Raw genomic sequence first — 144,179 nt, forward strand, 5'->3', positions numbered from 1 at the left:
GGCTTGAGAAAGGGTCTCAGTGCTGTTGGGCAGCTGCCGGGGTCCAGCCCCGGTGGATCCAGGGAATTCGAAGCGGGGACGGCGTCAGCGAAGATCAGGAAACAATTGCTTAATTAAACGTTAATTAAGGATATAAAGAGTAATAGAATGAGGATAGCTCAGTAGGAAAATTCAGTGGAGAAAAGAGGCTGAAATAAGGATAGCTCAGTGAGGAAATTCAGTGGAGAAAAGAGGCTGAATAATTCAGCCAGAAGGTAAGGGAAAGAACGACATGGTGAGACCAAGTTTCGGTGAACAAGGCCCGCACTTTATTTTCCAAAGTAGTTTTTATACCATAAGTTATGCATAGAGGATAATGGGGGAAGGGGTAGAGTCATGCAGTAAGCCAGGCTTTCTTCCTGCAAACATATCATATGCAAAAGTTTAGGTGATTTGCATCATCTTCTGGCCCGGAGGCCTTTTTCTCTAAAGATGATTATTCTCAAGTCAGGCGCCAGCCTCCAAAAAGCATTAGATAAAGTTGCATTCCTACAGAGCAAAGGTGTGGTGGGCTATAACAAGAAAAAGAATTAACTCAAGGGTCCCAGGTTACAAACATTAAAGCTACTACTTACACCAACTATATTAATCAATACACTGCCAGGGACACAGCAGGTAAGGGATATGGAAACTTAGCAGCAAACATTGGCCCAACAAGTGAAAATCCCTTCACCAATACAATTTCTAATCAATCTTTTAACTACTCAAAAGAATCTGTGTTTAGACAGTTTAGAACATCTCCTGCCTCTCACAGTTGGGAGGCTCTGAACAATCACATGTGGCCGGAAAAACCTATTCAGGCAGGCTAGAGGATTTCCAAAGGAGTTTGTAGGTTAAACACTGTCACACCCAGGAATTATTAACTGGAGCTGTAAGCTAACTCTTTTTTCAGAGAGGTCGTGGGGGACAGCCCCCCGTAAAGTCAGAGGTGTAGGTGAAAGCACAAAGCAGAAAGTAGGCAGACTCTGGTTTTGGGGGTATATGCTCGAGAATTTCCAGGGGGACTCCTGAAGCTCGATCCCGCCTTTGCGTATGCCGAGCCTCCTTGCTCATGACCTTTGTCATGGGCGGAGTTCCTCATGCTGGCTACCGGCAGTGATAGAATTCCAGTTGAGCTATTCCAGATTCTGAAAAGTGCTGCACTCAATATGCAATATGCACTCAATATGCAATATGCCGGCTCCCGGCAGGCAGCAGGGATTGTCTGGGGTCCTTTTGGATGTGCAGTCTGCTCTCTGTCAATCAGGAATAAGAAGCTGTGGGTGGAAGTCAGGTATTAACATGCACTGCTGCTGCTGCTAAGTCGCTTCAGTCGTGTCCGACTCTGTGCGACCCCATAGATGGCAGCCCATCAGGCTCCGCCGTCCCTGGGATTCTCCAGGCAAGAACACTGGAGTTGGTTGCCATTTCCTTCTCCAATGCATGAAAGTGAAAAGGGAAAGTGAAGTCGCTCAGTCGTGTCTGACTCTTAGCGACCCCATGGACTGCAGCCTACTAGACTCCTCCACCCATTCGATTTTCCAAGCAAGAGTACTGCAGTGGGGTGCCATCACTGCACAGTACCTGGTAAAATCTGAAAGTAGACCTAAAAAGGGAAATTTGTTCTAAGCTAATTGAAGCTAAGTGAGTGAGTCACTGACTTCAAAATCTTGATTGGCAATGGGATGGAAAGTTCAGAATCAGGTATCAGTGATAGAGGGTGTGCTATTCCATCATCTGTTTGAAACTGTGACATGAATCTAAATCTCTGAGAGCTTGAAATTCACTTTCATTGCCTTCATTCTTCAGATTTTGTCTTTTCACGGTGTTCATTTTGTGGTTTGGCACAGAGATGTTTTTACTTTTGATGCAGGTGAGGTTTCCTCTTCATTGTTTAACCCATAGATTCACCATTTGTTATGGCAACTGTCTTTTTTCCACTGGGTTTTCTTTGCATCCTTGTCATTAGATTTTAAATATATGCAAATGGTTGTTTGTGAACATTCTCTTCTGTTCCCTTGGTGTATAAATCCGTGTTTATGCCAGTACTACACCATCTGGATTATATTGTGATATGGCTTGAAATTTTAAAAAGGGTGGCCTTCATCTTGCATCTTTGTACTTATTGAAGAGTATTTTTGCAGTTTGTGGTCCCCTTGAGATTCTTTATGACTTTTGGCAAGTTTTTTCTATTTCTGTAAACATTTCTATTGTAAGTTTGATAATGAATTCATTAAATCTGTGGAGCACTTTGAGTAACTTGGAAATATAGAGTACTGAGATTTCCAGTCCATGACTACTAGATTTATTTGTTTATTTTGGGTTTCTTTTAGAAATGGTTAAGTAGTTTTCAGTGTATATATTTCACCTCCTTGGTGAATTATTCCTAAACATTTCACCCATTTTTAATACAATAGTAAATAAAATTGTGATGTGATTTTCTTTTAACATTGTTCATTGTGTACAGAAATGCAGCTGATTTGCATGTTGACTTTTGTATCCTGCAAGTTTGCTATTTGGTGTGGCAGGGGGGTTTTTGTGTCTGTGTGGAATCTACAGTTTATACATAAAAGATCTTGTCCTCTAGGGAAGAAGGTAACTTTCTAATCTTTCACTTTGGGAAGCTTTGATTTCTTTTTCTTGTCTAATTGCTCTGGTTAGGAGTTTTAGTCCTTTGTTGAACAGTGATGCAGAGTGTGCATCCTTGCCTTCTTCCTGATCTCAGAGGAAAAGTTTTCAGTCTTTCACCATTGAGAACAATGTTAGGTGTGCTCTTTTCATATATCATATATTTTAGTTTGAGATACTTGCTTTGAAAATGAAACAAAAGCCCGAAATGGACGGGAATGTATCAAAAGTGCAAACAGAGATGAGATCTCAGGGCAGAGAGGAAAGCACAACATTAATAGTGGTTGGAAACCTCTTGTAACGTACAGAGAGGTGATAGCTTACGGTGAACAACATCAGATTCATGATCTCTGAAGAAGGTATAGCTTTGGGACCACAGACCAGGCTTGATCACTCAACAGCTTTTGTGTAGCAGAGTTTTATTAAAGTATGAAATGGGACAGAGAAAGCTTCTGACATAAACATCAGAAGGGGGATGGAGAATGCCCCCCCCCTCACTAGTCTTAGCAAGGGAGCTATATACTTTCTCAATTGGTTATTACAGTAAGTCAAAAGAATGTCTCAAGTTTGTAAAGGTCTTACCAGACCCATGCCCAGAATTTACATTTCAAGATGACAGGATTAATCAGAAGGTTCTCAAGAAGGAGAAACATGTCCTCAAGCAGGATACATTGTTGTTATATTATTTTCAGTTCAGTTCAGGTGCTCAGTCGTGTCCAACTCTTTGCCACCCCATGAACTGCGGCATGCCAGGCCTCCCTGTCTATCACCAATTCCCGGAGTTCACTCAAACCCATGTCCAAAGAGTCAGTGATGCCATCCAGCCATCTCATCCTCTGTCGTCCCCTTCTCCTCCTGCCCCCAATCCCTCCCAGCATCAGAGTTTTTTCCAAAGAGTCAACTTTTCGCATGAGGTGGCCAAAGTATTGGAGTTTCAGCTTTAGCATCATTCCTTCCAATGAACACCCAGGACTGATCTCCTTTAGAATGGACTGGTTGGATCTCCTTGCAGTCCAAGGGACTCTCAAGAGTCTTCTGCAACACCACAGTTCAAAAGTATCAATTCTTCAGCACTCAGCTTTCTTCACAGTCCAACTCTCACATCCATACATGACCACTGGAAAAACCATAGCCTTGACTAGACGGACCTATGTTGGCAAAGTAATGTCTCTGCTTAGTATAGAGTTTAAGGTGAGTTGTTTTGCTGTGTAATCATCAGCTCTGGGCTTAAAGAACAAAGGTTGTCCTTTTCTCCTCCTTGAGAATTCCAGACCGCTCTCTATCCTCCTCAAGAGCCCCAGACCCTTTTCTCCTCCTCGGGTACCCCGGACTTATCAACCTACCTAGGAATTGACTCTCTCAGATCTTTGGCTGAAGAGAAGTTTGTTTATTAAACTCCCAGAGGAAGCTTAACCTTTCCCCGAGTTCTCAGCCTGTCCTTCAACATGTATCATGTATTCTTTCACCCGCCAGTGGTGCTGCAGCTCTATCAGACACAAAGGCAAGGTTTGTATCCACAACACTCGCCATCTCCCTGCTGTGAGCTGGTTGGTCTTGAGTGTGAGGAGCATAAGGTGGGCTGCCTTACTGGGCTGCCTTGCACCCTCTTCTCTTTGTGGGCTTGGATCTATTGGCTACTCAATTCTTAGTCCACATAGATCAGAGCTGATGGCCCAAGCATCTAACCCCTGATCCGGTGCTGCTTTCATCACAGTCACCATATTTGGAAGATATAATCAGAAAATGGGAAAGTACTGGCTGCTCTTTGATTTATCTGGCACCTCAGAACCTGTATGGAACTGTCTCAGTCCCTGTTTGCCTCTTGAGATCCCTCAGCCATTTCTGCTGTTTTCCTTGTGCTGCCATACATGTCAGGGTGTGTGGAATAGGTTGGTGGATTGGATCTTCTGTGCCTATTGCTTAGGAAAACTGTAAGGACAGCAGTTGAACAAAGGGAAAATGTGGGAATCTTGCAGGCTCTTAGCTTGGCATCTCTGGATGGACCAAATAGTCCCATCTCAAGGTCTTAGGATATGAGACCCCCACATGTCATAGTTTTCTGCTTTTGTACTGGTCTGTCTAGTCTGGGAGTGTAGACTCTTCCTGACTTTGCTTTCTCCTTAGTTTGTATAATGTTTCCTTTTAAGTTTGATTTTGAAGTATGTGGCTCTAGGGTCTGAAGTCATGTCCAGTTTCTTTGCTGTGGTAATCCGCCTGTGTTTAAGGGGCAGCTCCTCATGGACTCTCTGTGGTGTGGGTTTACTGGGTAAGAGAAAATTTTTAAAGGAGAATACTTTCCCTTATTGGTTGTAATATTTCCGTGCTGCATACAGAATTACCACTTGAAGCTACTTAATATAGTGGTCAGCGTGTTCTGTGATATGAGAAAGTATCTGAAGACCTTGACCTGTACATCTTTTTATGGCTTTGATTGATGTCAGAAAAGCCTGCATGAAGGGCACTGTGATAGTGTTGTTCACGTGTACTATCACCATGCCCTTTGAGCCTCACCAAGAGGTGTAGGAACTTCTCCTGACAAGGGTATTGTCCAGGTTCACACCCTCATATTTATGAGACTGTTGACTAAACTGTTGCTGATGCTGCATGCTTGCCACCTGGGTGCTATTGATCATTCTTCCTCCACACTTAATTTTGTAGCAACTTAATGACAGAGCTTATGTCGTGGAGTGATAACTTCAGTGATGAACCATCATTTTTTTTTTTTTTCAAGGCATAGCTACTTTCCTTTTTTAATATTTTTATGCATTATAAAAGATTGTCTTTTATTTTTGTCATTAAGTTTCTATTTTATGTTACTCTTTGTATTTTATTTGCAACATGTGGGATGGTTGGTTAAGAAAGCTCCCCCACCCCTATGGTGGAATTGGTGATCAGTACTTTTTAGAGCTTTTTATGTATTCTTGATGTTAAACTATTATTGAATATATGATTGGCAATTTTTTTGTATTATACTGTACATGGTTTTTTCACTGCTGAGGATGGTTTACTGCACAATATTTGATGATTAGGATGTGTACAATTTACCTCTTTTTATTTTGTTGGCGTGAGCTTTTGGTGTTGTATCTGATAAATCATTGGTGAATCCACTGTCAAGAATCATTTTTAGGTTATCTATACGAAATTATGGATGCTAGGCAAACTTATTGTGATAATCGTTTCACAGTATACTATCAGTTAATTTTTCTCTGTAGCTTAAACTTACACAATGATATTTGTCATTGTAAGAGTTGCTTATACAACCCCCTGTATGTCACTGTTTAAAGAGTTGGGTTTAGAAAGGGAAATAATTAAAACACGTTGGATAAAAGAAACAATAACGCAGTTTATAATCATTTAAAGTGTCTTGCTCTTAAAAGGCTGTGGTTAGTGACCCAAATGATCACATCCCTCAAGTCCTCCATCTCAGACACCCAGGTACTGATCCTGAGTTTGTTGAACTCAGCACTATGCTGTTTGCTGTTTTGTAGGGTGTGAGTAGGGAATAGCCCATTTCTCCCCAGGCAGAGTTTTGTATTTGTAATAAAGAGACTAGTCCCATTCTTGTTTGTTAAAACTGCCCAAGTTCCCAGATTCCTGAATTGCTTCAGCCTCACTAGCAGGATCTGAGCACACCATCCTGTGAAAAACAGCTTTTTATTGAGAATAAACCCTTTTAGTCTTAAGAGGAAGTATCTTGGGTTCCGACATAACTTGAAGTTGTTACCTGGGCAGTGTTACAGACCATAACTTAATGCTGTCAAGGTAACAGGCCCCACCCCCCTCCGCGGCCCGCCCCACCCACAAACTCTGCGCACAGCCGGTGCTCGCCCCGCCCCTGGTCGGAAGCCGCGGCTCTAATACCAAAAGCCCTTTCACACAGAGCCGGAAGTTGGAGAGCGCGGAGCCGAGATCCCCGAGCGGCGCCTAAGCTTCCTTCTAGAGTAAGTTTGCAGAGCTCGCCACCCCTCCAATCCCCACCTCCGCTCCCCTCACTCGTCCTCATGGTGTGGGAATTGCCAGCGACCTGAAAACCCTGGTACCCAGTACGCGGCCCCGAATAAACGCTGCCGCTGCCGTTGCGGCCCAGTTATTTTTTCGTTTGGGTTTTAAGTGTTACTGAGGCGGTTTCTGCCCTCGGTCCGCGTAGACACCGCCTCTGACACCGCCTCTGACGACATTTTCCTGCTTAAAACCCTTTTTTAACCTTTGGCCTTGCGAAGTAAAGCCCTCTCTCGCGAGTTGGAGTCGCGCCTGCCGCGTCGTCTTCTCGACCGCTGGAGGCAGAGCCCAGATAGGCCGCGCGCCCTCTCCCCGGTCCCGGGATTCCGGAGAGCCCGCCCCGCTCCTGAGGCCCCTCCTTCCCAGCCCGTCTGTCCTCGAGTCTCCTGAGGCCGGCCCTTCTGCCCCGCAGCAGGCCCCTTTTCCTGTCAGCCCGTCCCCTCACTCTGCATAGGGTAGGTGACCTGGGCCAGCCATGTGACAGCCAGTGCTGTTCCATGCCCAATTCAGCTCGGTCGGAAAAGGTGATCCTACTGTCCGGGGGCGTCTCGTTCTGTCGCCCACTCAGTAAATTCAGGAGGCAGGAGGATCAGGAGAAGCAGAGTCAGAAGGACTGAGAGAAATAACTGCAACTGAGGAGAAAAGCATCAGGGAGAACCAATAGGAAAACTGAGAATGGCTGCTGCTCCTGCTCCTGCTAAGTCGCTTCAGTCCTGTCCAACCCTGTGCGACCCCATAGTCGGCAGCCCACCAGGCTCCCCCATCCCTGGGATTCTCCAGGCAAGAACACTGGAGTGGGTTGCCATTTCCTTCTCCAATGCATGAAAGTGAAAAGGGAAAGTGAAGTCGCTCAGTCGTGTCCGACTCTTAGCGACCCCATGGACTGTAGCCTACCAGGCTCCTCCGTCCATGGGATTTTCCAGGCAAGAGTACTAGAGTGGGTTGCCATTGCCTTCTCCGTGAGAATGGCTGAGGGATTTGCAAAGGGATAGGCAAGTCAAAGAGGTTAAGCCTTGAAAATAGCCAAGTGAGTAAAATAGAGAAGTATTAATAAATTAGAAAGCCAGATCTCCAGGGATTGGAAAACAGCATAGGGAGAACTGCCCTGTATCAGTGATGGGAGCAGGGAGGCGAAGGGCGATGAGGGACATCAGACGTTGAGAGTCCCTAACTGGGTTTTGACCGGGTTTGAGTCCAGGCCTCTTGGGTTACAGTCCCGAGTTATGTTTTCACCGGTTCGAGTCCCGCCACAAGAGTTCTCGTCTCAATCCTAGGTGGCCAGTTTCATGGTGCTGGTAGAGAAAGAGGTAAGGAGCAGAGGAAGAAAGGGGCTGGAAGGAAGCATAGCCACATGGCCTACCAGAGAGTGGGGAGGAAGGGAGAGTCACAGCGAGAGAAGGGGAGTAATCTGGAGCGCAGAGAGGGAGCCGAAATGGGGGAAGAAAGAGGCAGACATAGGTATGGATTTTTGAAAGACTCAGGAAGGTTGGGGAGAGAGAGCGTTTCGAGGGGGAACGAATTGCAGCAGCCTGGAACAGGACACGTGTGAGGGAGGAAATAGGACAGGAACAACAGGAGAGCAGAGGGGGAGAAAAAGAGACACGGAGACCCAGATGAAATAGGGAGATAGGTGAACAGAGGGGTAAGCTCGATCCAGGTGTGGCCAGTTGTTTGGATACAGATGATTTTTTAAGTTATACAGAGGAGGCTGAGAATTTAAAAACTCCTGTCTATAAGGCTTGTGTCTTTTTCTATTACTTGTGGCAGAAGATGACTTTCATTTGCAAACCCTGTTGAGCCTGGGGCAGTGGCTTGATTCACTGAGTTGTGAGTGACTCCCTTCCCTTGTCCTATCATGAGATAGAGGTCAGGGAAGAAGAGACCTGGGGCAAGAAATGACTCACTCTAGAGTGTCACTCTGTGGTAGTTTTTTTTTTTTTAATTAATTTTTTGGCTGTGCTGTCTTCGGTTCTGTGCCGTGGGCTCAGGAGTTGAGGCTCCCAGGTTCTAAAGCACAGGCTCAGTAGTTGTGCACAGGCTTAGTTGCTTGTACTTGTGGGATCTTCCTGAACCAGGGATAGAACCCATGTCCCCTGCATTGTCAGGCAGATTCTTATCTACTGTATCATTGTTGGGTAGCGTTTTTAAAGGAACCCTTTTTTTTTTTTTTTAAACGGATTCACATTTTCTCCTTTCTTTATGGTGCTTTTTGTAGCTTGGAATAGGTCTTAATTCATTCAGTTTCTGTAATCATTTTTAACTTCAGAAATAAGCTTTTTTAGTTTCCAGTATTCTACTCGTATCATCCTTTTCTAAATATGATTATTCTCCACATTTTTTTAAACTTTGACACCAGATTTTTAGATTAAAAATAATTCACAGTTTTTTGTTTCAACTATTTTTCAGATTCATTCCTTGCCTGAGTGCTTTCTTCCCTTCATCTCATAAATTTGAAATTTTCTTTGGTAAGTAGTAAATCATCTTAGACTATTTTGTGCCATACATAGCAAAAATGTCACCTCATTTATCAGTTCTAATGAGGTCGATGAACCTAGAGCCTATTATACAGAGTGAAATAAGTCAGGAAGAGAAAGAGAAATACTGTATATTAATGCATATATATGGAATTTAGAAAGATGGTACCAGTGACCCTACATGCAGGGCAACAAAGGGAGACACAGATGTAAAGAACAGACTTTTGGACTCAGTGGGAGAAGGTGAGGGTGGGATGATTTGAGAGAATAGCATTGAAACATGTAAATTACCATATGTAAAATAGAATGATCAGTGCAAGCTTGATGCACGAAGCAGGGCACCCAAAGCCAGTGCTCTGGAACAACCCAGAGAGATCTGGTAAGGAGGGAGGTGGAAGAGGGTTCAGAATGGGGGGCTGCTGCTGCTGCTAAGTCATGTCAGTCGTGTCCGATTCTGTGCAACCCCATAGACGGCAGCCCAATAGGCTCCTCTGACCTTGGGATTCTCCAGGCAAGAATACTGGAGTGGGTTGCCGTTTCGTTTTCCAATGCATGAAGGTGAAAAGGGAAAGTGAAGTCGCTCAGTCGTGTCCGACTCTTAGACTCTTAGCGACGCCATGGACTGCAGCCTACCAGGCTCCACCATCCATGTGATTTCCAGGCAAGAGTACTGGAGTGGGGTGCCATTATAGTCAGTAGCAGTCTGTTAATGAAGGAAAGGAATGTTTTAAAACTCAAAATGGCACCAGGCCCCTCGTCCATAGAATGCATTTTGGGATAATCTTGGCACCAGATGATTCATCCCAGGCCATAAAATGATTAACTTGAATCTTGTAGAAGGGCAGATTACCATAAAAATAGTTTTGTGTACATAGATTAGGGGAATAGTATCTGAGTACAACATACTGGTTTGTGAAGTAGGTTCTGAGCCATTAGGCAGAACCAACTTGAAGACAGTCTGGGGTAAATGCATAGTCCATTAACATAGCTTAAGACAAACATTTCCATAAGAAAAATGCATTGGTTAACTCAAGGTTTGAGAATAGTTAACTTCAGGTGAAACCAGGTGTCATTATGGCAACACAGTATTTTAAGAGAAACCTCCTTTTAAGTTTGTATAGAGAAGGAAAAAAATACCGCTAGTTTGTTTCCTCCTGCCAGTTAAGAGAGATAAAAATGTCTGACACTTGCAGCCTATTTCCTACATTTGGAGACCCCTGGCCTTCCTGCCTGTTATCGTCTCATTGCCCCCTTTTCTTTTAGAAGAATTATGTTGCCTAGGGAAAAGGGGCATCGTTCTCATTCCATAACTGCTTTCGAGCTGACAAGGGGCATTGTCCCTAAATTGGTGAGGCAACATATTCTCCTAACCCTCATACCAAAGATGTTTGATCCAGGGGCCCCAAATAGTAGTTGGAAGAAGCTGCAGCAGTAGCACGAGTTTGAGCAACTATTGCAGGAAGGGGGACCCCTGCCAGGGCCCGAAACTGGGCTCTTGTCTAACACTCGGAAATGAATTGTCCGAGGAGACACGTGTGCTGATAAAGCAAGAGATTTTATTGGGAAAGGGCACCCATGTGGAGACCAGTAGGGTAAGGGAACCCAGGAGAACGGCTGTACCATGTGGCTTGCAGTCTGGGGTTTTATGGTGATGAGATTAGTTTCCGGGTGGTCTTTAGCCAATCATTCTAATTCAGAGTCTTTCCTGGTGGCGCACACATCCCTCAGCCAAGATGAATGCTAGCGAGAGGGATTCTGGGAAGTGGACAGACACTCCATGTCTCCTTTTGACCTTTCCCGAACTCTTCAGGTTGGTGGTGGCTCATTAGTTCCATATTCCTTATCAGGATCTCCTGTCATAAAACAACTCATGCAAATGGTTACTATGGTGCCTGGCCAGGGTGGGCGGTTTCAATCAGTGTGCTTCCCCTAACACAACCATTTGTCACTTAAAAGCTTTCATGCAACTAGAAACAAATCCAGTTACACAGTTACAGATGCAGGGAGCAAACAGCAAAAACAAAACAATCAGAATTATTGTAAGTAAGATAGTTTTCCACCATGGGGCACTAGTTACCATCTCCCAAAATGAGGCAATTGAGGCTTCAGGAATATCCATAGCCCCAGTCATCTTGTTCATGTGTTTAGTAAAATGAGTAACATTAGTGCTCATATCAGGTATATATGTACAGCATTGGGTATGAATAATGGCACAAGTTCCTCCTTGCGCAGCTGTCAGAATATCTAAAGCCAATCTGTTTTGTAAAACCACCTTTCCAATTAGTGCTTGTTCAGCATTAAGAGCTGAAATAGCTTTTTGAGAATCTTATAATGCTTGTTGAGTAAAGTTAGTCAAAGCATCCACTCGTAGCATAACATCTGTAGTTCCCAAAGAGGGAACAAAGACTTCAGCCAAATAATCATACCAGTGAAATACAGACCTTGACCACCGAGTTTTAAGGTGGTGTAAATTAGCAGGCTTTTCTGGAAGCTCTGAAAATACAAAGCCGTGAGTAAAGGCTAGACCCAGGATGCATCACCCTATCCAACCAGGGGGAAGCCATGCCCATAGGTAAGAGCCACATATCCAATAGGTCAAGCCAGCTGACTGAGATATCCAGTCCCAATTAGTGCCTGGCCAGACAAAGGAAGGACCTGAATTGGGGTTGGAAAACACAGGAATGATTACATTGCATATTTCCTGAGGCAAAAATCCCAGTTGTTTCCAATCATTGTAATTAAGTTGTTGGCTAACTTTTGGGGATGGCTCTGTTTGTTCCCAGCATATAGGGGCAGTAGATACTAGACGTCCTTTTTCAGGAGTTAGCCATATAACCTCATCCCATATTTGATAAAAGTCAGGTAAAAAACCATTAGATCCAGACCCATTTACCTTATGTGTAGTGCAATAGTCATTAAACCGAGACAATGTATAATCAAAATTAAAAGTCACGTTATGTCCATAGTTAAAGTACAAAGTGTTGCACCAGTCCATTTTAGGGTTAGTAGATGTCATCAGATGAAGAAGAGGCATCACATATGATTGTTGTCAAAGGTATTCGCAGACTTTGAGAAAGTCTTTTTCTTGAAGTGGAGATGTCCACCACAGGAAGCCTTTCACTGATGAAGAGGGGCGTGCTCCGCAGACCCAGCAGTTAGACCAATTGTGGAATGCAGCGTAGGGGTGAGCCCAGGACAGGAAGGCATTGTCTTGAGGATCAAACGGCACACTCAGGATTTTTGGAGTCAGCAGAAGTAGGCTCATATAGATTACAGGCCTATCTGAAAAGTACAAAGTCAGAGCATAGAAAGTAAAGACATAAAATGAAGTCACTTAGTTCTGGTCAGGGTGCCATCTCTTAACTCAAGTGTGATGTACCCACGAATCAATTCCTGGCACTTTGACAGCTGTGGGAGAAGAAAGAATAACCTGGTAAGGGCCTTCCCAGAGGGGCTCGAGGGATGGGCCCCCAGATCCCAATGTTTTTATGAGGACCTGGGTTCCTGGCTCAAATAGAGGCTTGCTTGACTCAGAGCCTGGGTCAGGAGTCGTCTCCCAGAGTTCTGTTAATGTCTATTGAAAAGCTGAGAGCTGAGTTACATAACTAGTTAATTCCAAGGCTTCGGGGTCTATAACGATGTCTGTGCACAAGAAAGGCCTTCCATAAATAGATTCAAAGGGGGACAGTCCCTCCTTTTTGGCGGCAGTTCGAGCCCTCACTAAAGCTATGGGTAGGACTTCAATCCAATTGTCCTGCATCTCTTGAGTTAATTTGCACAGATGTGTTTTGATAATGTCATTAGCTTTTTCAACCTTTCCTGAAGATTGGGGTCTCCCAATCTTCATTTATCAGTGTAAGTGATATTCTATTTCTAGAGCTTTAGATACCCCCTGAGGTACAGCAGCTTTAAATGCAGAGCCATTGTCACTCTGAAGGCTCCGTGGCAGCCCAAACCTGGGGATAATTTCATGGATTAAAATCAGTATAACTTCCTTAGCCTGCTCACTACGACAGCGAAAAGCCTCAGTCCATCCAGTAAAAGTATCTACCCAAACTTGTAAGCAAGAATATCAATTAGCTTTAGGCATAAGAGTAAAATCAATTTCCCAGCCCTCTCCAGGATACTTTCCACTTCGTTGTAATCCAGATATTGCTAGGTTCTCAGTCTTTGGGTTATTTTTCTGACAAACCTCACACGTTTTGATATGTTCTTTAAAGTTTTCATTACGTTTTTACTTTCAAACAAACGCAAAGCCATTTGGTAAGTACTCTCTGCACCCAAATGAAAACTCAGGTGTAAACCCTCAAGAATTTTCCATTGAGCATTTTCAGGAATTATTAATCGTCCATCCTCGGACTGTAACCATCTGTTATCTGTAATCTTAGTTCCTCTTTTCTCATATCTTTCTAATTCTTCCTCAGTATATTGTGGTTTTTCCTGTTCCATAGACCTGTCCAGATCAAAGACCTCTGCAGTGAAGGGGTTTCCTAAAGTGCTGCTTTTCTGGCTTGGCAGTCAGCCAGCTGATTACCTTCAGCTGCTTTACTCCCATCCCTGCTGTGCCCTTTGCAATGCATAACAGCTTCTTCTTTAGGACAATGTATAGCAGTTAAAAGTCTCTGGATCTCTCTGAAGTGCATAATAGATTCTCCTGTTGCTGTTTTAAACTTTCTTTCCATACTGCAGCATGAGCATGTAAAGTCAAAGAAGCATACTTAGAATCCATGTAGATATTTACTCGCTACCCTTTGCTTAACTCTACAGCTCAGGTCAGAGCCACAAGCTCTGCTAACTGAGCACTGGTTCCCTGGGGGAGAGATTTTGTTTCTGAAACCTATTCAGCAGTCACCAAGGTATAACCTACTTTATGCTTTCCATCCCAAACAAAAGAGCTGCCATCTGTAAATATTTCCATGTCAGGATTGTCTAATGAGGTGTCCATTAGATCCTCCCAAGCTGCATAGTTTAAAGTTAGAAATTGGGAACAATCATGATCAGGTGTTTCATTTTCCTTCTCAGGAAGGAAAGTGGCAGGATTTAAATTTCCACAAACTTTAAGCTTAGTTACTGGTCCTTCTAACAACAATGACTGATATTTAAGAAGTCTACTGTCTGTCATCCAAATATTAACCTTAGACTTTAAGATTCCACTCACATCATGAGAAGTCAGTACAGTAAGATTTTGTCCATTAATTATTTTTAAAGCTTCAGGTGCTAATAAAGCTGCTGCCCCAATTACTCTTAGGCAGTGGGACCACCCACATAAAATTACATCTGATTTTCTGCTTAGATAAGCAATAGGTTGCTGGTGTGGGCCTCAGGCTTGTGTCAAAATTCCCAAGGCCATACCTTTTCTTTCAGTGACAAACAAATTAAATCCTGACCCTGTGGGAAAGCTCAAACCGGGAACTTGCAGGAGGGCAGTCTGAAGAACCTTAAAAGCCTTTTGAGTATCTGGAGACCAAACCAGTTTGTCTTTTGGGGCCTGCTGAGTTTCAGCTCTAAGTTTATATAAAGGTCGGGCAAGTTCCCCATAACCTGGAATCCAAATATGACAGTAGTCTGTGATTCCCAGAAATCTTCTCAATTGTCTTAAAGTCATAGGTAGGGGATGATTTAGTATGGGTTTAATTTTCTCAGGGTCTATGGCCCTAGTCCCTTCTGATATGATTAGGCCCAGATATATAAGCGATTGTTGACAAAGCTGAGCCTTTTCTCTTGATACCTTATAACTGCAGCCTGCCAGAAAGTTTAAGAAATCTTCTGAGGCTCCTGAACAAGCTTCCTCTGTCTCAGCACAGAGCAAAATATCATCTACATATTGTAACACCACCACTTCGAAGCTATTAAAGTTTTGTAGATCCTGTGACAGACGTTGTCCAAATAAGTGAGGACTTATCACAAAATCCCTGGGGCAAAACTGTCCAGGTTAACGGAGAAGCTGGCTGCATAGGGTCTTCAAAGGCAAATAAAAATTGACTTTTCTCTGCCAAAGGCACAGAATAGAAAGCATCTTTCAAATCAATTACTGAGAAATATTTGGCTCATTCAGGAATTTCAGACAATAGAGTATAAGGATTAGGCACCATGGGGTGTAAAGAACTACAGCCTCAAATTTATTATTAAATCTTGAACGTCTTCATTTACCATTTGATTTCTTTATACCCAAAATAGGAGTGTTGCATGGACTGTTACAGGGAACTAATAGTCCCTGCTCCTTTAAATTTTCGATGATGGGTTTTAACTCTTCCTTCATTTCAGGTTTCAGTGGATACTGCTTCTTATGTGGAAATAAGTGTGGGTCTTTGAGCTTGACAACTACAGGAATAGCATTTTGTGCTCGACCCACAGATTTTCCATCAGCCCATACTCTAGGATTTATATTTTGTTCAACTAAAGGGAGAGAAAGGGAGGGCTCCATATTTATGAAAACAGAGGCATGGACCTTGTTCAGTATCAGTTCAGTTCAGTCGCTCAGTCGTATCCGACTCTTTGTGACCCCATGAATCGCAGCACGCCAGGCCTTCCTGTCCATCACAAACTCCTGGAGTTCACTCAGACTCATATCCATCGAGTCAGTGATGACATCCAGCCATCTCATCCTCTGTCGTCCCCTTCTCCTTCTGCCCCCAATCCCTCCCAGCATCAGAGTCTTTTCCAATGAGTCAACTCTTCGCATGAGGTGGCCAAAGTACTGGACTTTCAGCTTTAGCATCATTCTTTCCAAAGAAATCCCAGGGCTGATCTCCTTCAGAATGGACTGGTTGGATCTCCTTGCAGTCCAAGGCACTCTCAAGAGTCTTCTCCAACACCATAGTTGAAAAGCATCAATTCTTTGGCCCTCAGCCTTCTTCATAGTCCAACTCTCACATCCATACATGACCACTGGAAAAACCATAGCCTTGACTAGACAGACCTTTCTTGGCAAAGTAATGTCTCTGCTTTTGAATATGCTGTCTACGTTGGACATAACTTTCCTTCCAAGGAGTAAACGTCTTAATTTCATGGCTGCAGTCACCATCTGCAGTGATTTTGGAGCCCAAAAAAATAAAGTCCAACACTGTTTCCACTCTTTCCCCATCTATTTCCCATGAAGTGATGGGACCAGATGCCATGATCTTCGTTTTCTCAATGTTGAGCTTTAAGCCAACTTTTTCACTCTCCACTTTAACTTTCATCAAGAGGCTTTTGAGTTCCTCTTCACTTTCTGCCATAAGGGTGGTGTCATCTGCATATCTGAGGTTATTGATACTTCTCCCAGCAATCTTGATTCCAGCTTGTGCTTCTTCCAGCCTAGCGTTTCTCATGATGTACTCTGCATATAAGTTAAATAAGCAGGGTAACAATATACAGCCTTGACGTACTCCTTTTCCTATTTGGAAACAGTCTGTTGTTCCATGTCCACTTCTAACTGTTGCTTCCTGACCTGCATACAGATTTCTTAAGAGGCAGGTCAGGTGGTCTGGTATTCCCATCTCTTTCAGAATTTTCCACAGTTTCTTGTGATCCACACAGTCAAAGGCTTTGGCATAGTCAATAAAGCAGAAATAGATGTTTTTCTGGAACTCTTGCTTTTTCGATGATCCAGCATATGTTGGCAATTTGATCTCTGGTTCCTCTGCCTTTTTTAAAACCAGCTTGAACATCAGGAAGTTGGCAGTTCACATATTGCTGAAGCCTGGATTGGAGAATTTTGAGCATTACTTTACTAGCATGTGAGATGAGTGCAATTGTGTGGTAGTTTGAGCATTCTTTTGCATTGTCTTTCTTTGGGATTGGAATGAAAACTGATCAGTATATTCCTCCCCAAAAGGGGTGACGGAGACTCTGGCACAATCAGAAACTCGTGTGAAAATAGCACAGAATCTCAGTTACAGCGTAAAGAATAACTGAAATAATACCCTTTGGCTCGTCGAGACAGTCCCATTATGGAAGCGAATCGGGAGGGAAGTGGGCCATGGGCTTCAGTAAGCACGGAGTAACTTGCCCCAGTATCTAAAAGGAAATCGACGGATTGGCCCCCCACAGTTATTAATACTTGGGGTTCCTCAGGTGTAATTAGAACAGGAGCTTGTGTGGGGACCCCTGGGCACCTTCAGTCCTGATTGTCTTGAGAGTCTGACCCCAGGTGTCATTATGACAACACAGTATTTTAAGAGAAACCTCCTTTTAAGTTTGTATAGAGAAGGAAAAGAATATCGCTAGTTTGTTTCCTCCTGCCACTTAAGAGAGATAAAAATGTCTGACACTTGCAGCCTATTTCCTCCCTTTGGAGACCCAGTTTGTCTTCCTCCTGCCGCTTAAAAGAGATAAAAATGTGTCACACTTGCAGCCTTTTTCCTCCATTTGGAGACCCCCTGGCCTTCCTGCCTGTTACCCTCTCAACATCGTGTAATAAAACAGACATATTTTCAACTGTGGTTTTACCAAAGACATGAAATGTGTGTAAGTTGTTATGTTTGCACACACAAATGGATATGTCTAGTCTCAGCTCTTTACCAGAGAATAATGGAGGTATGACATTAGATCTTATGAAATTAAAGGCATTTCTTTGAGAAATGGGAAAATAAAAGAACATTTAACATGATAAAACCAACAAAATAAAATGCTTCTACCGGAGTCCAGCTCCAGCAGCCAGGGATTCAACCTGAAGGGGTGAGCGGTGTCAGCGCGAAACGAGACAGCCTCTCACTTTTCTTGGACTGCCTATTTATTTCAAGCTTATGCTTCTCTTTTATACTTTTAAAAAAACATTAGGTCAGGGGGTTGACATTTTCAGTTCCCCCTGACCCAGATTTGTTGTCTCCATAAATCATTGTTGCCCCTCAAAAGGAGTTCTTGCCTCAGCAATTCTCTTATTTACTTCTCTGGTGTCCTTGTGAATACTTTGTAACTCATGCTAATGTCTGGGCTGCATACCACATTCCTCAGTTTATTTCTTATCTTTCTAAGTCCTGTTTGCCCCTAGTATCCTTGCTCACTATTTCTTAGAAAGGGCTTCTAGCTATTAATATCTCTAAAGTCCCTAATCTCTATAATTTATAGTAGAATATGCTAAGATTACAACATTCCTTAAATCTTTAGCTCTAACTATTTTAAATATTCGTAAGCCCTAAATTCAGCAAACTACTTTGCCAAAAACACTTTCCTTACAAATAGGCTTCAGATAGCAATCCCTCCCATGACCTCAAGCTGCGGCTTGTGTGCTCACCCTGGAACACTCGTAAAAGTCCTTGAACAAATGTCAGTGATTAACTTTATGAATTATTCACTGAGCACAGCTGCAGAAGGCTTTGTGCCTTCTCATGCAATACTCTTGCCTGGAAAATCCATGGACAGAGGAGCCTGGTAGGCTGCAGTCCATGGGGTCGCTAAGAGTCGGACATGACTGAGCGACGTCACTTTCACTTTCATGCATTGGAGAAGAAAATGGCAACCCACTCCAGTATTCTTGCCTGGAGAATCCCAGGGATGGCGGAGCCTGGTGGGCTGCCATCTATGGGGTTGCACAGAGTCGGACACGACTGAAGCGACTTAGCATTAGCATGCTCCTCTCAAGACCAGTAAGCACCTTAATGTTCTTTTCAGTCAACTCAGCCGAGGAAAGGAAAAAGCAAGTCAGAATCACAAAGCCTAACCTCTTCATCCTGGTTCCGTGCCTGCGGGACAAAGAAAAGGGGTTGGGGCCGTGCCTCCATTTTGTCAGTAATGCCTAACGTGGCTCCCAACATGCTTCATTCTTTCCTTTCAAAAAAAGAAAAAAAAACACCTAGTTTAACTGGTTAGTCTAGTGGTCTGTTTTCTGCATTTTCTATGATCAGTGAAAAAAAAAAAGTGAGCTGTGTGATGATATGAAGATGTTTCCCTCGGGTCCCTTTTATACTTTTCTGTGCAAATGAGGAAGGATGGGCTGGATTGACCTGGAACCTTCCAACAGAGCCTCTCTATTCATAATGAAAAAGATTGCTCAGATCCTATTTCTAAGCTGACCCCTTACACTGTTTTTTGTACCAGTGGATATATATTTGCAATTCTGTATTTTTAAAATATTTTACTGCAGTCTTATAATAAAGAATTACCTGCTTGGTATCACTTTGACCCAATCTTGAAAGAAAAGTTTCCTTTGCTCAGATACGTGACAGATGTTCCTGGTCTTAAATGGGATGGGCAGTAAGGACTAACTTGGCCCCCTTGCCCTTCAGCCTCCCATTTCATTATTCAGTTATACCCAGTTGTCTTCACTCAGCTCAGACCTTCTCATAAACGGCTTCTCTCTGGGCCTGAGGGAGCCCACTTGTAACATGGAGATGAGAGACTAGACTGGAAACTCTGAGCGTGAGCAACACTGACCCCTGAAATGATTAGCCAAATTGGCTGTGTGTCTGTGTGTGGCAGTTCTGGGTTGGAGGGAGTGTCTGGTGGTAATTAGAATTTTAAATAGATCCCAGTCTTCCCTCAATGAAAAATGAAAAGGAAAACTGTAGGATGGAGGCAGGATCACAGGCTCAGAATTAGATGACTTCTATGAATAAGGCTAAGTCTGAAGGGAGATTTTTTTTTTTTTTTTGTACGTCCTGACATTCAGACCTCCACTGGCTTTCATTTGTTCTTGGGACAAAAGCTTACTCCTTGCTGTGGCTCCACAACCCTCTGTCAAGCTCAGGGCCCTGTCAGTGTCTCCAGCCTCATCCCGGGAGCTGACCCTTTGCTCATGCTTCAGCCTGTCTTGGTCTCATTTACCTTTTCTCTGTTTCCAAATACCAAAACAATTTCTGTCTGACATCGTAGTTCCTTTTCTCACCTTCAGGTCACCCTGGCTCAGGCCCTTTGTCACCCTTCAAGTCTAGGCTCATAGAGGTCTCCCCATCCCCTGCTAACAGTCTCTCTCATGTTACTCAGGTTTATTGCCTCTGTATCAGTTGCCATCAGGAGAAATTAATGCCCTTCTTCAAAGGTTATTTTGAGTCCTTCCTCGTTCCCCTCTTTTTAGGGCTCATAGTTTTCCTCTTCTTCCCAGCGTGGCTGCAGTCCCTGATACTGGAAATGTCTTTAGATGACTGGACTATGGGTTGGGCTGAATAATCCTCAGGGAAGACCGAGAGAACAGGGCAGGTGATGAAGATGTTTCCCATGTTCTGGACATTTCAGTTGTAATTGATCTTTACCCCATGTGATTACTTAATTACTCAAAAGAAGGGTCAAGAAATATAGGAAATTCTGAAAAGCCTGACAGAACTCGTGTCCTCAAGCAGTGAGCTAAGATATCCCCATGTTTAGTCTGCTGGGTTTAGTCCTCTGCAGCCCCCAGATCTAAGCCCTGTCCATCCAGGGACCAGTCACCATCGTGGACAGCAGCTTTGCCATCTAGGAGTTCATGTGCTCAGTGTCAGCGATTGTGATTCAGTGTGCTAAGGATGAACAGAAATCCAAAACCTAATGGGGCAGGAAGGAGACACTGCCCACCCCCCCCTCCGCACCCCACAAGAGGTAGAATATCTTCCAAGTAGGTGTGGGTGGGGAAAACAGGAGATAATGAGACCTGGAGACCCTTGCTTTGAGACTTCCTCATCACAAATGCCTTTGTACGTGGACTCCATAATGTCCCCAGGTGGTGGCAGACTTTCCTAGGGGGACCAGTGTCTTGATTTTCATACTGCACGTGCAGTGTCCTTTGTGTGGTAGCTCGTGGGCACTCCTCTTGTGATCCCCTTTGCCAAGAAACCCTGGTGTGCTTTAGTCTTGCTTAGTCCAGTCATGCAGGGAGGAGAGGTAGACAAATGGGGAAAGCGGAGGGAGCCTAGTGGGGTCTGCAGGAGGCTTGTGGCAGTACTTGGGGCATCAAGGTGAGCCCAGTGAATGGAGCGTGCACCCATCCCCAGTGTAGTTGCAGGGACAAGGGGTGTGTGGATCTGTTGGAAAAGAATGTCTCAGTTCAGGCTGGAGAACCTGGGAGCGGGTTTGTTGGAGAGCCCACATGGAATGGTTTGAGGTTCCAATGCTTAGCTCGTGTTCCCAGGACAGCAGTGCTGAGGCTGACACTTGGCTGCAGAGGTTTGATTTGACAACTCGTGACCACACATGAGCACCAATGAAGGATGTGGAATTCAGCCAAGAGAAGTCTTTTCCACTGTTAGAACTGTGGCCTGGGCTGAGCCCACAGGCACCTGTGGGCGCAGGAGGATGGGAGCCTTGGGCTTGAGGGGCTGGGTCTAGCAGGTGCCCCCAGCATCCACTCCACTCCCTGGCTTTTATTGGCTCTTTTAGCAGGCAGGCACCATAGAGTAACGGGGAAAATCTCAGGTCATTTTTTGCATCAACTTTGTTATAATTGTGTACTTGGGGTTGCCGGTGAAGAAAGGTTCATGTGCATTTGGGAAGATACCAAGAGAATCTGGAGTGTTTCCTTGGAAGATGCTGAGGTCTCAGTAGGCCATGTGCATCATTGGAATGATCCGTCTTTTTCATAGTCTGGAGATTTCGGTGTTTGACCTGGATCACTCACTGTAAATGAAAATATGGTGTCTTGTGTCTGTGGATCCTTGGGTGTCCTCTTTTGTATTTTGCCTTATGCATGAGTTATCAGGGCTTGGAATGCTTTGTGTTTGTATAAGAGGGTTTGAGGCTCATTGTGGGCTCTGTGGACACTCTGTTGGATACCATGAAAGTTTGTAAGTTTGTTTGAGTCCCGCTGGGAAAATAGGATTACTAAGGTTAAGATCACAGAATGCTTGATATAAGGTGGTCCTGCTCGGTAGGGATCTCTGGGCCCAACCTGAGAAGAGTCATAAAGTCCTGTGATGTAGGGGAGGATGGCTCCAAAAAATCAGAGGTCAGCGATGCCACAGTGATCTGCAGCCTGGAGGCTTGTCCTCTAGAAGATGCAGCTGCAACTGTCTTGCTGCCAGGCTGCGTTCTCTGTTATCCACTCCTGTCCCTCCCCAAATAAGCACACATACAGGCACAGTACAGGAAACACGGAATCTTAACTGCACTGTTGGTGGTAATGTAAATGGTACTGCTATGTTGGAAACTAAAATGGAAGTTCCTTAACAAATTAATATAGAACAGGCCTACAGTCTGTCAAACCCATTTCTGACAGATATCCAAAGGAAAAGCAATCAGTTTTTCAGGGATATGTCCACAGTCCCATGAGTGTGACTGGATTTGCAGTAGCCAAGGCATAGACACAACCCAGATGTCTCTTGACAAAAGAATAGGTAATAAAAGTGTGGTATGGAAGTATTTATTATATACTGTATATTCATGAACTATTTTTTCTCTGTATATAAATATAAAAATCAAGGATCCTGAATTTATGCCAGAATGAATGAACCTAGGGAACATTATACCAAGTTAAATAAGCCCCACAAAGGAGGACAGACACTATGTAGAAACTAGAATTGTCAAACTCATAGAGCCATCAAGTAATAAGGCTGTTACCAGGAGCTGAGTGGAAGGCGAAATGGGGCACTAGTAGTCAAAGAGTAGAGATTTTCAGTTGTAAAATAAGTAAGTTCTGGGGATCTGAGGTACTGCATGCTGCCTGTAGTGTTTCTATATCCTTGAAATTCACCCAGAGAGAAATAATACAGTTTACTCATAGGTGGACGTGTAACTTACTCAAGTATAATAATTATTCAGTGTATAAGTCTATGACAGGATCACTTTGTACACAGTACATTTATACCATTTTTGTTAGTTACACCTTAGTAAGGCTGGGAAAGAAAAAGAGAGTTGGGGGGTGCTTTTCTCCTCTGAATTGTGCTCAGTCCAGGCTTCACGTTTCATTGATGACGCATTTTGCATACACATGTGCCGGAATCCAGCTCCAGCCGTCAGGGAATAAGCCTGAAGAGATGAGCAGTGTCGGCGGAGAATGATGCAGCCTCTGACTCAAGGTACGGGACTGCATGTTTATTTCAAGCTTCAGGTTCTCTTTTATACTTTGACAAAAGCATTAGGTCAGAGGTTTGGCATTTTCAGTTTCCCCTCACCCAGATTTATTGTCTCCATAAAACATTGTTGCCCTTCAAACAGAGTTTCTGCTTCAGTGATTCTCTCAGAATCCTGTTTACTTTAACTTGTGATTACATTGTAACTCATGCTTATGTCTGGGCTGCATACCACATTCCTCAGTTTATTTCTTATTTTTGTAAAATCCTGTTTGCCCCTAGCATCCTAAGCTCACTATCTCCTGAAATGGCTTCTAGCTATTAATATCTCTGAAATTCCTAATCTCTATAAACTATAGTAAAATATGCTAGCACTACAACATTCCTTAAATTTTTAGCTTCTAACTATTCTTAATTATTCCTAAACCCTACATTCAGCAAACTTCCTTTGCCATAAACATTTCCCTCACAAATAGGTCTCAGATGACAATCCTTCCCATGGCCTCAAGCTGTGGCCTACGTGCTCATCCTGGAACACTCTTTGTAAAGATCCTTGAGCAAATGTCAATGGTTAACTTTATGGCTGCTTCTCTGGGCACAACTGCAGAAGGCTTTGTGCCTTCTCATCCTCCTCTCAAGGACAATAAGCACCTTAACATTCTTTTCAGTCAACTTAACCGAGGAAATGAAAAAACAAGTCAGAATCACAAGACCTAACTCCTTCATCCCAGGTCCATGCCTGCTGGACAAGGAGAGGGCGTTGGGGCCTTACCTCCATTTTGTCAGTAATGCCTAATGTGGCTCCCGACACACATGTTTTGTACCCTCTGACCAGAGATTCCCCTTCAGGTAGTTTGTGTTGGTCCACAGCTTGAGAATGTTTAAGATGCCCCAGTTGATTCCAGTCTAGATCCCTCACTGAGCATCAGGACTCTGAGTCCTCCCAGTCCTGAGGGCTGAGATCTGGGCTGAGGAGGGGATGCTCTGTTCTGAGTGGGGATGGATCAGGGCCTGCTGTGTGACCTGAAGGAGATTGCCTGGTCAGCGGAGGTGCCTCCTGCTGCTGTGTACATGAGGCCTCACCAGGAGGGGAGTGTGATCTGAGGGAAAGTGTGGGAAAGTCCCATGGTGGTCTCTCTGCGGGAGCTGACTATCCTGAGTCCCTCCTGAGACAGTGGCCACAGGGGACTGTCTGTTCTTCATGGAGAGGGCTTCGCTGTGTGTGTGGTTGGGGCTCAGGAAGGGGATGTGTTGACTCTAAGCATTAAACAGCATGTTTTAAACTTTCATGATAGACCTCTGAGGACTCGTGTTGCCTGAGGAAGCCCTGAAGTTAAGGAAGAGGAAAGAAAAGGAGTGAGGCATGGCTCTTTCTCAGGTAAGATCATATTTAGTGTGTCCTTCCTGAAATGCCCTTTTCTGGACTCGCTAATTGTGTCTGACTCTGGAGTGTCCTGTGTGACTCCTGTACACGCACACTCACCCAGGGCCTTCCCTCAGGCCCTGTGGTCTCCACTTAGATCCCGTCTCCCCATGACCCGGTGACCTGGCCCTTGTGAGGAGGCTCCCCTGGGCAGCATCCTGGGCAGGGCTTCTCACCCACGGGTTGGAGACGGGGTCTCAGTGCTGTTGGGCAGCAGGGATTGCTTAGGGCCTATCTGGATGTGCTGTCTGCTGTCAACCAGGGTAAGGAAACTGCATGTGGAAGTCAAGTGTTAGTATGCACAATAGCTGGTCATATCTGGGAATCAGATCAATTGAGCCTGTCCTTTCCCTTTTGTGTATCTTGACATCCTTGTGAATATACTTTACATATACACAAAAAATTATGTCTAAGTACTGTGTTCTGTTCAGTTGGTTTATTTGTCTGTTTTTATACCAGTACCACATCACGTTGATTACCTTGTAATAAGTGTTGAAATACAAAGACCTCCATCTTCCTTCTTCAAGAGTTTTGCTGTTTGCTCTTTGAATAGTTCTATGACTTTCAGCATGTTTTATTCTGCTTCTATAAAGATTGTCATGGCAGTTTTGATAATGAATTAATTGGTTGATTGATCCTTTGTGTGGTTGTTAAAGAATCTTTTTTCATATAGCATGTTTGTTTTGTAATCTTTATGATTTTTACTGAATAAACTTTGTCTTGTGGGAAAGAAGATAAATTTACTTCTTTTTCAATTTGGGGACCTTTTAATTCTTTTTCTCATCTAATTGCTGTAAGGGTTTCAGTGCTTTGTTGAATTGTAGTGCAGGGTGTGCGTCCTTGCCTTCTTCTTGACCTCAGAGGAAAAGCTTTCATTCTTTCCCCATTGTTGTGTTCTTTTCGTAATGGCGTTTATTATGTTGATGTTGGTATAATGTATGGTTTGTAGTTTGTTGAGTGTTCCATCTTGAAAGGTTGTCAAAGTTTTGTCGAATGGTTTTTCCTGCATCGAGATGATCCTGTTTTTTTTCCCCTTTGATCTGTTAATGTAGTGTGTCATATTAATTGATTTTTGTATGTTGACTTCTCCTTGCCTTATATGAATAAAATCCATTTGGTTATGGTGTCAGATCTTTTTTAATTGAATTTTAATTGAAGGATAATTGCTTTACAGAAGTTGTTGTTTTCTGCCAAATACCAACATGAATCAGCCATAGGTATACCTATGTCCCCTCCCTCCCATCTTCCTCCCTATCCCACCCCTGTAGGTTGTTAAAGAGCCCCTGTTTGAGTTCCCTGAGTCAGTCAACAAATTCGCATTGGCTCTCTACTTTACATATGATAATGTAAGTTTCCATGTTACTCTCTCCATACATCTCACCCTCTCCTTCCTCCCCTCCCCCCTCCATCTGATCTCTGTGTCTGTTTCTCCAGATCTTTTTAATATGTGTTGAAGTTGGTTTGCAAGTATTTTAATTTTGCATCAGTATTCGTCAGGGGTATTGGTTTCTAGTTTTCCTTTCTTGTGTCTTTGGGAAATCAGCAAACTATTAGAATCATGCTTGCTCCATAGAATTACAGGATTAGTGGTAATTCTTTTGTAAATGTTTGGTAGAATTTGGTCCTGTATTTTTCTTAGAGGTTTCTGACTACTTTTTAAATATCTCTAGTTATAATGGGCTTCCCTGGTGACTCAAATCATAAAGAAACTGCCTGCAGTGAGGGAGACCCAGGTTCTATCCCTGGGTCGGAAGATTCCCTGGAGAAAGGAATGGCTGTCTAGTCCAGTATTCTTGTCTGGAGAAAGTCCATGGACAGAGGAGCCTTGTGGGCTACAGTCCATGAGGTCACAAAGAGTCAGACACGACTGAGTGGCTAACACTTTCACTTTCAACACTTCTCAATTTTTTTATTTCTTAATAAGTAAAAGAGTTTGTACGTTTCTGAGACTTTGCCAGTATCTCCTATATTCTGTCATTATAGGCATTATTGGTCATAGTACTTCCTTATCTTTAGAAACTTTCTTTAACCTCATTTGTATTCACTCCTGTTTCATATCTGTTCCTAGTTACTTGAATCTTTTTTTCTCTTTTCCTTAGTCTAGGTGGGGGTTTTCCTATACAGTTTTTTCAAAACATCAACTCTTGGTTTGTTGATTTTTATATTTTTCTACTTTCTGTTGTATCTCTGGTTTAATCTTTCTTATTTACATGTTTCCTTCTGCTAAACGAGTTTAGTTTGTTTTCTGTTTTCTGCTTCCTAGAGATCTAAAAATGGATTTCAGATTTCAGATCCTTTCTCTTTTTTACTGTAAGCATTTAACAGTTCAGACTTTCCTTTTAGTACAGTGTTCTCTGTGTTTTATAAATTTGTGATGTTGTCTTTTTGTTTTCATCCATGTATTTAAAAATTTGTGATTTTTTTCTTAGACCCATTTGTGGTGTAAGAATGAGCTGTTTAATGTCCACATTTGAGGAATTTTCTTTTCTTCTTGTGTTTATTTCGTTGTTGTTAGGGAAGATACTTTTCTGGTATCAGTCTCTTAAGATGGTTAATTTTGGCCTAACATGTGGTCTCTCATAGAGAATGCTTCATGTGTCCTTGAGATACATGTGTCTTATGTTTTTGTTGGGCCATGTGGTCTGTACATGCCTGTTCAATGTCTGCTTCATTTTTCTGAGATATCTAATGTTAGATGTATATATATTTTTACTTGTTACAGCTTTTTGTTAAATTGACCATTTAATCATTATACAATATTTATCTAGTTGCAGTTTTTTTTTTTTCCTTCAGTTTATTTTGTCTGATATAACAGTCTCCCCTGCTCTCTTTAGGATGTTCTGTCTTTTTCCATCCTTTCACTTTTCACCTTTCCATGTCCTCACAAACGTGAGTACTACCTGTTTCACCTCTCTGACAAACTCTGTATCTCTTGCCCTGGGATTTTCCTCCTGTTACTTCCGGTGGCCCCAGCTCATGTGCATCGTATAGTGGTGAAAGACAGGCCCCCTGGACTGCTCCTTTCATGCCGCTGTAATTTCAGAAGGAATGTATTGAATGTTTCCTTTCATCCCAATTCCTATCATGATGTTTCTTGAGATAGTCTTGCTTAATAACTATATTTTTTTCCATATTCTTTTTTGCCATGATTTTTAATTCTCCAAGAAGTTTTTTTACTTTGCTATTGTGATAATTTTTTTTGTCATAATCTAATTTGAAATCAGTTTTATTAATGGAAAAAAAAGCAAAGAAAGTCTTTGGCTTCTGTTAATGCCTTGCTATGTAAATTAAAATGGATAAAATTGTATTTGTATCTTTGTATATGGTAGTTTTATTATGAATTGAGTTCAAGTATTCTTTTTTTTTTAATGTTTTTACCAGTTTTCTTTTGGTAGCCTAGTATAGAATCCTGTTGACAAACTCAGCTGAGTACAAAGGATACATTTTTATCATCTGAAAGATGTTGAAATACGTGTAAATAAAAGGATGATATAAAATTGTCCAAAACATCTGGCAAAAGACGAATCCTCTGGTGTCAGTTAATTTTTTATAGATAAGCATGCATGCATGTGCAAGTCTGTGGTTTAGAAAGAAGACATCATGATTTAAAAACTACATATCACCTTTTTTTTTTTCAGTTGAAATTATGTTATCAGTATAATCTGTGGCCTTGGAATTTTCTAAACAATCCTGTTAGTGTTTTAAGTAGTAAATTATTAACAGTTGTGTTTCTGTATCCACGTCTATAATGACCTTTCATGCTATTCCACATTGTTCACTTTGGACTTTTTTTTTTTTTCATATTAATACAATATTTATTTGTTTTCCTTCTGTCAAACCCTGAGCCCACCACTTTCCCCAGGCTGCCTGAGGAGTTACAGGAAAGGGAACATACAGGGCAGACAAAGGAGAAAGAACTATGGGAGGTGGAAACAGCTCCTTCGTATTGTGAAGAAGATGAGCTAGACCACCATCAGGCAAAAGAGCCCCATGGCCTTTGAGGGCCAAGCCCATGGCGTAGAAGAGCTCCTGTTTGAGAGAAGGGTTCCTGGCATAACAGTGATGAAGCTCCCGAACACAGTCCCACTTCCAGCCCTGGAGCCAGCCACCCCTGCTGTGGCAGGGAACTTGGCTGCTGTGTCAAAGTCCTTTGAAATGGCACTGGTTTGGAAGCTGTGGCTAGGAATAAGTGAGATGGTCCGGCGACCTGGGGCTGCCAAGCTGCTGTGGCTCTCATCAGTCAGTGTCTCCAGTCCTTCACCACCACTGCAGACAGTGATCACTCAACAAGGGGGAGGTTCTCCCCATCAGGGAGAGGGTAGAGACTAATTTGGCACAGGTGTCCATTTTCAAGGGATGAAGGCCCAAGGCCCGAGAGCTGCTCCCCTTGCAGAGAAGACAGAGGGGCAGGGAGGAGGCTCACCTTGGACTTCTTTCAAGTTTTCTTCAGGAGCCCTCTGTCAAAGGACTTTTAATGTTCTCTGTATTACTTAACTGTTAGATGCTTAAGCTTCAGTTGCTGAGCCCAAGCTTCTGAGTTAAGCTGCTTCATGTAACATTTCTTACCTTCTTGATCTGAGTCGAGTTTCTCAGAGTGTCTGTGACACAGGTTTTCTTCTGTAAGGTGGGAACAGATCATTCTTTAATGAGCTATTAAATTGATGACAGGTTCTTGCCTGTAAAGTACTTCTTTAATGTTTAGAGTAATATTATAGTAATTTAGAGCAACAGGAAGCCTTTAGACACTTTTGGTTCTTGCTGCTGTTATCAACATCAAAACTGAAAATTTTGACCTTTCTATTAAAAGTGCCGTGGATTTCGGCATCTCTGAAGACACCACTCATGCTGTACCTCATCTAGGTAATGAATTGCACTCACTGGGTAGAACATAATATCTGACACTTCTGTATAGCCAAAACAGTGTTGAGCTATATGTTTATATATTTCATAGATTTTGAACAATGATGAAAAACCCATATTAATTGGAGGATCTCATAAGGTCTTAGGAAAAAGCATCAGATCAGATCAGTCACTCAGTCGTGTCCGACTCTTTTGAGATCCCATGAATTGCAGCATGCCAGGCCTCCCTGTCCACCACCAACTCCCGGAGTTCACTCAGACTCATGTCCATCGAGCCAGTGATGCCATCCAGCCATCTCATGCTCTGTCGTCCCCTTCTCCTCTTGCCCCCAATCCCTCCCAGCATCAGAGTCTTTTCCAATGAGTCAACTCTTTGCATCAGGTGGCCAAAGTACTGGAGTTTTAGCTTTAGCATCATTCCTTCCAAAAAAATCCCAGGGCTGATCTCCTTTAGAATGGACTGGTTGGATCTCCTTGTAGTCCAAGGGACTCTCTCAAGAGTCTTCTCCAACACCACAGTTCAAAAGCATCAATTCTTGGGCACTCAGCTTTCTTCACAGTCCAACTCTCACATCCATACATGACCACAGGAAAAACCATAGCCTTGACTAGGAAAAAGCATAAGAAATTAAAATTAGAGATCCATAAGTTCTCCAGATACCCCTACATGGATCTGTTAGAACACATACTTCAACCAAGTCAATCCTTAGCCCTTACTACCCTTTCTCTTTTGCATGAAAATGAGAACTTTTCATGGCCCTTTTGGTGACATGTGGTTTCATTTCAGGAACGACTGACCTGTGAGGATGTGGCCATCGAATTCACTCAAGAGGAGTGGGAATTCCTGGACCCTGCTCAGAGGGCCTTGTACAGGGACGTGATGCTGGAGACCTACAGGAACCTGCTATCTGTGGGTGAGGATGACTTCCTTCCAGAGCTGCCCTTGGGTATCTGCATTTTCCCTGTGTGCCCCCTTGGGAGGCCCTGATGTCTTTCATCTGAGAGTTCTGGTGACTGGGGCATGACACAGCTTCACAGGGTTAAACTGACCCTCTTCAGATGCTGTGTCTGTTTCATGTCATATCTGAGGTTGTCCCAGAGCTTAATCATGTACAAAGCTCACTGGCAAATAAAAAAAATACCAAAAAATGGGATTTCCTATTTTCCACCTTTTGACTTTTGGCTCAGTGTTTTAAAAAATCCACAGCACTTTAGATTTCTTTCTTCTGATAATGCTGAATATCTATTTGTTTGTTTTTGCTTGGTTGTTTACTTTTTTTTTCTGCTGCACCATTCTGCATATGGTATCTTAGTTCCCTGACGAAGGATCAAACCTGCACCCCCTGCATTGGAAATGCAGAGTCTTAACCACTGGATCACCAGGGGAGTCCCAGAATTTCTGTTTCTGATCTGAATAGTATCTCCACATTGGAGCATGAGAAAAAGCTCTGGACAGTGGGGAGTGATGTAAAAGTAGACAAAAATACAATGTATAAAGAAAAACGAGTATCTCAAAAGGGCTGTTTTTTTCTGTTTAGGAGTGGGACAAGTTGGTGGATTGGATCCTCTGTGGTTGTTACTTAGGAAAATGTAAGGAGAGTGGGTAGAGAGATCGTCTTTTTGATCCTAGATCCTATGAGGGGAGCATATGTGAATCTCACAGGCTCTTAGCTTGCCATCTGTAGGTCGAGTGCATGGTCCCATATCCAGATCCTCTAATGTCTGACCTTCATGTTATATTAAGTTTACTCTTGTGCTGCCCTACCCAGTCTGGGAATGTCAACTGTTCCTGATGTTACATTCTCCTTATTTTGTATCCTTTTACCTCTTAAATTTCTTTGAAATATATTCCTGAGGGTCTGAAATTTTATCTGGTTTCCTTGCTGTGATAATCCACCTATGTTTAATTGGCAGCCTCTGCTGAGTCTCTGTGGAGTGGATTTACTAGGTAACAGAAAACTGTGATGGAAACACTATTCCTAATGTTATTTTCTTGCTCTGTACAAAGTCACCACTTGAAGCTATCCAGTAGAGTGGTCAGTATGTTCTAGGATTATGAGAGAGAAAGTATCACGAGAGCCCGATACATCTTTCCAGGTTATTTTATGGCTTTGCAGACTCTGTCAAGGGCACCGTGACAGTGTTGTTCGTGTGTATCAAGGACCATATATTTTACCCTCTGTAAATAGTATGGGAATTTATCCCAGGACAACTTTGTCCAAGGTCACATTCTCATATCTATGAGGCTATTGGCTGCACTGTTGTTCTGGGCATTGTAGGTATTTTTTATTTTATCATTGAGTTCAAATTTCTGTGTTACTCTTAGTGTTTCTGTTTTGTATTTGCAATGCGTTGGATGGTTGATTGGGGAATGGTCCCTATGGTGGAACTGGTGATCAGTCCCTCTTAAAATTCTTGATATATTCTTTGTACTCATTTACTATCAGATGTATGATTTCCACATATTTTCTCTTTTACTGTTGATTGTCTTTTCAAACTCACTGAACTTTAATGCACAGTAGTTTCTAATTTTGATATAGTTCAATTTATTGTTATCTGGTTTTATTTTGTGGCCTGTGCTTTTGGTGTTATATCTGGTAAATCATTTGTGGGTCCAATTTCCAGAAACATTTCCTGCATGTTTACTTCCAGGAGTTTTATACATTTGGGACTTAGGTTTAGGTCTTTGAACCATTTTGAGTTCATTTTTGTCTGTAGTGTAAGATAATGTTCCAAGTAAATTCTTTTGCTGGTGGGTATTCAGTTTTGTCAACATGTCTTGTTTCATAGACTGCTTCCCCCATTTAGTAGTTTTTACACCCTTGTGAAACATCTTTTGAACATCTGCACAAGAGGTGTTTTTGTTTTTGTTTTTGTTTTTACCATTCTTTTTAGGTATGATGCTGTTGCTGCTGCTAAGTTGCGTCAGTCGTGTGTGACTCTGTGCAACCCTACAGACAGCAGCCCACCAGGCTCCTCTGTCCCTGGGATTCTCCAGGCAAAAACACTGGTGTGGGTTGCCATTTCCTCCTCCAATGCATGCATGCATGTACACCAAGTCACTTCAGCCATGTCCGACTCTGTGCCACCCCATAGATGGTAGCCCACCAGGCTCCTCTGTCCCTGGGATTCTCCAGGCAAGAATACTGGAGTGGGTTGCCATTTCCTTCTCCACTTTTTAAGTATAGTTAATTTACAATGTTGTGTTTTAGGTATACAGCAGTTTACAAGATACTCAGTATAGTTCCTTGAGCCATTATATCGTATGTTCTTGTTGTGTATCTATTTTGTATATATATTAGTTTGTATATATTTAGACTCCTAATTTATCTCTCCCTTTCCTGCCTCCATAACCATCCTGTACTATCCCCTTTGGTAACCATAACTTTGTTTTTTATGCTGGTGAGTTTATTTTGTGAATAAGTTCATTTGTATCATTTATTTCAGTTCAGCATATAATATCCTATGATATTTGTCTTTCTCTGTCTGATTTCACTTAGAATAATCCCTAAGTCTGTCTATATTGCTGCAAAAGGCATTACTTCGTTGTGTTTTATGCGGTGGAGGTGGCAACCCACTCCAGTGTTCTTGCCTGGAGAATTTCATGGACAGGGGAGTCTGGCAGGCTGCAGGCCATGGGGTCTTAAAGAGTTGGACATGGCTGAGCTACTTTCACTTCACAATATTCCCTTGTATATATGTACCACATATTCTTTATCCCTTTGTCTGTCAGTGAACATTTAGGTTGCTGCCATGTTTTGGCTGGTATAAATAGTGCTGCTAAAACATTGGGGTGCATGTGTCATTTTGAATTAGTTTTCATCCTTTCTGGATATATGCCCAGGATTGGAATTGCTGGTTCATGTGATAGCTCTATTTTTAGTTCTTTATGGAACCTCCATGCTAGTCTCCAAAGTGGCAGTACCAATTTATGTTCCTTCCAACAGTGTAGGAGGGTTCTGTTTTCTCCACACCCTCTCAAGCATTTATTGTTTGTAGACTTTTTGATGGTGGTCATTCTGACCAGTGTGAGGTGATAGTTTTGTGGTTTTGATTTGCATTTCTCTCATAAGTAGAGACGTCAAACAGCTTTTCACATGACTGTTGGCCATCTGTTTGTCTCCTTTGGAGAAATACCTGTTTTGATCTTCTGCCCAGTTTTTGATTGGGTTGTTTGTTTGTTTTGATATTAAGCTGTATGAACTGTTTGTATATTTTGGAAATAAATCCCTTATAGGTAGCATTATTTGCATATATAGTCTCCTGGTCCAAAAGTTGAATTTTTGTTCTTTTTTTTGGTTTCCTTTACTTTGCAAAAAGGTTTTAAATTTAATTAGGTCTCATTTGTTTGATTTTGCTTTTATTACCATGACTCTAAGAGATAGATCCAAAAAAAATTTGCTGACATTTATGTCAGTGTTTTGCATTTGTTTTCCACTATGAATTTTATAGTATCTGGTCTTGCATTTAGATGTTTAACACATTTTGAGTTTATTTTTGTATGTGGTGTTAGAGAATGTTGTAATTTCATTCTTTTTCATATAACTATCCATTTATCCCAGCATCACTTATTGAAGAGACTTCTTCATTCTATATTCTTTCCTCCTTTGTTATAGAATAATTGACTATAAGTAAATTGGTTTATTTCTGGGTTTTCTATCCTGTTCTGCCGATCTGTGTTTCTGTTTTGTGCCACCATCATACCACTTTCCTAGTGGCTCAGACGGTAAAGCCATCTGTCTACAATGCAGAAGACCCAGGTCCAAGTTCAGTCCCTGGGTCAGGAAGATCTGCTGGAGAAGGAAATGGCAACCAACTTCACTATTCTTACCTGGAGAATCCCATGGACAGAGGAACCTGGTAGGCTACAGTCGATGGGATCACAAAGAGTTGCACACAACTGAGCGACTTCACTTTCACTTAGTTGACTGTCAGTTTGTAGTGTAGTCTGAACTCAGGGAACTTGATTCCTCCAGCTCTGTTCTTTGTCAAGATCATTTTAGATATCAGAGTCTTTTGTATTTTGGTACAAATTAAGTTTTTCTTTGTTTTATGAAATATGTCATTGTTAATTTGATAAGGGTTGCATTGAATATGTCGATTGCCTTGGATAGTATGGTCATTTTGACAGTGTTACTTCTTTCAATCCAAGAACATGGTATATGTTTGTGCCATCTGTTTGTGTCATCTTTGGTATCAGTCATCAGCATCTTATAGTTTTATGAGTACAGTTCTTTTGACTTTTTAGGTAGGTTTATTCCTTAGAATTTTATTCTTTTCTATGAGATCGTGAATGGGATTGTTTCATTAATTTCACTTATTGATATATCATTATTAGTGTATAGAAATGCAGCAGTTTTCTATATATTTTGTATCCAGCAAGTTGACTCTGTTCATTGATGAGTCTAGTAGTCATCTGGTGGCATCTTTGGGATTTTCTGTCTGTAGCATCATAGTGACAGTTTTACTTCTTTTTAATTTTTTTTAACTTGAATTCCTTTTGTTTCTTTTTCTTTTCTGATTGTTGTGGCTAGGACTTCCAAAAATATGTTCAATAAAAGTGGCAGTAGTGAACATTCTTGTCTTATTCATGTTGTTAAGGGGAATGCTTTCAGTTTTTCCCTGTCGAGTATGATATTAGCTGTGTGTTGGACATATACAGTCTTAATTATGTTGAGGTAGGGTCCATCTGTGCTGACTTTCTGAAGGGTGTTTACCATAAATGGCACTTGAATTTTGTCAGAACCTTTTCTGCATTTATTGATGATCATATGGTTTGTAGTCTTCAACTGTTAATGTGATGTATCATAGTGATTAACTTGTGGATATTGAGAAATCTTGCATCCCTGCAATAAATCCCACTTGATCATAGTATGATCCTTTTATGTCCTCTTATGTATTAGTAACTGTTTGAATCTGCTCTTTCGAACTCAGGGAAGGTCTAGGAGAATAAAGCCTTTTTCTATGAAAAAGAGTTGGATGCCTCAGAAAGGCTTTTGTAACTGGGAAGGTCTTCCAGAGTCAGTTTCAATCCCTCCTTTTCTTTGATACTCCTCGATCTTGAGATGAACATGTGTGGAAGAAGAAATTAAATGAATGTCCAATAGAGAGGTTAATCATACTTGACAGAGGAACCCAGGTTTAGATAGCCTTTTCCTGGATTTTCCTTCTGATTTCTGCTGATAAGATTCTTACACAATATCCTGGAATATTGTGTATGTTTTTCTTGAATATAAGCATGCCATTGTAACATACAAAATTCACAGTTGGATACATTACATTGTAGATAGTATAACAGGTATTATCCTGCTTTCTCCATATATCACAGTCACTTTTAAAATCTCTCTTGTTTCTGTCCCATACCCATAGTATAATGCCCATAAACTTGCTGAACCAATTCTTTTCTTTTAATGTCAGTATATTAGTTTGTGCTCTCAGTTATTTTCCCAAAGACATGCAGTCACAAGCTGATATCTGACATAAACCTGTGTACCCTATGCTCCACACAGGCCCTTTCTTCGTCCTGACCATTCCTTACATAGTACCCCGATATGGATGGAAACATTGTTCGTACCTATCACATCCCTCCACGATCTACATACTCTCACTGTAAAGATAATGTCTGGTCATTTATTGAATATGTTTCTCAGGACATGACCTAAATCACTCTGTGCATCCATGATGACTCACAACCCATTTTGAGATGGGATGGTTGAATAATAGTTAAACAGACTACTTCTGACTTGTGTCTTCCTTGACATTTTCTTTCTAAGTTCCTTGTGGGTTTTTTTTTTTTCTTTTGTAATATTTTCTAGTCTATTCATTTGGTGGGTGGTCATGTTTACAAATAAGTTTTCTCAGTCTGTAGGTTCAGATTCATATCCTGGTTCTCTTACCACTTTGTGCACCAACTGGGTGTATCCCCTGCTCTGATTAGAGAAAAACATGTTAATTTACCTCAAGCCTTTTAAAGCAAATTAGTGCTGTCAGTAGTACATGTTTTATAGTAAATACTCAAAATGTATTGTTTAAAAAAGGTAATATCTATATTCTGTCATGTTCTTTATGATACGACTTTATCTACATTATATCGTTTTAAATTTTTATTTATATTTTAATTGAAGGATAATGGCTTTACAGAATTTTGTTTTCTGTCAGACCTCAACTGCATTATATCTTGTATGCTTTTCACTTGCAACATTTTTCAGCAATATTGTGTCTGACCCTGGTCAATAAATACACAAAGAGCACTCTTTATTTATTATATTTTGGTGCCATTAAACTAGGTATTTAAGAATAGTGCATGGCTAGAGATTAGCCTTCCTTGATGCCTCAGTGGTAAAGAATTCACCTGCTAATGCAGAAGATGCAGGTTTGATCCCTGAGTCAGGAAGATCCCATGGAGAAGGAAATGGCAACCCACTCCATTATTCTTTTCTGAGAAATCCCATGGACAGAGGAGTGCGGTGAGCTACAGTCCACGGGTCGCAAAGAGTCAAACACGACTGAGCGACTGAACAACAACAACATAGGTAGGGATTGCTTTGTTTATTGGCTGTTAGAAAACCAGTGAATATTTTACGTCTTAATTTATGTATCATTTACAGATGATGGTCTTTTAGCATGTATTCTGCAATACAGCTGACACATGCTACTTGTTAACGTTGTAAAATGCCTTTTCTTTTTGGGTACGTAGTTCTATAGCAGATTTAGAAAACTACGTTGTTTCAAAAAAAAAAAAAAACTACGTTGTTTCCAAAAAATTGTTTTAGTCATATTCTTCATTTTCTCATTTGTTTTCAATTGTAAACAACCAATTATGAATAGTTATTAATTGGGTAAGCTTGGTTTTGGATTATTTACTGTTACAATATATAATATTTTGTTTAGAATTTATTTATGTATAGTAAGTATGCAGAATACAGTGATAGTGTAATATTTTTCTTTTCAATTTGAGACAACTATTGATTGATACCTTCCTAAGGGTCCTGGTAGAAAAATATTCTGTTTTTGAGAGTTTGCATAAGATTGTCCAATGTGAGTGTGTTTGGCATATGGTTTTTAAAACTAGGCTACCTTAACGGTGAATTTATGTTATGCTTTCTTAAGTTAAGAATTCTATTCCTTTAGTGTTTCTAAAAACTTAAGGTCGTCATTGTGGTGTTTCATAACGTGGCATAAGTATTACTTTTGGTATAACATATATTCAACATGAAACATTTATTTTTGAATTATTGTGAGCAGGATACCTATGATTCTTTTTATCTTGTAGATATCTCTCCTACACATGTGATCAAGTATTTACAACCCGAAGCGAACAGTGATAAACTAGAAACATTCCAAACATCGATGCTGGGAAGACCTGAAAGCTGTGAAATCAAACATTTTCATCTTTGGGAAAGTCAGGAAAATATGTGTGACTTTGAGTGTCAGGGGAGAGATGACAAAAGTAATTACAAAGGGACACCTGTAAACCTTAATGGAAATGTGCCTGATGGAAGAGATTCTCATAATATAAAGGATGCAGGAATCAAGCCCTTTGGAAACAGGCTTGGATTTAACTTTCAGGATAAACTGCAGATATTTCAAACTGGCGGGATAATTTCTGAATATTATGAAGTTGAAAGGTCTGTCAACAACAGTTTCTCATTTTCACCACTTCAAAGAATTCCTCCTTGTGTCCAAACCAGTGTTTCTAATATATATGGGAATGGTTTTATGAATCCTTCAGTAATAACACAAGAACTCAAAGCACACAAGGAAAAACCTTACAAATGTGATGAGTGTGGCAAGGCCTTTTGTGGAAAGTCAATCCTTTTAAGTCATCAGACAGTTCATACTGGAGAGAAACCTTACAAATGTGATGGGTGTGGCAAGGCGTTTACTCACAGCTCACACCTCAGGAGACATAAGAAAATTCATACAGGAAAGAAATTATTTAAATGTGATATATGTGACAAAGTCTTCAGCAAAAACTCAAACTTGGCTGGTCATCAGACAGTTCATACTGGAGAGAAGCCTTACAAATGTGATGAGTGTGGTAAGGCCTTTCGTGTAAAGTCAAACCTTTTAAAGCATCAGACAGTTCATACTGGAGAGAAACGTTACAAATGTGATGAGTGTGGCAAGGCCTTTACTCACAGCTCACACCTCAGGAGACATAAGAAAATTCATACAGGAAAGAAATTATTTAAATGTGATATATGTGAGAAAGTCTTCAAGCGAAATGCAAAGCTTGCTGGTCATCAGAGGGTTCATACTAGAGAGAAACGTTATAAATGTGGTGAGTGTGGCGAGGCCTTTCGTTTAAAGTCAACCCTTTTAAGTCATAAGACAGTTCATACTGGAGAGAAACCTTACAAATGTGATGAGTGTGGCAAGGCCTTTACTCACAGCTCACACCTCAGGAGACATAAGAAAATTCATACAGGAAAGAAATTATTTAAATGTGATATATGTGACAAAGTCTTCAGCAAAAACTCAAACTTGGCTGGTCATCAGACAGTTCATACTGGAGAGAAGCCTTACAAATGTGATGAGTGTGGTAAGGCCTTTCGTGTAAAGTCAAACCTTTTAAAGCATCAGACAGTTCATACTGGAGAGAAACGTTACAAATGTGATGAGTGTGGCAAGGCCTTTACTCACAGCTCACACCTCAGGAGACATAAGAAAATTCATACAGGAAAGAAATTATTTAAATGTGATATATGTGAGAAAGTCTTCAAGCGAAATGCAAAGCTTGCTGGTCATCAGAGGGTTCATACTAGAGAGAAACGTTATAAATGTGGTGAGTGTGGCGAGGCCTTTCGTTTAAAGTCAACCCTTTTAAGTCATAAGACAGTTCATACTGGAGAGAAACCTTACAAATGTGATGAGTGTGGCAAGGTGTTTACTCACAGCTCACAACTCAGGAGACATAAGAAAATTCATACAGGAAAGAAATTATTTAAATGTGATATATGTGACAAAGTCTTCAGCAAAAACTCAAACTTGGCTGGTCATCAGACAGTTCATACTGGAGAGAAGCCTTACAAATGTGATGAGTGTGGTAAGGCCTTTCGTGTAAAGTCAAACCTTTTACAGCATCAGACAGTTCATACTGGAGAGAAACCTTACAAATGTGATGAGTGTGGCAAGGCCTTTACTCACAGCTCACACCTCAGGAGACATAAGAAAATTCATACAGGAAAGAAACTATTTAAATGTGATATATGTGACAAAGTCTTCAGCAAAAACTCAAACTTGGCTGGTCATCAGACAGTTCATACTGGAGAGAAGCCTTACAAATGTGATGAGTGTGGTAAGGCCTTTCGTGTAAAGTCAAACCTTTTAAGTCATCAGACAGTTCATACTGGAGAGAAACCTTACAAATGTGGTGAGTGTGGTGAGGCCTTTCGTTTAAAGTCAACCCTTTTAAGTCATCAGACAGTTCATACTGGAGAGAAACCTTACAGATGTGAGTGTGGCGAGGCCTTTCGTTTAAAGTCAACCCTTTTAAGTCATCAGACAGTTCATACTGGAGAGAAACCTTACAAATGTGGTGAATGTGGCAAGGCGTTTACTCACAGCTCACAACTCAGGAGACATAAGAAGATTCATACAGGAAAGAAATTATTTAAATGTGATATATGTGACAAAGTCTTCAGCAGAAACTCAAACTTGGCTGGTCATCAGACAGTTCATACTGGAGAGAAGCCTTACAAATGTGATGAGTGTGGCAAGGCCTTTCGTGTAAAGTCAACCCTTTTAATGCATCAGGCAGTTCATACTGGTGAGAAACCTTACAAATGTGATGAGTGTGGCAAGGCCTTTGGTGTAAAGTCAAGCCTTTTACAGCATCAGACAGTTCATACTGGAGAGAAACCTTACAAATGTGATGAGTGTGGCACAGCCTTTTCTGCAAAGTCAACCCTTTTACGACATCAGACAGTTCATACTGGAGAGAAACCTTACAAATGTGATGAGTGTGGCAAGGCCTTTCGTTTAAAGTCATACGTTTTAAATCATCAGACAGTTCATACTGGAGAGAAACCTTACAAATGTGATGAGTGTGGCAAGGCCTTTTGTGTAAAGTCAAAGCTTTTAAGTCATCAGACACTTCATACTGGAGAGAAACCTTACAAATGTGATGAGTGTGGCGAGGCCTTTCGTGTAAAGTCAATCCTTTTAAGTCATCAGACAGTTCATACTGGTGAGAAACCTTACAAATGTGATGAGTGTGGAAAAGTCTTCGGTCAAAAACCACATCTTCGACTTCACTGGAGAATTCATACTGGAGAGAGGCCTTTCAGATGTGATGAGTGTGGCAAGTTCTTCAGTCGAAATTCACACCTTACGAGTCATCGGAGAATACACATAGAGAAACCTTTCAAATGTTTCGAGTGTGGAAAATCCTTTATTCAGGTCTCAGCACTCACTAAACATCAGAAAATCCATACATGAGAGAAACTCATGTGAATGTGGTATATGTTAGAAGTCTACAAAATTCAAAGTTCAAAATTTACACCCTACTGTTGGTCAGAGAATTCACACTACTGAGAAACCATACAAATATCATGAGTCTGGCAACATCTTAGGCTTCATGAGAAAATTCATACTGGATAGAAGCCAGATATATATGTATTTATTAGTCAGGTCTTTAGAACATGAATTCATTCTAGAAAGATTCCTCACCAATTTCACAAATGTGGGAAAAAAAAAAAACAACCCTATCCTCACTGCTCACATCTCAACAGTAGTATCAGAGTATTTATCCTGGAGAAAACACACAGCAATGTAATTTGTGTGGCAAGGATCTTACCCAAAAGTCACAAGATAGGAACATAGTGGAGCCATACTTCCCAGATTCAGTGGTTGTGGCAAATCCTTTACCCTTTTCACTATATTTAGTCTCTGATGACTTTAGTTCATGTATTCAGCAATTGCAGTAAGTCCACATTTGAAGAGAAGCTATAGAGATCTTTTTGTGTAAAAGAAACCCGAATTCTAACTCAGCAAAGATGATTCTTTGGGACAGTAGCCCACCATCTTTTTGGTCTCCTGGCTTTCTGAATAAAGTCATTATTCCTTGCCCAACAAGTAGTCTCTCAGTTAATGGCCTGTTGTGTGGTGAGCTCTAAGATCTTCGCTTTGGTAATACACTGATCAAATGCTTTTGCTACATGCATTTCATAATGGTCTCAGGGAAGGAATCAGTGAGATGAAGGGGCTGACTTCATTAGATACAATTCATTCACATCCGTGTTTCCTGGAAAAACACATAGCCTGAATTACGAAATTCAATAGTGTGTGTGAATTAGCAACAGGGAGGTCAGAAAATAATGTAAAACTAGGACATGACTCATCATGGTCAGTAGGATCAGGAAGCCCTTCCGTACATAGTCCAGCCTGTTATAAAACATAATTTTCTACCAACTGACCTTGAACAGAGTAGGCAAGATGTTAAAAGGACTGGGCTTTTCATAGGAGAGGGACAGTTACCAGGGACTGATGGTGTTCTAGGGAAAATGCATAGGAAAATGGCCATGTTCTCCATTGGATAGAAATAACTGTTGTATGTATGGTTAAAGAAGAGTTACTCTTATTTGTGGAAATGGAAGACAGCGCTGTCACAGTGTTTGTAGACCAGGACCTGGGGACTGGAGTCAATGAGAAGAAGGAAGCAGGGGACCCAAGTCTGTAGTGAAACAAGGGTGCTTTATTTGCAAAAAATGCATGTTTCTATATCTTCATACAAGGCAGCTTTAGGCAGTACAAAAATTGAGGAAAAACAAAGCCAAGCAGATAAAAATCTTGAAAGGGCCAGGAAAGCAATCCATATCCTGAGTAAGAGGGGCATAACTGAATAGATTACCTTCAAGTGAAAGGTCACTGAAGGGAGTCACTGAAAGGCATCCAAGCAGATGCTCTTTCTCATGACCTCAGTCCTGAGAACTCCGTGCAGCTCTGCTCGTTCCTGTTTCCCAGGAACTGATAAGGAATAGAGTCCTCGAGAAACACAAAAGAAGAAAATAATATATTGGATCCTTTAAAGTTGAATATCCCCTGACAGTTCTCTCTTTTTTATTTTTTCATAATTGGTGATGACTGTGGATACTTTTGTGAAAAAGGCCCTGACCAATTGAGTTTGTTTAGTTTGAACAATTTTAGTTGAAAGGCATGGGAATATTACAAATATAATCACCAGGATAATTATCAGCGTTATAGTTCCAGATCCAATACTATGTGTAATGCTTTGAAGCCATCTTCAAGGGTCTAGCGCAGATAATTGATCAGCTAGCTGTTCAGCTAAGGTTTCCAAACTGTTGGAAGAGGGTAGACTCTGAGAGAAGGTTTCAAGGATTTCCTTTTGCAACAATTGTACACGTTTCAGTTGAGTTCAGTTCAGTCGCTCAGTCGTGTCCGACTCTTTGCAACCCCGTGAATTGCAGCACTCCAGGCCTCCCTGTCCATCACCAACTCCTGGAGTTCACTCAGACTCATGTCCATCAAGTCGGTGATGCCATCCAGCCATTTCATCCTTTGTCGTCCCCTTCTCCTCCTGCCCCCAATCCCTCCTGGCATGAGGGTCTTTTCCAATGGGTCAGCTCTTCACATGAGGTTGCCAAAGTATTGGAGTTTCAGCTTTAGCGTCAGTCCTTCAATGAACACCCAGGACTGATCTCCTTTAGGATGGACTGGTTGGATCTTGCAGTCCAAGGGGCTCTCAAGAGTCTTCTCCAACACCACAGTTCAAAAACATCAATTCTTCGGCACTCAGCTTTCTTCACAGTCCAATTCTCACATCCATACATGACCACTGGTAAAACCATAGCCTTGATTAGAGGGAACTTTGTCGGCAAAGTATTATCTCTGCCTTTTAATATGCTATCTAGGTTGGTCATAACTTTCTTTCCAAGGAGTAAGCGTCTTTGAATCTCATGGCTGCAGTCACCATCTGCAGTGATTTTGGAGCCCCCCAAAATAAAGTCTGACACTGTTTTTCCACTGTTTCCCCATCTATTTCCCATGAAGTGATGGGACAAGATGCCATGATCTTCGTTTTCTGAATGTTGAGCTTTAAGCCAACTTTTTCACTCTCCTCTTTCACTTTGATCAAGAGGCTTTTTCGTTCCTCTTCACTTTCTGCCATAAGGGTGGTGTCATCTGCATATCTGAGATTATTGATATTTCTCCTGGCAATCTTGATTCCAGCTTGTGCTTCTTCCAGCCCAGCGTTTCTCATGATGTACTCTGCATATAAGTTAAATAAGCATGGTGACAATATACAGCCTTGACAGACTCCTTTTCCTATTTGTAACCAGTCTGTTGTTCATGTCAGTTCTAACTGTTGCTTCCTGACCTGCATACAGGTTTCTCAAGAGGCAGATCAGGTGCTCTGGTAGTCCCATCTCTTTCAGAGTTTTGCACAGTTTATTGTGATCCACACAGTCAAAGGCTTTGGCATAGTCAATAAAGCAGAAATAGATGCTTTTCTGGAACTCTCTTGCTTTTTCCATGATCCAGCGGATGTTGGCAATTTGATCTCTGGTTCCTTCTCTAAAACCAGCTTGAACATCTGAAAGTTCTCGGTTCACGTACTGCTGAAGCCTGGCTTGGAGAATTTTGAGCATTACTTTACTTGCGTGTGAGATGAGTGCAATTGTGTGGTAGTGTGAGCATTCTTTGGCATTGCCTTTCTTTGGGATTGGAATGAAAACCGACCTTTTCCAGTCCAGTGGCCACTGCTGAGTTTTCCAAATTTTCAGGCATATTGAATGCAGCACTTTCACAGCATCATCTTTCAGGATTTGAAATAGCTCAACTGGAATTCCATCACCTCCACTAGCTTTGTTCGTAGTGATGCTTTCAAAGGCCCACTTGATCACATTCCAGGATTTCTGGCTCTAGGTGAATGATTACCATCGTGATTATCTGGGTCATGAAGCTCTTTTTTTTATGGTTCTCCTGTGTATTCTTGCCACCTCTTAGTATCTTCTGCTTATGTTAGGTGCATTCCATTTCTGTCCTTTATCGAACCCATCTTTGCATGAAATGTTCCCCTGGTATCTCTAATTTTCTTGAAGAGATCTCTAGTCTTTCCCTTTCTGTTGTTTTCCTCTATTTCTTTGCATTGATCGCTGAAGAAGGCTTTCTTATCTCTCCTTGCTATTCTTTGGAACTCTGCATTCAGATGCTTATATCTTTCCTTTTCTCCTTTGATTTTCACTCTTCTTTTCAGAGCTATTTGTAAGGCCTCAGACAGCCATTTTGCTTTTTTGCATTTCTTTTCCATGGGGATGGTCTTGATCTCTGTCTCCTGTACAGTGTCACGAACCTCCATCCATAGTTCATCAGGCACTCTATCAGATCTTGTCCATTAAATCTATTTCTCACGTCCACTGTATAATCATAAGGGATTTGATTTAGGTCATACCTGAATGGTCTTGTGGTTTTCCCTACTTTCTTCAATTTCAGTCTGAATTTGGCAATAAGGAGTTCATGATCTGAGCCACAGTCAGCTCCTGGTCTTTTTCTTTTTTTTTTTTTTGCTGACTGTATAGAGTTTCTCCATCTTTGGCTGCAAAGAATATAATCAATCTGATTTCAGTGTTGACCATCTGGTGATGTCCATGTGTAGAGTCTTCTCTTGTTGTTGGAAGAGGGTGTTTGCTATGACCAGTGCGTTCTCTTAGCAAAACTCTATCAGTCTTTACCCTGCTTCATTCCGTATTCCAAGGCCAAATTTGCCTGTTACTCCAGGTGTTTCTTAACTTCCTACTTTTGCATTCCAACCCCCTATTAATGAAAAGGACATCTTTTTTGGGTGTTAGTTCTGAAAGGTCTTAGAGCTCTTCATAGAACCGTTCAACTTCAGCTTCTTCAGCCTTACTGGTTTGGGCATAGGCTTGGATTACCGTGATATTGAATGGTTTGCCTTGGAAACAAACAGAGATCATTCTGTCGTTTTTGAGATTGCATCCAAGTACTGCATTTCAGCCTCTTTTGTTTACCATGATGGCTACTCCAATTCTTCCAAGGGATTCCTACCCACAGTAGTAGATATAATGGTCATCTGAGTTAAATTCACTCATTCCAGTCCATTTTAGTTTGCTGATTCCTAGAATGTCAACATTCACTCTTGCCATCTCCTATTTGACCACTTCCAATTTGCCTTGATTCCTGGACCTGACATTCCAGGTTCCTATGCAATATTGCTCTGTACAGCATTGAACCTTGCTTCTATCACCAGTCACATCCACAGCTGGGTATTGTTTTTTCTTTGGCTCCATCCCTTTATTCTTTCTGGAGTTATTTCTCCACTGATCTCCAGTAGCATATTGGCCACCTACCAACCCAGGGAGATCCTCTTTCAGTATCCTATCATTTTGCCTTTTCATACTGTTCACGGGGTTCTCAAGGCAAGAATACTGAAGTGGTTTGCCATTCCCTTCTCCAGTGGACCACATTCTGTCAGACCTCTCCACCATGACCTGACCATCTTGGGTGGCCCCACACAGCATGGTTTAGTTTCACTGAGTTAGACAAGGCTGTGGTCTGTGTGATTAGACTGGATAGTTGTCTGTAATTGTGGTTTCAGAGTGTCTGCCCTCTGATGCCCTCTCTCAGTGCCTACTGTCTTACTTGGGTTTCTCTTACCTTGGATGTGTAGTATCTCTTCATGACTGCTCCAGCAAAGCACAGCCGGTGCTCCTTACCTTGGATGAGGGGTATCTCCTCACGGCCACCCCTCCTGACCTTGAACAAGGAATAGCTCCTCTCGGCCCCCCTGCACCTGCTCAGCCACCACTCCTTGGCTGTAGGGTTGCTCATTTTGGCCACCGCCCTGACCTCGGGCATGGGGTAGCTCCTCTTGGCTGCCGCCCCTGACCTTGGATGTGTGGTAGCTCCTCTAGGCTGCTCCTGTGCTGTTGCAGCCTGGTGATGGAGCAGTTAGTTCCCCAACGTAGAGTCAAATCCATGCCCCCCCCCACACACACACCTTTTTCCCCCTTTTTCCTCTGTGCTTAGTTTCACTCACGCATAGAGAGTCACATGGTGAGGTTTCAAACGTTTCAGACCTCAAGCCAGAGTTCCTGGTGCAGAATGACTGCACAGATACCTCAATTCGGAGGGCGGTGTACAGATGTGCTGCACACGACACTCGATTCAAGATGGTGGTGGCAGGCTGTACATTTAAGGAAGCGTTATTATGTGTATCTTGCAAATGCAATTTGGTTTGTTCCCAATTGTAAGCACTATGGTTGAACACAAGAGGAGTGATACAAAATTGAGTACAATTCCAACTGCAATTTAATAATACTTGTTTTTGTAAATCTATTAATTGATCTCCAGTCCATTGGATGGCTCTTTTTAAATCCTGAATTTTATCTTGAACTTTTTCATCTATCTGAACCTGTGTCCCATATACTATAAGCATCTTTAGTCCAGTTTTGAATAAAGTTTTGTGTTTGAATTGAAGTTTGTAAAGCAATGTCTGCGACAGCAGCAATGGTGTAAATGGCTATTAAACCCCAAATGCCAAGAATCAATCATCCGATGAATCACTTAGATCGTCGGAATAATTTAGTGAGTAACTGAGAGGTAAGTCTTGCCATGGGACCCTCTTTTCTTTCCAGGGTCGTTGGAGATGTACTGGCAACCACAGACTATGTCGAGATCGAAGAATCAAAAGGGATTCGGTTTTTGTTTTTTTTTTTGAGAAATAGAGGATTTAAGACAAGTAAACAATGTGCAATCTATACAAGTCACAGAACGTAAAGTCTTATTGAATTGTAAGTTTCCTATGGCAATAACAAAAGGAAGGGGAACACAAGCTTGTATAAAATATGAATGATTATAATGGGAGGAATAGTTACCATGACTATGACTGGTCCCTATGAACTATCCAGTCCAAGTTCCAAGTTTTTCAGTATTTGTAGCAAGTTTCCAGATGTCCCATTGTTCAGGCCCAATTCGTTTATTGAGGACAATTTGAGGGCGATGAGGTGCCATTCCGCCATCAAGCCAGCCAAGGAATTCTTTGTCCATTGAACTGTTGGTAATCTTCCATGTTACTTGAGTAACATAATCACACATAGTATTGTTAATGTCATCTGAGCAGTTAGATAACCACATACCATAGGGTCCCCAATCAACAATGGTGTAATTGGCCACAAACATTAATTTCCATGATTTAGCTTGACATCTATCTCAATAAATAGGAGTATATTTAAAATCCTTATAAGTAAACCCCTTACATTCCAACTTTTGTCCTTTTCCTAGAGTTTTGGTAGTATTGACATGGTTCTCATAAAAGGACAGGGCAGTAAACAGTCTAAACAATGTGCGGAAATTCTTTTTTGGAGGCAGGATGAAAGCCCACGTTTGTTGACTAACATTAATACATAATTCTGCTGGGCCCATGCATAAAGGAAGGATTTCATAGCCTAGAGAAATGTTAATTAATCTTTCTTCCTCAGGATGAGAGGGCCCCTCCAAGCTCCAAGGAGGAGCCATATGTACTAAGTCATTACTGGATACGACTGGTCCTATATCTGTCCATCCTACAACCTGCAATAAAGGAGGGTTAGGTATTTAAAGCCAATAAGTGTGATTAATCAAGTCAGTCTGAGCAGGGGAAGGAAAAGCAAGCATAGCGACAAAAATGTTTTCAGGATTCCGAGACATTCCCTGTTGAGAAACCAGATTTTCAGCTTGATTAGTAAGGGTTTTTATCTGTCCCCAAGTAGGGAGATCATAAGATTGATGACCTCGAGTGCGGTGTGTCTTGGAAATTTTTCAAGTCGCCATGGCTTATACTGGAAACTCCTCCTCCTGGAGATTTCCCCGTTTCTTCTCTATTTTGAAATACGGTGGCTCCCCTGGGGTGGATCTTCCGAAGAGGGAGCCAACTGATTTTGTTGGGTCCATCTGGAGAAATAGAAGCATACCCCTTTTCCTGTAATATTGATTTTCCAGATTTCCATTGTTTAGTCAACCTGTCTTGATACCAAATGGGCAGAGGAAGGGAGGTATCTATCCTTCAATGCTTTGAAACGATTTTCTCTTTTGTCAAAATATCTCCTTGCGGTAAGTTTAAAAAATTTAAAACAAATAAAGCTGTATTAACAATAGTTACAGGATTAAAGAATATACTGCATTGGAATCTAGTAAAGTCTGCTCTGGATAAGTGTCAGGGGACCTTCAACTTTAAGGGATCCAATATGTTGCATTTTCTTTCTTTGTGTGCCGTTTCTCAAGGACTCTGTTCCTTACCAGTGCCTGGAATACAGGATCGAGCAGCGCTGCATGCAGTTCTCAGGACTGAGATCATGGGAAAGACCACCTGCTTGGATTCCCTTCAGTGACTCTCTTCAGTGATGTTTTACTTACAGGACTATCCATTTTGTTGCAGCTGATGGAATTTCATTCTTAATGGCTGAGTAATCATTTTATTGAAGACATATAAGCATGCATTTCTGCAAATAAGGTACCCTTGTTTCACTGGAGACTTGGGTGCCTCGCGTCTTTGTTTTCTTTGCCTTCTTTTCATAGACTCCAGTCCCCAGGTACCCGTCTGTAAAGACCATAACAAGTGGTGCCCTAACAGGGACCTGGAGAATGCCCTTGTGAAGCGGACGGAGTGACTGTGGACCTACAGAGGTTGGTAAGTGCGAGGATATGGGACAAACGGCTGGAAAGACCCACCACTTTTCTACTTCATCATTTATTTAAAGTTCAGGGACTTTTGGTTTCACATTAGCGAATAGAGGCTTATCTCCAAACAGTGGTTGAACATAATCCCTGGTTCCCTGATGAAGGCAATTTCAATTTAGAAATTTGGAACCAGATTAAAGAGAATGTTAAACGAGCTTCAAGACAGGGAAAAACTATTCCAATAGATTTCTGGCCCATATGGGCTCTTATTAAAGCTGTGATTCTGCCATTTCAAGGTAATTCTAGCCTCCCCCCGATATTTGACAACAGGCGGAACACTTGTTACATGAATATGAATTAGATGATGAAACTTTACAAAAGGCTCAATTAGAACAACATAAAATATTTCAAAATTTCCCCACCAACCCTGCCCCAAGTGCTCCTCGTTTAATACAAAGTAAATTGCAAAACAGTTTCTTGGTTGTATTAGACTTCACTTACCTCTAGAGTTTTTTATACTCCCTTCTCTCCATTCCCCGATGGGACTTCTTGCCCAAGAAGAACACCCGATAGAATGGATCTATACCCATTTTAGAAGGACAAGGTCACTTACGCCCTGTCTTGATTTGATTGCTTTAATAATTATCAATGGGAGAAATAGAACTAAGACTAATTGGCTCCAATCCTCATAAAAATTGTAATACCTGTTAATAAATATCAATTCGAGAATGCACTACAAACTTCTACTGATTTCCAAATAGCCTTTCTGGAACATTTTAGAGAAATTTCATTTCATTATCCTTCTAAAAAACTCTGAAATTTCTTCAAAACTACTGAATCATCTCTCGCGTTGTCACATCACAACCTATACCTCAAACTGATGTTTTCTATACAGATGGGACCAAAAACACCAAAGCCTAATTCTGGCCTCTCAAAGAATATAAAGTCTTTTATACTAAATTTTTTGTGGGCTCCAAAATCACTGCAGATGGTGATTGTAGCCATGAAATTAAATGATGTTCACTCCTTGGAAGGAAAATTATGACCTACCTAGATAGCATATTAAAAAGCAGAGACATTACTTTGCCAACAAAGGTCATCTAGTCAAGGCTATGGTTTTTCTAGTGGTCATGTATGGATGTGAGAGTTGGACTGTGAAGAAAGCTGAGCGCTGAAGAATTGATTGTTTTGAACTGTGGTGTTGGAGAAGACTCTTCAGAGTCCCTTGGACTGCAAGGAGATCCAACCAGTCCATCCTAAAGGAGATCAGTCCTGGGTGTTCATTGAAGGACTGATGCTGAAGCTGAAACTCCAATACTTTGGCCACCTCATGCAAAGACTTGACTCATTGTAAAGATTCTGATGCTGGGAAGGATTGGGGGCAGGAAGAGAAGGGGACAACAAAGGATGAGATGGCTGGATGACATCACCAACTCGATGGACATGAGTTTGAGTGAACTCCAGGAGGTGGTGATGGACAGGGAGGCCTGTCGTGCTGCAGTTCATGTGATCGCAGTCAGACACGACTGAGCAACTCAACTGAACTAAATTTCATTCTGCTCAACAAAACGAATTATATACTCTTATTCAAGTTATTCACCTACATCCTTACCCAATTAATATAGTCTCTGACTCCCTATACTCAGTTTTTATATTAGGAAATATAGAAACCTCTATTATAAATTACAGTGAACCTATTATTCAACAACTTTTTCTCGAACTAGAGTCTCTTATTAGGGACTGCACTTCCCCCATTTATATTACCCATATTTGAACACATTCCTGCCTTCCCGGCCCTATGACTCATGGTAATGAACAAGCTGATAAACTTGTTTCTTTTGCTACTCCTGAGGAACAACATGCTCTATTGTACAATAATCCTGGCTCCTTAAACCAAATTTAGAAAAATCCCATACCGCCATGCTAAAGAAATCATTAATAATTACTATACTTATAGACCCCTACATCTTAGACCCATTGCACATGGTGTTAATCCTCGAGGATTACAAACCAATCAATTATGGCAAATGGATGTAACTCATTGCCCTGAACGTTCCCATCTTCTTTCCTACATGTCTGTATTGACACAAATTCTTCTTTTATATGGGACACATCTCTTTGAGTTGAGGCTGCACAGCACGTCATAACCCACCTATTAGCTTGTTTTGCAATAATAGGAACTCCTAACTCTATAAAAACAGACAATGGCCCTGCCTATACTTCTAGGCAATTCAAACAATTTTTACAATCATTTTCTATTAAACATATTACAGACATTCCTTACAATCCACAAGCACAGGGCATAGTTGAATAAGCACATCACACACTGAAACTACAAATAAAAAAAATTTTTAAAGGGGGAATACACAGGAAATTTCTATCTTCCTTATCCAGAGCAGATTTTACTAGATCTCAACACTATATATTCTCTGATCCTATAACTATTGTTAATACAGCTTTGTTTTAAATTTTTTAAACTTACTGCAAGGAGATTTCTTGACACAAGCAGAAAAATATTTCAAGGAATTGAAGTATACCTGTCTTCTGAAACTCCAGTACTTTGGCCACCTCATGCGAAGAGTTGACTCATTGGAAAAGACTCTGATGCTGGGAGGGATTAGGGGCAGGAGGAGAAGGGGACGACAGAGGATGAGATGGCTGGATGGCATCATTGACTCGATGGACGTGAGTCTGGGTGAACTCTGGGAGTTGGTGATGGACAGGGAGGCCTGGCGTGCTGTGATTCATGGGGTCGCAAAGAGTCGGACACGACTAAGCGACTGAACTGAACTGAACTGAACTGAAAGCAATGGAAATCTGGGAAAGGAATCTTTCAGGAAAAGGGGTATGCTTGTATTTCTCCAGATGGATCCAACGAACTCAACTGGCTTCCGCTTCGGAAGATCTGCCCCAGGGGAGCCTCCGGTGTTCAACATAAAGACGAAAAGACAAAACCCCAGGGATGAAAAAATTCCAACACAGGCCATGGCGGCTCTAAAAATCTCCAAGAAGCACCGCCCTCGACGTCATCGACCTCAAGATCTCCTTATTTGGGGACAAATAAAAACCCTTACTAATCAAGCTGAAAATCTGGTTTCTCAATAGGGAATGCCTTAGAATCCAGAAAATATTTTTGTTGCTATGCTTGCTTTGCTTGCCTTTGCCTCCCCTGCTCAAGTTGAATTAATTAATCATACTTACTGGGCCTATCATAAGAAACGCTGGACTGGAAGAAACACAAGCTGGAATCAAGAGTGCCAGGAGAAATATCAATAACCTCAGATATGCAGATGACACCATCCTTATGGCAGAAAGTGAAGAGGAACTAAAAAGCCTCTTGATGAAACTGAAAGTGGAGAGTGAAAAAGTTGGCTTAAAGCTCAGCATTCACAAAACGAAGATCATGGCATCTGGTCCCATCACTTCATGGCAAATAGTTGGGGAAACAATGGAAACAGTGAGACACTATTTTTTGGGCTCCAGATCACTGAAGATGGTGACTGCAGCCATGAAATTAAGACACTTGCTCCTTGGAAGGAAAGTTATGACCAACCTAGATAGCATATTGAAAAGCAGAGACATTACTTTGCCAACAAAGGTTCGTCTATTCATGGCTATGGTTCTTCCAGTGGTCATGTATGGATGTGAGATTTGGACTGTGAGGAAGGCTGAGCGCCGAAGAATTGATGCTTTTGAACTGTGGTGTTGGAGAAGACTCTTGAGAGTCCCTTGGACTGCAAGGAGATCCAGCCAGTCCATTCTGAAGGAGATCAGCCCTGGGATTTCTTTGGAAGGAATGATGCTAAAGCTGAAACTCCAATACTTTGGCCACCTCATGCGAAGAGTTGACTCATTGGAAAAGACTCTGATGCTGGGAGGGATTGGGGGCAAGAGGAGAAGGGGACGACAAAGGATGAGATGGCTGGATGGCATCACTGATTCGATGGAGGTGAGTCTCAGTGAACTCCGGGAGTTTGTGATGGACAGGGAGGCCTGGCATGCTGCGATTCATGGGGTCGCGAAGAGTCGGACACAAGTGAGCGACTGATCTGATCTGATCTGACTGGGCCTATATATACAACCCCCCTTTACTGCAGGTTGTAGAATGAACAGATAAAGAACCAATCTTATCCACCAGTGACTCAGTACATAGGCCTCCTCCTCAGAGCTTGGAGGGGCCCTTTCATCCTGAGGATGAAGGGAGACTAATTTTTCTCTCGAGTATGAAGTCCTTCCTCTATGCATGAGTCCAGCAGAATTATACATTAACGTTAGCCGACAAACATGGGCTTTCATTCTGCTTCCAAAGAAGAACTTTGCTTGGACTGTTTACTGCCCTTTCTCTCTCTGAGAACCATGTCAACACTACTGAAACGCTAGGAAAAGGACAAAAATCATTATGCAAAGGGTTTACATATAAGAACTTTAAATACACTCCTGTTCATTGGGACAGATGTCAAGCTAAATCAGGGAAATTAATGTTTGGGGCCAATTACACCATTGTTGATTCGGGATCCCATGGTATGTGGTTGTCTAACTGCTCAGATGATATTAACAGCACTGTATGTGATTATGCTACTCAAGTAGCATAGAAGGTTATGCTACGATGGAACATTACCATGACAAAGGACTTCTTGGCTGGCTTGACGGTGGAATGGCACCCCCTCACCCTTGATTCGTCCTCAATAAACAGATTAGGCCTGAACAATGGGACATCTGGAAACTTGCCCTGAGCACCGAAGAACTTGGAACTTGGAGTGGATATTTCATGGGGACCAGCTGTAGTCATAGTAACTATTCCTTTTGTTATAATCTTTCATATTTCATACAAGCTTGTGTCCCCCTTCCTTTTGTTATAGCTATAGGGAACTTGCAGTTTAATAAGACTTTACGTCCTGTGACTTGTATAGATTGCAGATTGTATAATTGTCTTAATTCCTGTGTTTCTTTGAAAAACGAATCTCTTTTGATTCTTTGATCTCGACGTAATCTATGGTTGCCAGTAGATCTCCAACGACCGTGGGAAGAGGGTCCTATGGCAAGACTTGCCTCCCTGCTACTTACTAAATTACTTCAATGATCTAAACGATTCATTGGATGGTTAATTCTTGGCATTTGGGGATTAATAGCTATTTGCACTACTATCACTGTTGCAGACATTGCTTTACAAACCTGAATTCAAACACACACCTTTATTCAAAATTGGACCAAAGATGCTTATACTATGTGGACCACTCAGGCGCAGATAAATGAGGAAGTTCAAGATGAAATACAGGAAATAAAAACAGCCATCCAATGGGTCAGAGATCAATTAATAGATTTACAAAAACAAGTTATACTAAAATTTGACTGGAATTCTACTCAATTTTGTATTACCCCTATTTGGTTCAACTATAGTGCCTACTATTGGGAACAAATCAAATTTCATTTGCAAGATATACATGATAATGCTTCCTTAAATGTACAATTATTACAAAAGGAAATCTTTGAAACCTTCTCTAAGAGTCTACCCTCTTCCAACAGTTTGAAAACCTTAGCTGAACAGCTAGCTGATCAATTATCTGGGCTAGACCCTCGAGGATGGTTTCAAAGCATTACACATAGTATTGGATCTGGAACTGTAATGCTGACAATTATCCTGGTGATTATATTTGTAGTATACCAAAGCCTTTCAACTAAAATTGTTCAAACTAAACAAATTCAATTGGTCAGAGCCTTTTTCACAAAAGTATCCACAGTCACCCCCAATTATGAAAAAATAATAAAGGGGGGAATTGTTAGGGGATGTTCTACTTTAAGGAATCCAGTATGTTGTTTTTTCTTCCTTTGTGTGCCATTTCTCAAGGACTCTCTGTTCCTTATCAGTTCTGGGAAACAGGAACGAGCAGAGCTGCATGCAGTTCTCAGAACTGAGATCATGGGAAAGAGCACCTGCTTGGATTCCCTTTAGTGACTCCCTTCAGTGACTCTCTTCAGTGACCTTTTATTTACAGGACTATCCATTTTGTTGCAACTCATGGAATTTCATTCTTAATGGCTGAGTAATCATTTTATTGAAGATATATAAACACGCGTTTCTGCAAATAAAGTACGCTTGTTTCACTCGAGATTTGGGTGTCCCACATCCTTCTTTTCTTCGCCTTCTTTTCATCTACTCCAGTCCCCAGGTCCCGGTCTGTAAAGACCATAACAGATAAGGAAAATAGACATGTTCCTGTGTATTCCCCTTTTTAAAAATTTTTTTATTTGTAGTTTCAGTGTGTGATGTGCTCGTTCAACTATGCCCTGTGCTTGTGGATTATAAGGAATATCTGTAATATGTTTAATAGAAAATGATTGTAAAAATTGTTTGAATTGCCTAGAAATATAGGTAGGGCCATTGTCTGTTCTTATAGAACTAGGTGTTCCCATTATTGTAAAGCAAGTTACTGCCGCTGCTGCTGCTAAGTCACTTCAGTCGTGTCCGACTCTGTGTGACCCCATAGACGGCAGCCCACCAGGCTCCCCCGTCCCTGAGATTCTCCAGGCAAGAACACTGGAGTGGCAAGTTAATAGGTTAGTAATAACATGTTGTGTAGTTTCACCTTGGGGAGGTATGGCCCATATAAAAGAAAAACTCGTACCGATTGAGATATGTAAGAAGGAAGAGGGAGAAAGTTCAGGGCAATGAGTTACATCCATTTGCCATAGTTCATTGGGTTGTAATCCTCGAGGATTGATACTTTGTGCAATGGGTCGAAGATGTAAGGGCCTTCAAGTAGAGCAATTATTAATGATTTCTTTAGCATGTCGGTATGGAATTTTCCAAATTTGATGTAATGAGCCAGCATTATTGTGTAATAGAGCATGATGCTCTTCAGGAGTAGCAAGAGAGAGAAGTTTATCAGTTTGTCATTACCATGAGCCATAGGGCCAGGAAGACAAGAATGTGTTTGAATACAGGTAATATAAATAGGGGAAGTGTGGTTCTTAACAATAGATTGTAGTTCAAGAAAAAGTGGTTGGATAATAGAATGATTAGAATTTATGGTAGAAGTTTCTATATTTCTTAATACAAAAACTGAATATAAGGAGTCAGAAACTATATTAATAGAATAAGTATGTATGTGAATAACGTGAATGAGAGCATATGATTCGATTTGTTGAGCAGAGTGAAATTTAGTATAAAAGACATTATATTCTTTGAGAGATCAGAATGAGGCTTTGGTGTTTTTAGTCCCATCTATATGCATTCTCAAATTGATATTTATTAATAGGTACTACAATTTTATGAGGATTGGGGCCAATTATAGCCTTAGCTCTATTTCTTCCATTGATAATGATTAGAGTGATCAAGATAGAGTGTAAGTGACCTTGTCCCTCTGAAATGGGTATAGATCCATTCTATTGGGTATGCTTGTTGGGTAAGAAGTCCTGTGGGAGAATGGGGAGAGGGGAGTATAAATAATTCTAGAGGTAAATCAAGTCTAATACGAGTAAGAAATTGTTTTTGCAATTTAGTTTGTATTAAACAGAGTTTTTCTTGTGCCTCTTGTTAAAGTGAACGAGGGCTATTTAAATCCAGATCTCTTTTTAAAGTGTTAAATAAATTAGTTAGTTGATAATTTGTAATGTCTAAAGAGGGTATAATCCAATTTATATCGCCTAAAAGTTTTTGAAAATCATTCAAGGTTGATAGTTTATTAACATAAATCTGTATTAGTTGGGGAGTAATATGTTGTCTATTAACAAATCTTACATAATAGTAAGGTGTAGATGTTTGAATCTTTTCAGGGGCTTTGATTAATTTAGAAGCTTTTAAGCATTGTTGAGCTATGTCAAACATCTGTTGAGTTTCTAAAATAGATGGAGCTGAAAACAATGTATCATCCATATAATGAATAACAAGAAAGTCAGGAAATTGTTTTCTCACAGGTTCAAGAGCTTTGGCTACATAATATTGACACATGGTGGGAGAATTCATCATTCCTTGAAGCAACACAGTCCATTGATAACGTTTATGAGGCCCAATATGATTATGATAAGGAAGAAAGAAAGCAAATCTCTCGGTCTAGAGGGTGTAAAAGTATAGTAAAAAAGCAATCCAGTAAATCTATAACAATAATATTCCAGTTTTGAGGAGTAAGTGGTAAGTGATGGAATTCCTAGTTGTAATGCACCCATAGGTTTCATAGATGTATTAACTTTTCGAAGATCTGTTAAAAGACGCCATTTGCCAGATTTCTTTTTTATTACAAAAATGGGAGAATTCCAAGGGGAACAAGATTCCTCAATATGTTTTAATTTCAATTGTGTATCTATAAGTTCCTTAGCAGCCTCTTTGTCTTTTGCAAGGGGCCACTGCTCTGTCTAAATAGGCTTATCATTTTTCCAAGTTATTTTAATAATTGTATTGTTTGTTAAATGAGCGGTGGCCCAAAGGAAAAATGTGGAATGTATATTTGAGTTTGCCATTGCATAAGTAAATGTCTTCCTATTAAATTAAGGGGTGCATCCATCACATAAGGTCGTAATGTTGCAGGCTGGCCTTCTGGTCCCTCATATATAAACCTCTTGTATTTTGGTTTGAGAAATCCCTTCAATTTGCTGAGAAATTTCCTGTATAGGCCAAGATTTGGGCCACAAATGTTTGGAAATAATGGTAATATCAGATCCAGTATCAAGAAGACCAGAAAATCTTTTGCCATTAATTTTCATATTTATATTTGGTCGTGCACATTCAAATACTGTTGATGTCCATAAGGATTGCTTTTCATCTGTACTACCAAATCCACCTGTCCTTATACCATTAGAGGAGTTAATAGAAATGTAAGGTAAAAGAAGTAATTGGGCAATTTTGTCCCCCTTTTTGAATTGTCATAGTATCTGAGATGACATCATACTTTGAAATTTTTTTTTATAATCTGAATGAATTATTTCAGGGTGGATAGCCATTTCTTTAGAAGTCAGACTAGATTGGCCAAGTATAAGGCCAAAGGTTTGTGGGGGTAGGGGTCCATAAAGTCTGGTAGGTATTCTAGAAGGGACTGCTTGAGGAAAGAGAAGAAAATCATTTAGGGCTGGTATATTGATGGCAGCATTGCTGGATGTTGAAGGTTTGAGGGAAAAGATGGCGATTGCCCCTGGTTTTTGTTGATGGGGACCCACCCGGGGAGTCCCCATCTTTGAATTTCCTGAAATAGGGTTCTCTTTAACATCATACTTAGATCGATATTTTTAGCCCAATGTACCCCTTTATGACATTGAAGGCAGACTCCTGGAGGTTTTTTAGTAGTTTTAATTTTTTCTGTGTGTTTTTTTAGGGCAGTTCTTTTTTAAATGGCTCTTATCTCCACAAACAAAACATCCTTCATTCCCCTTTTTAAAGGCAGCAGCCATTGCTTCAGCTAACATTTGCATTGTCTGAGTTTCTGATCCTAAGTTGCGACAAGCCTTCGAATAATAACATTCCCAGTCTCACGAATCGGAGTGATGGCTCTTTAACACTCCTGATTCGCATTCTCATATGCAAGTAGTTTTTCTAATTGCACTCTTGTCTCTTCTCCGTCAACATTATGGGAGATAGCAAATTCCAGTCTACTTAAAAAATCACCATAGGCTTCATTCAGATGAGATCAGTCGCTCAGTTGTGTCCGACTCTTTGCGACCCCATGAATCACAGCACGCCAGGCCTCCCTATCCAACACCAACTCCCGGAGTTCACTGAGACTCACATCCATCGAGTCAGTGATGCCATCCAGCCATCTCATCCTCTGTCGTCCCCTTCTCCTCTTGCCCCCAATCCCTCCCAGCATCAGAGTCTTTTCCAATGAGTCAACTCTTCGCATGAGGTGGCCAAAGTACTGGAGTTTCAGCTTTAGCATCATTCCTTCCAAAGAAATCCCAGGGCTGATCTCCTTCAGAATGGACTGGTTGGATCTCCTTGCAGTCCAAGGGACTCTCAAGAGTCTTCTCCAACACCACAGTTCAAAAGCATCAATTCTTCGGCGCTCAGCCTTCTTCACAGTCCAACTCTCACATCCATACATGACCACAGGAAAAACCATAGCCTTGACTAGACGAACTTTTGTTTAGCAAAGTAATGTCTCTGCTTTTGAATATGCTATCTAGGTTGGTCATAACTTTCCTTCCAAGGAGTAAGCGTCTTTTTATTTCATGGCTACAGTCACCATCTGCAGTGATTTTGGAGCCCAGAAAAATAAAGTCTGACACTGTTTCCACTGTTTCCCCATCTATTTCCATGAAGTGATGGGACCGGATGCCATGATCTTCATTTTCTGAATGTTGAGCTTTAAGCCAACTTTTTCACTCTCCACGTTCACTTTCATCAAGAGGCTTTTTAGTTCCTCTTCACTTTCTGCCATAAGGGTGGTGTCATCTGCATATCTGAGGTTACTGATATTTCTCCCGGCAATCTTGATTCCAGCTTGTGTTTCTTCCAGCCCAGCGTTTCTCATGATATACTCTGCATATAAGTTAAATAAACAGGGTGACAGTATACAGCCTTGATGTACTCCTTTTCCTATTTGGAACCAGTCTGTTGTTCCATGTCCAGTTCTAACTGTTGCTTCCTGACCTGCATAAAAATTTCTCAAGAGGCATGTCAAGTGGTCTGGTATTCCCATCTCTTTCAGAATTTTCCACAGTTTCTTGTGATCCACACAGTCAAAGGCTTTGGCATAGTCAATAAAGCAGAAATAGATGTTTTTCTGGAACTCTCTTGCTTTTTCCATGATCCAGCGGATGGTGGCAATTTGATCTCTGGTTCCTCTGCCTTTTCTAAAACCAGCTTGAACATCAGGAAGTTCACGGTTCACATATTGCTGAAGCCTGGCTTGGAGAATTTTGAGCATTACTTTACTAGCGTGAGATGAGTGCAATTGTGCGGTAGTTTGAGCATTCTTTGGCATTGCCTTTCTTTGGGATTGGAATGAAAACTGACCTTTTCCAGTCCTGTGGCCACTGCTGAGTTTTCCAAATGTGCTGGCACATTGAGTGCAGCACTTTCACAGCATCATCTTTCAGGATTTGGAATAGCTCAACTGGAATTCTATCACCTCCACTAGCTTTGTTTGTAGTGATGCTTTCTAAGGCCCACTTGACTTCACATTCCAGGATGTCTGGCTGTAGGTCAGTGATCACACCATCGTGATTATCTGGGTCGTGAAGATCTTTTTTGTACAGTTTTTCTGTGTATTCTTGCCATCTCTTCTTAATATCTTCTGCTTCTGTTAGGCCTATACCATTTCTGTCCTTTATCGAGCCCATCTTTGCATGAAATATTCCTTTGGTATCTCTGATTTTCTTGAAGAGATCTCTAGTCTTCATTAGGCTTCATTAGGCCCTTGTAATATCTTTGTGTAGTTACTTTTAGGTCCCCCTTAAGGAGTAATTCGATCCCAGGCTTCAAGGGCAACTTCTTTCAATTGCTCATGCAACAAAGGAGGGCATTGTATCTGAGCTTTCACCAAATTAAATTGCCCCATACTGGTTAACATTTTAAAAATAATTTGGTTTTGGGGAGTGCCAGCTCGAGCGTTAGAATTGGCATGATCTCGGGTCACATCATGAAACCACATTATCCATTGAAGATATTTTTCTGGTTTAAGAAGAGCTTTTCTCAACATTCACCAATCATAAGGAATAAAATTTCCAATAGAAGATGCCATAGCATTTAGAAGTTCTTTTGTAAAAGGTGAATGAGGGCCGTACATAGTTACAGCCTTTTTCATCTGTTGCATGTGAAAAAAATCAATGCCTTCGTATTGTGGTGTTAGTTGCCCTTGAGCATAAACATTTCCTAACACAGGAAAGGCAAAAAGATCATCGGCCTCAGAGACTTGAGATTGCAAAGCCAGTAAACCAGAAAACCTTTATCGTGAAGGAGAATGAGTGGATCATCTGTTTTCATAAATATAAGTGTGTGTTAGGGACTATCATTGTCATCAAAAGAAGCATTGTTGGCTTTAGGGTCAAAGAGAGCATCAGAAGAATCATCGTCAGATTAATTTTGTCCTCTAATTGAGGGGACCTTCAGTTTCGTGCCCATTACAAGAGGAGGAGGAGGAGTGCTTGGGACAGCCAGAGCAGGGATTGTGGGAAAGTTTTGAAACATTTTATGTTTCTGTAATTGGGCCTTCTGTAAAGTCTTATCATCTAATTTATATTCGTATAATGAGCATTCCGCTTGTAGACAAATACCAGGGGGGCTAGAACTGCCTTGAAATGGCAAGATCACGGCTTTAATGAGGGCCCACAAGGGCCAGAAATTTATTGGAATATTTTCTCCCCGTCTTGCAGCTTGTTCAACATTTTCTTTAACCCAGTTCCAAATTTCTAAATTGAAACTGCCTTCATCAGGGAACCAGGGATTATATTTAACCACTGTTTGGAGATAAGGCTCTATCTGTTAACACAAAACTGAAAGTCCTTGAACCTTAAATAAATGATAAAGCAGAAAAGTGGTGGGGCTTTCCAGCCATTTGTCCTATAACCCTGCACTTACCGACCTCCATAGGTCCTAACAGTCACTCCATCCGCTTGCCTAGGGCATTCACTAGGTCCCTGTTCAGGCGCCACTTGTCACGGTCTTTGTAGACGGGGACCTGGGGACTGGAGTCAACGAGAAGAAGGACGCAGGGAACCCAGGTCTCGAGTGAAACAAGGGTGCTTTATTTGCAGAAACGTATGTTTCTATATCTTCATACAGGGCAGCTTTAGGCAGTAAAATAATTGAGGAAAAACAAAGCCAAGCAAATAACAATCTTCAAAGGGCCAGAAAGCATTCCATATCCTGAAGAAGAGGGGCATAACTGAATAGATTACCTTTAAGTAAAAGGTCACTGGAGGGAGTCACTGAAAGGAGTGCAAGCAGGTGCCCTTTCTCATGATCTCAGTCCTGAGAACTGCGTGAAGCTTTGCTCATTCCTAATTTCCAGGAACTGGTAAGGAATAAGAGTTCTTGAGAAACGGGACACACAAAAAGAAAATAACATATTGGATCCCTTAAAGTTGAACGTCCCCTGACACAGAGCAATTATTTTGAACATCAAATTTGATTGGAACCAGGATAATATGTGTATGTGTATGTGTATGAATCACATTTAACAGCTGTCATTACCATTTGCTACTGTTGTATTCAAAGAACTACATTGTGAATGTATCAAGGTTTCCTGTTTCCATGAATACAATATAAACACTTCTGAAACAGCCCTGGATGAATTGTGTTTATTCCATCAACAGTTTTATCTCACTTCAGTACTTTATAACAGCAGCTAAGAAGGCAGCATTAGGCTCTCAGGTTTAAATAAATATAGAACAATTTCTTGTCACCATGGAATCAAACAACATGAAATTTGGAGGTTACATAGTCAAAATTTTTAACTAAAGTTACTCTCTTTACACTCTATAGCAGAGCATTCATATGACTGTAATCCAAATAGCACAGCAGTGCATTTTAGACTGACTTCTATTAATGTGCAAAAATTGCATCAAATAAACTTGAAGGTTTAATTTACTTTTTCTTTTTTTTTTTATTTTTGGCTGTGCTGTTGCTGCGTGTAAGCTTTCTCTAGTTGCTGTGAGTGTTGGCTTTTCTTGTTGGGGAGCACAGTCTCTAGATGCGAGGACTCAGTAGTTGCAGCTCACAGGCTCTAAAGCATGGACTCAGTAGCTGCAGCACATGCTGTTAATTGCCCTGTGGTATGTGGAATCTTCTCAGACCAAGGATGGAACCTGTATCCTCTGCATTGAAAGGCGGATTCTTAACCACTGAACCATTGGGGAAGTCCCTAATTAGCTTTATTGAATGATTGATGCATTGGGCAGAATTCAACCTGGTAAATGGGTGTACCAAGGAGCCTGACACAGTGGACAGTCTCAGGATGTTGAGGGTATTTTCATGTGCATTTTGATTATGTATCTATTACAGATTTTTGGCTTGTCCTTACTATGAAGTTTTTATTTAGATATGGGCTCTTGGTGTTTCTTAGACTTGGGTGACTGTTTCCTTTCCCAGGTTAGAGTGGTTTCAGCTGTTTTCTCCTCCTAAGATCTTTCCTGTCTTCTTCTGGGACTCCTACAGGGCAAATACTAATGGCTTCTTATCCCAGATATCTCTTTAAATGTCCTGCTTTTATTATTTTTTATTCTGTTCAGTAGTGGTGATTTTCAGTGCTGTTTCTTCTAGCTCACTGATGTGTTTTCTGCCTCATTTAGCCTGTTCTGATTCATTTTAGTTTCTGTTTTTTGGGTTTTTGTGTTTTTGTTTGTTTGTTTGTTTTCATTTACTATATTCCTCAGTTCTGTTTCGTTGGTTGTTATATTTTCTAAGTCTTCGCTAAAGACTTCTCATTTCTCAGGTCGTGCATTCTTCTCCCAAGTTCTTTGATCATGTTTACTACCATTACTCTGAACTCTTTCAGGTAGATTGTCTATCTCCACATTACTTAGTTCTTCTGGGGTTTTGTCTTGTTCTTCCCTCTGAAACATATCCCTCTGTCACCTCGTTTTGTGTAAATTTCTACTTGTACTTTAATCTATCTGGTAGTGTAGTTACGTTTCTTGACCTTGGAGAAGTGGCCCCCTGCAGAAGATATCCCAGGCATCCTTCTTCCGATCCAAGGGCCATAGGACATCTAATCCCAGGGTGGTGTCCACGTGTATTTGTGGACTCGGTTTTCAAGCTGTGGGACTCTACTTTTCTTTCTTTTGGTGGCCGCCCTCTAATGTGAAGAGCTGATTTATTGGAAAAGACCCTGATGCTGAGAAAGATTGAGGACAGGAAGATAAAGGGGCGACAGAGAACTAGAGGTTTGGATGACATCACCGACTCAATGGATATGAGTTTGAGCAAACTCCAGGAGATGTTGAAGGACAGGGAAGCCTGGCGTGCTGCAGTCCATCAGGTCACAAAGAGTCGAACACGACTGAGTGGCTGAACAACAACACTGCTGGGTGAGGCTGGTCTGGAGGCTTGTGCCTGCACAGTGGTGGTTAGAACTGGGTCTTCACACTTTTGTGGTTAGAGTTTGTCGAAAGGCATGTGTACAGGAAGCCTTTGGACATCCTGTCTGCTGATGGTTAGGGTCGCATCCTGGCCCTTTCATCCTTTGGCCTTAGGGGTCCCATTTCTGTAGCCTACAGGTTCTGAGTGGAGCCAGTGTCAGGCCAAGATGGAGACCTCACGCAGAGGAGTGCTCTCTCATAGTTCTGCCTTCAGGATCTGTGTCCCCTCGGTGAGCCACAGCCCACCCCCTACCCCCCGGGGATCCTTCAAGACCAGCAGGCAGCTCTCACCATCCAGGATCCTAGCAAAAGATTGTGTTTTGCCCTTCATCTCAGCTTCCCCTCAGTGTGCATGAGGCTTCGTCTGCACCTGTTAAGAGTGAAGTCTCTGTTTTCCCCATTCCTGTCAGACTCCTGCAGTCAGGGCCCACTGGTCTTCAGACGTAAATGTTAAAGATCTCTTTGGCCTTATTCATTGATTCATGGGTTGGTCAGCATCCCACCTGGTAAATAAACATGTGCTCCCAGAAGCTGTCCTCTTTACACCAAGGTATGTATGAATCAGTGGATTGTTTTCAAACTTTTGTGACCTGAATATGCTCATAAATGCCATGATGTGTACAAAGTAGATGCAGCATAAACACGAAGAAGCTGAGTTTCTTTAGGGGTGGGGTTCACTTCCATGAAAAAACTGAAATGGCAAAATGGTGAAATGAAATGTTTAATTTGGGAGTTGGCTGTGATCAGGTGCTTGAAAGTCAAGTGAGTAGAGTTGCACAAGCACACAGTGAAGGGAATGACTATGGATTCCAACTGTATTTTGTGACAGGGAACTAGTCTCCAGTGCCAGATGTCTGCAAGTCATCCTGCTGTTTCTCAGTGTTGTGTTCACATTCAGAGCGTGAAGATCTTGCAGAGAAAGTGAGATGTGTTCTTTGTTCCCAACTGAAAATACTTTCTTTGATAACTGGTGTTAAGTTGTACTCAAATTCACTTTTATCTCACAGTTTGGAAGTCCCTGTTTTAATGCTTTATGCATGCAATCTTTTTGAATTTGAACTCCAAAATAAGTACTGATGTTCTTTCTCGTTTCCCAGATGAATGAACTTGAATGCAACAAAAATCACCCCATCCCAGGAAGTGACTGAATCGGAGCTTGAATCTACGTTGTCTTGCCTCAAAAATCTCTTCACCATGTTGTTACACTGAGGCCCAGGTTGTTGGCATGGCTACCGTAATTCTTGTTGCAGTTGACAGGGCCGAGGTGCGGGCAGGCACAAAGCGTGGGACGAGTCACCTTGTCCCAGTTGTATTTCTGGGGGAACAGCTGAGGGGAGGCTCCCTGAGGTGGCACCTCAGGCAGCAGACCAAGTGCAGGTGGACTCTGCATATAGTAATTCTGAGACAGTAGGGCCATCCACCAGCTCTGTGCCCACAAAAATCAAACGATGCTGGTCAGTTAGGATGACCTCAGTGTATTTACAAAGATCTGTTGGAATAACAGAAAAACCTGAATAAACTGTTCGGTCAATCCAATAAATATCTGTGTCCAGTGGGCTGCCTCCCAGAAGAAAAAGACAAGGCATAAACATTTCATTAATGTATTTAGACTGTTTTTTTAAGACCTAATTCTGTTGCATAGTTTAGTCTGTAGAATAGTGAAAATGTAACTTTTATATGCACCATGTGTGTGTGTGTGCTAAGGCACTTCAGTTGTGCCTGACTCCTTGTGACCCTATGGACTGTAGCCCCCCCAGGCTCCTCTGTCCATCGGATTCTCCAGGCAAGAATACTGGAGTGGATTGCTATGCTCTCCTCAAGGGTATGTTGCTGACCTAGGGATCAAACTGTTCTTTACCACTAGCATCACCATGACCCAGTGATAAGTGCCTTGTTGTGGTAGTCCGGAAATGAACCCACAATATCTCCAGACCATGTCTATAGTTTTATTTCATCAGTGTTGCCAATGAATGTTTAAATAAGATGTAGGCACACTGATTACCATATAATCCCAGAAGAGAGATTATCCAAGGTGAAGTTGTATTTGTTTAGGCAAGAGTGGTTCATTCTGATTGATAGAGAAGACACATTTCCTTTTAGCCAAGAACAAGTGTAAATTGGTGCCAACTACTGAAATAATTGGACAAGATTGTGGTTGCTGAGGTTTAGAAGAGAAACATAAGAGATAAAACACTTTAGAGTAACAATAATGTACTATTAGAAATCATATCATTATTAATGGAGGACTAAAAGAGAAACTCTTGGCAGAACTCTATTAACTTTGCCCTGCTTCATTCCATACTCCAAGGCCAAATTTGCCTCTTACTCCAGGTGTTTCTTGACTTCCTACTTTTGCATTCCAGTCCCCTATAATGAAAAGGACATCTTTTTTGGGTGTTAGTTCTAGAAGGTCTTGTAGGTCTTCATGGAACTGTTCAACTTCAGCTTCTTCAGCCTTACTGATTGGGGCATAGACTTGGATTACCGTGATATTGAATGGTTTGCCTTGGAAACGAACAGAGATCATTCTGTCGTTTTTGAGATTGCATCCAATGGCTACTCCATTTCTTCTAAGGGATTCCTACCACATTAGTAGATATAATGGTCATCTGAGTTAAATTGACCCATTCCAGTCCATCTTAGTTCACTGACTCCTAGAATGTTGAGGTTCACTCTTGCCATCTCCTATTTGATCACTTCCAATTTGCCTTGATTCATGGACCTAACATTCCAGGTTCCTATGCAATATTGCTCTTTACAGCATTGAACCTTGCTTCTATCACCAGTCCCATCCACAACTGGGTATTGTTTTTTCTTTGGCTGCATCCCTTCATTCTTTCTGAAGTTATTTCTCCACTGATCTCCAGTAGCATATTGGGCACCTACCAACCCAGGGAGATCCTCTTTCAGTGTCTTATCTTCTTGCCTTTTCATACTGTTCATGGGGTTCTCAAGGCAAGAATACTGAAGTGGTTTGCCATTCCCTTCTCCAGTTGACCACATTCTGTCAGACCTCTCCACCATGACCCGCCCATCTTGGGTTGCCCCACATGGCATGGCTTAGTTTCATTGAGTTAGACAAGGCTGTGGTCCGTGTGATCAGACTGGATAGTTGTCTGTGATTGTGACTTCAGAGTGTCTGCCCTCTGATGCCCTCTCTCAGTGCCTACCATCTTTCTTGGGTTCCTCTTACCTTGGATTTAGGATATATCTTCACAGCTCCTCTAGCAAAGCGCAGCCAGTGCTCCTTACCTTGGATGTGGGGTAGCAGTTTAGGCAAAAAAAAAAAAAAAAGAAAGAAAGAAACGTACCTCATGTTCTCAACAGTGACCTCAGCTCCGCAGTCATGGTTTCGGAACTTGCTGGAAACTTGCAGACCTGGGTAAAGAGGGAAGAGGAGCTGGGGGCTGGGCCTGAGCAGAAGGGTGGGGCCTGAGTAGAGGCCACTGAGAAGGGTGGGGTGTAGAGCACTCGCCAGCTTCCTGCTGAGAGGGGCAGGTGCACGTTCTTCCGTTTGGTTCCCAACATAGCTTGTCTGGGTTTAGAAACCCTTTATGGTCTTCCGTGTCTTGTTTTGCACTATTGATTCTTCCCTAGTTTAGGTAACTGTCACAGAACAATTTTAAAGTAAAAACTTGAAATTCTGTCGGATCATTACGCTGTAAATTAAGGTTTATTCTTAACAGGCGTCCTGCTGATGAGGCTGAAGGGATTCAGAGGTCTGCGAACCGAAACCTGGTGTGGTGGCGGGGCTGGGGGTTAATGTAGGGTGGTGGCTGGACCCAGAAATCCAGATATTCCTGCAATTAGAATGTAAGCAATCTAAGTAAACAACTGGATTTGTGTAGGGATGACAAACTAGAATGTGAAACATACAACTCTTACAACCAGCTACTTTCAACTAACATCTGTAAGGAGAAAAGTGTCTTGACATTCCAGTTCTTCAAGGATCAAGCTCGTTAGACACTACAGTGCCCCACCAACAGTGCAGAAAAACAGGCACCAGTCTGTGCTTTGGAGATACTGACCTTGGTACATCAGTAAGCGCCTCATGGGGCCATCCACCTCCTCAGCAAGTCCAGATAAGTTTGAGAGTCCCGTTAATACACTGCCAAGTAAAATTCAGGGTGATCAACAAATAACTGGGAGATCTGAAAACTAGGAGAAAAAGTGAAAGTGTCACACAGTCGTGTCCAACTCTTTGTGACCCTGCCAGGCTCCTCTGAGGGCTACAGTCCATGGGGTCACAAAGAGTTGGACACGACTGAGTGACTTTCATTTTTTCTCCTAGTGCCTAGTGGGCTACAGTAGGCTCACTGCCATAGCTATGAGAAGCCTGCACACAGCAACTACAGAGTAGCCCCCATTTGCTGGAACAAAAGAAAGCCCATGCAAGGCAAAAGATCCAGCACAGCAGAAAAACAAACAGTGAGTGATCTGTACTGACCAAGATAAGAAGCATCAGGACTCCAACCTCCAAGCAAACCTAAGCCAGCAGTATGGAATTTATACTTGGGGGTACTTAACTGGGTACTAAGGAAATTCTGCTTTAAAAATGGGAGCTGCTTTAAATTATGTCTGGCCAACATGGGAGCTCTTTTTGACATTCTAAAACTGACTAGAGAAAGCCAGTTTTGTAAAACATCTTCTCAGAATTCACCCTAAAGGATTAAGTCCTTCTAAGACGAACCTGCATTTCTTTCCTTGTACCTTTGTGATATCAATGTTCTACCCATCCTTTTAGGCATTTTGTTCTGAGAACTTGGTCTGGAAGGTACACACAGGGTTATATTTGGCAGCCAGTCGAATAGACTGGACCAGCTCTCAGGGGAATTTGTCATAAGGGGTCCCAGCCATTAATGGTCCCTGCCATTATTTTAACCTTCCTTTTGTCTGCTTGGACAAGGGCTTTCACTTTCTTAGACTATTTTGAAGGCTGCATTCTTTGCACCCTCTTGTGGTGACCTGTCTTGTGTCTTACCGCCTTGAGGGGCTGTTGGGCTATTACTACTCAATAGCCAGATGGTGGATCCTTTAAATAAGGAAACTTTTAAGCTGCGACACTTTTAGAACTCATTAGCAACAGCTTTCGGCTTCCCAGGAGGCACTAGTAGTAAAGAATCTGCCTGCTAGTGCAGGAGACAAAAGGGCAGAGGAGCCTGGGAAGCTACAGTCCTTAGCGTTGCAAAGAGTCAGACAGGACTGAAGTGACCTAGCATGCACGTGCACGCGCACACACAAACACACACACACAGAAAGAGCTTTCTTATAGTTTTATTTGTATCTCTGAAAAGATCAAATTAAAAGGTGAATACAAAGACATATAATGGTTAACATTAAGAACCCCCATAATTTAAAACAACCAATGAAACAAATGAACAAAAAATTCAGTCTGGGAGAATTTATTTGTGGTTTCAGCTTCCCCTCAGTGGATCTCACAGGTGCTTATACAAACATTAGATGAGAGACTTCGCTGTAGGCCCAATGGTTAGGAATCCACCTGCCAGGGAACACGGGTTAGCTCCCTGGTCCAGGAAGACATCATATATCACAAGGCAGCTAAGTCCGAGCATCACAACTACTGAGCCCACATGACCTAGATCCGTGCTCTGCAACAAGTCACCACAATGAGAGGTCTGAGCACCACTAGAGAGCAGCCCTGAGCCCAACAAATAAGACCTGGCACAGCCAAAAATAAACAAATGAATCATCCCCACATTAAACAGACCTTACGAGATCCAACCGGTCCATTCTAAAGGAGATCAGTCCTGGGTGTTCTTTGGAAGGCCTGATACTGAAGCTGAAACTCCAATACTTTGGCCACCTCATGCGAAGAGCTGACTCATTGGAAAAGACCCTGATGCTGGGAGGGGTTGGGGGCAGGAGGAGAAGGGGACGACAGAGGATGAGATGGCTGGATGGCATCACCAACTCGATGGACCTGAGTTTGAGTGAACTCCGGGAGTTGGTGATGGACAGGGAGCCCTGCCGTGCTGCAGTTCATGGGGTTGCAAAGAGTCGGACACGACTGAGTGACTGAACTGACTGATGCAGCTTGCAGAATGTTAGTTCCCTGACCAGAGCTTGAACTCAGGCCCTCCGAGCAGTGAAAGCACAGAAATCAAACCATTGGTTCATCAGGGAGTTGCCTGGGTGATTTATTTATAACATCATTCAGATGAGTAATGCATTACTTGCACTCACACTGTATTTGGCAAAACTGGTGTCATGGCCTTGCCTTGCTGCACAGTGGCTGAGAAATTAAGAATACACATGGCTATGTTTGTGAAGTTATCATAAAAGTGAAGGAAGTCATTACATTGGAGTGATCTTTACTGAAAATTTGTATGTGGAAATAAAAAAGAAAAAAAATTGAAGACTGTAAGAAAAAACTGTTTCATGTCTTTCAAAACAAACCTAAAAGTTTATGTAATAAAAATGTAAAGTAATTTCCCAACTACAAGCCTTTATCTCTCACTTTCAGGTAGAGTGGTACAAATGACATTTCAAAAATGGGTATTTTTCATTTCCTTGCCTTGATGCTAGAATTAGAATATCTATCATTAAAATTTAAAGACTCACCTTGTTATCTGGGGCTTCCCAGCTGGCTCAGCAGTAAAGAGTCTACCTGTCAATGCAGGAGACGAAGGTTTGATTCCCAGGTCAAGAAGATCCTCTAGAGGAGGAAATGGCAACCCACTCCAGTATTCTTGCCTGGGAAATTCCACAGAGGAGACTGGCGGGATACAGTCTATGGGTCACAGAGTTTGACACGACTTCATGACTAAACAACTATATGCTTATTTTCTCTTTATGTCAAGCAATACAGAAAGAACATGAAGACACCTATTCATGGTGATGCATGGCAAGGTTCAGGCCATGTTAAAAAGGAGACAGGCCCAAGGTGGAGCCACTGCCTCCAGGAGGGCAAACAACACTTCACTGCAGTGTCTGCCTGCTTAAAAATGTGACCAGGAGTCATTGACTGGAATTTCCAGGACAATAGTGCTGTAATCTGCAGGGCCAGACGCTGGCTACACCCTCCTCCTGCACACATCCCTGCATAGGACACCAGACCTGAAGCAATGTGTTTGCGAATAATTTTCTTGTCCTATTTAGTTTCTACCTATGGAAGCCTTCCATGTTGTACAGCTCCTTTGAGCACCTATGAATGAACTAAGTAGGGTGCCGCCTGATTCATGAATCATTCAACTTCAATTAGATCTTTAAAATTTCTACATAGAAAACCCTAAAGACTCCACCAGAAAATCACTAGAACTAATCAATGATTATAGTAAAGTTGCAGGATATAAAATCAACACACAGAAATCCCTTGCATTCCTATACACTAATAATGAGAAAACAGAAAGAGAAATTAAGGAAACAATTCCATTCACCATTGCAACGGAAAGAATAAAATACTTAGGAATACATCTACCTAAAGAAACTAAAGACCTATATATAGAAAACTATAAAACACTGGTGAAAGAAATCAAAGAGGACACTAATAGATGGAGAAATATACCATGTTCATGGATTGGAAGAATCAATATAGTGAAAATGAGTATACTACCCAAAGCAATTTATAGATTCAATGCAATCCTTATCAAGCTACCAACAGTATTCTTCACAGAGCTAGAACGAATAATTTCACAATTTGTATGGAAATACAAAAAACCTCAAATAGCCAAAGCTATCTTGAGAAAGAAGAATGGAACTGGAGGAATCAACCTACCTGACTTCAGGCTCTATTACAAAGCCACAGTTATCAAGACAGTATGGTACTGGCACAAAGACAGAAATACTGATCAATGGAACAAAATAGAAAGCCCAGAGATAAATCCACGCACATATGGACACCTTATCTTTGACAAAGGAGGCAAGAATATACAATGGATTAAAGACAATCCCTTTAACAAGTGGTGCTGGGAAAACTGGTCAACCACTTGTAAAAGAATGAAACTAGAACACTTTCTAACACCATACACAAAAATAAACTCAAAATGGATTAAAGATCTCAACGTAAGACCAGAAACTATAAAACTCCTAGAGGAGAACATAGGCAAAACACTCTCCGACATACATCACAGCAGGATCCTCTATGAACCACCTCCCAGAATATTGGAAATAAAAGCAAAAATAAACAAATGGGACCTAATTAAACTTAAAAGCTTCTGCACAACAAAGGAAACTATTAGCAAGGTGAAAAGGCAGCCTTCAGAATGGGAGAAAATAATAGCAAATGAAGCAACTGACAAACAACTAATCTCAAAAATATACAAGCAACTCCTACAGCTCAACTCCAGAAAAATAAATGACCCAATCAAAAAATGGGCCAAAGAACTAAATAGACATTTCTCCAAAGAAGACATACAGATGGCTAACAAACACAGGAAAAGATGCTCAACATCACTCATTCTCAGAGAAATGCAAATCAAAACCACTATGAGGTACCATTTCACGCCAGTCAGAATGGCTGTGATCCAAAAGTCTACAAGCAATAAATGCTGGAGAGGGTGTGGAGAAAAGGGAACTCTCTTACACTGTTGGTGGGAATGCAAACTAGTACAGCCACTATGGAGAACAGTGTGGAGATTCCTTAAAAAACTGGAAATAGAACTGCCTTATGATCCAGCAATCCCACTGCTGGGCATACACACTGAGGAAACCTGAAGGGAAAGAGACACATGTACCCCAATGTTCATCGCAGCACTGTTTATAATAGCCAGGACATGGAAGCAACCTAGATGCCCATCAGCAGATGAATGGATAAGAAAGCTATGATACATATACACAGTGGAGTATTACTCAGCCATTAAAAAGAATACATTTGAATCAGTTCTAATGAGGTGGATGAAACTGGAACCTATTATACAGAGTGAAGTAAGCCAAAAGAAAAACACCAATACAGTATACTAACGCATATATATGGAATTTAGAAAGATGGTAACAATAACCCTGTGTACGAGACAGCAAAAGAGACACTGATGTATAGATCAGTCTTGTGGACTCTGTGGGAGAGGGAGAGGGTGGGGAGATTTGGGAGAATGGCATTGAAACGTGTGTAATATCATGTATGAGACGAGTCGCCAGTCCAGGTTCGATGCACGATGCTGGATGCTTGGGGCTGGTGCACTGGGACGGCCCAGAGGGAAGGTATGGGGAGGGAGGAGGGAGGAGGGTTCAGGATGGGGAGCACGGGAATACCTGTGGCAGATTCATTTCAATGTTGGGCAAAACTAATACAATATTGTAAAGTTTAAAAATAAAATAAAATTTAAAAAATTTTTTCTAAGTTCAAATTTTTGTACTGTGTGTGTGTGTGTGTGTGTATGGTGGGGGGGCATGGGGTGCCCTACCTGGCATCTTGCAGAATCTTACTTCCCTGACCATGAATCAAACCTGTGCCCTCTGCAGTGAAGTGTGGAGTTTGAACCACTGGACTGCTGGGGAAGTCCACAATTTTTCTATTTATATATATTTTGAGTCTGAAAATGCATGCTATGGTATTTTAATTACAGCTGTCTGAATGTTCTGAAGCAGAGTAACTCAAGTGCAAATTATGAATATGTAATTCCCAAATTGCGTGATCTCTGGTTCCACTGTGGAAAGCAATTCTCATAGATTATTTCAGCCCCAAGAGCCTAACACTGCATTGTTATTATATGTTACAAAATACTGAGGTCAGATAAAACCCTGTTGGTGGGAAGAACATGATTCATCTGGGGTTGTGGAGAAAGTGATTACATTTTATGAATCAAGAGGACATCCATGATACATTCGGAATAAAACAATAGCAAATGGTAATGGCAACAGTTAAATGTCAATCATACACATACTATTTGATTTCTTTTGATTAAATTTCCACTCAGATAACTGCTCTCTCGATGGTCAGATGGTATAGCACCCAGTCCTACAACACGCTGTGGTCTGTGTATGGAAGGGCGCCCTGAAAAAACATGATAAGTTATGGCACAGTTTTACATTATTCTCTGCCCTTATCTGATGCCAATTCACACACCAGTGAATTGAATAATGCAGTGTCCCTGTTTTCTCAGTAAAGATGGATATGAATGAACCACACTTAATCAGGTTAGGCTCTTCATCTTACTAACTCCTCTGCAGAGACCATCATTAAAGGCCTATAAGACAGCTGCAGAAGGTTTTCAAACTACTGCAGAAAAGTCATAGTGAAAGGCTGTTGCTGAACCACAAAAAGACGCCAGGATTCTTGGCCTCCGGAGGAGAAGAATTCAATCTGGGACCAGAGACAAGGCTTGATCGCTCAGAGCTTTTGTGTAATAAAGTTTTATTAAAGTATAAAGGAGACAGAGAAAGCTTCTGACATAGGCATCAGAAGGGGGCAGAAAGAGTACCCCCCTGGCTAGTCTTCAGCTGGATATATAGTCACTGCTGCTGCTAAGTCGCTTCAGTCGTGTCCAACTCTGTGCGACCCCATAGACGGCAGCCCACCAGGCTCCCCCATCCCTGGGATTCTCCAAGCAAGAACACTGGAGTGGGTTGCCATTTCCTTCTCCAATGCATGAAAGTGAAAAGTGAAAGTGAAGTTGTGTCTGACTCTTAGCGACCCCATGGATTGCAGCCCACCAGGCTCCTCTATCCATGGAATTTTACAGGTAAGAGTACTGGAGTGGGGTGCCATTGCCTTCGTATATAGTCACTGCTGCTGCTAAGTCGCTTCAATCATGTCCGACTCTGTGCGACCCCAGAGACAGCAGCCCACCAGGCTCTGCTGTCCCTGGGATTCTCCAGGCAAGAACACGAGTGGGTTGCCATTTCCTTCTCCAATGCATGAAAGTGAAAAGTGAAAGACAAGTCGCTCAGTTGTGTCCGACTCTTAGTGACCCCATGGACTGCAGCCCACCAGACTTCTCCATCCATGGGATTTTCCAGGCAAGAGTACTGGAGTGGGCTGCCATTGTCACTAGCAGTCTGTTAATGAAAGAAAGGAATGTCTTAAAACTCAGAATGGCACCAGGCCCCTCATCCATAAAGTGTATTTTGGGATAATCTTGGCACCACATGATTCATCCCGGGCCATAAAAGGATTGACTTGAATCTTGTAGAAAGGGCAGAATACCATACAAATAGTTTTGTTTACATAGACTAGGGGAACAACATCTGAGTATAACATACTGGTTTGTCAAGTAGGTTCTGAGCCATTAGGCGGAACCGACTTGAAGACAGAGTCTGGGGTAAATGCACAGTACATTAACATAGCTTAAGACAAACATTTCCATAAGAAAAATGCATTGGTTAACTCAAGGTTTGAGAATAGTTAACTTCAGGTGAAACCAGGTGTCATTATGGCAACTCAGTATTTTAAGAGAAACCTCCTTTTAAATTTGTATAGAGAAGGAAAAAAGTATCGCTTGTTTATTTCCTCCTGCTGCTTAAAAGAGATAAAAATGTCTGACACTTGCAGCTTATTTCCTCCGTTTGGAGACCCCTGGCCTTCCTGCCTGTTACCCTCTCAATAGTAATATGGCCTTCTCAAGAAAACTCCACTAATTAAATACTTTACACACTGAAGATACTGGGCTATCTTCCTACATGTCCTTCAGTTTCAATATACACCTCATGTCATAAGTTTCAACATATTTAATGTAATTATGTTGCAATAGTATTTGTATGTATGTAATTATTCTGCAATAGTATTGGAGGTTAATGTTGGAGAACTAAAGATTTATTTATTCCTAATATGAATTGTCTGATATGTGGCCTGCTGTAAGAACTGGTCTAAAAACTTAGCAAATTCATTACATCTATAAAGATTCTCCCCAAATGAATTTCCTGGTGACTGTTGAAGACATATTGGCCTTCTTAGAAATATTTTCATATTCAGTATATCTGTTCAGTTTCTGATCTGCATAAATTACCTCATAATGCCCAAAGTGTGAATATCTGGTGAAAAAAAACTATACAACATTCATTACCTGTACAAGCTTGCTCTCCAATATAAATTCTTTCATGTTTCACAGATTTGAACTTCGGGTTAAAGTTTTACTGTGCACATTATATCTGTGTAGTTTCTCTGAAAGATGTGTAATTTGAGGTCTAGTGCACACAGAGCCTGGAGAAAGCCCGTGCCCACACATTTCCATGACTCCTCTTCAGTGTGGACTCTTGTTGTCAAATGCATCCAACTCAAGGTGAAACTTTTTCCACCCCCATTGCATTTGTAAACTACTGTTCCAGTATGTTCCCCACCTTACATTTGTAAGGTGTCTCTGCATTATGAATTCTCTGATGATGTGAATGATGAGACCTGTTACTGAAGATCCAGCCACACATTACATTTATATGGTTCCCTCCATAAGAGTTACCTTATGGTCACATGATTGACTGCACTCTAAATGTATGGCTTCTCTCCAGGATGAATTTTCTCTTGCTTTGTAAGAAATGAATGCCTTCCAAAACACCTGCCACATTCATGATGTGGGTAAAATCTCAGTTCAGAATTAATTGATGGTTACTTAAGTCTGAACATAGAATCAAAGCTTTTCCACATGCAACACGTTTGTGTGGTTTTCCTCCAGTGTGACTTTTCTGAGGGTCAAACAGATGATATGCTTTACTGCATTCGTTACATTTGTAAGTTTTCACTGTAGTATGAATTCTCAGAAGATCTGAAAAGTGATTCCTGTGACTGAAAGCTTTGCACATAAATTACATGTCTATGGTTTTTCTCCTGTATGAACTGCCTCATGGTCAGTTAAGGCTGAACATGCACTAAAGGCTTTGCCACTCATTACATTTGTGAGATTCTTCTCCAGTATGAATTCTCCAATTAATTCCAAGGTGTGCAATTTGATTAAGGCATACGTATCATATTTACATGGTTTCTCTTTTGTATGAACTCTCTGATTGACTGTAAGGACTAAACTCTGACTAAAGACTTTGCCACACTCAGGACATTTGTAAGGTTACTCTCCATTATGAATTATTTGATGAACTGAAAAGTCGGTCCTGTACCTGAAGGCTGTGTCACACAAATTACATTTATATGGTTTCTCTCCTCTGTGTATTGCTTGATGGTAAATAAAGGTTGAATGTGCACTATAAGCTTTGCCACACTCATCACATTTGTATGGTTTCTCTCCAGTATGAGTTCTGTGATGAACTGCAAAGGAAGCCCTGTACCTGAAGGCTTCGCCACATAAATTACATTTATATGGATTCTCTCCTGTGTGAACTGCTTGATGTTACGTCTGGATGTGCACTAAAAGTTTTGCCACATTCATCACATTTATATGGTTTCTCTAAATTATGAATTCTCTGATGAGTTATAAGGCCTGAACTCTGACTGAACACTTTGCCACCCTCATTACATTTGTAAGGTTTCTCTCCAGTAGGAATTCTCCGATGATTCCTAAGATATGAATTTCGACTAAAACACTGGCCACATACATCACACTGATATGGTTTCTCTCCAATATGAATTCTCCAATGGAGTGTAAAGTAAGACTTGAGACTGAAGGCTTTACCACGTAAATTACATGTATATGGTTTCTCTCCTGTATGAAGTGCTTGATGTTTACTTAAGTCTGAATGTGCACTAAAAGCTTTTCTGCACTCATCACATTTATATGGTTTCTCTCTATGGACCCTTTGATATCCAGTGAGTTCTGAGTCCTGAACAAAAGTCATGGCACACTCAGTACATTTGTAAGGTCTTCCTGTGTGTGCTTCCTGGTCTTATGCCAGTACTGAAGGGTGCATAACAGCACTCTCACATATATTAGAAATGCTGGTGCAGAAACTAGTTCTCTGAAGTGGTAAATCTGAGGTGCTACTGTTGATACTCCTCACAACTTGAATACATTCAAATGTTTTCCCTTCAGGTTGAAGTATCTGCAGTTCATCTTGAAACCTTGATCCATGCCTATTTTCAACAGGCCTATTTCCCGCTGCAATTCTACTGTACCGATCACTTTCATTAGTGAGATTTTTGATCTGGGTTATAGACATTCCTTTGTAATTTCTTTCATCATCTCTCCCCTGACAATCAAATTCATGCAAATTTTTCTGGATCTCTCTGAGGAAAATATCTGTGATTTCATGGCTTTCAGGTCTTCCCAACATCACTGTGTGAAATATTTCTGCTTTATCACTGTTTGCTTTTGTTGGTGATTTCTGGCTTATATGTGTATGAGACATTAAAGAACCATAGGTATCCTATTAATTATAATTCATAAATAAATTCTTTCATGTTCAACACATGATCTTACACCAAAAGTAGTACTCATCCTGAACAGAATTATGAATCTTCCCAGTGATGATTTTCAAAATAAGAGAAACACTAAAGGAATAGTGTTTAATAAAGAAAGAGTAATTGGGCTTCCCTGGTAGCTCAGTGGTAAAGAATCTGCCTGCCAGTGCAGGAAACATGGATTCAGTCCCTGACCTGGGAAGATCCCACATGCCATGGAGCAACTAAGCCCATGAGCTACAACTATTAAGCCTATGCTTGGGAGCCTAGGAGCTACAACTATTGAGCCCATATGCTACAACTACACAAGTCCACAACCTAGAGCCTGTGTTCCAAAATAAGAGAAGACAAGGCAATGACAGGCTCACACATCGCAACCATAGAGTAGCACCTGCTTTACACAAATAGAGAAAACCTTGTGCCGCAACAAAGACCCAGCACAGCCAAATAACTAAAATTTTTAAAAATTTAAAAAAAGTGATCACCTGTAATTCAAATTACTTTTACAGTAGGCTAGTTTCAAACACACAATGACAAAAACATTCACATAGTTCAAACCTATGTCAGCTCTCAAAGAAAAGGGTATTATGACACCATGACCCCAAAGCACACTCGAATTAGTAGTAAACATACTATTGTCTCATAATTGAGGAGGAAAAAAATACATTATACACAATATACACATATTTATACATAATTACATGCTAAAGAACAGACAGGGCTTCGCAAGTTTCTCAGTGGTAAATAATCTGCCTGCCACTACAGGAGATGCGAAAGACTAGAGTTCAGTCCCTGGATCTGGATGAATCTCTGGAGACAGAAATGACAACCCACTCCAGTATTCTTGCCTGAAATTCCATGGACAGAGAAGCCTGGAAGGCTACAGTCCATGGGGTCACAAAGAGTCAGATACCTCTGAAAGACTGAGTATGCATGCAAAGACTAGACAATATATTGTTATAGTAAATAATCCAAAAGAAACTAAATAATGAATAATGTAAAAACTAAAGAGCAGTTTCTTAAAGAGATGGGAATACCCAACTTTATTGTCTCCTGAGAAATCTATATACAGGACAAGAACCAAAAGTTAGAACTGGACATGGAACAACTAACTGGTTCAAAACTGGGAAAGCAGTATGTCAAGGCTGTATATTGTCACCCTGCTTATTTAACTTATATGCAGAGTACATCACGTAAAATGCTGGGTTGGATTAAACACAAGCTGGAATCAAGATTGGCAGGAGAAATATCAACAATCTCAGATACGGACATGAATCCACTTTAATGAAAGAGATAAAAGAGGAATTAAACAGCCTCTTGATGGGGTGCAAGAGGACAGTAAAAAAAGCTGGCTTAAAACTCAACAATCAAAATACTAAGACCATGGCATCTGGTCCTATCACTTGATGGCAAGTAGATGGGGAAAAAAAGGAAACAGTGCCAGATTTTATGTTCTTGGGCTCAAAAATCACCATGGGTGATGACTGCAGCTATGAAATTAAAAGATGCTTACTCCTTGGAAGAAAAGCTATGACATACCTAGAGAGCATATTAAAAAGCAGAGACATCACTTTTGCCAACAAATGTCCATACAGTCAAAGCTATGGTTTTTCCAGTCATCATGTATGGATGTGAGAGTCGAACGATAAAGAAGGCTGATGCCAAAGAATTGATAATTTCGAACTGTGGTGCTGGGGAAGGCTCTTGAGAGTCCCTTGGACTGCAAGGAGATAAAACCAGTCAGCCCTGAAGGAAGTCAACCCTGAATATTCATTGGAAGGGATGATGCTGAAGCTGAAGCTCTAATACTTAAGACTTCTTGATTCAAAGAGCTGACTCACTGGAAAAGACCCTGATGCAGGGGAAGGTCAAGGGCAGAAGAAAAAGGGGGCAACAGAGGATGAGATGGTTGGATGGCATCACTGACTCAATGCAGATGAGTTTGAGCAAACTCAGGGAAATAGTGAAGCACAGGGAAGCCTGGCGTGCTGTAGTTCATGGGGTTGCAAAGTATCAAACATGACTTAGTGATGAACAAAAAAAAGAACAAAAGGGCAGTTTACAATTGCACAAGAAACACAGCATTAGGAAATAAAGGATTCATTTAAAACAATTTTTTTTTGTCATACCACATCCCTTGCGGGATTTTAATTCCACGACCAGGGATTGAACCTAGGCCCAAGCAGGTAAAAGTACTGAATTCTAGCCACTGGACTGCCAGGGAATTCCCTCATATGATTTAAAACCAAAACAAAACACACTTTTATAAACATCTGTTATAAATCTATCAGTTTACTGACGTATAGGCCATTTTATGACATTAACAAGTAGTTCATACCAGTTACATTGGATAATACATTCACAAAGACCATCATCTCTAAATTTAAAAAATTAGTAAATGAAATATTCTCTACTTACACAATAGCCATTCAATACAGCAATTCCGTTTTCTATACAACTTATCCAGTTCACTGGCCCCAACATACATGTAAAGGAACATGCTTTGGGGTTCCCTGGTGGCTCAGGGGTAAAGAATGCACCTGCCAGTGCAGGGCACATAGGTTCAAGTGCTGGTCTGGGGAGATCACACATGCCTCGGAGCAGCTAAGCCTATGCTCTAGAGCCTGGCACCTGTAACTACTGAAGCCTGGGTACCTAGAGCCCACACACTGCAACAAGAGAAGGCACTGCAGTGAGAAGCCTGTGCACTGTAACCAGAGAGTAGACCCTGCTTGCCAGAAGTACAGAGAAGCCCGAATCACAACGAAGACCCAGCACAGCCAAAAATGAATAAAAAATAAATTATTTTTAAAATGTATTCTTATCACAAGAAAGGAATATTCTTTAAAAACTTATTACCTGGAGTCAGAGACAACACTGTCAGAAATAAAATGCAAATTAACAACATACATGATGTAATGTAGACAAAGGGACATGTCACAATAAGCATGACAAAAAGTTAATATATTTTTTACCCAAAAGTAATCTTTGAGGGAAATTCCCTGGTGCTCTAATGGCTAGGACTCTGTGCTTCCACTGTAGGGGGAGCAGATTCCATCCATGAATGGGGAACTAAGATGCAACTGCCTGTCGCATGCTGCAGCCAAAAAAAAAAAAAAATTCCTGATCTTTCCTGTAAAAGAGGCAATATTCTATACAACCTAACAGCACTAATATTCCAATTTTACAAATAAAGGCAGTAGACTCACAGAAATTATGTTTTCTCCAGAGTCTAAAGAATATCATGGCCATCCTGTATCAAAAAAGCTACTTTCTTTTGTATAGTCATAATTTCATGGCTAAAATACAGACCAAATAGTGCTCAAATTGACTGTGATAAGAGGGACAGATGGGCTGATAAGAATCTTAGATTGTCACTCTGGGGGGATGGGGGTATTGGTTTGATCAGAAGAATCTGAAGGGTAAAGAAACTTCCTACAATGGGGGCAGGAGTGGGGGAAGCTGGGCTCATCCTCCCCACTGAGAGACAGGGGAAGTTAGAAGGGGACCAGCTGATAGAGAGGGAGACAGAAGGGTTGGGAGGGGTGAAAGGCCACAAAAGGACAGAGAATGGAGAGAGAAAGGGCAGTAGGCGACACTATTGGAGCTGTGGGCTGGCTCAATAGAGAGCCGACTTAAAAAGTGAGGATTTGATCAGCTAAAATATAATTTGACATTGTAATGTGGACAATCATCCTCACTAATCGCATAATTCTGTTTCCATTTGTAACTTCTCTTCAGACAATTTTAAGTTAGCTTTATGTACTTCACAGTAGGAGAGAAGAGGATCCAGCCTCTCATCCAGCAGGGCAGATTCTTATCCTTTCTCAAGGGGTGAGAGTCACAAACATTCAGTAACTTCTAAGGGTTCAGCCCACTGAATTTAAGGTCCCAATTCTCACATAATCCAGTGAATACATCCCATTTATTAGCTAATGAGTAAAGATGAACCTTCATCTCGGAATAAAAACTTCATCAATCTTAATCTCTTCTTTTCTTACAGAGTGGCATTTTGTCTCACAAATCCTACTCACAGCACCAATTAATGTTTTGCCAAAAGTTTTCACTTTCATCTTAGGGTTAAAGGATTTGTTAATAAAATAAGCCATGTGTGCTATACAAATGAAAAAAGTGAAAGTGAAGGTGTTCACTCGTGTCTGACTCTTAGTGACCCCACGGACTGTAGCCCACCAGGCTCAACTGGCCACAAGGTTATCAAGGCAAGAATACTGGAGTGGGTTGCCATTTCCTTCTACAGGGGATCTTCCCAACCCAGGGATCGAATACAGGTCTCCCACATTGCACACAGACTCTGCCATCTGAGAAACCAGGGAATCCCTATACAAATAAATAATACATAATACAGACAGAGAATTATCTAGCTGACTCTCAATACACTACCATTTAAAGCAAAGAGAAATAGAAACAGCAGAGGATATATCATCAAATTGGCTTCTGACCAACATCCAGACTCAAACAGCGCTGGCAAATCCCAGGACACAGCACATCTGGAGTCTCAATTGGGAAAACGTCCCAGGCAGTGTGTCCATTCCGTGGGTGAGACTTCAAAGATTGCAGTTCGAGGTTACTGCTTATAATCCCAGGACATGAACTGATATCATCATCAATCTGTGAGGAAACAGCAGCTCTGGTTTCATCTTAATGCTGTTTGTTTCATCTTATAAAACTTGGATGCTGCTAAGCCTGGGGCTTGGTTGGTCAGAGCCCCTTCCAAGGGCTGAACAAACTCAAGATTTGTCCCCTAACTTATTTATGGTGCCACAAGCCTTGCATTCACAGCAGGGAGTCAAGGCACTCACAGTCAGGGTGTGTCCAGACAGGTTAGAAGGAAGGTCAGAAGAATGCACTACTTTGTCTTGAAGCCTAAACAAGACTATTTATTTAATTTCCTTAACATCCTGGTGGCTCTATGCCTGCAAATACAGGAGGCATGGGTTCGATCCTTCACAAGTTTGAAATCAGCTTTATAAACACTCAAGCTCGGGAAAAGCTCCTTGTGTATCATACAGTGAGCAGGTCACCTGAAGAAAGGACAAGTTTGAACTCCCGATGCCAATCATGAAGCCTTACATGTGAGAGTCAACAAGGCTTTGATCTCAGTAAGAAAAACAGGGGCTCCCAAGAGACACAGAGGGAACATGCAGAGGTACCCCAAAGTATACCACCACTTCGGAAGGAAGTGATCCTCACCCACAGCAGGATCCTGAGGGTCTCCACCATCACGTCCTTGTACAAGGTCCTCTGGGCAGGGTCCAGACATTCCCACTCCTCGGGAGTGAAATCTATGAACACATCCTTGAAGGTTAACTGTGTTGGAAATGAAAACACATTTCACCAACAGGCCCTGAGGAGGGTTCTTATTTTCACAGAAAAGGACAAGTGAGACAGGTAAGGTCAATTCAGCTGAAGTAATATTCTGATAGATCCATGCAAATCTATTTGGAGCAAATTGGTGGTGTCTAATTTAATTTCCTGTTTTTTCATAAGATGATGATATCCTCCAATCAACATGAATTTGTCATATGTGTGGACAAGACAAGAAAAACAAATTACAATCAACAGTGGGTTGTCTATGCAGAAGTGTTACACTCAACACACTGAATGACATTCACTATCTAGATGAGTTACAGCAAGACTGGTGTCTTCAGAGACAACAAAGTCCACAGTGGCTTTAAAAGAACACACACTGTGATGAGGATGTCATCATCACACTGACCAGAGGTGTCTCAACACTTCATACACACTAAGCATTACTCTAAACACTTTACACATATGAACTTCTCATCAACATAGCAGCACGTTAGAGAAAGATCTGTGTCCACCTTACGGGAGAGAAAACTCTGTCACTCTAAGAAATTACTCAGGTTAAATAGTTAAGAAATGAAGCAACAGCACTTGAGTTCAGGTGGTTGGGAGAGACAACTGAACCGAAAAAATTAAACAGTTAAGTAACAGTGTAAAAGACCATCCACAGAACGTTCCCAGAGAATACAGGAAACAAGTTCAAGGAAGCTGTAGTGCAATGGAACAGTAAAATGATCACTATACAGAATCACCCCCTCTCCCCGCCAATCCATACAATGTCAGTAATCTTACTACTATTTATATCATTCATGTGATGAGATAGAATAAACTTAAGGTCATGGAATACATTTAAGATACAAGTGCAACTGCTACAAAGCATAAAGCATATTTATGAGATGATGTTTTATAATAAAACCATGGAGTTACATATCCATGCACTCATGCATGCACATGTAAACAAACAGCTGATTGAAAAAAAAAAGAGTTGTCTTTTTTCTTTCATTCAATCAAAATTTAGTGAGCATCAACTCTGTGTCCCGAACTGGGAATACAGCGGTATACATGATGGAGCTTACAATCCAGGAGCCAGCTGGCCAATTACATCCATAATTTTAACATCACTATTGTTATATGTGCTCTGAAACAGGCCTGGTGCTAAGACAAGATTCAACAGAAAGTCTTGACCTACATCAAGAAATCAGACATCAGATGAGGTCTCCGTGAGGAAGAAACACTTAGGATTGGCAAGGTGGGAAATGGAAGAGTTTTGTAAGCAGAGAGAAGAGCCTGAGTGCCAGCTCTGAGGCAGGAAGACATTTAGTGAACAGAAAGTCAGCCAGTGTGACTGGGACACAGGGAACAAAGAGGGGTGATGCCAGGTAGAGGCTGATTTCTACAAGGTGTAGGATTTAGGACTTTATTCCAAAAGCTACTGGAAGTCACTGAAGAATCTGTAGGAAGAAAGTTAGAGGTTTAGATTTGGTTTTTCGAGCTCACTCTGTTGTGTGTGAAGGTCGTTGTTCAGCTGCTCAGTCATGTCAGACTATTTGTGACTCCATGGTAGCTTGCCAGGGTGGACATTTCGTACTCCAAAGAGTTGCCTTTTGACACATTCTGGGATGATACTCCCATTTTCTTTTACTTGTATATTTCAGCATCTTTGGGACATTAAAAATCAATCAGTTGTACGTCATTAAGTTTGTCAGCATTCTATGTCTTTTTTAAAGCTTATTTGGTTATGCTGGGCCTTCGTTGCTGTGAGCAGGCTTTCTCTAGTTGCAGCTGCAGTGCCCGGCTTCTCATTGCAGTGGCTTCGCTTGTTTTGGAGCACAGACTCTAGACAGTGCGGGCTTCAGGAGTTATGGCTCCTGGGCTCTAGAGTACAGGCTCAGTAGTTGTGGCACATGGGCTTAGTTGCTCTGAGGCATCTTCCTGGATCTGGGATAGAACCCATGCACCCTACATTGGCGGCCACATTCTTATCCACTGTACTACCAGGGAAGTCCTCAACATTATCTTATTGTAGTTCAAAAAAATAAAAGGATACTAGTTCAAAAAAATAAAAAGTAATACAAGCAGAACATAATATACAGAAGATTTATTCTAATGTGTATAAAATACCTGTGTTTAAAAATAATATCAAAGCTTCCCTGGTGGCTCAATGGTAAAGAACTCACTGACCAATGCAAGAGACATGGGTTGTTGCCTGGTCCGGTAAGATCCCACATGCTGAGGGGCAACTAGATCCCTGAGTCTCAATTCCTGAGCCAGAGCTCTAGAGCCCAGCAAGTGAAACTACTGAAGCCAGTGCACTCTAGAGCCTGTGCTGCAAAATGAGAGAAGCCAATGCAAGGAGGAGCCCCCACTGCAATGAGAGTGGCCACCACTTGCCGGAATGAGGGAAAAGCCATTGAAGCAATGAAGACCCAGTACAACAAATAAATACATTAAAAAAAAAGTGACTTTATCCTTAATTTGAGGTATGTAGTTATGTATGTGTATGAGTACATAATCAAAATTTTATTATTATAGTCCATTAATGAAATATTTAATTAAGATTAGGAAAGTTGCAGAATTCCCTGACGGTTCAGTGGTTAAGATCCCACACTTCCACTGCATGATTTTGGGTTCAATCCCTACTCACAGAACTATGACCACCCAAGCTCACCATGCAGCCAAAAAAAGAAAAAAAATTAGTAAACTTGATTTCACAGTTTAAATGAGGAAAGGTAATGAAACACTCTCTAGACCTGAAGCCTCTTTCTCAACTTTCCATTCCATTGCCAAACACTAAGATTTTTAAGAGATGCACATTTAATTTTATTTATTAGACTCTGATGCTGGGAGGGATTGGGGCAGGAGGAAAAGGAGACAGAAGATGAGATGGCTGGATGGCATCACCAACTCAACGGACGTGAGTTTGAGTGAACTCCAGGAGTTGGTGATGGACAGGGAGACCTGGCATGCTGCGATTCATGTGGTCGCAAAGAGTCGGACACGACTGAGCAACTGAACTGAACTGATTATTATTTTTTTTTAATTTATTTATTTTAATTGGAGGCTAATTACTTTACAATATTGTAGTGGTTTTGTCATACATTGACATGAATCAGCCATGGGTGTACATGTGTTCCCCATCCTGAACCCCCTTCCCACCTCCTTCCCCATGCCATCCCTCTGGGTCATCCCAGTGCACCAGCCCTGAGCACCCTGTCTCATGCATGAAACCTGGAGTGGCGATCTGTTTCACATATGATAATATACATGTTTCAGTGCTAGTCTCTCAAATCATCCCACCCTCGCCTTCTCCCACAGAGTCCAAAAGACTGTTCTATACATCTGCGTCTCTTTTGCTGTCTCGCATATAGAGTTATTGTTACCAACTTTCTAAATTTCATATATATGCGTTAGTATACTGTATTGGTGTTTTTCTTTCTGGCTTATTTCACTCTGTATACTAGGCTCCAGTTTCATCCACCTCATTAGAACTGATTCAAATGTATTCTTTTTAATGGCTGAGTAATATTCCATTGTGTATATGTACCACAGCTTTCTTATCCATTTGTCTGCTGATGGACATCTAGGTTGCTTCCATGTCCTGGCTATTATAAACAGTGCTGCAATGAACATTGGGGTACATGTATCTCTTTCAATTCTGGTTTCCTCGGTGTGTATGCCCAGCAGTGGGATTTCTGGGTCATATGGCAGTTCTACTTCCAATTTTTCAAGGAATCTCCACACTGTTCTCCATAGTGGCTGTACTAGTTTGCATTCCCACCAACAGTGTAAGAGGGTCCCCTTTTCTCCACACCCTCTCCAGCATTTATGTACTATAAAAAGTCAGATCTGATTCCCCCTCTTTTCCAGATTTTAACAAGTATTGTGCACACTAATACCCGACTTCCACATGCAGCTTCTTTACCCTCGTTGACAGAGAGCAGACAGCACATCCAGATGGGCCCTAAGCAATCCCTGCTGCCCAACAGCACTGAGACCCTGTCTCCAACCCGTGGGTATGAAGCCCTGCCTAGGACAGTGCCCAAGGGAGCCTCCTCACAAGGGCCGGGTCACTGGGTCATGGGGAGACGGGATCTAAGTGGAGATGATAGGCCCTGAGGGAAGGCCCCAGGTGAGTGTGCATGTACAGGAGTCAGACAGGACACTTCAGAGTCAGACACAATAAGCAAGTCCAGAGAAGGGCATTTCAGAAAGGACAGGCTGAGAACCCACTGAGAATATGACCTTACCTGAGAAAGAGCAATTCCTGACACATTTTCTTTCATCTTCTTGGCTTCTTCCTCAGGCAACACAAGTCTTCAGAGGTCTATAATGAAAGTGGAAAGCATGCGTTTAATGCTTAGAGTCAACACACCCGCTTCCTGAGCCCCATCCCCAACACAGAGAAGCCCTCACCATGTGGAACAGACAATCCTCTATGCCCACGGTCTCAGGAGGGACTCAGGATGGTCAACTCCCGCACGGAGTCCAACATGGAACTTTCCCACACTTTTATTCGGATCACCCTCCCCTCCTGGTGAGGCCTCATGCACACAGCAGCAGGGGGCACCTCCACTGACCCCATGATGCCCTTCAGGTCACACAGCAGGCCCTGGTCCAGCCCCACTCAGGGCAGAGCGCCCTCCCCTCCCCCAGGGCCTGACCTTAGTCTCAGAAGTGGAGGCTAAGAGCCCTGGTGCTCAATGCAGGATCCAAATCGGAATCATCTGCGACTCTGTGCACATTCCTGGGACAAGGCCCCACATGAGAACCTGAGGAGCGTGTCTGATGGGGGAGAATCGACTAACAAAAGGGGTATGTGTATACATACCATACACCATGTGACCATGTGACATGTGTACACCGTGAAATATTTACCACAATCCACGAACCAACACATCCATCACCTCCAAAATCCCATGTTTTGTGTGTGGTGAAAACACTGACGATGTACTCTCCTGACATATTCCCACTGTGCAGTAATAGAATAGGATTAACTACAGTCAGCATGCTGCACATACCTCCCCAGGACTTACTCACTTCACAACTCATAGTTTGTACTTTTTGACCAACATCTCCCACAACAACGCTTGTCTCTCTCACACACACACACACACCCATTCACTGGGTTCATCAAAAGGTCCACTCTTGCTCTCACAACCCTCCTGGAGACCTCAATGAAGCTTCCCTTCAGCTTCTCCCATTTTTCTACCTCTTCTCCGTGCATGGTTGAAAAAGAGCAGAGACCACTAGGCATGCATAGTGCAACAGAAATCTGCCCAAGCTGCAAATCCAAGGACACTGGGACTGAATATGGAGAAAAAGAACCTGGTCCTCTTGGGAAAACCTATCAGTGACTGTGGACATTATGTAGCTGAGAAATAGGCAGACTGAGTTCAATAAAGAAGTCACAAGATGAGAGAGCCCCCAGTCTCACTGGCTCATGTTCTCCCTGCTCACAGCTAAATGCAAGATAACCACAGTAAACTCAGCATCTGCTGCAATGGGCAGATGAGCTGCTGGAAGGCAAAGCTGCTGTCCAAGATGGAAACTGGCCCCTGGATGGACAGAGCTTAGAAGACCTGGGGGCTGCAGTGAGCAGTGACACTGCAGACTAAAATATGGGGATGCCTCAAGACACTCGGAGAAGGCAACGGCACCCCACTCCAGTACTCTTGCCTGGAAAATCCCATGGATGGAGGAGCCTGGTAGGCTGCAGTCCATGGGGTCTCGAAGAGTCGGACATGACTGAGCGACTTCACTTTCACTTTTCACTTTCATGCATTGGAGAAGGAAATGGCAACCCACTCCAGTGTTCTTGCCTGGAGAATCCCAGGGACAGGGGAGCCTGGTAGGCTGCCATCTATGGGGTCACACAGAGTCAGACACGACTGAAGTGACTTAGCATAGCATAGCATAGCATCAAGACACTAGATCTGTCAGGCTTCTTAGGACTCTCACATCTTTTTGCTTTGGGTAATAAGTCTCCACGTGGGGTAAGGATCAATTAGAGTTGAAATGTCCAGAACAGATATGGGAACCATCATCACCTACCCTGTAACCTCCATCTCCCCTGAGAATTCTTCAGCCAAACACACATTCATAGTCTGTGAGATGTTGTAAGAGATGTTGCACACATCCTGGAAGGAAGAAGAAAATGGGGCATCCTTCAATGAAGGGAAAAGAGGAAACATTCCAAATAATCAAAGAAGGCCATCTCTGATGAAGGTGATTAATATAGAGGCAGTAAATCTGGTTAACATGACAGCAAATATCAGAAGGAGATGGGGAGACCTTGCTGGCCTAGACCTGAAGGAAGAGAAAGAGCAAGGGCAACAGTGATATAATGGCCAAAGGTAGATGTAGCAACTAAGATCAGAGACGGAGAAGGTTTTGGTTATATGAACAAGGACTAAGTGAATGTGACCAGGACAGACTGACCATGAGAAAGGGGTCAGCTCCCAGGATGAGGCTGGAGACACTGGCAGAGGCCTGAGGATAACAAAGGGCTGTGGAGCCACCTGAGGAGTCAGGATGCTGCCCTGAGGACACAGGGAAGCCAGCAGAGGTGGGAGTCCTCCCTTCACATTGACCTTTATTCACAGAAGACGGTTCATGATTCTCTTTCTGAGCCTATGCTCCCACCTCCATCCTACTATTGTCCTTTTTCATGTTGCAAGACTGGGATCCATTTCAAATTCTAATACTAACTGGGCAGTCCCTCCAAGAACTGCCACACACCCAATTTGGCCCATCATCTCAGGGGGTCACTGTTCCTCAGCTTCTGGACCTGAGGGAAACATCATCAGATCAACTCAGCTCACTACATGTGAGATCACATAAAAGAGAGGAAATTGGAGTATCAGACTAACTGCTTACATTACGTCGTGACTCTTAACCTCTACTCCACACCAGGAAAAGGGAAGGGGCTGACCCACCTCTGAGAGAATCAAGACACTGCCGCAGCTTAAACTTCTATAACCTCTGCACATGGATGTTATCTTTTAATACAGATAATTACAAAATGCACAAGCCTTACAGACAGAAGTTTTGCAATTCTCATTTTCATCTGTATAATTTAAAAAAGAATGTCTTAAACTTAGTAGATTTTAAAGCCAAAAATCAATGTATCACAACTTAATAATTCTTATACAATCGATTCAGCACTCGTCTGGATCTAGTCCCCTGCCACACCTGCACAATAGTTGTTTCCACTTCATCTGGTTTATCTGTTTCCCTACTTCTTTCTCCGTCTCCCTTTCTCTTCCCCTCTGCTCTCCTGCTGTGCCTGTCCTCCTCTCTACTTCTTCCCTGACTCCCATCCGGCCTCTCTCTGCCATTTGTTCCCCATCAAGATGCGTTCTCTCCATCCTCCCTGGTGATCCTCAATCTCCCGCCTTTCTTCCTCCATCTTTGCCCTCTCTTCCTCCCAACTCTCTGGCACCCTCAAGTGGCTGTGCTTCCTTTCAGCTTCCTTTCTCAGCTCCTCCAACCACTAGGAGCTCCCTTTCTCTCCCAGCAGGATATTGTTTGTAGGTCAAGGTCCCAAGTCTTATATCCCCTTTGAGGGCTCTCAGTGTGAACTGCCTCTCCACTGTCGCCTTCTTTGGGGCCCCTGATTTACAACCCCTCTCCCCTGAAGACTATAGAAGGGGGCGGCAGAGGATGAGATGGTTAGATAGCATCCCTGACTCAACGGACACGAATCTGAGCAAACTCTGGGAGAAACAGGGTTCGAAAAGACTGGGACCGAACACCACCTCCCTATCTTGCTCACCTTTAACTCTCAGGAAATCCTGTTTTTCTCTAAACTTTTTTCCCTAACCTCTACCTTCAAGGCTCATTCTTTTTCATGCTGTTGTCTCTTCACAAGTTCCTCACAATCCTCTTCATTGCCATCGCTTCTTCTTCATGTTTCTCTTTATTTTCTATTTCTCTAGGAGTCGCTGTCCCTGCTTCTACTGACAACCCCTCGCCCACTATTTACAGGGATGGTGACTGATTAAGAAGCCCGGTTCCCGCAAAAGCCAACCAGCAACGGGTGGAATTTGGGACGGAACCTCGGGTGCCACGTGGCTGGCGCAGGTCACCTCCCCCCGACACCGGTCACGGCAACGTCACTATGAAGAGAAAGCCTACGGGGCAGAAACACCTGCCTGAGGAGACGCGAGGACAGACGGGTTGGGAGGGAAGGGGTCTCAGCAGCGGGGCGAGCTCTCCAGAATCCCAGGACCCGGGAGACAACGCGGCCTCTCCGGAAGCGGAGAGGTCGGGGCGGTCGGCGCGGCTAGGGGCCACGGAGCTAATAAACCCACCTCGCCGAAGAGAATTGTATGCGGTGTAGGAAGGGCAGAGAGGTCAGTGAGGTGAGTAAATGGTTTCAAGTAGGAAACAGGTGCGAAACGCAGCGTCTCTGTGGACCAAAAGCTGGAAGCGGCTTCAGAGCGACTTTAAAGCAAAATGGCGGCGCCCCTTTGGCGCTCACCAAGACGTCTGGAGAAGGAAATGGCAACCCACTCCAGTGTTCTTGCCTGGAGAATCCCAGGGACGGAGGAGCCTGGTGGGCTGCCGTCTATGGGGTCGCACAGAGTCGGACAGGACTGAAGCGACTTAGCAGCAGCAGCAGCAAGACGTCTGAACTTGCTGGGGATGGTGGGACGGGCGCAGGGATTTAGAGTCACTAGCGAACCTGAGACTCGGGGTAACGAGGAAAGGAGACTGAAGGCGCAGGTTTGATCAGACAGAAAAACTCACGCTGAGCTGAGAGACCTCCACTTGCCGCGCTCCGCTTCCGGGTTTGCACGAATCTGCGCTCACGCGCAGTGAAAGGCGGAGCGGCCTGGGGGCGGGGACTCAGCGGAGCCAGGTCGTCGGAGGGCGGGGCGTTGAGCTAAGCCGAACACGCGTGGGGACATCGGGAGTGTGAGGAGGAGCTTCGAGGCGTTCTGGGACCGGCGTCCGGGCGCAGTGGGTAGAGCGGTGCGGGCGCGGCGCGGAGAAACAATTCATTACTGTAATCACCTCTGAAGCTGACTGCAGCCAGAATATTAAAACAGGCCTGCTCCTTGCAAGGAAAGTTATGATAAAACCAGAAAGTGTTAAAAAGAAATGGCATTACTATGCCAACAAGGGTCCCTATACTCAAAACTATGGTTCTTCCAGTAGTCAGATAGGGATGTGAGAGTTGGTCCATAAAGAAGGCTCAGCATAGAAGAACGGGTGCTTTTGGATTGTGGTGCTGGAGAAGAGTCTTGAGGGTCCCTTGGACTGCACGGAGATCAAACCAGTCAATCCTAAAGGAAATCAGTCCTGAATGTTCATTGGAAGGAGTGAGGCTGAAGCTGAAGCTCCAGTACTTTTGGCCACCTGATGGGAAAACCTGACTCAGAAAAGTCCCTGAGGCTGGAAAAGACTGAAGGCAGGAGGAGAAGGGGGACAACAGAGGACGAGATGGTTGGATGGCATCACCGACTGGATGGACAAGTTTCAGCACGCTCCAGGAGATGCAGGATGGGAAGCCTGGCTGCTTTAGTCCATGGGGTCGCCAAGAGCCGAACACGACTGAGGTACAGAACAATAACTGCTCCTCGCCCCACCCATCCCATATAATCATCTCAGGCTTGAGTCTAGCACTGGCAATCAACCTTAATGCACAACATGTAAAATTATCCCTCAAATGTCTTCACATTCTCCAATCTCTTAGGATCTTTCCCCACTATTACACAGCACTACCCACCACACTTGTCAGCAGTCCAAAATTCAGCCCTATCCCCACTGGGTTTCATTGGACTGGAAAACATCCAACAAAAACCCACTTCTTTAATTCAAAGAAAATTTTCTACACTAGTGTCAGACCATATGGGCTCCCCAGGTGGCTCAGTTGGGAATTTGCCGGCCAATGAAGGAGCTACAAGAGATGGGGCTTCAATCCCTGAGTCAAGGACCCCCAGGATTAGGACATGCAATCCACCCCAGTATTCTTGCTTGGAAAATCCCATGGACAACGGAGCCTGGTGGGCTACACTCCATGGGGTTTCAAAGAATCAGAGGTGACAGAGCACAGCGACCATTCTGTATTTCTCTTTGACTCCAGTGCTGATACAATGATTCTAGTGCTGATACAACTAACTAGCATCACTGAAAATAATCTCCTAAAATGAAGAGTCTTTGTAGTCAATTTATTACTCTGGTCATAAAAACTAGAAAAGGACAGTAATAAGCCTCCCTAACACGGGAGAAAAAACTCCAGCTCCATCACTAATCTCCAAAGTTGAAATTCTAATCTAGTTCATGAACACTTATTATAGGATATTTATAAAATTATTGTCATGTCTTAATTAAAATTACTTTTTCCCTATAAACTACTATATATTTCGTGCACTATTTGTGTCAGGATTTTACATGCAAAGGACTCAAACCCCAAGCCTCTAAGTCCACAACTGAATTTACTTGGGGTGGAGGAACGGGTGGATGAGTAGGAAAGTCTGGTGACCCAAGATCACAGATATGGAGCAGAGGCTCAGTTTAACAAGAAAAAAAGAACAAAAAACAGTACCACATGTTTCCAATGGTGACTACACCTACCATTTGCTGTGAACTTCGCTTCTGGGCATGAGGGGCGGGCCCAAGTGGGCCAGAGATGATACTGGCATGTTCCATCCTTTAGTTGCCAGGCCTTTTGTCAGTCTTTAGAAGTACCTGGTGCTTCACTGGTGGCTCAGATGGTAAAGGAATCCACCCAGAATGCAGGAGTCTGGGTTCGCTCCCTGGGATGGGAACATCCCCTTGAGGAGGGCATGGCAACCCACTCTAGTCTTCTTGCCTGGAGAACCCCATTGATAGAGGAACCTGGTGGGCTACAGTTCATGTGGACCCAAAGAGTTAACATGACTGAGGGACTAGGCACACGCACAGTGTTTCACGTCTTGAGTTGCACCACTGATTCATCATTAGTTTAAGTAACTATCTGTAACAGTTTCAAAATAAAAGCTGGAATTCTGTGGGATAATAACTGTCAAAAGTAAGGTTTCCTGCTGATGAGGCTGAAGCGATTCAGAGGCCTGGGAACTAAAACCAGGCATGGCCACTGGGCTGGGGGTAGGTGGGAGTGGGGTGGGGATTAATGTAGGGCAGTGGCTGGACCCAGGAATATTCCAGGAATTAGAATTATTTAGCAGTTTAAGTAAATAAGAACTAGCTTTGTGTGGGAATTACAGGCTAAAACACACAACTCTTAGAATGCACTACTTCATACTAACAGTTCTAAGGTGACAAATGTCTTGACATTCCACTTCTTCAAGGATCAAGCTTATTAGTCACTGAAGTGGCCCAGCGACAGTGCACCCTGAGGGGAATGCAGGATGGAGAAAATCAGGCACCGTTCAATGCTTTGGAAATTCTGGCCTTGGTATTTCAGGAAGGGCTGCTTGGGCCATCCTCCTCCTCAGGAAGTCCAGATAAATTTGGGCCATTCTCTCCTGGTTTCAGATCACCCAGTTATTGGTTGAGGACACCAAACTTTATATGGCAATGTATTAACATACACAGGCCCCAGTGAAAAGATACACGAGGATCCTGGTTGAAAGATACTGGGGTTTTCTCAGTTGAAAGACACTTAGTGGTACCTCCCTGGTGGTCCAGTGGTAAAGAATCCACCTGCCAATGCATTGGACAAGGGTTTGATCCCTAGTCTGGGAGGATACCACGTGTCTTGGAGCAACAAGCCTATGCAACACAAGTACTGAGCCTGTGCTCTAAAGCTTGTGTTCTGCAACAAGAGTAGCTACAGCAATAAGCCTGCACACAGCAACTAGAGAGTAGCTCCTGCTCTCTGCTAACTAGAGAAAGACCATGTGCAGCAAAACCAAATCAGCACAGCAGGAAAAGAAAATACATTGAGTGCTGTGCACTGACCAAAACAAGGAGGGTCAGCACTCCTGTCTCCAAGCAAGCCCCAGCCAGGTTTATGTATTTTATGTACAGAATTCATAGCCCCTGGTCGCTGCAAAGAGAAAAAAGCCAGCGCAACAATGGAGACCTACAGGCAAAAGTAAATTTTAAAAATTGTTAAAGAGAGAAAAAATTTCCTGTAATGAAAACTGCATTCTTCTTTATAAAAAGTGTTTCTACTCTATGCTTGTGATGACTTAGCTTCAAATATGTTTGAGATAAACTTGTTTACATCAAAATATATAATACTTAAGTCTATACTTCTCAATGAAATGGAACGTCAAAATTACTAGATGATCATTTGATGGTAATTAGGCAGTTTATTTTTTGTTTCAAAATTTGAATGCATTTTCTTCCTTTTCTTTGTTGTTTCAGGAAGCTCTGTCAGATGTGGACAACAAAGCAGAATGTAAAATATAAAGTCCTCAGAAGACAGTTTATTTGCACCAAAATTATCAGCTTTGCACCACTTATAAATATTTCCATATGTATTAATGTACAGAGCTCAAGTCCTAAAGGAAATTTCTTCATATTTTTAGGGCATTTATTATGTCCCCTCTCATTGTCTTATGTGCATTTTAATCTTACACATCTCAAAATAACCCACAAATGTATTTGATAGTGTAAGGCAGGGAAGAAATGTAAACTAGACACTAAATCTAAGTCACAAGTGGACCAAAAAAAAAAAAAAAAGGTAAGGAAAACCTACTGAAAAAACAAAATAGGGTGGCACGATTTGAGAGAAAATCATTGAAACTTACATATTACCATATGTAAAATAGCCAATGGGAGTTTGATGTATGACAAGGCACCCAGACCTACTGCTCTCTGAAGACCTGGAGGGATAGGGTAGGTAGGGAAGTGGGTTCAGGAGGGAGGGAATATATGTATGCCTATAGCCTATTCATGTTGGTGTACTGCAGAAACCATCACAATATTGTTAAAAAAAACAACAACAAATTTTACTACAGCTGACACTGAACCATGGAGCATATTACTTATTTCTATAATGTGACATCAACAGTTTAATATCCTCTGGAAAACAGAACTTCTATTTAGTACTTAACCCAATAAATATTTCCAATCACGTAATGTTCATTCAGTTCAGTTCAGTCACTCAGTCGTGTCCGACTCTTTGTGACCCCATGGACTGCAGCACAGGAGGACTCCCTGCCATCCATCACCAACTCCCAGAGCTTATTCAAACTCAGGTCCATCGAGTTGTTGATGGCATTCAACCATCTCATCCTCTGTCGTCCCCTTCTACTCCCACCTTCAATCTTTCCCAGCATCAGGGTCTCTTCAAATGACTCGCTTCTTTGCCTCAGGTGGTCAAAGTATTGGAGTTTCAGCTTCAGCATCAGTCCTTCCAATGAATATTCAGGACCGAGTTCCTTTAGGATGGACTGGTTGGATCTCCTTGCAGTCCAAGGGACTCTCAAGAGTTTTCTCCAACACCACAGTTCAAAACAATCAATCCTTTGGCCCTCAGCTTTCTTTATATCCATATACGACTACTAGAGAAACCATACCTTTGACTAGACAAGGCTTTGTTGGCAAAGTAATGTCTCTGCTTTTTAATATGCTGTCTAGGTTGGTCATAGCTTTTCTTCCAATGAGCAAGCATCTTTTAATTTCATGCATGCAGTCACCATTTGCAGTGATCTGGAAGCCCTAGAAAATAAAGTCTTTCACTTGTTCCATTGTTTCCCTACCTACTTACCATGGATGCCATGGTCGTAGTTTTCTGAATGTTGAGTTTTAAGCCAACTTTTTCACTCTCATCTTTCACTTTCCTCAAGAGGCTCTTTAGTTCTTCACTTTCAGCCATAAGGGTGGTGTCATCTGCATATCTGAGGTTATTGACATTTTCTCCGGCAGTCTCGATTCCAGCTTGGGCTTCCTCCAGCCCAGCATTTCTCTTAATGTATTCTGCATATACGTTAAATAAGCAGGGTGACAATATACAGTCTTCATGTAATCCTTACCCTATTTGGAACCAGTCTCTTGTTGATGTCCAGTTCTAACTGTTGCTTCCTGACCTGCACACAGATTTCTCAAGAGGCAGGTAAGTGGTCTGGTATTCCCATTTCTGGAAGAACTTTCCAGACTTTGTTGTGGTCCACACAATCAAAGGCTTTGGCATAGTCAATAAAGCAGAAGTAGATATTTTTTTTGAACTATCTTGCTTTTTCAATGATCCAATGGATGTGGGCAATTTGATCTCTGGTTCCTCTGCCTTTACTAAATCCAGCTCAAACATCTGCATGTTCATGGTTCACAACCTGTTGAAGCCTGGGTTGGAGAATTTTGAGCAAGCATGTGAGATGAGTACAAATGTGAGGTAGTTTGAAGATTATTTGGCATTGCTTTTTTAGGGGGTTGGAATGAAAACTGACTTTTTGCAGTCCTATTGCCACCCCTGAGTTTTCCAAAATTGCTGGAATGTTGAGTGCAGCACTTTAAGGATTTGCAATACCTCAACTAAGTGAGTGATCACACCATCACAGTTATCTGGGTCATGAAGATCTTTTTTGTATAGATATGTAATGTTCATTAGGCTACTGTAAAAATACCTTAGGTAAAAGATCAGATCAGATCAGTCGCTCAGTCATGTCCGACTCTTTGCGACCCCATGAATCGCAGCACGCCAGGCCTCCCTGTCCATCACCAACTCCCGGAGTTCACTCAGACTCACGTCCATCGAGTCACTGATGCCATCCAGCCATCTCATCCTCTGTCGTCCCCTTCTCCTTCTGCCCCCAATCCCTCCCAGCATCAGAGTCTTTTCCAATGAGTCAACTCTTCACATCAGGTGGCCAAAGTACTGGAGTTTCAGCTTTAGCATCATTCCTTCCAAAGAAATCCCGGGGCTGATCTCCTTCAGAATGGACTGGTTGGATCTCCTTGCAGTCCAAGGGACTCTCAAGAGTCTTCTCCAACACCACAGTTCAAAAGCATCAATTCTTCGGCGCTTAGCCTTCTTCACAGTCCAACTCTCACATCCATACATGATCACAGGAAAAACCATAGCCTTAACTAGACAAACCTTTGTTGGCAAAGTAATGTCTCTGCTTTTGAATATGCTATCTAGGTTGGTCATAACTTTCCTTCTAAGGAGTAAGCGTCTTTTAATTTCATGGCTGCAGTCACCATCTGTAGTGATTTTGGAGCCCAGAAAAATAAAGTCTGACACTGTTTCCACTGTTTGCCCATCTTATTTCCCATGAAGTGGTGGGACCGGATGCCATGATCTTCGTTTAGTAATTTATCCGTTTAGTAACATAGATAAATAGTAAGCTATGGCCGTCTTCAACCATATGAACAATGGAACATATGTGTACCATACAGGAATATTATAAATTCATAGCATGTGTAAACATTCATTGTTTTCTTAAACAGTCTCACTGTGGTTTTTCGATGTTTGACTACTGACTCCTTTAGACTTTAAAAACAACCACTTCCTGTGCTGCCTCTCTGGGCAGGCTGAGAAAAAAATTTAAGGCCTCCTTCCTTTGATACCAACTAGTAGTTCACCAGAGCAAAAACTCTCCCCTCCTTGCCATCCAGTAATCATCTTAACACTCCAAGAATGTCACCATTCCTTTTTAAGTATGCTTTTCCCAAAAGCATGGAAGAGAAAAGAAACGATATACTATTTGAATGCAGAGTTCCCAAGAATAGCAAGGAGAGATGAGAAAGCCTTCCTCAGGATAAATGCAAAGACATAGAGGAACACAGAATGGGAAAGACTAGAGATGTCTTCAAGAAAATTAGACATACCAAGGGAATATTTCATGCAAAGACAGGCACAATAAAGTACAGAAATGGTATGGGCCAAAAAGCAGCAGAAGGTATTAAGAAGAAGTGGTAAGAACACACAGAAGAACTATACACAAAAGATCTTCATGACCCAGATAAACACGATGGTGTGATCACCAACCTAGAGCCAGAAATTCTGGAATGTGAAGTCAAGTGGGCCTTAGGAAGCATTACTGTGAACAAAGCCAGTGGAAGTGATGGAATTCCAGTTGAGCTATTTCAAATCCTAAAAGATGCTGTGGATGTGCTGCACTCAATAGGCCAGCAAATTTGGAAAACTCAGCAGTGGCCACAGGACTGGAAAAGGTCCGTTTTCATTCCAGTCTCAACGAAAGGCAATGCCAAAGAATGCTAAACTACTGCAGAGTCACACTCATCTCACACACTAGTAAAGTAATGCTCAAAATTCTCCAAGCCAGGCTTCAACAGGATGTGAACCATGAACTTCCAGACCTTCAATCTGGATTTAGAAAAGGCAGAGGAACCACAGATCAAATTGCCCACATCAGTTGAATCATCAAAAAAGCAAGACAGTTCCAGAAAAGTATCTACTTCTGCTTTATCGACTATGCCAATGCCTTTGATTGTGTGGACCACAACAAACTCTAGAAAATTCTTCACATGGGAATACCAGACCACCTGACCTGCCTCTTGAGAAATCTGTGTGCAGGTCAGGAAGCAAAAGTTAGAACTGGACATCAACAGACTGGTTCCAAATAGGGAAAGGGTTACATGAAGACTGTATATTGTCACCCTGCTTATTTAACTTATATGCAAAACACATTAAGAGAAATGCTGGGCTGAAAGAAGCACAAGCTGGAATCGAGATTTCCGGGAGAAATGTCAACAACCTCAGACATGAAGATGACACCACATTTATGGCAGAAAGTGAAGAACTAAAGAGCCTCTTGAGAAAAGTGAAAGACGAGAGTGAAAACGTTGGTTTGAAATCAACATTCAGAAAACTAAGATGATGGCATCTGGTCCCATCATTTCAAGGAAAATTAAAGGGGAAACAGTGAAAACAGTGGCAGACTATTTTCTTGGGCTCCCAAATCACTGCAGATCGTGACTGCATCCATGAAATTAAAAGACACTTCCTCCTTGGAAGAAAAGTTATGACCAATCTAGACAGCATATTAAAAAGCAGACATTATTTGCCAACAGAGATCTGTCTGATCAAACGTATGGTTTTTCCAGTATTCATGTATGGATTTGAGAGTTGGACTATAAAGAAAGCTGAGCGCCAAAGAACTGATTATTTTGAACCGTGGTGTTGGAGAATCTTGACAGTCCCTCGCACTGCAAGGAGATCCAACCAGTCTATCCTAAAGGAAATCAGTCCTAATATTCATTGGAAGGACTAATGCTGAAGCTGGAACTCTAATACTTTGGCCCCCTGATGAAAAGAACGGTCTCATTTGAAGAGGCCCTGGTGCTGGCAAAGATTGAGAGCAGGAGAAATGGACGGCAGACGATGAGATGGTTAGATCGTATCACTGACTCGATGGCCATGAGTTTGACAAGCTCCAGGAGTTGGTGATGAACAGGGAAGCCTGGCATGCTGCAGTCCATAAGATCGCAGAGTCGGACACGACTGAGCGACTGAACTGAACCGAACAGTTTGGCAGGCTACCATGCTTCCACTAGAAAGCTTCAGCAGTTAACATTCTCATAAGAGTTCAACATATGGCTTCATTTGTCTCAAAATCCAAACCAAACTTTGGGTTTCGTTGCATCTTGTTCTTTCAGTGACTGCAAAGTAACAAGATCCAACATATTGGGGACTGAATATATGAAATTTCTAGTTTATCAAACAAAAATATTCCCATAATATAGTGTGGACTCTAAACTATTTCTGGGTCTTCCCTGGTGCTCAGTGGTAAGGAATCCACCTGCCAAATAGAGACATGGGAGAGATCCCTGGTCTGGGAAATTCCTACATGCTTTGGAGATATCCTATAAGCCACAACTATATGACCAATAACAAATGAATAACAAAAAATAATTTATTTCAGGATCCTCCCAGCTCAAAAAGAGCTATCACCTTTAATCTTATTTTGAAAGTGTTTTATTTCCTAGTTTTTGTACATTTATTATTCATATTTTCACTTCATGTAAATTAGGCACATGCTATTAGTTTCATTTTGGCACAAGCGGACATCGGAAATACAATTGTTCCGTTATGGACAGAGTGTGCTGTAATAACTAAATTGCAAATTATAAATATATAATCCCCAAATTGCTTATTGTTTGATGTCATCATGAAAAGAAATTCTACATTTTTTCTACCTGGAGTGCCTTTGGTGCATTCCTAGTTTCTGTTATGAAGTTGAGGTGGTGAAAAACTGTGTTGTTGGAAGAAACATGATCCATTCAGGGTTATGGGGAAAATGATACAAATTTTATTAGATTACAAGACTTAGGATACATTATGAAGAAAACAGAAGTACAACACAAATTGCAGCAATCAGTGATGAAACAGATACACATGCATACTTTTCTGGTTCTTTGGATCCCATTTTCTTCAATTTCCAAGACGTTTCCATTAATCATTTATATGCAATGGCAACAGCCAGTTAAGGGAGAAAATGACCAGCATTTCCCTGCTATAATTTCTCCCACGTAATCAGTCTTCAGTAACCTGTCAACTCCCCTCCCATGAAAAGCCCAAGTCCCTTGATGTCCAGGTTGCTCTTTGCATAGGCAGATGGTACATCATTCAGTCCTATAATCACGGTGGCCTGTGTACAGAACGGCATCCTGAACATAATGAGCATGCTGAGTCCTGTCATGGTTTGACATGGTTCTCTGTCCCTCGCTGATCCTAATTCACACACCACTGAATTTGATATTTTAGTGTCCCTGTTTACCCATGAAAGATGGATATTAACGAAGCACACCTAATGAAGTCTGCTCCTTCATCTTACTGATTTCTTTGCAGAAACCATCATGAAACTCCCTAAGAAAGCTATAAAAGCTGTCAAACCTTGCAGAAATGTCATTAAAAAATAACATCACCTTTTCAAGAAAACTCAAGGAATTAAATATACACTGAAGATTAGTGATCATTTCAAAAGGTCAGGAAGTTTCAACACACTTAACATAATTATACTGCCATAAAACAGGAGGTTAATTGTTGGAAAACTAAAGATTTAATCCTAAAATGAATCTTCTCATGTGATCTGTTGTAAGAACTGTCCCAAAATTTTATGAAAGTCATTACAATTCTAAGGATTCTCCCCGATATGAATCTTGGGGAGAATCTTGAGGAAATAAATTTTCTTAAATGTATTTCCAAATTCAGTTTATCTGTAGTTTCTGGCCTGCATAAATCACACCCAAGGTGTGAATATCTCATGAAAAAATTCATTACTTCTGTAAGCTTGCCCTCTCAGGTTCCATCATTTTGATCTTTGCCTTAAGGCTTTACTGAGCACATTACTTCTGTGTGGTTTCTCTGAAACATATATTCTGAAGCCTAGTGCACTCTGAAGCCTGCAGAAAGGCCTTTGCCATCCAATTCAAAGACTCCTCTTTACTATGGAGTCTTGTCTAATACTTCAACTCAAGCTGAAACTTTCTCCACCTCCATTGCATTTGTAAAGCACTGCTCCAGAATGTTTCCCAACTTTGATGTTTGGGTAAAATTCTTCCCAGATATTGTATTTGTGTGGTTTATCTATAGGATATATGTTCTTAGATACCTAAAGACTGAGCAGTAATTGTGACGACTGCCATAAAAGTTGCATTTCTAAGTATAAAGTATTTGCTGAACACTGAGATACAGGGAGCACCTAAAAGCCTTGCCACATATTCTGCACTAGTAAGCTTCTCTGTAGCATGGATGATTTGATAGTTGGTGAGATGTGACCCCTGAGTAAAGGTTTTACATACTCATGTCACTTCTAAACTTTCTCTGCAAAATGACTTCTTTAATGAAGCCTGAAGTTGGATTGTTGCCTAAAAACCCGACACACTTATTACATTGATACAGTTTGGGCTCAAGAAGCCTAAGGTGTAAACAAAAAGCCTGGCCACATTGATTATCTTTGGAAGTCCTCTTGAGTATGGGTCACCTGATGTCTTTTTAGGCCTGTATGCCACCTGAAGGATTTTCCACACTCATATTTGTAAGATTTCTTTGCATTATGAATTCTCTGATGATGGGAATGATCAGCCCATTATTGAAATCCTGGCTGCAGACATTTACATGATTTCCTCCACTGGAGGGATTGACTGTGCTCTGAATGTATGGAATCTTGACAGTAGGCATTTTCTCGTGTTTTGTAAAAAACTGAATGCCATGCAAAAGACTTACCACATGCACTATGTGGGCAAGATTTCAATTCAGAATTAATTACCTGAGGATTAGTTAGATCTGAATACAGAATCAAGCCTCTGCCACATCGACCACATTTGTGCAGTTTCCTCGTTTGACTTTTTGGAAGGTCAAAAACTTCACGTAGTTTACTGCAGTAGTTTACTACATTTACATACAAATGTAGTCATTTGTATGTTTTCACTGCAGTACTGATTCTCAGATGATCTGCAAAGCCATTCCTTGTGACTGCAGGCTTTGCCATATAAATCCCATTTATGTGGCTTCTCTCCTGTATGAACTGCCGAATGGTCAGTTAAGGCTGAACATGAACTAAAAGCTTTGCCACAATCATTTCATTTGTACACTTTCTATACAGTACAAATTCTCTGGTGAATCATAAGGCCTGAACTCAGATTAAACGCTCTGCCACACTCATCACAGTTGCACTAAAATGCTTCTCACAATTGTTTCATTTGTAACAGTTTTCTCCATTATGAATTATCTGATGCTTCCTATGACAGTCATTTCAAGTAAAAAACTGGCCACATACATTATATTTCTATGCTTTCTCTCCTATATGAACTACCTGATGGTGAGTTCAGGCTGACTGAGCACTAAAGTTTGTAACCATTGTTTCAATTGTAAGGTTTCTAATATGAATTCTCTGATGAACTACAAGGTTTGTGTTTAGATTACAAGCCTTGACACTGAGATCACATTTGTTTTCTCTCCAGTATTAATTCTCTGATGAATTCCATGTTGTGCACTTCAAGGAAAGGATCAGCTACACGCAACACATTTATATGGTTATTCTCTAGTATGAATTTTGGATAAACTGCAAGCTTACCAATATGACTAAAGGCCTTGCCACAGACAACACATTCATATGCTTTCTCTCCAGTATGAATTCTCCGATGAATTGCAAGGTTTGCAGTTTGACTAAAGGGCTTGCCACAAACATCTCTCGAAAATGAGTTCTCCAATGAACTGCAAAGTAACAGCTGGAATTGAAGACTTTGCCCCATAGATACATTTCTGTGCTTTCTCTCCTGTATGAACTGCCTGATGGAGAGTTAAGGCTGATTTGAAACTAAAGACCTTGCCACATGCATCACATTGATATGCTTTCTATCCAGTATGAATTTTCTGATGAGATGTAAGGCTTCCTTTTACTCTAAAGGCCTTGCCACATATATCACATTTTTATGGTTTCTCTTCAGTATGAATTTTCCGATGAGTTCTAAGGCTTCTATTTACACTAAAGGCCTTGCCACATACATCACATTTATATGGCTTCTCTCCAGTATGAAGTCTCCAATGAATTGCAAGTTGTCTGCTTCGAGTATAGCCACGGCCACATACATCACATTTATATGGTTTCTCTCCAGTATGAAGGATCTGATGAACTGTGTGGCTTTCTTTGCGAGTAAAGGCCTGTTCACACAGATCACACTTATATGGCTTCTCTCCAGAATGAACTCTCTGATGAATTACAAGTTGTGCTTTTTGAGTATAGCCACGGCCACACACATCACATTTATATGGTTTCTCTCCAGTATGAAGGATCTGATGAACTGTGTGGCTTTCTTTGTAAGTAAAGGCCTGTCCACAGAGATCACACTTATATGGCTTCTCTCCAGTATGAACTCTCTGATGAATTCCAAGGCGTGACTTTCGAGTATACCCACAGCCACACACATCACATTTATATGGTTTCTCTCCAGTATGAAGGATCTGATGAACTGTGTAGCTTTCTTTGCGAGTAAAGGCCTGTCCACAGAGATCACACTTATATGGCTTCTCTCCAGTATGAACTCTCTGATGAATTCCAAGGTCTGATTTTCGAGTATAGCCACGGCCACACACATCACATGTATATGGCTTCTCTCCAGTATGAACTCTCTGATGAATTCCAAGGTCTGACTTTCGAGTATAGCCACGGCCACATATATCACATTTATATGGTTTCTCTCCAGTATGAAGGATCGGATGAAGTGCCTGACTTTCTTTGCAAGTAAAGGCTTTTGCACACACATCACATTTATATGGTTTCTCTCCAGTATGAGTTCTCCCATGGTTTTGAAGGTGTGCATTGTGCTTAAAGCAGTGACCAAATACATCACATTTATACGGTTTCTCTCCGGTATGATTTCTCTGATGAACTGCAAGCCTCACATTATCATTAAACGCCTTGCCACATACGTCAGCTTTATATGGTAATCTTCCTATATGGATTCTTTGATGTCTAGTGAGTTCTGAGTCCTGAAGCATGGTTATGCCACACTCATTACTTTTGTAAGATTTTTTCTTGTGTCCTTCTGGGTCTGGGGCCTGTTCTGAGGGATGCATAACAGCACACTCATTTTTATGAGAATTGCCTTTGTAGACACTATGAGTTCTCTGAATTGGCAAAACTGAAGCACTACTGTTCATATGCATCACGACTTGACTACATTCAAAAATTGTCCCTTCAGACTGAAGCATCTGCAATTCATCATGAAAGTTTGATTCGTGCCTTTCAACAGGCTTATCTCCTGCATCATTTCTACTCTGATGATCTCTTCCGTCAGTGAGATTTTTGTTATGGGATATAGATATTCCGTAGTCTCTTCTTTCATTATCTGTCCACAGACTCTCAAAACCATCCACAGTTTCCTGTATCTTCCCGAGGAAAAAATCTTTAATTTCAGAAGTTTCAGCTCTCCCAAATATCACTCTTTGAAAAATTTCTCCTTTTCCACTGTTTCCTTTTGCTTGTAATTTCATGGTCATATCTATACGAGACACATCTATAAGATATAAAGAACCATAGGTATCGTATTAATTACAATTCATAAATAAATTTTTTCCTGTTGAACACATCATATTATACCAAAAGTCATACCCATCCTGAACAGTATTTTGAATCTTCCCAATGATGAACTAAAAATATAAGGGACACTAAAGGAATAGAACTCCTTAAAAAAGAAAAGAGCAATCACACAGAATTCAAATTAATTTTAGGGTACCCAAGTTTGAAAGACACAATCAGGAAAACATTCATTTTATGCAAACCCATGTCAATTCTCAAAGGAAAAGATCTTTTCCCACCATGATCTCAAAGCTCATTCTACTTGGTAGAAACACACTTCTGTCTCATAATTGAGGATAAAAAAATAGTACAAATTCCATGGATGGGGAGATTGGCGGGCTACAGTCCATGACACCACAAAGTGTCAGAAAGGACTGAGCAACTAAGCAAGAAAGGATCAACAAGGCAATACACTGTAATGGTAAATAATCCACAGGAAGCATTCTAACGAAAACTGTAAAACATAAATGGCAGTTGACAACTGTTCAACAAACACTGCATAGTGAAAATAAAGAATTTATTAAAACAGCCCCCCTCCCTATGAGGGCTTATGAGATCTTAGTTCTCTAACCATGGATTAAACCCAGGATCACTGCAGTGAAAGTGCTCCTATCCACTGGACTGTCAGGGAATTCCCTAAAATACTTTTTACAAAAAAGAAAGAACACTTTTCTAAATACCTCTTATAAATCAATGACTAGACAGACATACGTCATTTTATAACAAGTGGTTCGTGTGAGTTATACTGTGTAAAACATACTGTCATCTTTAAATGACAAAGAATTAATAAATGAAACAATCTCTACTTAAATAACAGCCACTCAATATAGCAACTGCCTATCTATACAGTATCCTTCACTTACTCGGTTCATTGGCTCTAAGATACATGTAAAGGAACAAGCTTTGGGGCGTTCCTTATGGCTGAGAGGTAAAGAATACGCTATAAAAGAGGAATATTATTTGAAAACTTATTAACTAGAGTCAGAGACAAACTCTTCAGAACGAAATGTAAATTAACAATATACAGGATGTAATGCAGACAAAGAGATATGTCACAATAGCAATGACATGAAGTAAATATGCATTTTAAGCAAAAGTAATCTTTGAGGCAAATTTCCTGATGGTCTAGTGGATAGCATTACATGATTACACTGTAGGGGGTACAGATTCCATCCCTGAGTGGAGTACTAAGATCCCGTCAGCCACATGCTTCAGGAAAAAAAAAAAAAAGTAACTTCTGACCTTTTCAGTAAAATAGTCAAAATTCTATGATACCTAAAAGCATGAATTACCTCAATTTTTCAAATAAAAGTAGTAGATTCCCAGGGTTCATGAACATAATTCCATGGCACATGAAGTAATGAGCAAAGCAGGACTGAAACCCAGACCTACAGATTCATGCATGTTCTTAACCACCAGGGCCCACTTGGGCAGAACACATTACAAAAGGTTACAACAAACTTCAGGACTTTAAAAACATAAGGTCAAGTGAGACACAAGAACTGATCTGCGTAACAAACAGCCTTACTCAGCCATCTCACCTATAAATGGTTTCTCAAGTACCACTCCCCCACATATCAATCCATGTCCTGAAAATGTGGTTCAGTGGATGAGCACGGGTCATTTTGTACAGTATGAGCATGGACGGAAGGAACCTGGAGCATGATTCACATATGCAAGACTGGGGATGGAAGAGAAGATCTGAGTCCACCGTCCTTACAGGCTTCCTGAGTTACAATCACAGAAGATAAAAACCACATTCCTGTTACATATACCGCTGACTGCTACTGCTACTGCTAAGTCACTTCAGTTGTGTCTGACTCTGTGTGACCCCAGAGACGGCAGCCCACCAGGCTCCCCCGTCCCTGGGATTCTCCAGGCAAGAACACTGGAGTGGGTTACCATTTCCTTCTCCAATGCATGAAAGTGAAAAAGTGAAAGGGAAGTCGCTCAGTAGTGTCCAACTCCTAGCGACCCCATGGACTACAGCCTACCAGGCTCCTCTGTCCATGGGATTTGCCAGGCAAGAGTACTGGAGTGGGTTGCCATTGCCTTCTCCCAACATACTGCTGAAGGTTGTGGCAAAAGCAGTAACAACTGGAATAGCTGAGGGTTCTGAACAGGAAGACAGGTTGAAGGCAGCTCTGTGTAGGATCCGAGATACCAAATGCAATCAAAGGTTGGCCATTCTCTTCCCTTCTTCCAATGAGGTCTCCCAAGTGCAGCAAATACGAAGAGAACCAGGCTGGCTCCAGGGATTACAGCTCTGGAGGTGTTACTATTGCTCTACATGGACCAAAAAGTGGACATCCCACGGAATCCAGCACAGAAGGGGGACAGAGAGGAATTAGATCCCTTTGAAACACCTCATCACATGCTCCCCAAAATCAAGCAATAACATTGACAGGAGTCAAATGACACACTGCTACAGATCATAGAAAGACCTAACCTTTGACACCTCTTTTCTTGGGGTCCACTTTCCATAAACCTTTCTCTCCTTTATTTTTTTTAATTTTTTTTTAATTTTTTAATTTTATTTTATTTTTAAACTTTACATAATTGTATTAGTTTTGCCAAATATCACAATGAATCCGCCACAGGTATACATGTGTTCCCCATGCTGAACCCTCCTCCCTCCTCCCTCCCCATACCATCCCTCTGGGTCGTCCCAGTGCACTAGCCCCAAGCATCCAGTATCGTGCATCGAACCTGGACTGGCAACTTGTTTCTTACATGATATTTTACATGTTTCAATGTCATTCTCCCAAATCTTCCCACCCTCTCCCTCTCCCACAGAGTCCATAAGACTGTTCTATACATCAGTGTCTCTTTTGCTGTCTCGTACACTGGGTTATTGTTACCATCTTTCTAAATTCCATATATATGCGTTAGTATACTGTATTTATGTTTTTCCTTCTGGCTTACTTCACTCTGTATAATAGGCTCCAGTTTCATCCACCTCATTAGAACTGATTCAAATGTATTCTTTTTAATGGCTGAGTAATACTCCATTGTGTATATGTACCGCAGCTTTCTTATCCATTCATCTGCTGATGGACATCTAGGTTGCTTCCATGTCCTGGCTATTATAAACAGTGCTGCGATGAACATAAACAGCCACCTGTAAGTCAGACTGAATTTCTTCTTCCTTAATAAAATGTAATTTTTACGTAGGAGACAGATGGGCTCCAGATTGGATATCTACAATCAGTCACCCTTCTCTCTGCATTCCCTGAGACAAGAGATAGCTGGGCTCCAGTTGAGGAATCTATAGCTAACAAATACAGGGTAAATAGCCAGTCTTTGTCTCTTACCTCAAGGGAATAATCACAGCAATGACAAAGAAAGGAAAAAACTCTATTAACGGAGACACTACACATGTGCAGAAAGGTCGCTTGAGGTCAAGTCAGAGGATAATTCAGGCCATAATGAGTCTTGCTTCTCCCAGAAGCCTTCACTTCGAGATACATCTTGGTTAGGGTGTGCGTTCACACCCCAGGGGGAGGAACTGAGACAAATTAACCAGAGGGGACAAAGGAAGGTGACTAGCCCAAGGGGAGACGAAGACCTGGAAAACTGTACCTTTAAAAAGAATTGACATTTACCAAAGGTGGGGCGGTCTCTCTGATCTAGCCCATGCACCTTTCTGCATGTACTTTTCCTTTCAATAAACATTTTCCTTTACTCTTTACCTTGTGCTTCTTCATCTGAATTCTTTATTGACTAGGCAGGCAACACTAGGGACCTCAGCCCTAATTGTTGGCTGCTGTGGTCCAATGGTCAGGACTCTTGGCCTGGGAAATGAAGACCTTCCTTCCAGCTTCCACTCATTGCTATGAGCATCCAAACTCAATTTCATTTCTCACACCTTTCTCACTGAAAACACACATCTTACCTTCCTTAAGCAACCATGAACTGTGCTTTATATTGCATTTTCTAGATTAGTGAACATAAATACTACCATAACTTCTAAAAACATTTGCTTTCTTATAGAGAGCATCTCAGAGTAGCACCAAACATATTCATCAATAGTCCTAAATCTCTCAATGTAACACAACAGAATTATTACACAATGTGGATGACTCAAGATAAGTCTTAATTAGATGAGTAAACATTAATACTAGATATTTAATATTGAATATTTCCCAGTTCACATGAACCTGAAATTCATTTAGGTTAATTTCCCTTCTAACTGATTTGTATGCACTTACTGTTTTTTGTTTTTTTAATTCACTTATTATTTTTGGCTTCACTGGGTCATCATCACTGCTCTGTCTTTCTCTCGTTATGTCAAGCAGGGACTACTTTCTAGTTGTGGTGAATGAGCTTCTCATTGTACCTACTTCTCTTGTGGACCATGAGCTCTAGAGAACGTGGGCTTCAGTGGTGGTGGTGTACGGGCTTAGCTGCTCTGCGGCATGTGGAGTCTCCCTGGACCAGGGATAGAACCTGTCCTTTGTACTGGCAGGTGGATTCTTTACCATTGAGCCACCAGGGAAGCCCAAGTGCTTCCTTTCTTTTAAAGCCAATTGAGTAAGAGCTCATTTACAAATAAACCTCAGCGATATTATCCAAAATCAAAGACACACACTGAGACATGCATAAATCCAAACAGATTTAAAATGTCTCTCTGACTCTATTGGAGTTGGTATCCTCCTCCAGGGGATCTTCCCAAGCCAGCGATTGAACCCACATCTCCTGTGGGTTATCTCCAGTGTCTCCCACACTGGCAGGCAGCTTCTTTACCACTAGAGTCATCTGGGATCCCTGGTAAAGGTTAACTTCAAGCTTTTCTGTAGGCAGGGCTTTTTAAGAAGCTAGCTGTTTTTATTCCATATGCAAAAAGAAATGGTTTTTTAGTTTCAAAAGAAAAAAGGAAAAATCATTTTAACCAGTTTTCTCCAGAGTCTAAAGAATATCACAGCAATCCCTGTGTCAAAAAACTTATCTTCCCTTTCAATAGTCACAGTCTTATATCTAAAATACAGAGTAAACAGTGTTCAAATTGACTGTGATTAACTGGGGCAGATGGATGATAAAAATCATAGATTGTCCATCTTGGGAAATGGGGCTCTTCACTTGATCAGAAGAATCTGAAGGGGTAAAGACATTTGTTAGAGTGGGGGCAGGAGTGGGGGAAGCTGGGCTCCCCCTCCCCACTGACAGACAGGGGAAGTTAGAAGGGGACTAGCTGATGGAGAGAGAGACAGAGCGGTAGGAGGGGTGAAAGGCCACAACAGGACAAAGATAATGGAGACAGAAAGGCAGTGGGGGTCACTGTTAAGAGATGTGGGCCAGCACAGGAGAGAGCCCACTTAAAATGTGAGAATTTGATCAGCTAATATATAATTTGACATTGTAATATGGACAACCATTATCACCAATCACATAATTCTGTTTCCAGTTGTAACTTCTCTTCAGACAATTTTAAGATCGCTTTATGTACCTCCTGTACTTCCCTGGTGGCTCAGCTGGTAAAGAATCCTCCAGCAATAAAGGGGAGACCTGGGTTCAATACCTGGGTTGGGAAGATCCCTTGAAGAAGGGAAAGGTTACTCACTGCAGAATTCTGGCCTGGAGAATTCCATGGACTCTATAGTCCATGGGGTCGCAAAGACTCCGACATGACTGGGTGAGTTTCCCTTTCATTTTATGTACCTCACAGTAGGAGAGAGAAGGATCCAGCCTCTCATCCAGCATGGCATTCTTATCCTTTCTCAATGGGTGAGAGTCACAAATATTCAGTAACTTCTAAGGGTACAGCCCTCTTTAAGGTTCCAATTTTCACACTATCCAGTGAAAACATCCCATGTATCAGCTAACTGCTACTGCTGCTGCTGCTGCTAAGTCGCTTCAGTCGTGTCCAACTCTGTGCGACCCCATAGACAGCAGCCCACTAGGGTCCTCCGTCCCTGGGATTCTCCAGGCAAGAACACTGGAGTGGGTTGCCATTTCCTTCTCCAATGCATGAAAGTGAAAAGTGAAAGAGAAGTCGCTCAGTCGTGTCTGACTCTTAGCGACCCCATGGACTGCAGCCCACCAGGCTCCTCTGTCCATGGGATTTTCCAGGCTACAGTACTGGAGTGGGGTGCCATTGTCTTCTGCAGTATCAGCGAACTAGCAGTAATGCAGATCTTCCTATTAGGAAATAAAAACTTCATCAACCTTAACCGCTTTCTTCTTACAGAGTGGCATTTTGTCTCACAAATACTGCTCACAGGGCCAATTAAAGTTTTGCCAAATGTTGTCACTTTCACCTCAAGTTCAAAGATTTGTTAACAAAATAAGCCACTTGTTCTGTAGAAATAAGTAATACAAATACTTATTATAGAATTATCAAGCTGACTTTCAATATGCTAACAATAAAAGAAAAGCGAAGTAGAAACAGCAGAAGGTACACAACCAAATTGGGTTCTGACCAACATCCAGACTCAAACAGTGCTGGGAAGTATGGGGACACAGCCCATCTGGAGACCCAGTGGGGAAAAGGTCCCAGGCAGCATGTTACAGTCATGGGTGAGACTTCAAAGATTGCAGTTTTGGGTTCGCCCTTATAATCCCAGGACGGTAATTGATATCATCGGCAATCTGTGAGCAAATAGCAGCTTTGGTTGCATGTTAATACTATTTGTTTGTCTTACAAAACTTATAATGTTGCTAAGCCTACAGCTGAGTAGGCCAGGGCACCTCCAAGGGCTCAACAATCTCAAGAGTTGTCCCCTATCTATCTCTGGTGCTGCAAGCCTTGCACTCACAGCAAGCAGTCAGGGCACTCACAGTCAGGGCAATGTCCAGCCAGTTAGAAGCAAGCTCACAGGCCTGCTTTAAAGAGGACGTAGACCCTGTGCCTCCTGCATTGCCAGGTATAGAATCCAACTTCTTTTGTCAGCCAAGAAGTGATGGCCATTATAGACGGACAGAAAAACATTCACAAATTAATTTACTATCTGCGTCCTTCTGAATGCACAGGAAACAGTATAATATACAGTATAATATGCAGATACCTGGGCTTCCTTGGGGCTCAAAGGTAAAGTATCCACCTGCCACGCAGGAGACACGGCTTCGACCCATGCGGGGGAAAAGCACCTGGACCAGGGCATGGGAACCTACTCCAGGACTCTTGCCGGGAGAGTCCCACGGATAGAGCAGCTTGGAGGGCTACGGTCTACTGGGTTGCAGAGTCAGACACAACTGTACCAACTGAGCACACAGGCATCCATGTATCTAGTTCTTTCCAAGAACTACTGAACCAAGAATACAAGGGTAGAAAACAGGGAATTGGATATTTCAAAGTTCGAAATCACCTTTATAAATACTTAAACTGTGTAGAAATTTGTGTATCACACAGTGGGCAGATCACCCAAAGAAAGGACAAGGCTATGAACTCAGTCAAGCAAAACAGGGGCTGCCAAGAGACACAGAGGGAAAACACAGAGATACCCCCAAACCGGAATCCAACTTCACAGGGAAGTGATCCTCACCCACAGACAGCAGGTTCTTGTAGGTCTCCACCATCACGTCCCGGTACAAGGCCCTCTGAGCAGGGTCCAGGCATTCCCACTCCTCCGGAGTGAACTTGATGTCCACATCCTCAACGGTCAACTGTGTCTGAAATGAAAGCATATTTTACTAACAGGCGCTGGGGAGGATTCTTATTTTTACACGAAATGAGAAGAGGTTAGAGGGGTAATGATCAATTCGGGTAATTTTCCTGTTGTTTCATAAGACTATGACATCTTCCAATAAACATGAATTTGTCACTCGTATGGACAATACATGCAGAATATACAAATAAATTCAACCAGTGAGTTCTTTATGCATAAGTGTTACACTATACACACCAAGGGACATTCAATATCTAGATGAGTTACAAGACTGGTGTCTTCAGAGATGACAAAGTCCACAGCGGCTTTAAAGAACACACATTGTTTTGATTATGACATCATCACACTGATGACAGGTGTCTCAACACTTCCTACACACTAAGCATTACTCTAAAACTTTACACAGATGAACTTATCATCAACATAACAGCACATTAGAGAAAGATCTGGGTCCATCTTACCATGAAAACTCTGTCATTCTAAGAATTTGCGCAGATCAAACAGTTAAGAAATGAGGCAACAGCACCTGAGGTCAGGTGGTTGGGACTGGCAACAGAAATACCAGAGCAGCAAAGTATATCCAGAGAGAGTTCCAAGAATACCTGAAACAAGTTCAAGAAAGCTGAAGTGCAATGGAGGTGTAGAATCCCAGATCTTTTGTTAGCCAAGGAAAGACAGACATGATAGATGGACAGAAAAATATTCACAAATTAATTTACTATCTACCTCCTTCTGAATGCACAGGGAACACTATAACATGCAGTATCATATGTAGGTATCTGGGTTGCCCTAAGGCTCAGTGGTAAAGAATCTGCCTGCAATGCAGGGGACATGGTGTTCATATCTCCAGGGGGAAGATCCCCCTGGAGGAGGGCATGGCAACCCACTCCCGTATTCTTGCCTGGAGAATTCCAGGGACAGAGGAGCCTGAAGGGTTATGTATGGCCCATTGGGTCACAAAGAGTCGGACACGATGATAGCATAAATGGTCACTGTACAGGGTCACCCGCTCTTCCCACCAACCACACAATGTCAATACTCTTACTACTGTTTACATCATTCATGTAATGAGATAGAAAAAACTTAAAGGAAAGGAAAACACTTAAGATACAATTTCAACTGCTACAAAGCATAAAACATGTTTATGAGATGATGTTCTGTAATAAAACCATGGGATTACAGATCCATGCACTCACACATGCAAATGTAAACACACAACTGGTTGAAACAAGGAAGACCTGTCTATTTTTTCTTTCAATCCAAATTTACAGAGTGTCAACGTGGTCCCCAAACTGGGAGTACAGCAGTGAACATAATGGAGCTTACAGTCTAGCAGCCAGCCACCCAATTACATCCATAATTTTAAAGTTACTATTGCAACATGTGCTCTGAAACAGGCCTGGTGCTAAGAGAAGATTTATCAGAAAGTCTTGACGTACATCAAGAAATCACACAAGGTCTCCATGAGGAGGAAACACTTAGGATTGGCAAGGTGGGAAATGGAAGAGTGTTGCAAGCAGAGAGAACAGCCTGAGTGCTGGCTCTGAGGCAGGAAGGTATTTAGTGAACAGAAAGTCAGTCAGTCTAACTGGGACACAGGGAACAAAGAGGGGTGATGCCAGGTAGAGGCCGCTTTCTACAAGGTCTTTGGATTTAGGACTTTATTCCAAAAGTAACTGGAAGTCACTGAAGAATCTGCAGGAGGTAAATCAGAGGTTTAGATTTGTTTTTGGGAGCTCACTCTGCTGTGTGTGGAGGTTGTTGTTGCTTTGTTGCTGTCGGGTCAGATCTTTGCGACCTCATGGTAGCCTGCCATGCTCCTCTGTTCATGGGATTTTCAGGCAAGAATACTGGAGTGAGTGGCCATCTCCTACTCCAAGGTGATGCCTTTTGACACATTCTGGGATGATACTCTCGTTTTCTTTTATTCACGTGTATTTCAGCATCTTTAGGACATTAAAAATGCATCAGTTTGTACTTCAGTAATTTGTCTGCATTCTATGTCTTTTTCAAGTTATTTACTTTGGTTTTGCTGAGTCTTTCTTGCTGTGAGGAGGCTTTCTGTATTTGCAGCTGCAGTGCACGGGCTTCTCATTACAGTGGCTTCTCTTGTTTTGGAGCATAGAGTGTGTGGGTTTCAGTAGTTATGGCGCCTGGGCGTCTTTGCTCTGAGGCATCTTCCTGGACCTGGGATGGGACCCATGCACCCTACATTGGCAGGCACATTCTTATCCACTGTACCACCAGGGAAGTCCTCAACATTATCTTATATTAGTTCAAAAAAATGAAAATACAAGCAGAAAGTAATATACAGAAGATTTATTCTAATCTGTATATAATAGCTATATTTAAAAATAATATGAGGGCTTTCCTGGAGGCTCAGTGGTAAAGAATCCACTGGGCAGTGCAAGAGACACAAGTTTGATACCTGGTCAATAAAGATTCCACATGCCAAAGGGCATCTAAGCCTGTGGGCCTCAATTTCTGAGCCAGAGCTCTAGAGCCCAGCAGGTGAAACTACTGAAGCCAGCATGCTCTAGAGCCTGGGCTGCAAGAAAAGAGAAGCCACCGTAATGAGGAGCCCACACACCACAACTAGAGAGTGGCCATCACTCGCCAGAACTGGATAAAGCCAGTGAAGCAATGAAGAGCCAGTACAGCAGAAAAAGTATATTTAAATATAGTAATATTATCTTATTCTTATTGTTAGGTATGTAGTTATTAACAAAATCCAAAGTTTATGTTTTCATTCCATGACCAAATATTGCATCATGATTAGGAAAGTTGGGGGAATTCCCTGTCAGTCCAGGGTTTAAGATCTTGCACTTACACCATAGCATTTCAGGTTCAAGTCCTCCTCAAGGAACTAAGACCCTGCAAGCTGCATCGTGTGGCCAAAAAGGAAGAATAAATAATTAGCAAAATATATTTCATAGTTTAAATTAGATGCTGTAATGAAACATTCTCTAGCCCTGAGGTCTCTTTCTGAACTTTTCATTTCACTCCCAAACATTTAAGATTTTCAAGGAGGTCCTCACTTAGTTTTAAATGTACTATAAAAAGTAGGACTGATTTCCCCTTATTGGACTCTTTTTCAGATTTTGGCATGTATTAAGCATTTTAATATCTCACATCTACATGCAGCTTCTTTACCCTGGTTGACAGAGAGCAGACAGGGCATCCAGATGGGCCCTAAGCAATCCCTGCTGCCCAACAGCACTGAGACCCTGTCTCCAACCCGTGGGTGAGAAGCCCTGCCCAACACGGTGCCCAGGGGAGCCTCCTCAAAAGGGCCAGGTCACCGGGTCATGGGGAGACAGGATCTAAGTGAGGACGACAAACCCTGAGGGAAAGCCCCAGGGTGAGTGTGAATGTACAGGAGTCAGACAAGGCACTGCAGAGTCAGACAAGATTAGCGAGTCCAAAAATGGATACTTCAGGCAGGACAGATTGAGAATCCACTGAGAATATGACCTTACCTGAGAAAGAGCCATTCCTGACACGTTTTCTTTCACCTTCCTCCTGTTCTGGGCTTATTCCTCAGCTAACGCAAGTCTTCAGAGGAGTGTCAAGAAGGTGGAAAACATGGTATTTAATGCTTAGGGTCAACACATCCGCTTCCTGAGCCCCAACCACACACACAGGGAAGCCTTCACCGTGTGGAACAAACAGTCCTCTGTGGCCACTGTCTCAGGAGGGACTCAGGACAGTCAACTGCAGCATAGAGTTCAACACGGGACTTTTCCACACTTTCCCTGGGATCACACTTCCTTCCTGGTGAGGCCTCATGCACACAGCAGCAGGGGGTACCTCCGCTGACCCCACGATGCCGTTCAGGTCACACAGCAGGCCCTGGTCCAGCCCCACTCAGAGCAGAGCACCCTCCCCTCCCCCAGGGCCTGATCTCAGTCTCAGAAGTGGAGGCTAAGAGCCCTGGTGCCCAATGCAGGATCCAGATCGGAATCATCTGTGGCTCTGTTCACATTCCTGGGGCGAGGCCCCACATGAGAACCTGAGGAGCGTGTCTGTTGGGGGAGGGGTACAATACATGCCCAGGCAAAATGCCTCATGATCTCATGTGAAGCCTGGGTTGAATACCACTCAAGGGGTCAAGTCTAGCCTACCTCCCACTTTCTTCTTTTCCAGCCTGACTGACATTGAATGGACTAACAAGAAGGGATGTGTACACATACCATGCACGATGTGACCATGTGACACATGTCTACACTGTGAAATATTTATAACAATCCACGAACCAACACATCCATCACCTCCAAATTCCCATGTTCTATGTGTGGTGACAACACTCATGACGTACTCTCCTGACAAATTCCCAGCATGCAGTAACAGAACAGCATTAACTACGGTCAGCATGCTGCACACACCTCCCCAGGACGCACTCATTTTACAACTCAAAAGTCTCTACCTTTTGACCAACATCTCCCCATTTTCCCCACCTCCCAGCCCCAGATAACCACCATCCCACTGTCTGCTACTAGTGGTTTCAGATTTTTACATTCCACATATAAGCAAGCACATATAATCAGTCTTTTCCTACCTGCCTTAATTCACTTAGCATAATATTCTCTACATTCATCCAAGTGATCCCAAGTGACAAAAATCGCCATTTTTATGGGTGCATGTCATTATATACGTGTTTGTGTTTCTCTGAGTGTATGCTACCTACCAGGACTTTTCTGGTAGCTCAGACGTTAAAGAATCCGCTGCCAATGTTGGAGACCCGGGTTCGATCCCTCAGTTGGGAAGACGCCCTGGAGAAGAGAATGGCAGCTCACTCCAGTATTCCTGCCTGGAGAATTCTATGGAGAGGAGCCTGCAGGCTACAGGCCAAGGGGTTACAAGAGTCAGAAATGAGTGACCCCAGCCAGTCCCCAAACTGTTATCTCCAAACTCTAATAATAAAAGACAGATGTGTAGGCTGATGCACATATCTCAATGCAACTTCAATATCTTCCACAGAAACACTGCAAGTTTTGTTTTTTTTTTTAACTTCCAAATGCATCTGAAACTTTATGAGCAACTCAAAATAACAGAAATACCAAAGGTAACACACGAAGTGATCTCTGGGGTTTTACCCACAGTTATGCTATGGGTTGCATACTTAATTCTCGCCCCCCCTAAAGACCACAAAAAATCCAGTGTGGAGGGGGTGCTGTGAGGCACCTCCTGGATCCCGCCCCCCTTCTCTGGGACCACTGTCCCCATCCTCCTGCACCCAGACCTCCCTGTGGGCTCAGCTCAGCCCTTGCTTCTAACACACTGCAGGATAACATTCTTCTTCCCAATCCCACAGCCTTTCTTCCTCCACAGGTGTGATCACGAGATTCCCAATTAAACCCAGTCATGCAAACCTCAGTCACAGCATCTGTGTCCCCGGAAAACTGAGCCAAGACACTGGCACGCCCACCATTCCACACAGCCCACAATTAGCCATGAGCCCACGTCCAGGGCCTCCAGCCAGAACTGAGACCCCCTTTGTCAACAGGTCCACATGCTCCGTGATCCCACAACTATGCTTGTCTCTCCCTCTCACACGCAAACACACCATTCATTGGGTTCATTAAAAGGTGCACTCCTGCTCCCACAACCCTCCTGGAAACCCCGACACGCTCCCCCTCACTTTCTCCTATTTTTCTACCCCTTCTCCGTGCACAGCTGAACAAGAACAGAGACCTCTAGGCGTGGGCATTGCAAAAGAAATGCACCCTAGCTGCAAATCCAAGGACACTGGACACTCAGTATGGAGACCAAGAAGCTGGTCCTCTTGGGGAAACCACTTAGCAAAAAGGACGTTATGTAGTTGAGGATGGTTGGACTGAGTTCAGTAAAGAAGTCACAAAGAGAGAGAGGCCCCAATCTCACCGGCTCCTGTTCTCCCTGCTCATGGCTAACTGGAAGATACCCCAGGTCATTAATGGGGGGAAGGTGGTTTGGGGATAGGGAGGTGTCATCTCCTACATACTCCCCTAAGATACTGACCAGTCTAATCACAGGAAACTCAGCATCTGCCGCTGAGCAGATGAGCTGCTAGAAGGCAAAGCTGCTGTCCAAGATGGCAATTGGTCCCTGCATGGACAGAGCTTAGAAGACCTGGGGGCTGCAGTGAGCAGTGACACTGCAGACTAAAACATGGGGACACCTCAAGACACTGGATCTGCCAGGCTTTTTAGGACTCCAACATCCTTTTGCTTTTGAGTAATTAAGTCTCCACATGGGGTAAGGATCAATCAGAGTTGAAATGTCCAGAACAAATATGGGAGCCATCATCACCAAGCCTATAACCTCCATCATCCCTGAGGATTCTTCAGCCCAGCCCACAGTCCCAGTCCTCACCCCCAGAGTGAGATGCTGCAAGCATCCTGGGAGGAAGAGGAATACGGTGAACCCTTCAATGAAGGGAAAAGAGCAAAGACTCCAAATAATTAAAGGAGAAGGGCATATCTGATCAGGGTAATTAATACCGAAGCAATAAACCTGGTTAACATGACAGAGAATATCAGAAGGAGATGGGGAGACCTCTCTGGCCTAGACCTGAAGGAACAGAAAGCGCTAGGGCAACAGTGATATAATGACCAAAGGTAGGAGTAGAAACTAAGATCCGAGACAAGAAGGTTTTGGTGTTTATGAACAAGGACTAAGTGAATGTGACCAAGACGGACTGACCATGAGAACGGGGTCGGCTCCCAGGATGAGGCTGGAGACCCTGGCAAGACGTGGGAGGCCTCCCTACAGACTGAGCTTTATTCACAGAAGATGGCTCATGATTTCCTCTCAGGCTTTGAGCCTATGTTCCCATCTCCATCCTACTGTTGTCTTTTCATTTTCGAAGACTGGGACCTATTTCAAATTCTAATAACACGTGGGCTCTCCCTACAAGCAGAACTGCCACACACACAGTCACACACCCAATTTGGCCAATCATTTCAGGGGTCAGTGTTGCTCAGCTTCTGGACCTGAGGAAGCATCATCAGACCAAATCATAGCTCACTAGTTACTAGATCACATAAAAGAGAGGAAAATGGAGTATCAGACTAACTGCTTAAATTAGGTTGTGACTCTTAATATAAAAGATCACTGACACCCTTACCAAACATTCATCAAAATGGTCTATAACTATTTATTAGTTACCAAAAAATGTTTTCAAAATATAACATAAACAAGAAACAGCAAATGGGCCTCTAATAAATGTGAAACAAACCTAAAGTGAATCAGCTTATTAAAATTTTTTTCATTGAAGAATTCCGGTGTAAAGTTTAAAAAAAATTTCAGAATATAGAGTATTTAGAAAAGAATGACATGAATTAGTTACAGGAGTCCACCAAATCTTATTTCACAAATGAATAATTGTTTATAAGAAGGTGGGTATTCAATGAACTATTCAATGAACTAATTCAATTAACTAATCCAAGATACAAAATAATGAAATATAAAGAAAGGAGAAAGCAAAAAGTAAAACCATCACAAAGAATATTTTTACTGTGCCTGGAAAAGGCATCATGTAGTAAGAGAGTCAGTTCTTGTCCCATTTCTCCTCTCCATAACCTCTACTCTGCACCAGGAAAAGGGAAGGGGGTACCCCGACTCACCTCTAAGGGAATCAAGTCACTGCCGCAACCCCCACCTCTATAGCTTCTGCACGTGGATGTTATCTTTTAATACAGAAAATTACAACACGCACAAGCCTTACAGACAGAAGTTTTGCAATTCTCATTTTCATCTGTATAATTTAAAAAAGAAAGTTTTAAACTTAGTAGATTCTAAAGCCAAAAATCAATGTACCACGAGTTAAAAATCCTGATCAAATCGATTCAGCACTCATCTAGATCTAATCCGCCTCCAAACCTGCACACTACTTGTTTCCACTTCATTTAGTTTATGTTTCCCTACTTTTTCTCCGTCTCCCTTTCTCTTCCCCTCTGCGCTCCTGCTGTGCCTGTCCTCCTCTCTACTTCTTCCCTGACTCCCATCCGGCCTCTCTCTGCCATCTGTTCCCTGTAAAATGCTTCTAATCCAACCTCTTTGATGATCCTAAATCTCCAAGAATCTCTGCCCTCCTTTCCTCCCCTCTCTGGCACCCCCAAGTGGCTATGCTTCCTCTCAGCTTCCTTTCTCAGCTCCTCCAATCACTGCTAAGTCGCTTCAGTCGTGTCCGACTCTGGGTGACCCCATAGACGGCAGCCCACCAGGCACCGCCGTCCCTGGGATTCTCCAGGCAGGAACACTGGAGTGGGTTGCCATTTCCTTCTCCAATCACTAGGAGTCCCCTTTGTCTCTCAGCAGGATATTGCTCTGTAAGCCAAGACCCCAACGCTTGTGTCCCCTTTGCGGGCTCTCTGTGTGAACTGCCTCTCCACTGTTGCCCTCTTTGGGACCTGTGATTTACAGCCCCTCTCCCTTGAAAGCTATAGAAGGGGGCGACAGAGGATGAGATGGTTAGATACCATCCCTGGACTCAACAGACATGAATCTGAGCAAACTCTGAGAAATAGAGGGGTCGTAAAGACTCGGAATGAACACCACTACCTCCCTATCTTGCTCACCTTTAATTCTCAGGAAATGCTGCTTTTCTCTAAACTTTTTCCCTAACCGCTACCTTCAAGGCCGATTCTTTTTCATGCTGTTGTCTCTTCACAAGTTCCTCACCATTACTCTTCATTGCCATCGCTTATCCGTCATCCTTTTCTCAATTAAATATTTCTCTAGGAGTCGCTGTCTCTGCTGCTTCTAACCCCACCCACCCCCACCCCCACCCCCACCCCCACCCCCGCCCCGCCCCGGCCTCCTATTTGCAGGGATGGCGACTGAATAAGAAGCCCGGTTCCCTCAAGAGCCAAACCGCAACGGGTGGAATTTGGAACGGAAGAACCTCGGGTGTCACGTGACTGGCGCAGGTCGCCTCCCCGACACGGGACAGGGCAACGTCACTATGAAGGCATGGCCTGCGGGGCGGAAGGGCCGGCCTGAGGAGACTTGAGGTGAGAGGGACTGGGAGGGAAGCGGTCTCAGCAGCGGGGCTGGCTCTCCAAAATCCCAGGACCGGGGAGCGGGGTGGTCGTGGCGGTCGGCGCGGCCAGGGGCCGAGAGGACGAGGTTGGGGGCCGCGGAGCTAATAAACCCACCTAGCCGTAGAGAACTGTATGCGGTGTAGGAAGGGCAGAGGGGTCAGTGAGGTCAGTAAATGGTTTGAAGCAGCAAAGAGGTGCGAAACGAAGCGTCGCTGTGGACCAAAAGCTGGAAGCGGCTTCAGAGCGACTTTAAAGCAAAATGGAGGAGCCCCTTTGCTGCTCACCAAGACGTCTGAACTTGCTGGGGATGGTGAGACGGGCGCAGGGATTGAGAGTCACTAGCGAACCTGAGGCTCCTGGTACCGAGGAAAGGAGGCAGCAGGCCGTAGGTTTAATTAGAAAGAGAGAAACTCACGCTGAGCTGAGAGACCTCCACTCGCCGCCCTCCGCTTCCTGGTTTGTGGGACGCTGCCCGCACGCGCCGCGAAAGGGCGGAGCGGCCTGGGGGCGGGGACTCAGCGGAGCCTGGTCGCCGAGGGGCGGGGCACTGAGCGAAGCCGAAGACGCGTGGGGACAGCGGAAGTGTTAGGAGGAGCTTCGGGGCGTGGGGGGCCGGGCCTCCGGGCGCAGTGGGCGGGGCGGGGCAGCGGGGATAAACAATTCATTACTGTAATCACCTCTGAAGGTGACTGTAGCCGGAATATTAAAACAGGTCTGTTCCTTGCAAGGAAATTTATGATAAACCCAGACATTGTATTGAAAAGGCATATATAATTCCAGAATACCTAAAGAGTGAAACGCAATTTTGAAAGCTATCATAGTCGTTGCATTTCTAAGTATAAAGTGGTGAACCATGAGTTTGAAGCAGTACCTGAAGGCCTTGCCACATTCTGTACACTAGCAAGGTTCTCGCTAGGATGGATCATCTGATGGTTGGTAAGGTGTGACCCTGAGGTAAAGGTTCTACACACTCAGGTCACATGTAAGCTTTCTATCCAGAATGAGTTCTTTACTGAATCCTGACGGCAGACTGTTGTCTAAAACCCCTGATGCACTCCTTTCAGTGATGTAGCTTCTACCTAGGGAATATTCTCAAGAAGCCGAAGGTGTAAACACCTGAAAAGCCTGGTTGCATATTGATTGCATTCGTATGGTCTCTGCAGTATGGATCACCTGATGTCTTTTCAGGCCTGAATGCCAACTGAAGGATTTGCCACCCTCGTACACTTGTAAAGTCTCTCTATATTATGAATAATCTGATGATGGGAATGATCAGCCCATTACTGAAGCTCTGACCACACACATTATATTTATGATTCCCTCCAATCTAGACTGGAGGGATTGACTGCGTTCTAAATGTATGGCTTCTCACCAGTATGAATTTTGTAAAAACCAAATGGCTTCCGAAACACATAACACAGGCACTAGGTGAGTAAGACTTCAATTCTAATTAATTATCTGATGGTTAGTTACATCTGAACACAGAATCAAAGCTTTGCCACACCTAGCACATTTCATGTGGTTTTCCTCCAGTTTGACTTTTCTGAGAGTCAAAAAGTAGATATACTTTACTTCATTTACTACACTTGTAAGTTTTCATTGCCATATTGATTCTCAGATGATCTGCAAAGTCATTCCTTGTGACTGAAGAGTTTGTCACATAAATTACATTTATGTGGTTTCTCTCCTCTAGGAACTGCCAAAAGGTCAGTTAAGGCTGAGCAAGCACTAGAAGCTCTGCCAAATTTGAATGCTTTCTATACAGTATGAATTCTCTGATGAATTATAAGGCCTGAACTCAGATAAAAGGCTCTGCCATACTCATTACATTTGCACTAAATGTGTCTCACAATTGTTCCATTCTTAACATTTTTCTCCACTATGAATTATCTATGATTTCTACATGGTCATTTCAAATATAGCACTGCCCATATACATCACATCTCTACGCTTTCTCTCCTACATGAACTGCATGGCAGTGAGTTAAAGCTGACTGTTCACTAATATGTTTGGCACAATTGTTACCTTTCTAAGGTTGCTCCCCAGTATGAATTCTACAATGAACTGCAAGGTTTGCATTTAGATTAAAGGACTTGCCGCTGAGATCTCATTTATATGCTTTCTCTCCAGTATGACTTCCTCAATTAAACTACAAGTTTTCTAATATGACTAAAACCCTTGCAACAGATATCACATTTACATGGTTTCTCTCTGGTATGAATTCTCTGATGAAATGCAAAGTAAGAGCTGGAACTGAAGACTCCTCCACCAAATTACATTTCTATGCTTTCTCTCCTATAGGAACTGCCTGATGCGGAGTTAAGGATGACTGTGCAATAAAACATTTGTCACAATTGTTACGTTTGTCAGGTTTCTCTCCAGTATGAATTCTTCCATGAACTGCACAGCTTGAAGTTTGACTGAAGTCCTTTCCACACACACATTTACACGGTTTCTCCCCAGTATGATATCTCTGATGAACTGCAAGCTTTGCAGTTTGATTAAAGCCCTTGCCACACAGAACGTTGCTATGAGTGGGTTTTCTCCAGTTGAGGCTGCAGTGAACGGGCTTCTCACTGCAGTGCCTTCTCTTGTTTTGGAGCACAGGCTCTGGAGTGTGCAGGCTTCGGGAGTGATGGTCCCGGGCTCTAGAGCACAGACTCAGTAATTGTGCCGCATGGGCTTAGTTGTTTTGAGGGATCTTCCTGGACCTGGGGTGGAACCGTGCACCCTACATTGGCAGGCACATTCTTCTCCACTGTATCAGGAGGAGTCCTCAACGTTATTTTATACTTGTTCAAAAAAATAAAAAGTAGTGTAAGCATAAAGTAACATACAAAAGACTTTAACTACAATCTCTATAAAATACCTATATTTAAAAATAATATGAGGGCTTCCCTGGTAGCAAAGTGGTAAAGGACCCATTGGTCAGTGCAAGAGACATGGCTTTGATCCCTGCTCTGGTACGATCCCATATGCCAAGGGTAACTAAACCCATGAGCCTCAATTTCTGAGCCAGGCTCTAGAGCCCAGAAGGTGAAACCACTGAATCCAGCCTCCTCTAGAGCCTATGCTGCAAGAAAAGAGAAGCCCCAACAATGCCCACACACTGCAACTAGAGAGTGGCCACCACACAGAACTAGATAAAAACCACTGCAGCAATGAAGAGCCAGTACAGCCAATAAAAATATTTAAAACACAGTAATATGATTTAATCCTTAATGTTAGGTATCCAGTTATTAACAAAAGCCAAAGTTTATCTTTTTATTCCATGAACAAAATATTGCATTGAAATTAGGAAAGCTGGGGAATTTCCTGGAAGTCAAGTGGTCAAGTACTCATATTTTATTGCAGGGTTTCAGGTGCAATTCCTACTCAGGGAACTAAGACTCCACTAGCTACATCATGTGGCCAGAAAATAAAGTAAAAAAACAAAAACAAAAAATGTTGATTTCATAGTTTCAATTAGATGGTATAATGAAACATACCCTGGCCCTGAAGTCTCTTTCTGAATTTTCCATTCCATTCCAAAATCCTTAAGATTTTCAAGGAGGCTCAATTACTTTTAAATGTACTACACAAAGTCAGAACTGATTTCCCCTTAGTGGTCTCTATCCGTATTTTACAACATACTGTGCATGTTAATACCTGACGTCCACCTGCAGCTTCCTTACCCTGGTTGACAGAGAGCAGACAGCACATCCAGATGGGCCCTAGCAATCCTTGCTGCCCAACAGCACTGAGACCCTGTCTCCAACCCGTGGGTGTGAAGCCCTGCCCAGGGTGGTGCCCAGGGGAGCCTCCTCACAAGGTCCAGGTCACAGGGTCATGGGGAGATGGGATCTAAGTGAGGACGACAGATCCTGACAGAAGGTGTCTGGTTGAATGTGCATGTAAAGGTGTGAGACAGGATACTCCAGAGTCAGACAAGATTAGCGAGTCCAAAGACAGGTATTTCAGGAAGGACAGACTGAGAATCAACTGAAAATACAGTAAGAAATACTTCTTACCTGAGACATAGCCATTCCTGACTGTTTTTTCCTCTTCCTCCTTTTCTGGGCGTCCTGGGGCAACAGGAAGCTTCAGAGGGGTGTCAAGAAAGTGGAAAACATGCTGTTTAATGCTTAGAGTCAACACAGCCCCTTCCTGTGTCCCAACCACACACACAGGGAGGACCTCACCATGTGGAACAGACAGTTCTCTGTCACGCGCTGTCTCAGGAGGGATGCAGGACAGTCAACTCTGGCACAGAGTCCAACACAGGCACTTTCCCACACTTTCCCTGGCATCACACTCCCCTCCTGGTGAGGCCTCATGTACACAGCAGCAGGGGGCACCTCAGCTGACCTGAAACCCTTTTCACTGCCTCTTCTCCAGTACAGCTGAACAAGAGGGCTAAAGAGCAGAGACTACTGGGCGTGGGTATCACAACAGAAACACACCCAAGCTGTAAATCCAAGAACACTGAGCATTCAGAATGGAGACCAAGAACCTGGTCCTCTTGGGAAAACCTGGCAGCAATGGCAAATGAGGGATGGTTGGTAAAGAAGTCACAGGAGAAAGGTCCCAGCTCACTGGCTCCTCTTCTCCGTGCTCACACCTCACTGCCAGATACTTCAGGTCATTAAGGGGGTGTGCGGTTGTTGGATGGGGAGATGTCTCCTTCATATGCATTTAACTTGCATACCTTCTGGCCACTCTAACCACAGTAGTAAACTCAGCATCCCCCGCTCTGAGTAGATGAACTGCTAGAAAGCAAAGCTGCTGTCCAAGATGGCAAATGGTCCCTGGATGGACAGAGATTAGAAGACCTGGGGGCTGCAGTGAGCAGACACAGCAGACTAAAACAAGGTGGCACTTCAAGACACTAGATCTATCGGGCTTTTCAGGATTCCTCACATCTTTTTTTTTATTGAGTAATTAAGTGAACACATGGGGTAAGGATCAATTAGACTTGAAATGTCTAGAACAGATATAGCAACCATCATCACTTACCCTATCTCCTCTGTCTCCTCTGAGAATTCTTCAGCCGAACCCACATTCCCAGTCCTTACCCCCAGAGTGAGATGCTGCAAGCATGCTGCGAGGAAGAGGAATACAGGGCATCCTTCAGTGAAGGGAAAAGAGGAAAGATTACAAATAATTAAGGAAGAAGGGCGTCTCTGATGAATGTGATATAGAAGCAGTAAATCTGGTTAATGTGACAGCAAGTATCAGAAGGAAATGGGGAGACCTCTCTGGCTTAGACCTGAAGGAACAGAAAGAGCAAGAGCCACAGTGATGTAATGACCAAGGGTAGAAGAAAAAAACTAAGATCTGAGACAGAGAAGGTTTTGTTGTCTATGAACAAGGATTAAGTGAATGTGACCAGGACAGACAGACAATGAAAACAGGGTCAGCTTCCAGGATGAGGCTGGAGACACTGGCAGAGACCTGAGGATGACAAAGGGCTGTAGAGCCACCTGAGGAGTCAGGATGCTGCCCTGAGGACACGGGGAAGCAAGTGGAGGTGGGAGGCATCGCTTCATATTGACCTTTATTCACAGAAGACAGCTCACGATTGTCTCTCTGACTCTGAGCCTGTGTTCCTGCTTCCATCCTACTGTTGTCCTTGCTTCATTGTGGAAAACTGATGTATTTCAAATTCTAAGGACAAGCGGCAACTCCCTCCAAGAACTGCCACACACAGTCACACACCCAATTTGGCCATCATTTCAGGGGTCACTGCTGCTCACCTTCTGGACTTGAGGAAACAGCATCAGATCAACTCATAGCTCACTAGTCACCAGACCACATAAAAGAGAGGAAAATGGGCCATCATACTGCCTGCTGAAATTAGGTCTTGATTCAATAAAAATTATCACTGACATCCTTACTAAGCGCTCATCAAAATAGTCTATAACTATTTATTAGTTACCAAAAAACATTTCCAAAATATAACATAAAGAGAAGACAGCAAAAGGGCCTCAAATAAACATGAAACAAACCTAAAGTTAATCAGCTTATTAAAAATTTTTCCTTGAATAATTCTGGTGCAAAGTGAAAAAACAACTGTTAATATAGCATATATTTAGAAAAGAATGATTCAAACTAATTATAGGAGACCACGAAATCTTATCAGAAGCAAATAGCTGTTGAAAAGAAAGTAGGTACCAAATGAACTAATTGTTAACCCAAGCTACAAAAAGAATTAAATGTAAACAAAGGAGAAAGCAAAAAGGAAAACCATCACTAAGAGCATGTTTAAAATTCCTTGAAAAGGTACCATGTAGTAACAGAGTCTGTCAATCCTTAGACCACTTTTCCTCTCCCACAACCTCTACTCCACACCAGGAAAAGGGAAGCGGGTGACCCACCTCTGAGAGTCAAGTCACTGCCTTAGCCACCTCAACAGACTCTGCACATGGATGTTATCTTTCAATACAAGTAATTATAACACCCACAAGCCTTACAGAAAGTTTAGAAATTCTCATCCTCCTCTGTATAATTTAAAGGAAGAAGATTTAAATTTATTAGACTGTAAAGCTAAAAAATCAATGTATCACGTCTTAATTCTTTATCCAACCAATTCAGCACTCATCTGGATCTAGTCCCCTCCCCCACCTGCACACTAGTTGTTTCCACTTCATTTGGTTTATCTGATTCCCTATTTCTTTCTCTGTCTCCCTTCCTCTTCCCCTCTGCTCTCTGGCTGTGCCTGTCCTCCTCTCTACTTCTTCCCTGACTCCCATCCTGCCTCTCTCTGCCATTTGTTCCCCATAAAGATGCTTACTCTCCAACCTCCCTGATAATCCAAAATCTCCCTGTATTTCTGCCTTTCTTCCTCCATCTCTGCCCTCCCTTCCTCCGAACTCTCTGGTACCTCCAAGTGCAATGCTTCATTTCAGCTCAATTTCTTTCTCAGCTCCTTGAATCATTCAGTTCAGTTCAATTGCTCAGTCGTGTTGGACTCTTTGTGACCCCATGGACTGCAGCATGCCAGACTTCCCTGTCCATCATTAACTCCCTGGGCTTCCCTGGTGGCTCAGAGGGTTAAGCGTCTGCCTGCAATGCAGGAGACCCAAGTTCGATTCCTGGGTCAGGAAGATCCCCTGGAGAAGGAAATGGCAACCCACTCCAGTACCCTTGTTTGGAAAATCCCATGGATGGAGAAGCCTGGTAGGCTACAGTCTGTGGGGTCACAAAGAGTCGGATACTTCTGAGCGGCTTCACTTCACCAACTTACGCAGTCTGCTCAAACTCACATGCACCCCAACTCGGTGATGCCATCCAACCATCGCATCCTCTGTCATCCCCTTCTCCTCCCGCCTTCAGTCTTTCCCAGCATCAGGGTCTTTTCTAAAGACTCAGCTCTTTGCAACAACTGGCTAAAGTATTGGAGCTTCAGCTTCAGCATCAATTCTTCAAATGAATATTCAGGACTGATCTCCATTAGGATTAAGTGGTTTTATCTCCTTGCAGTCCAAGGGACTCTCAAGAGTCTTCTCCAACACCAGACTTCAAAAGCATCAGTTCTTTGGTGCTCAGCTTTCTTCACAGTCCAACTCTCACATCCATACATAACTACTGGAAAAATCATAGCTTTGACTATATAAACCTTCGTCTGCAAATTAATATCTCTACGTTTTAATATGCTGTCTAGGTTGGTCATAGCTTTTCTTTCAAGGAGCAAGTGTCTTTTAGTTTCATGGTTGCAGTCACCGTCTGCAGTGATTTTGGAGCCCAGGAATATAAAGTGCATCGCTGATTCCATTCACTAGTAGTCCCCTTTCTCTGCCAGCAGGATATTGTCTGTAGGTCAAGGTTCCAAATCTTGTATCCCCTTTGCGGGGTCTCTGTGTGAACTGCCTCTCCACTGTCGCCCTCTTTGGGACCGCTGATTTACAGCCCTTCTCCCTTGAAGGCTATAGAAGAGGGCGGCAGAGGATGAGATGGTTAGACAGCATCCCTGGACTCAACACCCGGAGAAGGCAATGGCGACCCACTCCAGTACTGTTGCCTGGAGAATCCCATGGACGGAGGAGCCTGGTAGGCTACAGTCCATGGGGTCGCTAAGGGTCGGACACGACTGAGCGACTTCACTTTCACTTTTCAGTTTCATGCATTGGAGAAGGAAATGGCAACCCACTCCAATATTCTTGCCTGGAGAATCCCAGGGACAGAGGAGCCTGGTGGGCTGCCGTCTATGGGGTCGCACAGTCAGACATGACTGACGCGACTTAGCAGTAGCAGCAGCAGACTCAACACTACCTCCCTATGTTGCACACCTTTAACTAAACGGAGACCCTGCTGTTCTCTAAGCTTCTCTCCTTTACCCACCGTTACCTTCAAGGCTTATGCTCTATCTTGTTGCTATCTCTTCCCAAGTTCCTCACCAATCCGCTTTGCTGCCATCGTTTCTCCATCATGTTTTCTTCAATTTCTAATTCTCTCGGAGTCGCTCTCCCTGCTTCTCCTAACCCTCCTGGCCTCCTATTTGCAGGGATGGCGACTGATTAAGAAGCCCCCATCCGCAAGAGACACATTCCAGCGGGTAGTATTTGGGACACAGAACCATAGGTGTCACATGGCTGGCCCAGGCCACCTCCCCCCACACGGAGTCGGGGTAACGCTCTAAGGAATGACTGAGGGGCAGAATTACCGGCCTGATGAGACGCGACGACTGAACGGCTGGGAGCCTGTGGGGCTCATGAGCGCGACGGGCTCTCCAGAATCCCAGGACCGGGGAAAGAACCCGGCCTCTCCGGGAGCGGGGGCCGGCGCGGCCTCCAGGGGTCCAGAGGGCGAGCCTGGGGACAGCGGAGCGAATAAACCCACATCGTCCAAAAGAATTTCACGTGGTGCAGGAAGGGTAGAGGGGTCACTGAACTCAGAAATTGGTTTTAAGCAGGAAAGAGGTGGGAAACGAAGCGTCTCAGACCAAACGCAGGCATCCGTTTCAGAGCGAGTATAAAGCAAAATGGGGTCGCCTCTTCGCCACACAGGGACATCTGAATTTGCTTGGGGTGGTGGGACGGCCGCGGGAATTTAGGTTCAGTAGCGACCCTCAACTCACATTACAGAGGAAAGCTAACAACCAGAAGAAAATTTGAAAGGAAAGACAGAAACTCAATTTTTGCTGAGACCTCCGCTCTCTCCTCTCAGATTACACGTGTGTGACGCTGTGCGCATGCGCAGTGACAAGCCATAGCGGCCTGGAGGCGGGGCCCGAGCGGAGCCAGAGCTCAGGGGCGCGGGCTGGAGAGAAATCAGGCCTGCGTGAAGACAGTGGGAGGGTGAGGCGGCCGGGGTCTCGCTGCAGTCAGTAAATGAAAAGACGGCCTGCTCCTTGAGAGGAAAGGTATCATAAAAGTAGACAGTGTATTTTAAAGCAAAGGCATCACTTTGCAAACGAGGGTCCCTGATGTCAAAGCTATTGTTTTTCCAGTAGCAGGTACAGATGTGAGAGTCGGTCCATAAACAAAGAAGAGCAAAGAATTGGTGCTTTTAGATTGTGGGGATAGAGAAGAATTTTGACAGTCCCTTGGACTGCGAGGAGTTTAGTACTGGGTGTTCATTGGAAGGACTGATGTTGAAGCTGAAACTCCCAATACTTTGGCCACCTGATGCGAAGAGCTGACTCATTTGAAAAGACCCTGATGCTGGGAAAGATTGAGAACAGGAGGAGAAGGGGACGACAGAGGATGAGATGGTTGGATGGCATCACCGACTCATAGACATCAGTTTGGGTAGACTCCGGGAGTTGGTGATGGAAAGGGAGGCCTTGCAAGCTGCGGTTCGTGGGGTCACAAAGAGTCGGACATGACTGAGCGACTGAACCGAACTGTTGGATCATTGGAAAAGCAAAAGAGTTCCAGAAAAATATCTACTTCTGCTTTATTGACTATGCCAAAGCCTTTGATTGTGTGGATCACAACAATCTCAGGAAAATTCTTCAAGAGATGGGAATACCAGACCACCTGACCTGCCTCTTGAGAAACTTGTATGCAGGTCAGGAAGCAACAGTTAGAACTGGATATGGAACACCAGACTGATCGCAAATAGGGAAAGGAGTACACAAAGACTGTATTTTATCACCCTGCTTACTTAACTTATATGAAGACTACATCATGAGAAATCCTGGACTGCATGAAGCACAAGGTGGAATCAAGATTGCCGGGAGCTGCTGCTGCTGCTAAGTTGCTTCAGTCCTGTCTGACTCTGTGTGACCCCACAGATGGCAGCCCACCAGGCTCCACCGTCCCTGGGATTCTCCAGTCAAGAACACTGGAGTGGGTAGCCATTTCCTTCTCCAATGTGTGAAAGTGAAAAGTGAAAGTGAAGTCACTCAGTCATGTTCGGCTCTTAGTGACCCCATGGACTGCAGCCTACCAAGCTCCTCTGTCCATAGGATTTTTGAGCCAAGAGTACTTGAGTGCATTGCCACTGCCTTCTCCGATTGCCAGGAGAAATGTCAATAATCTCAGATATGCAGATGACACCAGCCTTATGTCAGAAAGTGAAGAACTGAAGAGCCTTTTAATGAAAGAGGAGAGTGAAAAAGTTGGCTTAAACTCAACATTCCGAAAACTAAGATCATGGCATCTGGTCCCATCACTTCATGGCAAATAGATGGGGAAACATTGCAAACAGTAGCAGACTTTATTTTCCTGGTCTCCAAAATCACTGCAGATGGTGACTGCAGCCATGAAATTAAAAGACGCTTGCTTCCTAGAAGAAAAGTTATGACTAGCCTAAACAGCACATTAAAAAGCAGAGACATTTCTTTGCCAACAAAGATCTGTCTAGTCAAAGCTATGGTTTTTCCAGTAGTCATGTATGGATGTGAGATTTGGACTATAAAGAACACTGAGTACCAAAGAATTGATGCTTTTGAACCGTGGTGTTGAAGAAGACTCTTGTGAGTCCCTTGGAATGCAAGGAGATCCAAAGAGTCCATCCTAAAGGAAATCAGACCTGAATATTCATTGGAAGGATTGATGCTGAAGCTGAAACTCCAATACTGTGGCTACCTGATGAGAAGAACTGACTCATTTGAAGAGACTCTGATGCTGGGAACGATTGAAGGCAGGAGGAGGAGGGGATGTCAGAGGATGAGATGGTTGGATGGCACCACCGACTTGATGGCCATGAGTTTGACAAGCTCCAAGAGTTGATGATGGACAGGGAAGCCTGGCATGCTGCAGTCCATGGGGTCGGAAAGAGTCGGACACTACTGAGTGACTAAACTGAACAACTTGGAAGTCTACCATGATTCAACTAGAAAGCTTCAGCAGTTAAACATTTTCATAAGACTTCAGCGTATGGCTTCATCTGTCTCAACATCCAAAGCAAACTTTGGGTGTGGTTCCACCCTCTTTTTTCAGTGACTGCAAAAGTAACAAGAACCAACATGTTGGGAACTGAATATATGAAATTTCTAGTTAACAAAAAATATTCCCATCATATAGTGTGGATTGTAAAGTATTTCTGGATCTTCCCTGGTGCTCAGTGGTAAGGAATCTGCCTGCCAAGGAGGAAACATGGGACAAATCCCTGGTCTGAAAAATTCCTACATGTTTTGTAGATATCCCACGAGCCACAACTATATGACCAATAACAAGTTAATAATAAAAAATATTTCAGAATGCTCCCAGCTCACTTTTAACCTTATTGCCAAAGTTTTTTATTTCCTAATTTTTGCACAGTTATTAATCCTATTATCACTTCATGTAAATTAGGCACACGCCATTAGTTTCATTTTGGCACAAGAGGACTCAGGAAATATAACTGCACTGTTATGTACAGAGTGTGGAAAGAATAACTCAAGTGAAAATTATTAGACTATAATCCCAAAATTGGCTATTGTTTGATTTAATCATGAAAAGAAATTCTTCTATGTTCTTTCAACCTTGAGAGCCTTTGGTGTGTTGCTACTTTCTGTTATGAAGTACTGAGATGGTGAAAACTGTGTTGTTGGAAGAAACAGGATCCATTCAGGGTTATGGGGAAAATTACACAAATTTTATTAGAGCACAAGACTTATGATACATTCTGAAGAAAACAACGGTACAACAGAAATGGCAGCTATCAATGATGAAACAGATACACACGCATACTTTTCTGGTTCTTTTGACTCAAGTTTCTTCACAATAGCTTTCCACAAATATTGTATTAGTGGTTTATCTCCAGGGTATATGTTCTTAGATACCTAAAGAGTGAGCAGTAATTATCACAACTGCCATAAAATTTGCATTTCTAAGTATAAAATATTTGGTGAAAACCGAGATACACAGAGTACCTAAAAGCCTTGCCACATATTCTACACTGGTAAGGTTCTCTCTAGTATGGATAAACTGATGAATGGTGAGATGTGATCCCGAGTTAAGGTTTACATACTCATGTCACTTGTCAGCGTTCTCTACAAAATTAGTTCTTTACTGAAACCTGACTTCAGATTGTTGCCTAAAATCCCTGACACATTTATTATTACATTGATACAGTTTTTATCTAGTGTGAATATTCTCAAGAAGCTTAAGGTGTAAACAAAAAGCCTGGCCACATTGATAACATTTGGAAGGTCTCTCGAGTATGCGTCACCTGATAACTTTAGGCCTGAATGGCACCTGAAGGAATAATGAATTTTCCTGATGAAGGGAATGATCCGCCCATTACTGAAATCCTGGCCACAGACATATGATTTCCTCCACTGGAGGGATTGATTGTGCTCTGAATGTACAGATTCTTGTCAGTAGGTATTTTCTCGTGTTTTGTAAAAAACTGAACACCTTCCAAAAGACTTACCACATGCACTATGTGCGTAAGATTTCAATTCACATTAATTACCTGAGGATCAGTTAGGTCTGAATACAAAATCAAAACTTTACCACATCTACCACATTCATGCAGTTTTCCTCCAGTCTGACTTTTCTGAAGGCCTAAAACTTCATATACTTTACTTCATTCACTACATTTGTAAGTTTTCACTGCACTACTGACTCTCAGATGATCTGCAAAGTCATTCCTTGTGACTGCAGGCTTTGTCATATAAATCCCATTTATGTGGCTTCTCTCCCGTATGAACGGCCGAATGGTCAGTTATGGCTGAACGTGAACTAGAAACTTTGCCATATTCATTTTTATGCTTTCAATATAGTATGAATTCTCTGATGAATTATAAGGCCTGAACTAAGATTAAAGGCTTTGCCATACTCATTACATTTGCACTAAAATGTTTCTCACAATTGTTCCATTTGTAACAGTTTTCTCCACTATGAATTATCTGATGCTTCTTATGATGGTCATTTCAAGTAAAGCACATACATCACATTTCTATGCTTTCTCTCCTGTACGAACAGCCTGATGGTGAGACTGACTGTCCATTAAAACGTTTGTCACCATTGTTTCAATTTTAAGGTTTCTCTCCAACATGAATTTTCTGATGAACCGTAAGGTTTGCATTTAGATTACAAGCCTTGACCTTGAGATCATATTTATGTGTTTTCTCTCCAGTATGAATTCATCTCCAGATGAATCCCAAGTTGTGCACATCAAGTAAAGCATCAGCCACAAACATTTATATGGTTTCTCTCCAGTATGAATTTTGGATAAACTTCAAGCTTACCAATATGACTAAAGGCCTTGACACAGACAACACATTCATATGCTTTCTCTCCAATATGAATTCCCCGATGAATTGCAAGGTTTGCAGTTTGGCTAAAGGCCTTGCCACATACATCACATTTATATGGTTTCTCTCAAATATTAGTTCTCCAATGAACAGCAAAGTAACAGCTGGAATTGAAGAGTCTGCCCCATAGATACATTTCTATGCTTTTCTCTTGTATGAACTGCCTGATGAAGAGATAAGGATGACTGTGCACTAAAAGCTCTGTCACCATTGCTAATTCGTAATGTTTCTCTGCAATATGAATTCTTTGATGAAATGCAAGGGCTGATTTGAAACTAAAGACCTTGCCACATACATCACATTTATATGCTTTCTATCCAGTATGAATTTTCTGATGAGATGTAAGGCTTCCTTTTAACTCTAAAGGCCTTGCCACATACATCACATTTGTATGGTTTCTCGTCTGAATGAATTTTCTGATATGTGAGGCTTCCATTTAAACTAAAGGTCTTGCCACATATATCACATTTATATGGTTTCTCTCCAGAATGAATTTTCCAATGAGTTGCAAGGCTTCCATTTATAGTAAAGGCCTTACCACATACAACACATTTATATGGTTTCTCTCCAGTATGAATTTTCTGATGCAATGTAAGGGTTCCGTTTACTCTAAAGGCCTTGCCACATACATCGCATTTATACGGTTTCTCTCCAGTATGAATTTTCTGATGCAATGTAAGGGTTCCGTTTACTCTAAAGGCCTTGCCACATACATCACACTTACATGGTTTCTCTCGGCAATGAATTTTCTGATGAGATGTAAGGCTGCCGTTTACTCTAAAGGCCTTGCCACATACATCACATTTATAGTGTTTCTCTCCAGTATGAACCCTCTGATGAACTGCAAGTTGCGTGCTTCGCGTATAGCCACAGCCACATACATCACATTTATATGGTTTCTCTCCAGTATAAAGGATCTGATGAACTGCATGGTTTTCTTTGCAAGTAAACACCTGTCCACACACGTCACATTTGTTTAGTTTCTCTCCAGTATGAGTTCTCTGATGAACTGCAAGGTAACACCTGGAACTGAAGACTTTGCCACATAAAGTACATTTCCGTGCTTTCTCATCTATATGAACTGCTGCTGCTAAGTCGCTTCAGTCATGTCCGACTCTGTGCGACCCCACAGATGGCAGCCCACCAGGCTCCTCCATCCCTGGGACTCTCCAGGCAAGAACACTGGAGTGGGTTGCCATTTCCTTCCCCAATGCATGAAAAGGAAAAGGGAAAATGACATGACTCTTGATGACCTCATGGACTGCAGCCTACTAGACTCCTCCGTCCATGGGATTTTCCAGGCAAGAGTACTGGAGTGGGGTGCCCGTGCCTTCTCCGTGTATGAATGACTTCATGTATTTTTAAGGACGCCCGAGTGAAAAAACGTTTGTCACAGCTGTTACATTTGAAAGGTTTCACTTCAGTATGAATTCTCCGATGAATTCCAAGTTGTCTGTTTCCGGTTAAGCCACAGCCACATACATCACATGTATACGAATTCTCTCCAGTATGAATTCTCTGATGAATTCCAGGCTTTGACTTTCAAATATAGCCATGGCCACATACATCACATTTTTATGGTTTCTCTCCAGTATGAAGGATCTGATGAAGTACACAGCTTTCTTTGCGAGTAAAGGCCTTTCCACACACATCACATTTATATGGCTTCTCTCCAGTATGAACTCTCTGATGAATTTCAAGTTGTGACTTTCGAGTATAGCCATGGCCACATACATTCCATTTATATCGTTTCTCTCCAGTATGAAGGATCTGATGAAGTACACAGCTTTCTTTGTGAGTAAAGGCCTTTCCACACACATCACATTTATATGGTTTCTCTCCAGTATGAGTTCTCTGATGAACTGCTAGACAACACTTGGAACTGATCATTTTGGCACACAAATTACATTTACATGCTTTCTTATCTGATTGAACTGCCTGATGTTTATTTAATGATGGCATTGCAAAAAAAAAAGTTTGCCACAGCTGTTACACTTGTAAGATTTCACTTCAGTATGAATTCTCTGATGATTTCTAAGTTGTCTCCATCCGGTAAAGTCACAGCCACATACATCACATTTATATGGCTTCTCTCCAGTATGAACTTTCTGATGAATTCCAAGTTGTGACTTTCGAGTATAGCCACAGCCACACACATCACATTTATATGGTTTCTCTCCAGTATGTGATGTGATGCTAAATAACACCTGGAACTGAACATTTTGCCACACAAATTACATTTACATGCTTTCTCATCTGTTTGAACTGCCTGATTTTTATTTAAGGATGACAGTGCAAAAAAACGTTTGCCACGGCTATCACATTTGTAAGATTTCACTTCACTATGACTTCTCCGATGAATTCTACGTTGTCTCTTTCCAGTCACATCACAGCCACATACACCACATTTATAAGGGTTCTCTCCAGTATGCACTCCGTGATGAATTGCAAGTCATGACTTTCGAGTATATCTATGGCCACACATATCACATTTATATGGTTTCTCTCCAGTATGAAGGATCTGATGAAGTGAATGGCTTTGTTTGCAAATAAAGGCCTTTCTAGCATCTGAGGCCAGGGGCGACGGCCGGGAGGGGCAACCCCATGTCCAAGGAGCGGTGGCTGCGCGGGCGCAGGAGGGCCTAGAGGAGATATTCCACGTTCAAGGTTGGGGGGGCGGCGGTGAGGAGATACCCCTCGTCCAAGGTAGGAGCAACGGCTGTGCTTTGCTGGAGCAGCCGTGAAGAGATACCCCATGTCCAAAGTAAGAGAAACCCAAGTAAGACAGTAGGTTTTGCAACAGGGCATCAGAGGGCAGACACACTGAAACCTTACTCCAGAAACTAGTCACTCTAATCACACTAGGACCACAGCCTTGTCTAACTCAATGAAACTAAGCCATGCCTGTGGGGCAACCCAAGACGGGCGGGTCATGGTGGAGAGGTCTGACAGAAGGTGCTCCACTGGAGAAGGGAATGGCAAACCACTTCAGTATTCTTGCCTTGAGAACCCTATGAACAGTATGAATAGGCAAAATGATAGGATACTGAAAGAGGAACTCCACAGGTCGGTAGGTGCCCAATATGCTACTGGAGATAAGTGGAGAAATAACTCCAGAAAGAATGAAGGGATGGAGCCAAAGCAAAAACAACACCCAGTTGTGGATGTGACTGGTAATAGAAGCAAGGTCTGATGCTGTAAAGAGCAATATTGCATAGGAACCTAGAATGTCAGGTCCATGAATCAAGGCAAATTGGAAGTGGTCAAACAAGAGATGGCAAGAGTGAACGTCGACATTCTAGGAATCAGAGAACTAAAATGGACTGGAATGGGTGAATTTAACTCAGATGACCATTATATCTATTACTGCGGGCAGGAATCTCTCAGATGAAATGGAGTAGCCATCATGGTCAATAAGAGTCCGAAATGCAGTACTTCGATGCAATCTCAAAATGACAGAATGATCTCTGTTCGTTTCCAAGGCAAACCATTCAATATCACAGTAATCCAAGTCTATGCCCCAAACAGTAACGCTGAAGAAGCTGAACGGTTCTATGAAGACCTATAAGACCTTTTAGATCAGATCAGATCAGGTCAGATCAGTCGCTGAGTCGCGTCCGACTCTTCGCGACCCCATGAATCGCAGCAGGCCAGGCCTCCCTGTCCATCACCAACTCCCAGAGTTCACTCAGACTCACGTCCATCGAGTCACTGATGCCATCCAGCCATCTCATCCTCTGTCATCCCCTTCTCCTCCTGCCCCCAATCCCTCCCAGCATCAGAGTCTTTTCCAATGAGTCAACTCTTCGCATGAGGTGGCCAAAGTACTGGAGTTTCAGCTTTAGCATCATTCCTTCCAAAGAAATCCCAGGGCTGATCTCCTTGAGAATGGACTGGTTGGATCTCCTTGCAGTCCAAGGGACTCTCAAGAGTCTTCTCCAACACCACAGTTCAAAAGTATCAATTCTTTGGCGCTCAGCCTTCTTCACAGTCCAACTCTCACATCCACACGTGACCACAGGAAAAACCATAGCCTTGACTAGACGAACCTTTGTTGGCAAAGTAATGTCTCTGCTTTTGAACATGCTATCTAGGTTGGACATAACTTTCCTTCCAAGGAGTAAGCGTCTTTTTCTTTCATGGCTGCAGTCACCATCTGCAGTGATTTTGGAGCCCCCCAAAAATAAAGTCTGACACTGTTTCCACTGTTTCCCCATCTATTTCCCATGAAGTGATGGGACCAGATGTCATGATCTTAGTTTTCTGAATGTTGAGCTTTAAGCCAACTTTTTCAATCTCCTCTTTCACCTTCATCAAGAGGCTTTTGAGTTCCTCTTCACTTTTTGCCATAAGGGTGGTGTCATCTGCATATCTGAGGCTATTGATATTTCTCCTGGCAATCTTGATTCCAGCTTGTGCTTTTTCCAGCCCAGCATTTCTCATGATGTACTGAAAGCCCTGTTTAATTTATGGTTCCAATTCTCACACAATCCAGAGAAGATGTCCCATGTATTAGCTAATGAGTAATAAGGTGAATCTTACCATGTGGGAATGAAAATGTCATCAACCTTAATCTCTTGAATCCTAAAGAGTGGCGTTTTGTCTCACAAATCCTGCTCACAGCGCCAATTAATGCCTTGCCAAAAGTTTTCACTTTTGTCTCAGGTTCCAAGAATTTGTTAAGAAAATATGCCACTCGTTCTATACAAATAAATATTCCAATATTTATTAGAGAATTATCTAGCTGACTTTCAATATACTAATCCAACCAGTCCATCCTAAAGGAGATCAGTCCTGGGTGTTCATTGGAAGGACTGATGTTGAAGCTGAAGCTCCAGTACTTTGGCCACCTGATGCGAAGAGCTGACTCATTTGAAAAGACCCTGATGCTGGGAAAGATTGAGGGCAGGAGGAGAAGGTGAGGACAGAGGATGGGATGGTTGGATGGAATCACCGACTCAATGGACATGAGTTTGGGTAAACTCTGGAAGTTGGTGATGGACAGGGTGGCCTGGGGTGCTGCGGTTCATGAGGTCACAAAGAGTTGGACATGACTGAGCAACTGAACTGAACTGAAAAGACAAGGAAATAGAAACAGCAGAGGATACATCACCTGCGGGAGTCCAGCTCCAGCAGCCAGGGATTCAACCTGAAGGGAGGGGCAGTGTCAGCGAGTAACGACACAGCCTCACAATTTTCTTGGACTGCGTAACTTTATTTCAAGCTTAAGATTCTTTTTATACTTTAACAAAAGCATTAGGTCAGAGGTTTGACATTTTCAATTTCCCCTCACCCAGATTTATTGTCTCCATAAATCATTGTTGCCCTTTAAACAGAGTTTCTGCTCCAGCTGTTCTCTCAGAATAGTGTTTGCTTTAACTCGTGATTACATTGTAACTCGTGCTTAAGTCTGGGCTGCATACCACAAATCTCAGCTTATTTCTTATCTTTCTAAGTCCTGTTTGCCCCTAGTATCCTGAGCTCACTATCTCTTAAAAAGGGCTTCTAGCTATTAATATCTCTAAAGTTTCTAACCTCTATAAGCTATAGTAAAATATGCTAACATTACAACATTCCTTAAATCTTTAACTTCCAACTATTTTAATTATTCCTAAGCCCTAAATTCAGCAAACTCCTTTGCCATAAACATTTTCTTCACAAATAGGCTTCAAATAGCAATCCCTCCTATGGCTGTGGACTATTCTGGAACACTCTTTTGTAAAAGTCCTTGAACAAATGTCAATGATTAACTTTATGAATTATTCTCTGAGCACAGCTGCAGAAGGCTTTAGGCCTTCTCATGCTCCTCTCAAGAACAATAAGCACCTTAATATTCTTCTCAGTCAACTCAGTCGAGGAGAGGAAAAAACAAGTCAGAATCACAAGGCCTAACTCCTTCATCCCAGCTCCGTGCCTGCAGGACAAAGAGAGGAGGTTGGGGCTGTGCCTCCATTTTGTCAGTAATGCCTAACACAACTCCTGACAATCACCAAATTGGCTTCTGACCAACATCCAGACTGGAACAGCCCTGAGAAGTACCAGGACACAGCACATCTGGAGTCTCAACTGAATAAAGGTCCCAGGCAGCCTGTCCACTCCATGGGTGAGGCTCTAACATTGCAGTTCAGGGTTTCTGCTTATCATCCCAGGATGCAAACCGATATCATCAATCTGTGAGCAAACAGCAGCTCTGGTTTCATCTTAATGCTGTTTGTTTTGTCTTATGAAACTTGGATTTTCCTAAGCCTGGGGCTGGGTTGGTCAGAGCCTCTTTGAACAATCTCAAGGGTGAACAATCTCAAGATTTGTGTCCTAATTTATCTATGTTGCTGCAAGCCTTGAACTCACAGCAGGCAGTCATGGTACTCACAGTCAGGGTGTGTCCAGGGAGGTTGGAGGCAAGCACAAAGGGATGCACTGCTTTGTCTTGAATCCTAAACAGGACTATTTATTTAATTTCCCTAACACTCTGGTGGCCGCATGGTAATAAGTTAGCTTGCCGATGTGGGAGACATGGGTTCAATCCTTGTTCTGGGAAGATCTCACATGCCAAGGAGCAACTAAGCTGATGAAGGACAGATACTGAGCCTGTGTAGCGAAACTACTGAAGTGTGTGTGCCTAGAGCCGGTGCTCCACAACAAAAGAAGCCACTGCAATGAGAAGCCATGCACCCTGCAAGCAGAGAGTAGCCCCCACTTGTCTCAAATAGAGAAATGGCCATACGGGAAATAGACCCAGTACAGCCAAAAACAAAACAAAACAAAACCAAAAGGCCTTGTCTTTGTCTCTGTGGGCACCACTGTAAAGCACCACTGGAGGGTGATGTACATTTCACACATCAAAGAACACAGCAGGAAGTTGAAGAGAAGAAAAATCTCCTGTGAGAGTTCATAAACACTAAATATCTGTTTTCTCATAGAACTCTCGCACTTCAAGAGTTTCCCAAACACGATGAATTGTGTGGCTTCCTCTCTGTCCTTGTGACAGCTGACCTGAAATCACACTGTTGATCCTTTCCCATTAATCTGGTTTTCTGCTATTAGCACCTCATTCTCCACAATCCAGGGATCTTTCTCGTGCTACAAAAACAGAGTTATGATTCAGGTCAGAATCAGAAATTCCTGCTCAGAAGAAATGTCATATACTTGGCTTTTTCCAGAATCCAAACTTTCTTTTTTAAAAATAAATGCATTTGCTATCTTTAATAATTTTGTTTATTCATTTATTTTGGTTCCAGTGAGTGATCCTTGCTGCTTGGACTTTTCCAAAGTTGGGTAAGTAGGGGTTACTCTCCAGTTGCAGTGTTTGGGCTTCTCATTTGCTTTGGCTTCTCCTGAGTCCATGGGCTTCAGTAGTTCTCCAATGTGGGCTCAGTAATTGCAGCTTCCAGGTCTAGAATGCTGCTTTAGTAGTTCTGGCCGACAGGCTTAGCTGCTC

General features: G+C 42.4%; 2 protein-coding genes, 2 long non-coding RNA genes and 1 pseudogene across 7 annotated transcripts; 2 read left to right on the top strand and 3 right to left on the bottom strand.

The window, feature by feature from the left end:
• The first annotated feature begins 6,479 nt into the window (after positions 1-6,479).
• LOC133229646 (zinc finger protein 665-like) lies at positions 6,480-41,025 on the top strand. Its single transcript, XM_061386226.1, has 6 exons — positions 6,480-6,587; positions 9,052-9,110; positions 22,949-23,020; positions 24,310-24,392; positions 30,085-30,211; positions 37,570-41,025. Exons 4-6 carry the CDS (start codon positions 24,378-24,380, stop codon positions 40,737-40,739), a joined length of 3,312 nt encoding a protein of 1,103 aa, XP_061242210.1. The 5' UTR covers positions 6,480-6,587; positions 9,052-9,110; positions 22,949-23,020; positions 24,310-24,377; the 3' UTR covers positions 40,740-41,025.
• Positions 28,400-28,876, bottom strand: LOC133229905 (ATP synthase F(0) complex subunit C2, mitochondrial-like; annotated as a pseudogene).
• Positions 41,026-55,026: 14,001 nt separating the features above from the next.
• On the bottom strand, positions 55,027-92,540 carry LOC133229738 (uncharacterized). Of its 4 annotated transcripts, XR_009730627.1 has the most exons (6): positions 92,251-92,540; positions 89,551-89,636; positions 87,747-87,823; positions 83,386-83,502; positions 55,559-68,049; positions 55,027-55,110 (listed from the first exon to the last, which is right to left on the bottom strand). It is a non-coding gene; the product is annotated as an uncharacterized LOC133229738 (long non-coding RNA). The 4 variants fall into 4 exon arrangements; XR_009730626.1 differs by lacking the exons at positions 55,027-55,110; positions 55,559-68,049 and adding an exon at positions 75,631-83,216 and having other exon boundaries at positions 92,251-92,504; XR_009730625.1 differs by lacking the exons at positions 55,027-55,110; positions 55,559-68,049 and having other exon boundaries at positions 75,631-83,502; positions 92,186-92,509.
• A 9,109-nt stretch (positions 92,541-101,649) lies between these two features.
• LOC133229699 (zinc finger protein 665-like) lies at positions 101,650-123,719 on the bottom strand. The gene is made up of 3 exons (XM_061386413.1): positions 123,488-123,719; positions 113,924-114,050; positions 101,650-106,380 (listed from the first exon to the last, which is right to left on the bottom strand). Exons 2-3 carry the CDS (start codon positions 113,955-113,957, stop codon positions 104,795-104,797), a joined length of 1,620 nt encoding a protein of 539 aa, XP_061242397.1. The 5' UTR covers positions 113,958-114,050; positions 123,488-123,719; the 3' UTR covers positions 101,650-104,794.
• Positions 123,720-124,506: 787 nt separating this feature from the next.
• On the top strand, positions 124,507-125,428 carry LOC133229744 (uncharacterized). Its single transcript, XR_009730633.1, has 2 exons — positions 124,507-125,286; positions 125,374-125,428. It is a non-coding gene; the product is annotated as an uncharacterized LOC133229744 (long non-coding RNA).
• Positions 125,429-144,179: the final 18,751 nt, after the last annotated feature.

The sequence above is a fragment of the Bos javanicus genome, chromosome 18, assembly GCF_032452875.1.
Source record: "Bos javanicus breed banteng chromosome 18, ARS-OSU_banteng_1.0, whole genome shotgun sequence".
Classification (NCBI taxonomy): Eukaryota; Metazoa; Chordata; class Mammalia; order Artiodactyla; family Bovidae; genus Bos; species Bos javanicus.

Coding starts and splice junctions, on each gene's coding strand:
- LOC133229646 (XM_061386226.1), top strand. Junction 30,212..37,569: donor CAGGAACCTGCTATCTGTGG/GTGAGGATGACT, acceptor TTTATCTTGTAG/ATATCTCTCCTACACATGTG.
- LOC133229699 (XM_061386413.1), bottom strand. CDS start 113,957: ATGGTGGAGACCTACAAGAACCTGCTGTCTGTGG. Junction 106,381..113,923: donor CAAGAACCTGCTGTCTGTGG/GTGAGGATCACT, acceptor TATATCTTATAG/ATGTGTCTCGTATAGATATG.